This window comes from Sinohyriopsis cumingii, chromosome 12, assembly GCF_028554795.1.
Source record: "Sinohyriopsis cumingii isolate HCF-2022 chromosome 12, ASM2855479v2, whole genome shotgun sequence".
NCBI classification, from domain to species: Eukaryota; Metazoa; Mollusca; class Bivalvia; order Unionida; family Unionidae; genus Sinohyriopsis; species Sinohyriopsis cumingii.
Genome location: NC_142972.1, coordinates 102,230,878 through 102,375,056, shown reverse-complemented (window position 1 = coordinate 102,375,056; position 144,179 = coordinate 102,230,878). Strand labels below are relative to the sequence as shown.

Here is a 144,179-nt window from a genome sequence, read left to right as displayed (position 1 = left end):
CATGTTCCAAAATAGATGATGCTCAGCAACGGTAAAATTAAATTGTCTGATCTTTTTGGCAAGATGTTATTTTACATTGTGTCTAGACTGTACTACAACATAAACTTGTGGATCGCCTGATAATATGCCGGGTTCATCGGCAAACTTGTCTTCGAGGACAGGAAACATACTTTTCAAGATGGGACTTGATATTGCTAGCAGTGTTGGGATTCTTCGAATTTTGCTGTGTTGACATATCACGTGATTCATGCTTACATTCCACATTATCGAAATCGAGTTCAGAGAAAAGTTCTGACAATCTTTTCATCAACGACATCTTATATAAAAAAATATTGTCTAATTACTACAATAATATGCCAGATGAAATAAGACGCATCGTCAAAACTAAAATTTTAAATATGACCCTGCTACTCGAAGTTGGCTGTCAAAATATTTTTCAGCAATGAAAAACAGAAAACAATATGTTAATCTTTTCGTTAAATACGACCCTAACTAGACGTTTAGAGTGTTGCTTACAGATTCTGAGCCAGAGGAACTTGAAAAATATATAAAAAATATTTTTTTTTATACGACAGAGTTACTGTGATAAAGTGGACGCATTGTTGTTTGACCAGGGAGTATCTAAGAAATATCTTTAAAGACAAGATTTAATAAATTTATATCTAAATTGTTAAACAAAATGGAAAGATTTGTTACTCGAGCTAATGAAGTAAACCCCTACCAACTTGAAGAGGCTATAAGAAATACATTTCGCGGTGGCAACAACATTGTAGCACATTTTGAAATAGAGTGAGAAAAAAAATCTTATTATTTTGCTCAACTGAGACATGGAAAGATCTTGATCGAATACAATTGTTGCTTGACCAACAACGAGTTAGCGCAAATCCTAAGCAACAGATAACTGGCATCAAAAGAAGATTATATCATAGTAATAGTAAAAGGAATCCGAGGTAGAATAAGTGACATAACAACAAAATATGCAAAAGCGAATAACAAATATTTACCAGACTATGACGCTAACTCACCATCAAATATTATAACTTACCTTGACACCAATAATCTTTACGAATATGCCATATATGAACCACTGTCACATACGTGTTTTAGGTGGATCAGTGAAAATGTTTTTCGATAAAACAGATAAAATATGGCAGGCGATGTCAGTTCTTTTGTTGAAGTTGAATTTGATTACCATTTTAAGCTTCTAAGAAAAGTTCATCGTGTTTTAAAATTTAATCAATCGCGTTGGATGAAAGATTATATCGATTCTAATATTAGTCGAAGAGCAGTTGAAACAACAGCATTTGAGAAAAACGTTTTCAAACTCATGAACAATAGCGTCTTTGGAAAGACCATGGGAAATATTAGAAAGCGAGTATATGTTGAACGCCGTAATAAACTTGTTGCATCTCATGATTTTGTCAGTAGAGATTTTTAATGAAAATCTAGTAACCGTTCATAAAAGAAAGACATATCTAAAGATTAACAAACCAGTTTATGTCAGGATGGCAGTTCTTGAAATATCAAAGACGATAATGTATTATTTCCACTACGACTTTGTTAAGGTTAAATGGCAAGATGTTGAGTTGTTGTTTACAGATACTGACTAGCTGATGTACAAGATAAAATCTAATGATGTTTATAGTGAGTTTTACAATAACATATCTATCTGATTTTTCAGATTATCCTAAGCATAGTGGGTTTAACTGTCACAATGACAAAATGTAATAGGAAAGTTTAAAGATGAAGCAAACTTTGTTCCTATGTTAGAGTTCATCGGATTGCGCAGTAAAATGTACTGTCTAAAATTATCTGATAACAAAGTTAAGAAACAAGCCAAGGGAATCAAAAGAAATGTAGTCGGTAAAGTAATAGTATTTGATAATTACAAAGCTACCCTAGCTGGTTTTGCTGGTCAGCTTGAGATGATAACAATAAAATCAAATTCTCATAAAGTTGAGATAGATGTTATTGTAAAATCCAGACTATGCAATTTTGATAACAAGCGATATTGTTCTTATGGAATAAATATATTTGCGATAGGTTATAAAAAGTGTGTCAGCGAAGGCTTCAACAAGTTAGTCTTTTTATATTAGTTATTACAGTAAATTCTTGTGCAAAATTATAAATAAACTTTACTGTAAAATTGTGTGTGAAAATATAAATAAATTTTATTGTAAAAACCGCAGTAGTTATTGGTAAAGGGGTGTTACTCAGTCAAACCGATTTTGTTTGACGACGATGATGATTTCCATGGTGGCCCTGTGTTCGGAAACGACTAAGAAATAAATTTTGTTGTCTCAACAAAGTTGTTTTCAAGCACGTTTAGACGAACTAGGGGGCTGTTCATAGGTAATTTGTGTTGTCGTCCCCATCACAAAACAGGGGTTTGGCTCAGAAACCCCTTTATCTATACTACTCTTGACGACGTGCATGATTGTAACGTTGAGGTGATTCGTACTAACGACTTCAAATATCCATGAGAATCGTAATCAGCTAGCAATCACCATGGATTATAACCAATCCTCTGTATATTAAGACGCGTGGTTATTGGAAAGAGCACCTCAACAGTTGTCAAATTAACTAGTGCCTCTCGGTTCGATAGAGAAGTTGGTTTTACATGATTAACATAACAAGCATAACGGCAGGTTTATTTATCAGCACGGAAGAAAATTGCACGATGATACTGTGATGTTAGATTGGTGTTAGGACACCAACGAAGTTCATCAGGCTAATATTTTGTGTGTACCACTTCATCAGATCCTGCGACACACATCCACATACATGTTGCAAAACGAAACAAACAAGCGGAAATGTTGATATGCAAAGATTAAATAAGTGTCGCGCACGCGTTTAAACGTAAATGCACGTGAGGACCATAATTGTACACGTAGATCCTGAGAATGCAGTTTTCAGGGCATAGTCGACGTTGATGGAACAGCAACATGTGTGAATTCTTCATGTACATGTTGTTCTTCATCACGATCAGCTTATCGTTGAACGATTCAACCATACGCTCTTGGAACGATAATTTTGGACACCAATACGTGAACAAAATGTTAATGCAAACTCAGATTGTCAAGAATCCAGATCGATTTAGCGATGTAACGAGGCTTCATGCAGTCGTAGCCGAGTCGAATAATGAAATCACACTCACAGTCATGTTAAAACCAGTTGACACATCCTCCCCCAACAGCTGCGAGACATACCGGTAAGTGTACATAATGTACACCCATGTGTGCAGTCGAATTGGCTGAGGATCTTTGCATTTTTTAATGAATATGTGATATCCGTCCCTAAAGGTCAATCAATATCATTAAGTGCGAGGGGCTGATTTTTCGGCCTAGTCCACAGTAAAATGCCCGGAGTCACCAGCGTGATAACTTCATGAATGCGCTATATTACATCAGACACAATGATTTTCTGTACACGCTCCGGCGCAAGATTGTCGCAGATGGTCTGATCACAAATGCGTATTCGCTTTACCTCGGTTCCTTTATACTAGAATATTTTTTTCACACTAAGCGTACGAATTTGCGATCCCCACAATTGTTCAGTGAATTGTTCAGCGGATGTACTTTCAGGATGGTCTGGAGGAGGTACATTCGGATGGTGTTCTGGCACATCTGCCTCGTTCACGAATAAGGCGAGAACAACTCTGGACAACTGGTGCCATGTATAGCATGATATGCTATTATGACCATTCGATACGATCATTAACGTAGGACTTTATACCATAATTGCATAACCAAGTAAGCAGTCTGATGGTTTACCGTCCACCAATTTCTAATGCGGGTTTAACCCCACCTGCATCAACGTGTACAGTGTCGTTTATCGCAAGCATCTGTGTAAATTCTATACCCGGTATTGTAAAAGATATATTTTGATAACAACTATCCCAAGGTATATACAAAAGCAGCACTGGCTTGGTTGGAAATCGTACTTAATACAGTCAGAACAATTCCTGATGAAAGGCATACAATGTTTGCTTTCGAGAAACAACACAAGTTTTCATGAGAGTTTATGCGATACATTCACGTATCTATTTAAACTGAACGCCATCTGGCTGTAAGCGCATATACGTTTCTAAACTTTACAGTTCTTCCTTGTCAATGTGAGTCCTTGTTGATTTCATCGTTGTTATCCGCATGCATACGTAACCATACACGGGGAAATTCACCTGCGATTGGCGGTGTTTGTACGTTATCATTGCGTGCGACCACGTGAGCGTGCTTCTATAACAACCAAGTGAAAACATATTTCTAGTGTAACATGTGGAACAGTACATATCTAATCCCAGATAGTCACACGGGGATGTACTTTTATTCCACGCGATTCGTTGAATTTAGATGAGTCAGTTTGATCCATGAAACAAATATGTCCTTGCATGTACAAGCTCAAATCAAAACATCCAACTCGGCTGGGTCTGTAACTAATCGTTGTTTTAAGCATGCACAATCACCAGAAGCTTCTGCGGAAAATTTGCCAATTACGTTTCGCTCAACGTCCTTAGCAACGTCCGTCTTCCAGAGCTGGACCTGATCCACCAACGGAACGTTTTGGTTCAGGAAACTAGACGTATTTTTTATTGTTGCTCGTGACTATGGCTTCTTCTATGGTGGGATTGTAACAGGCCTTCTATTTATAACTAATATTGTATATTGTTAACATTTGGAATCTTCTAGAAGGCAATAGTTTTGTTCTTAGAAAATGCTAATTGTGACATGAAGTCAAATATAGGAATATATAATCTTCTTTATCTAGAAATATGTATTCGTGCTGGAAGATCTGAGCGGAATCAGTTGTATTTATGTTGTGTCCAGTATTTCATTCGGGCTGGAATGTATTTATTCAAATTACTTAATTGAACATAAACTACTCTGGAAAGTGCTCAAAAATAACAATCTTGGAAATAGAGACTTGGATTTATAGTGAAATTCAAATAAGGATATATTATTGGATAGTGTTATTGTGATTATTGTTGGCTCATTACTATGACACAGTCCATCACAGGCACATCAACGCTTTCAGCGTTGGATTTAACTTGGAATACCACTAACAATTATTCAAGCCTTTAATCATCAGGACTTGTGTTAGAAATTCTAGGATTATTTGCGATTTAATTTGCAATATCATATGCTCTTTTTACAGTTTTTAATTTGTATTCAAAGGAGAAAAATAAAATTTCATGAAGATTTTTACTTTTAACAAACTAGTCGTATCTCTTGTGAATATATCAAAAGTACGCAATAAAATATTTATATTGCAGGTGTTTTGTTTTGCTGAAATAAGTATATTTAATATCAAAACATTTAAACTGGCCTTGATTGTTCCAATTTTATCCTATTTGCATTCCATTAAATTTTCGCGCACACTTGTTCACAAAGAGTGTTCTTTGCGTACAATTGGGCCTTATCGGAAGGTAAATATGCAATAACTTAACGCAAATGACTTTTTTATATTGACCATTATAAACAGGTAACTACTTTACAAGGTTAAACACTATAGCAGGTGTGGTTGTGTTTGCTAATTTGTTAATGCTTTCTTTACTTCCTAGCTTCCTTTGTCCCTTTTACTGTTAGTAATTTTAAATTAATCTAGTAAACTGAAGTACACTTGACTTATACTGAAGGTCATGTTACCTTGCTCTTAAATTTGATGTTATCGGAGATATTACATCAACCACCTGATATGGTTATAACAGTTTACTACCATGCATCTTGGATCACGCCTTCAGACACGGCGATGCAAAGCGATTGCTTAATTTTACTGAACTAAATTTAAACAAAACGAACCATCTCTAAACGTATATGGGACCGAGTTCACTTATTTCGGTAAATGTCACTATTTTTTTATATGCTGTCTCCCTTCCCCTTCCCCTTTTTAATTCTTTCATTTCACATACAGTGGCTGGAAAAATATACGTATTTATTCACATTTTAATCATAAAGATGGCCATAGGATATTCCGGAGGTACACATTGAATTACTGGAGTTGGACATGTCGTGTTATATACATACGTTACTAAGCACTGATTGGCTTATTGGAGTTCGAGATATAGTCTTATATATAAAAAAAAAGTTAACTAAAGATTTGTAAGCTTCAAGAGTTCAGATTGTGTGATACACGATACTGATCATGATCCTACGGATAATAACTATATAAATAAAAAGTTTTCTGATTTGTGTACATCTGCACGAAATTGTACACATCTTCATCTATTACAATTCAAGTTGATGATACAAATACTTTTTGTTTTTTTCAAACGTTTGACGTTATGTCGAATAAATACTACCTATCTGCCCGTATGGTTTATTTCTGTTTTTAGTAAATGAATAAATTTGTACTGAGCTTAATAATTGATATGAAAATGGCCAATGATTATTTTCAGAGTATATTTATTCTCTTGCCACAAATTAAAATACTGGATATGATTTAATGTATTGACCAAAGTTTCATGTGGGGCCCGTGGTGAGATAGTTACGCTACTGGCGACATACAAATGGACATCGGAAACAATTTGTTCAATCCCGCTGTAAATAACTTTGGAAATAATGGTGTCATTCCAACGCCCATTCCCAACTGCAGCCTCTCAGAACGTCCCGCCAGAAACAGATCAAACGCCATCAGTCATGCCTCAGATATAAACTGTCACGGATATTTATCTGCTGACACCTTCCGTGATGCAAAATTTGACAACTACTCAATAGCTGCAAATCACATATAGGGGTATGTTGCCCCATGCGTCAAAGAACCTGAATTGTTAATATACATAGTAATGAAAAACTAATGAAATGCATGAATGTTTTTATACACGTTTCATTCATAAACTGAAATGTTGAAATCTTACCCAATTTCGTTTTCTTTCATTTACTTTTTGGGGATTTTATTAATTGACCCTAACATTTCTTGGTATATAGCAAAACAATTTTCACAGTTATTACATCTTGATTGCGAGATCATGTCTTCTTGTCAGCATCAGAACATCGCGTCTCGTGATAATCCGGATTAGAAACGTATCATTTGTACGGCTATCAGCCAATATTACTAAACAATATCTCAACCAGACACAGTTTCTATGTTTTATCAATGATTGTTTTGTCTTTGCAACATAATTGAAAACTGTTTCGAGTCGATTTGCTGATCTGATTTATATATAAATTGCCATTGGGATGTACTCCTTATATACATTTTACGGAAGTAAATAATATCTATATACGTACTACTTGCTTCTCTACACTCGACGCTATATTTTCTAGACCCCTTTTCTCTATTCGATACTCTTTTTCTCAGCCCCTTTTCTGTCTCGATACGTTCGTTTCTTTTTCCTTTTCCTGCACTCGAAACCCACTTTCATGAACTTCATACTCGTTACTAGAATGTAGGTAAATGTTATGAGATGTGGGATCTGCCAGACCAAATCTGGTTTACCTGCTGTAGTACTGTGTCTTTGTAAATGTATTTTGCGCCAATTGCCACGGTGTCGAAGAGACCTTTAAGTTATGACGTACATTCAATGTCATACAGTCAATCCAGCTGAAGTTATGACATCAACATTCCTGTATATACACTGTTTATTGTTGAGAATTTTGTTAGTTGTATTTACAAAAAGAAACAAATATAAATCATTTCACCCTCCACGTGTATTAACTTGCTCTATTTTAATCGTGATGTATTTATCGTCTTGAAAAATAAAATTAAAGTTGTAAATTATCCAGCTTATAGATTAAGTACTAATTATTGAGAAGATTTTGTTTTGGTGTCTTATATATTCATACAAATATAAAGGAAAACGAATGTTTAATAACAAATTAAACCTGCTTCTGTTTCTTTTATAAGGTCTCGCAATATATTTAGTATAAATATTCAGCTAAAGATTGCTAGCTTGGAAAGTGCAATATATTTATTAGTTTTCAGTTCAATGCACCATTGCTTGTTTTTCGCTTATGAAAAGCATTCACATTTATGTGAAAGACCTTAATTTGTTATTGTGCTCTCCAAAATTCTATTTTCGAAATTAGGATGATCAAAGTTGCATTTCGATGAATGGATGGTTTTCCTTATTGCAGCTCATTATTTTCCCCACAAACTCTAATATTTTACAGTTAGACCTTATTGTTCCATAACTACATCTGAAATATGTCTTTACATGATGTGTTTCATAAGTTGGTGTGTATGTTTATTATTGATGTTGAAGTTGGTAATTACGACTCTATTATCTTAAACCTAGTAACAGAAAGATGAGAAACCAATACATTTTGAAAAATCCAAGAAACAGTTTATTTCCATAGAATACAACGTGACAATTTAATAGGAATTTGCGGTGAAAGTTTAGAATTCTCCGAATGAATTCCAATATTGAATGTGCTGATGTATCAATAGCTTTGAATGTGTTAATGTACATATAGTCTTGTTTTTCACAATTATATAATCAAAACTGTCCTTGACTGAATTTATATTACCATCTCCTCTTCTTGTACATCTTAACGTCAATGCTCTTACATTTGTCAACAGTTATACGTATTTGGTTCACATTTTAAAATCCAATCAGTTAGATGATGAAGATATGATGAGGCATTATAGATTTTTGTGTACTCAAACATACATGCTTCTACGTAAATTAAAGTATTGTTCATTGAATATCAAAATTGGATTGTACTCCTCTGTGGACAAACTTTAGTGACTGTATGAAAAACAAATCTTGTTATTGGTTATAATAATAGTCTTCATTTTCTATTAGGCCTTCCAAGATGGAACAGTGCCTCCAACATGTTTGTAAATTATAACGTATTCAGTTTTGATGTAGCAATGAGAAAGTATGTGTTCTCAATGATGACAAGAAAATCTAATAGTAAGAATTATACATTGAAATCTCTGTGGAACTATGATATTTGTTTAAATTCTCGTATTATTAGGACATGCAACAAATTACTCTTAAAATGCGCTACTTAATTTCATTCCTGACAATGTAGTGCACAGTCCATTGTATACTTGTACACAAGATATATATTATATTTTATGTTTACAATACTTTCACTCTATACCTATATTTTAATTTAGATGTATGGACTATGTAGTCTGAAATAAATAATTCTTATCTTGTCTTAATTTCACTTGACCTAAGGAACAATAGAATGCCCGGAATGTCGGTCATGTCATTTCAAATTGAAAATCCAATCAAATCCGTAAACAAGTTTTGGCCTTTAATTTAAATTTTAAGTAAACATCTTTAAAAAATGTGACAAAAGTCAGGTAAACCAAAACTCTACCCTCAATGTTTGGCAAAGGTCAAACGCAGAATATATATATATATATATATATATATATATATATATATATATATATATATATATATATATATATATATATATATATATATCAGTACCATAGGCCCACATAACTATTTTGGTCAGAACTTTTAGCAGAATTATACATTTTAACAGCATGTTTTGTTACACGATTCCATGTGAGGGAAGGTAATGTTAACATCCGCCTAGCACACCATGTGGTCTTTTTAGGGTGGGGTCGGGTGGGGTAGGGTGGGGCGGTAACCTACCACATCGCATTCATGTTGTCTCGTTTTCTACTTGCCTTGTGGGATAAATCAGCCTCAGAAATGGATCATAATTTTAATTTCTTGGGTGTAAACATATTAGAAGAGAGAATGAACCATCATATTGGAAATCTCACCGCAAAAGTAAAAGGAACCTAACACTTCAAGTTTGTACATACACGCGATGGAGGCGCACTTTATGGCATCGTTGGTGTACGCTTATTGTAATCGACTTTAAACTGGTGAACTTTGTCCCGATATTACCTTGTTATCTCATACCGCATGTATTAGATCGCATACAACACATAAGCAAGCCCCGATAAAGGTGGACTTTTGATTTAGCATCTAGTAGTTGATAACTTTATGGATGGAACATTCAGTGGTCTAAATTATGAAAAACATCATATAGTGTTCAGCCTATTTTAGGAAAGTCGGGGAAATAAGCAATAGTACTGATTTCCATGTTCATTCATATTTTTTTCAAATGGGTGATATTACAAACTTAGTTAAAGAAGTATAGTTAATGTCAGACATCCGGGTTAAAAACCTGAAATCCAGGTTTCAACCGAAATATTCAGGACTTTTCTTCCAGTACCTGACAAAATCCTGGACTATATATATATACAGATTTGTGTATATTGTTCGACTTCAGTCTAGACACCTTTGCAAAACTCTGTCATCTAGGTTTCACACTTCTGGTATATTTATTATTTATTGAGAAAATATTATAATTTGTTTATTCCCTTGTTTGTTCCTAGAGTTTAAAAAGGCATTTGATACAATTTCCTCAAACTTTATAGACAAAACATTTAGATACTTTAATGTTGGGGAGTGAATAATTACCTTTATAATGAAGTTCTTCGTGTATATTGGAATATGGATATGTGTCAGTCTTTTAGTGTAAGACGAAATTATATACAAGGAAATCTTATGTTACGGTTTTGTGGAAACCGATAATAAATAATAAAACAATTAAACGAATTATTTTTAACGAATTATTTTTAACGAATTATTTTAAAATAAATTAAGGTCAATATCTTGATAATACATGTTAAAAAATGTTTAGATCAATGGCCGTTTAAATTTCAGACGTAAGTGTTTCAAGTCTGGTATATAGTTGTGTGTTAATAGCGGATTCGGACCACGGTTACTAATCTAGGTCACAGCTTCTATTCGCAATGACTTTTACTCATATTGGTAAATTTGTAATTTGTAATTGTTTCAGATCTAGTATGAGATATTTGTGATTTAACTTCGCCTGAGATAAAGAAGGCAGAAACAACTCTTAATAGGTAGCAAAGGAGATAGAATAATCAGTATGGAAATAATGTTATAATAAATCCTTATTTTTATCTAAATTTATACACCAATTTCAGTTTTTGACTGGTCGTATACAATTTCTGACAGAAAAACTTGATATAAGTGGTGTTTTTTAAAAATAAAATATATCGTTTTAAAAGACAAGTAATGCCTGAAGAATATAAGAACGCTCGTCTGTAGATGGTTAAATTAAAGACTTTTTAAAGCATTGAATACATCATGGTCGAGAAAACCCAAAAAGCACATGTGAATGAATAGATTTATCGTATATTGATTATAAAAGAGTTTGGATCTGCAGAGGTGAGTGCCTTGACCATGTAATCTGAAGACACTATGCTATCCATATCTTAATTGATTTCGACGCTTAAAGAGCAGTTACACATATATCTGAAGCAAAGTCATATATTCTTTTATAAAAATACATGTTGCTTTGAAAATGTTCTTTCGCACAATTACACCGATGTCCACTTACACCATCACCTAATAACTCCGACTGTGCATACACAGGAAAGGGGACGTATTATCATCGATGATGGCTTTTTGTTTGCACTGTTTTCTTTGCAACGTGAATGTCGGGTAAATCAGTCTCTTATTTAGTCATTGTTGTAAATAAGGACAGTACAGTATTATCGTCATCATAGTTTAGTTGCATCGTGCATGTCAGGTAAACCATTGACTATAATGTTAAATCTCGATTGTGAAGCTGAGAAGGGCCGTCCAATAATCCTTTGTATGACGCTAAGAAGGGCAGTCAAATAGCAAAGAACATTTTTTAAAATTTAGGTTATAAAAGTAGACCAAAAATACCTGTATTTAAAAATCAAATCTTTCTTGGTGAATGCATCATGTAAAAAAACACCAGTTTATTGTGCGTTTTAATTACTAGCCCTTGTCAAATGAGATCGATCTTGGACACTATACTCAAAGCACCAGTCTTGTACTAGGAAAAAGGTGCAGAAGAATATCAGCTGAAATAATTTCAAGAATCTTAGTAATTTCTTTCTTTCTGTCTTTATTCTTTATAAAATGTAAACTGATTTCATCTGATGGCTTCATTCTTGGAGAGGTGTTAATGGGGGATTCGGAAAAAGAGAAACGAGTCTGGTAGATATCTGTATTAAGTACCATTTTGCTATTTGACGTTCCTGTACGCTGACAATTTATCACAACGAGGTTGTAATACGACAGCTGTGCTCATCTATCACAGCACCGTTACCATAAGAGGAGTTGCACCATTTTATCACAGCAAGGGTGCCATAAAAGAGTCATGACAATTTATCACAACACGGCTGTCAAAAGTGTGTTGTTTATCAAAGTTTATGACAGCAAGATTACCAAACTGTCACTACTAGGATATCATAAGAGTGTTGTATTAAGTTATAACAGCAAGACTGGCATAAAAGAGTTGTGTAAATTTATTAAATCAGTGGTGCCATAATAGTTGTGCCAATTTATCACAGCAAGACTGCTATAAGACATATTCCAAGTTATCACAGCAAGGGTCACATAAAAGGGTTGTACCAAGGTGTGATAACAGGGCATCCTGAATTTATCATAGCAAGGCTGCCATAAGACATGTTCCAAGTTATCAAAGCAAGGCTCACATGAAAGTATTGTACCAAGGTATGACAGCAGGACATCCTTAAGAGAGTTGTGGCAATTTATCATAGCAAGGCTACCACAAGACACTCTTGCCAATACATCACATCAAGACAGCATAACACAGTTGTACCTAGTTACCACAGTAAGAGATTCTTGCCAATGTATTACCTCAATACTACCATAATAGAATTGTACTAGTGTATCACGGCAAGGCCGATATAAGAATGTTGTACAAAGTTATCACAACAAAGCTGGCATAAGAGAATATTGCCAGTTTATCACAGAAGGCTGCCAGAAGAGAGTTGCACCATTTTATTACAGCAATGCTTTCATAAGAGATTTGTACCAAGTTATCACAGCAAGGCTGGCATGAGAGTATTAAACCATATTATCACAGCAAAAGGCGGCCAGAAAAGAGTTATACCAACGTATCCCAACCAGGCTACAAGAAAAGAATTATACCAAGTTACAACAAGGCTGCTATAAGAGTTTTGTGGCAGTTTATAACAACAATGTTCTCATAAGAGAGTTGTACCAAGTTCAAGTTATCTCAGCAAGGTTTCCATAAGAGATTTGTACCAGTTTATCACAGCAAGGCTGCCATGAGAGTTGTACCAGTATATCATAGAAAGGCTGCAATAAGACTGTTGTGGCAATTTATCACAGAAAGACTACCATATGAGAGTCACGATAGTAATTAAATGTTGACAGCAAAATATTTGTAGATTTATGTCATGATAAAGGAAGAATCGATTTTATCCATGACTATGTGATGTCTTTGTTGCAATTTGACGATTCATGAAAACTTGATAGTGCGAGAGAGGGGGAGGGAGAACTATGAGCTACCGAGTGATTATTTACTTATGAACTTATTTCACATTTTTCAATCTGCTTATGGTGTGAACTAGTAATAACATATGATGAAAAAGAGGTGGAAATAAAACATAAATTCACAAGCATGCATTTAAATTTATTTGTCCAGAAAATAAAAATTTGTCAATAGATCTCCAAATTAAACCTGCTGAAGTAGAGATCCATATAGCTTAAAGACATGTGGACTACTTTCAATAACTGCAAAGAACATTTTGCATTGAGATGTGTCTGATTAGGAGTGATCCATCCTCAAGAAATAACTACTGTATTTCAAGAGGCTACTGACACAAAAGCAATTAAGCACACAAAGGTCTATTTATATCAATGTTTTAAATCTAATTATCACTCATTCTGCGATTTTTGGTAAAGAAAAACTCGTATTACAAAAGTTATATTCTGACTTGTGTAATTCAGTGTCTTGCACATCACATGACATTTGCTACTCCTTATTTGTTAAGAACTTAATTGGAAAGATTTTTTCCAAACAAAGTTTACCTCATTAACAAAGACTTGTGTGTGCAAGTTGCTATTGTATCCTCTCTTTATTGTGATAGTTCGTTATTTCAAATTTCTACAATATCTTAATGATATATATGAAGCAAAGTTAATACTATTTTGAGAAAGAATTTTTGCTTAACAATGGCCAGATTAAATGTTCTTTCTCGGTTTATAAAGAATTGAGCATATCATAGCCTTCTTCTCATTTCTTGCTATGAGAAGGGATTACTCATAAGTTAAGAAATGTCTTTGCCATGGTGCGAGAGAGATAGAGAAAAAAGAGTTCAGGCTCTTTCAAACGCGGTGTCACTCATGACGGTGTAGATACGTCTACATCTTTTAGAATGAGGTACCTGAATCGCTGGAATGAGAGACACACTCTTTCTGAATATGAACGAGCAAACTTTATTTAAATAATTGATACACGTAATACTACCTTCTAGAGATACATCTTATAAAACGTTTATATTTAAAATACAAGAAATGCAGATAAGAGTACACGTTTCCTTCGAGCTTACCAACTTCATACATTTGTATAATTTCTGCATTTTAGAGTATTATACAGATAGTTAAATCTCAATTAAATTCGTGATAGCCAAGGAGTATAAAATTGAACAGTTGCGATTAATGCAATGATCATTTTGAAGTAAGGTATTTTATTAAATTCAAAATAGAATACGAATTTGTAATAGGTTACTGAAACATTATTCTTCATTACTTAAAGAATATTTTATTTCCACATTAAATCTAAATATGAAGTTGGTAGCGAATTCGTCTTTTCCAATAATAATTACCATAAATACAAACGAAATATAAATTCTTTAAAACCATTAAACATACCATTACATTATAATATAAATAAGAAGAACTCAGAACAATGTTGCAAAAATATGAACTCTACCGTTAAAATTCCAAGTATTAAAAAGTGCCTATTCTTTAAGGAAATTTACGAACGATTCTTTCTGATTCTGAACGAACGAACTAATTCTACACAAGCTTGTTCTTAATTTATACGCAGTCTTGAACGCCATCTCAAGGGCCAGATATGGACGCTCGTCAACACGCTAGTGTTCGTTCATTTCGAATCAGAACGAGGCTCCCATCTCTTGCCTATTAAATCTACCGTGTTCGAGTTCGTGTGTGTGCATGTGTGTGTGTGATTTGGATTTTTAACGTAGCTTTAACAATTTGTCAGACATATCGATACGATATCTGCAGTGTGGCAGTTTATAGTGATGTCTAGCACTGGGGCATCATGTCACAGACATGTAACATGATGTTCCACCCAGTCACATTATCCTGACACCAGACCGACCAGTCCTAACAATAACCTCTTAATGCTGAGCGCCAAGCGAGGCAACTGTTAGTACCATTTTTGTAAGTCTTTGGTATGACTCGGCCGAACCCACGACCTCTCGCATCCGAGGCGGACGCTCTAACCACTAGGTCACCGGAGGGATGCCTGAGTTCATCACTAGATAGACAGTATTGCCACATCAGCTTCCTTACTCAATCAAAGATAATTAGGAATTCGTTATTTCAACAACCTACACAACTTACCGAGTGTAATATTTGCTGACTTTTCGATACAAGAGAAATTTATAGTGCAAGGGAGTTTTGCCTTTGCTCATAAGGGAGCAGTCTTTATTAAAATAGTATATAGTTTAATACAGAAATAAATGAAATTAATCTCAATATATTTTAGTTGAAAATTACTTTCAATATAATTTAATGAAAAATTACTTTTAATGCAATTTAGAGAAAATTTCAATCTTATTACTTTTACTAAAAAAAACATGTCCTAATATAATACTACAATCTGGAAGAGAACGAATGCTACTATTTGACATTCCTATATATTCTTAGCTACCAGTCGCCCTTAATAATCAAAGCAGCACGTAAAGGACCTGAATAGCTGATCACATCAATGGCTTTTAACTGTTTACTGACCTTTATCAAAACGCATCTGCAATATTTAAACCAGAATCTTTAACGCCCTTTAAAAGTAAAGCACTTTACATTTTAACTCTTTTTTTTGTATGTTGCTTGTTATAATCTTACTAACTAGTTAACATATTTTTATGATCATACATTCATTCATTCATTCATAGAGGATTTCAAATGGGTAACGATTTAATATTGATTTTAGTTATTATTTAACGAGTTTCATAAATTTAATGTTAAATCATTACCCGTTTGAGATTCTTTTTATCACACAGATATATTTCAGTAGAAATTATTTAGATAGAAAGAAGAACGAATAATTTTGTTCGTTATAACAGACGTTGTACGTTAGTAGTGAAGGGGGATACTATACGTACAATGGGAATTAGCATTACAGACCAACCTTGGGAACATATACCTACAAGGGAAATTTAACATGGCGAAAAATCGTGGGTCAATATACGTACAAGGGAATTTAACATGGGAATAAATCGTGGGTCAATATACGTACAAGGGGAATTTAACATGGGATTTTTTTAAATTCTTTTTTAAATTTAAAAAAGGGGTAGGCAATTGAAAGGCTATCTCTTTTCGAGAAATATGGCTGGCCCTGAAAAGGGCCTTTGGGTTTATGTTAATGTATTCATTAACATAAATGGCACCGCATTGGTCTTCTTCTTGTCCTTAGGCTGCGTCTCACTGTTGGCCCGTAAATTAGCACTCTTTTCAGGCATCCTTGTCTTTCAACGTAGATCCTACGTATCCACAGGCTGGTGTTTGTCCTGTGGACAATGGTCCACTTCGATCGGACATACATGAGCATGTCCGTCCTGAACATCATCGTTGACACAAGCGTTGAAGAGTGCACATCAGTCCACATGTTGAGGCGCCGAGAACAGGTGAATCAATGCAGTGAACTGCGCTTATTTATAGGTAGAGGAAGGATTGAAACGGATTGAGTTCATTCACCAATCCGAACACGCGTTACAAAATTCAGTCAGCTCGCATCCAATCCGAAGAGAGCAATCTGTGACGTCAGTTGGTCTATATAGATTCGCTAGCGCTTGTGTGCAGTCAATCTATACGACAGTGATTCAACATGACGGAAATTCAGAAAACGATTCATTGGGGTGCACCAACAGGGGAGACTGCCCAAGGGAACCCGGACTTACTTTCAGAAGAGGTGAATTGGGATTTTGTCGATTTTCTCTCCTCGCAAGAATTTGTTCCGGAACCTGCTTTACCTTCTTCATTACCGCAAGTGGAGAATTTTAGACAGAGACAGAAAGAAGAATTGGAGAAATTTATACAACGACAAAAGGAAGCGGAACAAGCTTTTCTCTTACAGCAACAGCAGCAAGAAGAAGAGGTAAGAAAAAAACAACAGCAACAACAGCAAGAAGAAGTAGCAGCAAAGAAACAAGAGGGTGAAAATCAAACGGTCACGGTACTGTTGGACATTTTAGCGGAGTTAAGAAGTCTGAAACAAATGTATCAGACTTCTTTATCACGACCGAAGAGAATACGACCTTCCCGAGCAAAACACGTCAACCCTGTGACTAAGCCTACCGTACCACCCTTAGTGATTTCAACCCAATCATCATCATCAACATTACGCAGTCCAGAAGTAGGCCTTGGCCGTGGCAAAGGCTTAAGGCAGTTAAATTTGATTGTTTAAACTCACCCCTGCACCATAAAGAAAAAAGGCCCTTTTCAGGGCCACTCACATTTCTCGAAAAGAAATACAATTTCAGTTTGCCAATAACTCAAAAAAAAAAAAAAAAAAAAACACACCCATTTTACCCTTATAGTACGTGTCTGTGTATGAGGGCGTGAGTGTAGCTTCTTATTTTAAAATCAAAACTCAAAGACACTTACCTTGTATCATTAATTTATTCTTTTCTCCATTTTTTTACAATCCAATTCACAATTCATAACACACCACTTTAATTTAAAGTTCATTGATTTCTTCTGTCTCCTTGTTTAGTCTCTCTGTTTTTTAAATTTCTTCACCGTCACACTCTTTTCCTCTTCTTCTTCTTCTTCCTCGCTTTCTTCCCTTCTTCTTTTTTTCTCCTGTTTCTTTTTCTTCACCTGTCTTCTTTCTTCCTCAGAAGAATCCCTCTCTTCCTCTGAAGAATCCCTCTCTTCTTCTGAAGAATTCCTCTTTTCTTCTGATTCCTCTTGTTTCTTTTTTGGGCAATCTGGAGACCAATGTCCTTTTTCTTTACAATAATAACAGGTATCTTGACTTTTGTCTTTTTTAGCCCCTGTTTTTGTTCTTTTTTGACGGTCTGGACACTCTGAAGACCAATGCCCTTTCTTCTGACAGATATAGCAAGTATCTTGACTTTTATCTCGAAAGGAAGGAGAGTAGTCCGTGGGCTGGTCTGAAGAGAATTTTCTAATGACCCCTCGCAAAGCTCTGACGAAACGTTCGATTTGGTTAGTTTCTTCCATCGTTGTGTTCGGCTTGAGAGTGAAATGAATAGTGAAAGGACAAGACACACACCCTTTTATATACGCTAGTCTGCTATGACTATAAATTAGTCTATGGTGTTTAAACTTGAGCCATTTGACGTTTTTCACTCAAGATGAAACGATCCCATTCATTCGAGAAGAAAGAAGAAGAAGAAGAAGAAACTAAGAGGCAGAAACGTGATCTATCGCCTCGTACCAGGGCTGAAATCTTGGCACAAATTCATGCCAGTGATTTTGAAGAGGACATGAGTGAACCTGAATCCAAACCCTCTAAACAAAGTTCACCACCCTTAGTCAACCCTGAAAAATAATATTCCATTCGAGAGACGGAAAAGCTCTCCTCTAGAAAATTTAGAACCACGGCTTACAAATACACAGTGAAGTTTAAAGATTTCAAGGCTGAAGTGCCGTTAGAGAAAGCAGAAGTGTTTATCACTGGGGTGTGGGATTCTTTGCTCACCTCACTCAAACGACAATGTCAACCCAAAGAAGACGATCGCTTGAGACTTTCCATACAACACGACGGTTTGAAATCCCCTGTTTGGATCGAGTTTAGCACCCCTGCAGAATTGACCGCTTCCAAAGTCATGGACAAGATTCAACACGTGCAACAATCTAATGACCAGTTTGACATCACCGATGGAAAAGCCACATTGGACATGACCCACGTCTCTCCTCCTCAAGGGACCGGACGCAAAAAGATGTTATTGGTGAACGAGCTTCGCAGCATTAAGCGTAGCCTTGTCCAAATTCACAATCCTCATGACCAGATGTGTTTAACCCGTGCCATCGTGGTGGGATGAACCTATGCCAACAAGAACGACACGGTAGAATGGAAAAGAACCTGGAACACTATTCAACGTTCCTATCGAGCCAAACAACGAAACGAAGCAGAACTCCTGTTGCAACAAGCTGGCCTGTCCAAAGACACACCCTGTAGCATTCCTGAGATGCAAAAATTGCAAGATGCCCTAGCTCCACGATACACCTTGAAAGTGCACCCTCAAGAAATGCGCGGGCCTCTGTTGTTTCGAGGGCAAGATTTTAAGGACGGAAAATACATTCATGTTTATTATCACGATGACCATTTCGATACCATTACCAGTATCACCGGATTCCTGGGATACGGTTATTACTGTGAGAAATGTGACCATGGTTATAATAATCGAGAGCAACACAAGCATTGTGGATTGAAATGCTCAGGATGTTTGGCCTCTTCACCCTGTCTGAGCGAAGAACCAGTGCCTTGTTCAACTTGTCTGCGCACGTTTGTCAGCCCTACCTGTTACCAACAACATCTGAAAACGCAAGGTTCACAGAAGAAATGCGCTTGTCAACTCCTGAGATTGTGCTCTACGTGTGAACAAGTCATACGTACCAATAATACCAAGGCACACGTATGTTCAGGAAAGAAAAAATGTCACATTTGTCACCACATCGTGGACTTGGAACACCAATGCTACGTGCAAAAATACCAACCCCCACCAGAGAAAGAGGATGGTCACAAGAAGAAAGGCAATTTTATCTTTTTCGATTTCGAATGCATGCAAGAGACCGGCATTCACATTCCTAATTTCTGCGTGGCTCATCGAGCGTGCGAGAAATGCATTCAAGAACCAATTTTCAGTCATTGCCCTCACTGCAGCAAGATTCCTGGAGGACGTGAAAAAATCTTTCGGGGACCGAACACGTTAGCCGATTTTGCCCAATGGGTCTTAGACCCCGTCGACAAGACGTGGAGCCAAGAGGACATCGAACTTTACGGAGATTGTCATCGTCATGCCACGGTGATGGCTCACAATTTCTCCGGATACGATGGACAGTTTCTTTTGAGGTACTATACGGAACAAGGCACCGAGCGTCCTAAAGTGACTTTGAACGGAGCCAAAATCATTTTCATGCAAGTGGGACAAGTACAGTTTAAAGATTCGATGAGCTATTTGGCCATGCCTTTGAATCGAATGCCTAAAACGTTTGGAATGACAGAAATGGCTAAAGGGTACTTTAAACACTTTTTCAATACGGAAGCCAATCAACACGCCGTTCTACCCCATTTGCTTGAGGCTCACTATTACGACCCCGACAACATGCGTACCGAACAACGAGAAGCTTTCTACACTTGGTACCAGGCTCACGCCTCGGACCCTTTCGACTTTCAGGAAGAAATGTTAAAGTATTGTCGTTCCGACGTGGACATTTTACGACGTTGCTGTGGAAAATTTCGAGAACTGTTCATGGAACACGGAGGGGTCGATCCTTTGAAAGAAGCTTGCACCATTGCCAAAGCGTGTTCCTTAGTGTACCGGCAACGATTCATGCCTGAAAACACCGTAGCTGTCATCAGTCCTCAAACGACCCACTATGTCAAGCGTCAATACTCGGTCAAAGCCCTACGCTGGTTACATTACTTGTGCGACAAGGAAGACAAGTGGATTCAGCATGCCCGCAACGGAGGGGGCGAAAAGACCATCGGAACGCATTCGGTCGATGGCTGGGACTTAGAAAACCCCAAGATCGTGTACGAGTTTAACGGCTGCTTATTTCACGGATGTCCCGTCTGTTACCCTGATCGTAGCACTAAAAATCAGTTTTTACAACGAACCATGGAAGACTTGTACCAGGACACTTGTCAGCGACGCCTAAAGTTAGAACAGCAAGGATACCAAGTGGTGGAAATGTGGGAACACGAGTACGATCACCGTTTGAAAACCGATCCCGAGTTTAAACGCCTCGTGGAAAGTTACCAGTTCATGGACCCGCTGAACCCGAGGGATAGTTTGTACGGAGGAAGGACCAATGCCACCTGTTTGCTGTACCAAGCCGACGAAGAGAAAGGAGAAGAAATCAAATACTTTGACGTGTGTTCGCTGTATCCCTACGTGTGCAAATATTGTTGCTTTCCTGTAGGGCACCCGCAATTGTTGACGGAACACATCGACCTGAAAAACATTCGACAATACGAAGGCTTGATCAAGTGTAAAGTTTTGCCTCCCACGAACCTATACCATCCCGTCTTACCTCACCATTGTCAAGGCAAACTGATGTTTCCATTGTGCCGTACTTGTGCCGAAACGTGCAACCAAGACCAACCTTGTCAGCACACCCAGGAAGAACGTGCCTTGACGGGAACCTGGGTCAGCGTAGAATTGTTCAAAGCTCTGGACATGGGATACCAACTGTTAGAAGTGTACGAAATTTGCCACTTTCCCAAGACACAACAATACCACAAGGGTGATCCCAGTCAGAAAGGTATTTTCGCTGACTACGTGGATGCCTTTTTGAAACTGAAGCAAGAAGCCAGCGGCTATCCTTCCTGGTGTCACACTCCCGAAGACCAAATACAATTCAAAGAGAAATACTACGAACAAGAAGGCATCACTTTAGACCACATCGAAAAAAACGAAGGCAGGCGATCGTTTGCCAAAGTGATGTTAAATTGCTTGTGGGGTAAAATGGCACAACGACCGTGTTTACCCAAGACGGAATATTTGACAGAACCTTCCCGCTACTTTCAGATGATTCACGACAAAACCAAATACATGAAACACGTGGACGCCGTTCGAGAGGATTTGATCTTGGTCAATTACGAAGAAGATCTGGACTTTGTACAAGACGACCCTTTTGGAAATGTCATCATTGCGGCTTACGTGACAGCTCATGCTCGCTTAAAATTGTACGAAGCTTTAGAACTGTTAGGGGAACGCGTCCTGTACTTTGACACGGACAGTTGCATTTACATCCATCACCCGATTCAACATCACCCTGACATCGAAGGAGACCGTTTAGGAGCCTGGACAGACGAGCATCCCGACGACAAGATTCTAAGTTTCGTCAGTGGCGGTCCCAAAAATTACGGCTACGAATACCGTGACAAACAAGGAGAAGTGCACACGACGTGCAAAGTGAAAAGTCTGACTCTGAATTATCGTACCAGTCGAGTGGTCAACTTTGGGGTATTGAAAGAAGCCTTGCAATCGGGAGAGGATGGAAACTTTAAAGTGACCACTCACCAACCGAACAAGATTGTACGTTTACCCACTCACCACATCGTCAGTCGACCCCTGGAAAAAATCTATCAAATCGTGTACCAGAAGCGAGTGAGACTTCCGAATCACTTTACGTTGCCGTACGGTCACGTCGGTATTGGTCTGTATATAAAAAGGAACCCTAGGCAAGATCGATAGTTCATTGGGACTACCAAGACCGAGCGAACAAGATGAATACTTTCAGAGAAACACAGAACAAGTTGTTTAGAAAGGCACAATTCAAGTGTGAGGCTTCGGAAGTGGAATGCGATTGTGAGCCTTGCGATGGGTACGATGCTGTACGTTGTGACCTGAGCGATGCTGTAAATCATCATGGGAACTTTAGTGTCCCTACCCCTATCATGGAAAGGGATGCTGTGCGTGTCAAGCCTGAGGGATGCGAAAGTGATGCCGCTCGTCCTCTTGGACATTTTACTGAGTTTCGTTTTAAAGGGGAATGTTCACCTTCACGTCTACCCCCTTACGGATGTCATCCAGCCCTGAGCAAACTCCTGTTCATGTCACCCAACCCTCATCGAAACGAACCTGTGAAAGACGAATATTCGTTCCCTGTGCGTTTGTCGGAATACTGCGACTTTGAAAATCGTCTTCAATCGTTCAAAGGAAAATGGCCTAATTATCTGGGAGGACCGACCCCCGACGGCCTACGTTGAACATGCTCGATGGTCACCGAATTGTCATTACTTACCCTTAGTGGGACCGAGACATTGAAGTAACTTCTTGCCATCATCTGTTCATGGATACTTTACAAGAGAACATTCGTGCTTTGCCTGTGGAGTTGAGAGAACGAATTTATCGAGAACTAGTTAAAATACAAGTGAAACGTAAAGAACAATTGCATCCGTTACGTCACCGGTGTTTGAACCACTGGTACCTGAAGGCTATACAAGGATTGATTCAATTGAAAGTGTTCCATCGGACAGACATTGATCAACGATCCTCTAGTTTTAAAAAGGATTGGTTTGGTATGGGCGATTCTACCTACATCATTGTAAACGTACTGCATCGAATTCCAGAGGAAGAGTTAACGCATTACCAACATCTTGAACACAATGTCAACTTGGTGAAAGAGGAAACTTCTGAACGAATTGTAATGTGCAAATTAGTGACTGAACGATTTAAATTCGACACTGAAGTAAAACCATCTCTGTGCAAACAGTACATTTCTTGTGTCAGACCAAAGAGAATTTAGTATGACCTATTCATGGATACTTTGCTAGAGAACATTCGTGCTTTGCCTGTGGAGTTGAGAGAACGCATTTACCGAGAACTGATCAAAATACAAGTGAAACGCAAACTCAAAGTGATTCGTCCGTTTTTAAATTATGCTATGTTCCAAAGTACAAGAAGACTGATTATGAGTGGATATTACATTAGGCACAAAGTTAAACGAGGCTATTGCCCACCACCCAACGATTCCAAAAACAGTGTATATACTTATGGATACTTTACAAGAGAACATTTTGGGCTTGCCTGAGGAGTTGAGAGAAAGGATTTACCGAGAACTGGTGAAAATACAAGTGAAACGTAAAGAACAATTGCATCCGTTACGTCACCAGATCTTTAACCACTGGTACCTGAATGGAATAAGAGGACTGATTCGTCAGAAATTTTTTCAGTGGTCAGACCTTGTTGAACACTTTCAGTGTATGAATGATGATGATGATGATGGACTAGACGTTCGTAATTTTGGTTACTTCGAGATTCACTTACTGCAACGTATTGAGGAAGACGAGTTAAAGGATTACCAACATTTGTTACATGGAATCTGCTTAGAAAAAGACGAAACATCTAGACAAACTCTGACGTTTCAGTTACAGTATGTAACATTTAAATTCCCTACTGGAGAACGAACGTGTTTGGTTAGAAATTACCTTTATTGCTTTTGAAACAAAGACACTATAAAATCAAGTTGCCATGCCACGGATTATGTCACATATCATTCAACAGATTCCGTGGAAGGTACTCAATGACCATATTCAAACCGTGGATCATTACCATCAATTATTACAAGAATTTTATCCATTCAATTTGGGACGACAAGTGGTGTGTGTCTTAGTGACTTGTTTTCTGGGATTTCGTTTACCAGCCGATTCTTTGTGGACTCTTTACGATCAGTACTTACCACCTCAATGGCCTTAAATGGTCACGAAAAACTCCTTTTGCTCAAAGCCTTGCGTTTTCATCTGGATACTTCTCGACCTCAACAGGAAAAAAAGATTCGTCAACTTTTAGCTACCCAAGACGTGTATAACGATGTGTGTGTAGCTTGTGACTTACATCCCTATTGGACAGATGTCCGTACCTGGAAAGAATGGGGTTTTGAGGCTTGGACCCAAGAAGTGGCCCAGTATGCACGAGAGTTGTTCAAGGAAAAAAGTTACTTTTCAACCCGTGTTAGTGACGGTGCCAGAAGAACCCGTCACCCAGGACAGGACTGTCGTGGACAGACCTGAAAGACCCTTTCGGGAGGACACTTGTGTGACCTTACCCCCTACTATAGAACTGGTTAGAACATTACCCAAAACATGTTGTACAGACACTTGTTTTTATTCCACGTTCATGGTTATCATGTGCCTTTTATCCTTGTACTTAAGCCTTTGGCTTTTATGTATTTTTGTCTTTCGTATTCATGTTTCAAAAAAAACATTCAATAAACGTGTTCTGAAAAAGTATATAAACTCTTGTCTTGTTTGTTTTTCGTGTCACAAGTGACATTTCTCACACTATGGCTACCTCTACTGTCTCTGCTCCGTCTTCCTCTACTGTCAAAGTCATCGACGAACACTTAGATCCTGCCAGTTGGGAGGCTTTGTATCTTCGCCATCCCTTTAACATGCTCATTGCTGGACCTAGCGGTTCAGGCAAAACCGAATTCGTCAAACGTTTGATCGAACATAAACATCATTTGATCGATCGGCCCCCTCAACGGATCGTGTGGTGTTACAAAGAGTGGCAATCGGCGTACAGCCTCTTGCGAGAATGTCAAGGCGATTCCATCGTGTTTGTGGAAGGCATTCCTAAAGAAGACGACGGCATCGTCTCTGACTCCCGTCAAACCCATTTGGTCATTTTCGACGACATGTTAGGAGAAGACGAAGAAGAAATTAAATTCTGGTTCACGCGCAAAGGGCATCACCGTAATGCCAGTGTCGTTTACATCACCCAAAATTTGTTTCAACAAAGTAAAGCCCATCGCACCATCAGTCTCAATGCGCATTACGTGGTCTTGTTTAAAAGCCCTCGAGATAAATCGCAAGTGCAAGTCTTAGCCAAACAGTTAGGAACGCCTTGGCTGACTCAGGCGTACGACGATGCCACTCAAACTCCACACGCCTATTTACTCGTCGATTTGAAACCTACGACCCCCGAGGATTTGCGATTTCGTACCCACTTGTTTCACCACTGGTGCCAAGACGGAGGGCCTGTCCTGTACACGTCTCCGTCCTCGACTTCATTTCACTCCCCATAAAAAAAATCTATAAAAACCTCAGACCCTTTTTCGTCTGTCTCACACAGTGTGAACATGACCTCCCTTCAGTCGCATCTTCCCGTCAAATTGATTCGTGCCTTGTATGGCATCAATCGAGAAAAAAATCCACAAACACGAGCTCGTGTCTTAGAAGCTAGTCTCAAAGAAGTCTTACGATGGTTCACGGTGACGGCACGTCAAATACTCCAAGGAATCATTCAGATTCCTCATCAAACCAAACGCTTTTTCGATCGAAACAAAGTCGCTTTGGTCCAACTGGCCGATCCCCGCATCGACACTCAAACCAAAAAACAAATCATTTTGAAACCTGGAGGGAGCGGTACTCTAGGAGGGGTCATCATTCGCTCTCTCTTAAGATGGGATCGTAATGCCCCCAAAGTTATCCCCAAGACGAAAGTCCACCGAAGCCCGAAGAAGAAAAAGAAAAAGACCAGGTCCCCAAAAAGAACTTCTCCAGTGGCGGGACCCTCCTCTGACCAGACACCACCACCCCGGAAAAAGAAAAGAAGCCCCCAGAAAAAGAAACAGAAAAAAGTCCCCAGAAAAAGAAAAGTCCACAGAAGAAAACTAGTCGCAAGAGAGCCACTTCGGCCAGGACGCAACCTTACACTCGCAAACCACGACCTGCCACAGCGGTGACTGCGTCTCCGGCAGCCTCACGTTTATCCACTTCTCCGTTAATGACACCCAGAACTGAAGAGTACTTGGAGACGTTGATCACACCAAGAACTTCTCCGTTGATGACCCCCAAAAGAACTTCCCCAGTGGCAGGACCCTCCAATTTAGCGGCAGTGGCTGCTGCTCACAAAGTACCTTCTCCCAAAATCAAAGTCCATGAAAGATCGAGCATGTTACAAAGTTTACTGGATTTGTCCAAGCAAGAACTGGCTCGATTTAGTCCGTTACGTACCAATGCACGACGTGTCATGCCTGTCCTCAAACTGATACGACGTAAAGACAATCAGTGGCGACGCGTTCCAGTATAAAAAAGGCCTGTGACCAAGTCGGGGTATCAGTGAACTTGTAAAAGATGTCACCTCCAAGAAGCCACAAAAGAAAGAGACAAAGGCAGACGCGTCATCCGACAAAGCGCTTAGCCAAGCATCGACATTACCCTAAGAAAAGACACAGTCGTTCCAAGAAAAAGAGGCGTCAACAAAGGGGAGGATTCCTTGGCGATTTTGGGAAAAACATTGTCACCTTTATGACAAAGCGATAGTCCCAAAAAAGATAAAAGGGTGTGTGTTAAGTCATCGACGTTAGTGTCTGTTTGGTGAATGTGCCGGAACCCACAAGCAAAGATGTCACCCTCCAGAAAACCCCAAGGAAAGAAAAGGAAAGGACTGCCACCACGTTTAGCCAAACATGGGGACATGTTATCTGTCCTGTCCAAAGCTTCTCCATCCCTACGAAAAAAACTCATTCAAACGGCCTCCAAAGAGGTCATCGATACCGTGTGCGAATGTTGTTTGAACGTTTTGAAAGGTACGATCCCTTTGTCCAAACACCAGAAACAATGCTTAGGCAAACATCGTCACGTTCTTCGGAAAATGGTTCAAAAGAAAATTCCCATTCGTCAAAAAAAGAAGATGTTGGTCCAACGTGGAGGCATTTTACCTCTCTTGTTAGGCCCCATACTGAAAGGAGTCTTGGGAACCATGTTGGGAGGACTGGTGGGAGCAAGATAAAAAGGTCCTCGGAAGTCCCAAGATCTCAGAATCGACCGCTGACAACCCCATGGAAGGACGAAAACTAGCTTTAGTGCCTTACAAACGATGGATTGAATACCATCGGTGGCAAGAACAACGCACCCCGCATTTACCTCCCAATCCCAATTTGAGCGAGATGTCCCAGTTACAACACGAATTGCAGTCCTTGATGGATCGCCAAGATTTGTCCGAAACAGAAAAATCGCAAAAGTACGGTCAACTCTTGCAACGACTGCAACTCTTTCACCAGAAAGCTTTAGACGAAACAGCTCTACCCACTCTGAAAGATTTTAAGACCTTGATGAAAAGTCCAGCACCATCATCATTACCACCACCACCACCACCACCACTACTACCATCCCCAGGGGTCACCAGAGATGCTACCCCACGAAGACCTGAAGAAGAAGAGATGCGAGAAGTGTTTCAAACACCGTCAGCAGCTCCCATTTCGAGCAAGATTGCAGCATCCTTGTTGACACCGTCCCCCACACCCCAACGAGAAAAAATGAAAGCTTGGGTTAAAAAGATGATGTCCACTCCTCCTTCGACAGAAGTGAAAAAGAAAGAAGGGAAACCAGAAATGAAAAAAGAAAAGAAAACCAAAGCCATTCCATTGCCACCTCCACCACCACCACCACTACTTTCGACTTCTACTCCCGTAGCCCATCGGACACGTAAATCCGTTTCCAAACCACCCTTTCGACCCACCCAAAGTAGCATCACCGAAGAGTGGGTGACTTATTAACACACCAACCAACACAAAAAATAAAAAATGGAAAAAGTCTTAGCCAGCATTTACTACGATCCCTCTCATCCTGCAGGTTACGCAGGAGTTCAAAAATTGTATCGTGCTGCCAAAACGCGACTGAAAAGTCTCCGTTTACCTCAAGTGCAACGATGGTTACAAGAACAAGCTACCTACACTTTACACAAACCCATTCGACGCAAGTTTGCCAGAAGTCGCACCCGAGTGGAAGGCATCGATCATCAATGGCAAGCCGATTTAGCCGATGTCTCTCATTTGGCCAGCTACAATCGTGGCTACAAATATTTGTTTTGTGTCATCGACGTCTTTTCCAAATTTGCCTGGGTCGTGCCCTTGACTTCCAAATCGAGCAGCGAGTTAGTGCGAGCCCTGCAACGGGTGTTGAAACAAAGCGGTCGTCACCCTCTTCGATGGCAAACGGACAAAGGCACCGAATTTCTGAACCAAGCTTTCCAAAAAGAATTAAAGAAACGTGACATTCATTTTTTTACCACCGAGAATCCCGAAACCAAAGCCAGCATCGTGGAACGTTTTCAACGCACTTTGAAAGAAGGCATGTGGAAATATTTTACGCATCACCACACTCTGAAGTACATCGACATCTTACCGCACCTGGTGCAAGCGTACAACCAATCTTACCATCGAAGCATCGGACGTGCCCCGCAAGACGTGACTCCCGACAACGAAGTGTTGGTGTTTGAGCGTCTGTTTGGTACGTCCCCGACGAGGGCTGTCCCCAAGAAAAGTGGAGAGTTGGCCGTAGGAGATTGGGTGCGCATTGGCAAAACCAAACGCACTTTTGACAAAGGTTACTTACCTAACTGGACGACCGAATTGTTTCGCGTCACTGGACGAGTGCATGGCCGTCATCCTGCCGTCTATAAATTGGAAGACATGAACGGAGAAGTGCTCAAAGGAACGTTTTATTCGCCCGAGTTACAACGTGTCACCAAAAAAGAAGACGATGTGTACGACATCGAAAGCATTCTCGAACGCAGAACCCGTAAAGTGGGCAAACGACGTGTCAAAGAAGTCAAAGTACGTTGGAAAGGATATCCACCCAGTTTTGATTCTTGGATCGACGCTTCGCAAGTCATCGACTATAAAAAGAAGTGACCATCATGCCCTTTCACACAGCAGACGCAGCTACGTCGACCACTCCTTCTTCACCTAGTTCTTCTGTGCAAGATTTACAAAAACAACCCTTGTGGGTGTGGTGTGGAGAACGTGTGCCTAAAACGCAAATCGTCTTTTTCTGCCAAATCTTCGTGGTGTATTGTGTCATCGGGGCAGCCATTGCCAATTTGAGTTTGCAACAAGGAGACAAACAATTGTGGACCATTTTATTGAGCAGTTGCATCGGTTACCTGCTTCCCAATCCCTCCCTGAAATTCTCCTCGAACGGGAACCTTGTGTCCAGTGCCAGTGTCAGTCACCACTCCAACTACCACAACCAGAACCCCATTTTGGGCGGAGACACGCCTCTGACGTCCAGTAATATCCCCTCGGACAGCCACAGAACTCTAGAATTATTAGTCACCAAAACCAATTTTACTTAACCTTACCCAGTGACAGTTCCATGGAGGTGTTTCCCAACAACACGTTGTGCTGTTACACGGCTAAATTACCTCAAGCCATCCCCTTAGATCACGAAGCCCATTGGGAAGTGGCTTTAGTAGAAATGATTCACCCGACCCAAGTCCTCAATGTCCTTCCCAATCAAAATAAATTTGATGACAAGCAAGTGCAAAAGTGGGTGGATGAAAATAGCAAATATGACAAGAAAACCCCTCCCACAAAAACTCAAAAGTGGACCAGCTATCACTTGTTCATTCCCCCAGGTTATTATTTTAGTGGTCAACATTTGGTCAGCACCATAGCCACCAGGTTTAATGGTGTGTTTCTGAAAGCTTTGGAAAGTGCCCAAAAAAGTGTCACCCTGGAGTACCACAAAACAGCTCGTCGCTTCCTGATAAAATTTCCTGAGGGGCGTAAAATAATATCTTTCTTATTTTGTCCTGAATTGTTTGACATGTTGGGCGGTGACATGGAGCTGAGGAAGAAAGTAGAACAAAAAACATCACCCGAATTACCAGTCATTTCTGACAACGAGACATTTGCCAAGTTTTTTCGTACCCCGGTAGAACTGAACCAAGGACTGAATTTGATGTTCGTGTATTCCGATGTGGTGGAGTACAACGTGGTGGGACACACCTCCGTACCGTTACTGCGTGTCATTCCTTTCAAAGTGGATTCTGCCGCAAACGCTGACGAGGAAGGTGGAAACACTTACCACGTCCACCGCGAATTTGTCCATCCTCACTATTTACCTGTCAGCAAGTCGTATTTGGACACGGTCAACATTACTATAAAAGGAGATTTGGGACAAAATATTCCATTCACCAAAGGAAAAGTCACGGTGAAACTCCATTTTCGAAAACGGTTTTCTCACGACTCGTAAGTAAGTCATGTATCCAGTGTACCGAGGGGTTGCTCGACAGCGAGGACACGGTTTTGGAGACATGTTAAAATCGGCCTTTCGTTCGGTGGCCCCGGTGTTGAAACCGATGGTGACACGCGGATTGCACGCCTTGAAAGATGCGGCACTGACGCAAGGCAAAGAATTTCTCCAAAATGTCATCATCGACAAACAAAACCCTAAAGAAACCTTCATGAGGGCAGGTAAAAATGTCTTGCTGCAAACGGGCAAAGACATTTTGGGCCGACGAGAAACACCTATAAATGCCCTGCACGCTACCGAGTCAGGCATTCAGCAAGGACAAGGCAGAAAGAGACGACGACGAAGAAAACACCCTTTCACCAGACTTCAAGCTAGAAAGGCCAAGAAAAGAAGAACCGTTCGAGACTTACACGTTTTCGATTATTGAGACACAGCAACAAAAAAAAAAATGATGCACCGAGAGTCTTGCGCTTGTTCCAAGACGGAACTGGGTCTGTTTGCCATGCCCCCCACCATGATGACGATGCAAGAATCCCAGTGGGTGGAATTTCACCCCGTCTCCTCATTGACAGCCTCAGCTCCCATCGAGTTTGAAATCAAAGGACAGCCCGAAGATTACATCGATCTGAATAGCAGTTACTTGTACTTGAAAGTCAAAGTTATCGATGAGGATAATACGACCCTAGAAGGTACTGAGGTAATAGCTCCCGTCAACAATTTCATGCATTCCTTGTTTAGCGGAGTGGGCTTGTACTTGAACAACAAACTGGTCAACAGCAGCATGGATACTTACCCTTATCGAGCGTACCTGGAAAATCTCTTGACGTACGGAATAGACGCCAAGAACACTCATCTCAATGCCTGCGTGCTATGGGAACCTGACGAAGCGGGCGAATTTGATAAAACAGGTCTTGAAGCTGACCCCAAATTAAAAATAACCACCAATGAGGGATTTGTAGAACGAAGAAACAGAATCAAAGATGGACAGAGTTTGGAACTAATGGATCGTTTGCATTTGGACATGTGGTTACAAGAGAAATATTTGCTGAACGGGGTGAATGTCCGCCTGAGACTGAATCGTAGCAGTGCCGCTTTCCATTTGATAGGTACTGACGCTTGCAAAACTGTCATCGAGGAAGCCAGGCTCTACGTACGACGCGTGGAAGTGTTACCTAAAGTGGGTAACGACATCAGTCAAACATTGAGCAGAACGACCGCCAAGTATCCCATACGACGCGTGGAAGTGAAAACCTTCACCATTCCCAAGGGACAGCGATCCATGATCGAAGATCATCTATTCCAAGGACAGTTACCCAAACATTTGATCGTTGGTATCGTCGAGAATGAAGCCTTCAACGGAACTTTGGGTAAAAATCCTTTCTACTTTCAACACTTTGGCGTGTCCAAGATCGAAGTCAGTCGCGATGGCAAAACCTTGTGTACCCGACCTTTCGAACCTGACTTTACCAAGAAGAATTACTTGAGATCGTACTTGTCCTTGTACGAAGCCACCGGACAGTTAGGAACCAATACCAGTCACGGTATTACGTACGACGATTATGCAGGAGGCTATGCTTTGTGGGCTTTCGATTTCACTCCAGACCAAGGCAGCGACGAGGGACATTTCCACCCTATAAAATCCGGCCAGATTCGTGTGGAAATTCAGTTTAAAGACCGAGAGCCTGATGTAACGGTGAACGTCATCCTGTGTGCAGAATTCGATAATACGATAGAAATCAACAGTTTGAGAGAAGTCATCCTAGATTATTAGAAACCATGGAAGACTGTTATCCCTCTTTACCTAGTGGAGAAACTTTAAAGATGGAATGTGAGGAGACCCTGGAAAAAGAAGAAGTGATCATGATGAAATCGAGATGGCCAGAACAAGAAGCCCATTTAGTCTCCTGTTTTGCCAAACACTTGGTCGATAAAATGACGGAATTGATCAAGAAAAATTGTTATGGATGTCAAAACGATCATCCCAGTCAAATTCAACACGATAAATGCCTGATGTTGAGTCAAGAAGAAAAATTGGACGAGTATCTGGACGAAGCTTGGAGTCTCATCTCGAACAAAGACGTGTTGCACCAGTGGTATAAAGACTTGCGTGAACATTCTTGTCCACCATTAACCACTCAAGAGATCCATCGTATCGAAGCTCTCCTGAATCAAAGTGAGGAAACAGAACGAATAACCGTTTATTCGTCAGACATTTTCAAGCAAAAAGTCAGGATCGAATTGACGACTTATTATTACCTGTGAAGAAGAAGAAAAAAGCACACACAAATCAATGGATACCTGGGAACTTTATTACCTTTTGAACCTTTTGAACCTTTTGAACCACAGTTCGTATACGGCTTCTTGGAATCCTGTCGTCTGTGCTAAAGATGAACTTCCTCATCGCAAACCTCAAGACCATCAAGCTTACGTGATCAACACGGACGACAGTCATCTCCCAGGAACCCACTGGGTAGCCGTCTACTTTCCTCAAGAAGGATGTGTGGAATATTTCGATTCGTACGGATTGCCCCCTTTGGAAGACGATATCATCGACTTTATGAGAAGAAATGCTCAGACCACCCGATTCAATAATGTGAAATTACAAGGCACAGATTCCTTGGTGTGTGGACAGTACTGTGTGTATTTTCTGCATCATCGCAGCCTGGGCTATTCCTTAGAACATTTAGTGACTCATTTTGATCCTCGTTCTTCTGCTAGAAACGATGTGAAAGTAGATCGATGGTTTCGTGACCATTATGCTTATCTTTTGTCTCAAGCTAGGAAACGTAGTGTCCATCAATGGCCTAATGATTTCCAACAGTGGAAATCACAACGTTGTCAGCCCTGTTTAAAGTATAATGTGAATTGAAAAAATGTTTCTGATTTGAAAAAATTGTTTATGTTATATTGTTGGATTATTGTTAAAAATGTTAGAGTTGTTGTTTAGTGTTAAGTGATTTTTGAATAAAAAATGTTGTGTTTTGAAAAAAATGCCTTTGTCTTTTGTTTAGCTAGAAGAATGTTGGATTGATGCTCTATCATTTCTTACTATCCCTCTCATGACACTCATTGAACGTTGCGGCTCGAAAACCGTGTGGGGGATGTTTTCCTTCACGTCCGCGCTTTGACTTTAAGAACTGGGGTTGTTTCCAGTCTAACCATCCATTGTCGACTCATCCTCCTAAGAAGATGTGCTCCAAACTAGCTAAGCTCAACGAAGCCTACGTGAATTTGCATAGGGTCAGACACAGTCTGATACCGAAGCCAGAAGAAATAGAGAATGTGAGAATGTTAAAAGTCACTGAAGACCTGATAGAAGAGCTCTTCAGAGAAGAAATGAACAGGGAGAAAGAAGAATGGACAGAGAAGTATAGACTTCAGAGACAGCAGCAACAACAACAACAACAGCAGCAGCAACCTGAAGCTGACAGAGGCTTTGTCGATTGTCGTATCGACACCAAAGAGTTCTTCTTCTCTTTCCGAAGAAGCAGACCTATCGCCAGAAAGTCTATCCTCAGAGGATATCGCATTCTTAGAAACTAAAAAAAGAATGCCATAGCAAACAAAAAAAACAGCCCTTTTCAGGGCTACCCAATACTCTAGAAAAGAAATAACTATTAATTTGCCAATGTGTGTAGGTAGAGCAGTGTGAATATAAACACTAACTCTTTTTTTAAAAAATGTGAGGGTATGTGTTTGTGTGTTTGTGTTTGTAAGTGCTCAAGTATGTTGATATGGATAGTAGATTAAAATGATGTCTTTTTTTGGTGTTTGAGGTGTATATTAGGGGTTAGATTGGATTGCTTTGCGTATGTGGATAGTCTATTGAAGTGATTTATAAAAAATTTTAAAACAGTGATGGGTAGCATAAAAAAGTGAGTGAGTGTTTCTTTTAGGTCCGCGCGTTGTTGTTTTTTGGTTATGATCTAGGTAAGATCAATTTTATGTTTTTAGGGGATGCTTTCCATAACGTCCGCGCTTTCAGTATAAATTGAAACTCGCTCGGCAGTCTAGCTACCCTTGTTGATTGATCAACACCAGAAGAATGAACACCAGAATAGTGAAACTGTTAGAACTCCAGATGCACCTGGAATATGCCATTGTCGAAGAAGCAAGAATGAAAGAGGAGGAGGAGGAAAGAAGAAGAAAAGAAGAGGAGGAGAGAAGAAACAAAGAAGAGGAGGAGGAGGAAAAGGAGAGAAGAAGAAATTTCAGAATCCCAGAAACCGAAAATTGGGATTCTGAAGCCACATATCCTGCCTCTGCACTCCCAAGAAGAAAGGTGAAAGAAGACTGGGGAAGAAGATGCGTGTGTGGCGCCAGGCCAGGAAGGTGCAACCATTAGATAGGTGCATCTGGAGTTCAAAAAACAGCCCTTTTCAGGGCTACCCAATACTCTAGAAAAGAAATAACGATCGATTTGCCAATGTGTGTAGGTAGAGTAGTGTGAATATAAACACTAACTCTTTTTTTAAAAAATGTGAGGGTATGTGTTTGTGTGTTTGTGTTTGTAACCGTTCACGTAAGTTGGTATGAATAGTAGATTATGGGTTTCTTAGCGTAGGTGGAGAGTATAGTTTGGGTTTTATTATATGAAATGAGAAAAGTAGGGGGATGTTTTCCTTCACGTCCGCGCGTTGTTGTTTCTTTGGTTATGATCTAGGTAAGATCAATTTTATGTTTTTAGGGGGATGTTTTCGTTCACGTCCGCGCTTTCACTATAAGAACTCACAGTATTCGTCGTTCAAACCATTCTACAAAGAAGATGGCTTCTAACCAAATGGACAAAATACAAACATTGCAAGACGTTTTAGACAACTTAGGAATGATGGAGCAGATGTTAATAAGACTCGTTGAAGACCATTATTCCTATAGTCTCCATCGTGTAAAGATGGAAATTAATAACTTAAAAAAGGTAAAGGACAAGATTAGTGGTGTCATGAAAGAGATAAAGGAGGAGAAGGAGGATGAAGAGGAAAGAATAAGAATAAGCAAATGGAACGAAAAAATTGAAAAAGAAGAAGAAAATGAGAAGAGGAAGAAAGAAGAAGAGAAGAAGAAAGAAGAGCAGGAGAAAAAAAAGAAAGAAAAGAAGAGAAAGAGTGTAGGAGATAAAATAAGAACTTGGTGGAGAAAAAGAAGAAATTAGAAGCAGAAGAAGAAAAACCCAAAGGCCCTTTTCAGGGCCATCCATATTTCTCGAAAAGAGATAGCCTTTCAATTGCCTACCCCTTTTTTTAAATTTAAAAAAAAAAAAAAAAAAAATCCCATGTTAAATTCCCCTTGTACGTATATTGACCCACGATTTATTCCCATGTTAAATTCCCCTTGTACGTATATTAACCCACGATTTATTCCCATGTTAAATTCCCTTGTACGTATATTGACCCACGATTTTTCGCCATGTTAAATTTCCCTTGTACGTATATGTTCCCAAGGGGGGTCTGTAATGCTAATTCCCATTAGTATCCCCCTTCACTACTTACGTTTCATTTGTTGTGCGTAAAAAATAGCCCCAAACAAAGTTGAAATAGTAAACGTATATTATACATTTCTGATAAATATAAATCAAAGAATAAGTGTCCATCAAAATAAACAGAACATTTTACAAAAGACAAAACATCTGTCAACACAAAATGTCCAATGGATGATGTCACATTATTTTTTATTGTGCACAGTACCGGCTTGAGTTGGCCTAGACAACACAACGACAGTGTTTGAAATTCCACATAACATCTAAACATTACATTGTTGCGATATTTTTGTGAAAAGAAGATTACTGGATTCAGAAATACACATATGTAATGTAATGTATTTATGACCGGATATTTTCAGTATTTGATTTGGAGCATTAGATTGTAGAAAAGACGTAAACAAATCTTTTTTACCTCGTAAATATGCTGTGTTTGGATAAAGTTCTGTCAGTTGAGGAGACGGATTTATGTCTACATTCTTCTGTGAACAAAAGTGAGTTTATTTACTTCAGTGAGTTCACATTTAAACTTAGCTTGTATATAGGGTGGATTCCATTCTACAGATATACCGCCCATCCATCCCCACCGCCACCCTCGTTATCATCTAAGCAATACCGGCAGTTTTACCTGTTGTTATTGTTCTTGTCTTGGGGTTTATGCCATTTTTGATGTTACGATATACATGACATAACAAACCGATGTGGAGGTAAATTGGCAATATTGAAACAGACGAGACCATTTTTTCCTAATTTCCTTTCGCCAGTCTCATAAAAAATGACGACCACAAATATTCAATGAAAACAAAACAATTCAGAAGGTGGGGTTAACAAAGTTTTCCCACGATCGAAGCCAGTCAGTAATGAGAATACTGCACAATAATTTCATGGGCTTATTTGAATCACATAAAGTGATACGTTCACATGTATAATATCAAAAACATGAAACTGCACACACTTTAAGGTTAAGTGTACCGACTATGTGATAAATGAGAAATATGACTAAACGTTAAACTAGATAAATTAAGAAAAATTGAATGACTGAAATGAGTTTAAGAAAATGGTTCAGATTATAAAATATATCACCAATGATAAAAGTTAGTAAAATAGTCAGATACATTTAAACAACATATTGATAAGAACATATTTAACATGATAAGAACCAACATTACCAAATCACACCAAATCAACTCGAAACGTAAGAACTGATTTTAGGATGCACACTTGACTTCAGTTATCTTATATAGAAATTGGGTCATACATCCTGTTGAACGCTTATTACTGACTGCAGTAATTTGGTACAAGATGTATCCAAGAATGTAATTTTATCTCAGAATTTCACCCGTCGTTTTATGCAAGTCTATAAAAACTGAGAGCAGTATCTCTTACATGAGTCAGCGCAAATGTGTCCCCATTCTGATCAAAACATATTCCCATGGGGTTCTTTTCAATTCCATTCACGATGATTTTAATAAGGAAACCCTCAGAAGTCAGTTGGAAAATATTGTAAGACTTACACCCCGCGACGTACACATTGTCATCTTTGTCGACGGAAACACCTTGTGATCCTTTGAGATCGTGATGTGTAAAAGTAAAATGTTTCATTCCATCTAAACCAAAGCAATGCAGAGAATTGTCCTTATAAACGGATATATACAAGCGAGTCTTGAAGGCATTTAGAGCGACATAGGTCTGGCTATTACCTTCACAATCAAACTCATGGTAGGATTTTTCCTTCCCATCCAGAGTAATAATAGCCCAGTAGTATTTCTTTTTATCACCGCATGGTCCAGATACTACCAACTCGTCATGATTGTATGCAGCAATACTATAGCATTTATATTTCGTTTGTATCTGCTTGATATATGTGACCGACTTATCTTTGACGGAAAGAATATGAACTGATCTTTGAAATGGTAAAGTTACTGCAACTTCTTCTTCATTTATGATACATATATTCCATGGGTTTTCTGGAAATGTGTGATGGCAGACAATATTATATGAAGAGTCCAGGAGGTAAAGTAGCTTACTGTGATAATCCAGCAGGACCAGTTGTTTATTGCTGGCAAATATCAAGTTAGTGTACCAAGGTGTCTTGTCATTTAACCCTTTTATATCTGTGACTCTCACAAGTTCTGCTATACATTTTTTTACTGGTTTGAATCCATCAGGCACAACCGGGATATCGTCATTTCTCTTCATCTTTAGCATCCCTATTTCGCCCCTTGGGATGTTAATGACAGATTTTAGTTGTGGGTGAACCTCTAACTGCAATCTTAAAATATCATTCTTCGAGTACTTGTCGTCAATATGAGGTTTTGTCACTGAAAGCTGATTTCTTACTTTCTTTGTAAGCAGGAACATTTGAGTCTGTGTTGCATATTTACAGACTGACTCCACAACAACGTTGGAATTCCGAATTGCCGTTATATGCGATTGGCAGCCATGGCTCAATTGCTCTATTCTCTTCTTTTCTTCATTTAATATTTTGTTACCTTCTTCCTTCACTCTCTTTTCCAGATCATCTAAAGCATCGTTTATGGATTTCTTTAATGTCCTTATTTCAATAGCCAACTCATTTACTTCAGACTCAAGATTGCTCAGATTTGATAAATTGATAGTTGTAAATTTTTGGAGCTGATCTTCAAACTCTTTCATCTGCTCTTTCATCTGGTTCAATGCGTCTGAGAAAATTTTGGTTTCACTGGTAAATTTAATTACTTCTGAACAATTTTTATGACTGGCAATGAAACATCTGGCACACAGCTGAGTATCATGGCTTTTACAATAAAGTTCTACAGGAAAGGACGCATGCGTCGTGCATTGAAACATGACATTTTGCAGAACAGTCTCTTGTTTGCATGGCAAGTCTTCAATATTCAGAATTGTGTGAGTTGTCAACAATCTTGAACTTCTATGTACTTTCGAGCACTGAACACACAGGGCCTCCTCACACACAGTACATAGATCTTCAGCTGGAGAGATGACGCCCTGAGCCTGGCAAGCGTTACAATAAAGGTCTACTTTCACTTTCAAACCTGCAGTTATTAACACAGAAATAATTAGTGTATCAAGAGGAAATACATGCACTAATTTGTCTGTAGAAAAGTCGCCAGAGCAAGCCACATTACTGCATATTGGGCAGCAGATTTGCTTTACAGGTCCTTGTACAGAGGCAGTGTTAGATATATGTGACTGTAGACAGTCCTGACAAAACGAGTGTAAACACGGTAGTCGTCTTGGAGACCTAAATACCTTAAGACAAAGTGGGCAGTTCAAATCTTGCGACATTGATGGTTCACCCTCCTTCATCTCGTCCGAAGCTATCAAATCTTCACTCGGTGTTGCCATTGCTGACCTCTTTCCTATGAGTCCACAATTCTCGCATTACTTATTCTCCCTCTGTGACTCGAATCACGTGTCAGTTGTGATAACCTTCTGGGTATTGCTACTGACTGGTGCACCTTTATTGTCTGTCTCCCGTTACAGCATTAAAGACTGACTACACACACACACACACTGCCTTTTCATCAGTACGGTAAATGTTTTCTCTTGTAATATCAGATATCTGTTTCTTAGATAGTTTATACTGTATACTTGTACTACGAGAAGAGTATTAGTCAAACATCGGAAGTTTTTCAACCGTATCTCTATCCTATACAGGATCATTAATGGACTGATCATATAATTGTTGTGTGGGTGGGTAGATGGAGGGATAAGTATAGGCGGATGGCCTACGACCTTTTTGTACAATAAAATGCTGACCCGATATAGCTTGAAAATGTATTCTCAGAAAGGTTTGTAGAAAAGATCCAATCATATCTACTATGTTGCTTGAAAACATAATTTATATTGAGGTAAAAGAAAACGATATTTCCGATCCCATCCCCACCCCCTTTCTTGTAACGTGATGGTTGGTCAATATCTTCAAAAAGATTTAAACTAGTAGTCTATAATTGCTATATTGTTTTTTAATTTGAATAGTAACTTTAGGAAATTCGTTGAATGATGTTATTCATTTCGTTTCATAAATTCACTATTTAAATCATTACCAGTTTGAAACCCTATATTTATGCGAGATAAAGAACAGTATCGTAGTAAATTGTACATGCAGTTATATAAGTTGATATTGAAATGTTTTAGTGTGGAATGATTACACATAATTGTTATATATATATATATATATATATATATATATATATATATATATATATATATATATATATATGCTTTTTGGCGTTATCCTTTTACTATATAAATCATTATTTTACCTGGAAAAGAAAATAAACGAATTGCTTTAAAAATATGTAATGCACCAATTGACATATTTGGGGCTTATAAAGAAATAAGACCAAATTTATTAAAAGATAATTAAAAGTCAAAATTTAAAAGTTATCTAATTTCATCAGTTAAAATAAAATGAATTTTGACAAGTTATTGTAATTAATAAAATTTAGAAGTAATTGTAATTACAATAATAACATTTGATGTAATTATAATTAAGACATTAATCACATGTAAAATAAACTTGTAGCTAAATTAATCACATCTGAAAGTAACTGTACTTAGATTAATTACATTTGAAAATAATTGATCCCACTTCTCCAGTTTCCTTTGCATCTAATACCACCCCATGCCTGGTCATTTTGCATTAGCAGTTTACATAGACATTCAACAGTTTCTGGACTGACAGGTGTTTGATTCAAGTTAGGGAAGATAGGTGGCTGATTCAGAGTGGGGTAGTTAATAAACCACGACTGTTTTTTGTCTTTGTTGCTTTTTTAAAAAAAAAAACGATTTTCTGCAATATTTAAAGAAAAAATGGATTCAACTTAATATCTATGTAGATTATTTGAAGAATTTCAGTGGGGTGGACCTTCTACCATAAAAGTTATCAAATGTAGTGGAGAACAATTTATTGGTCTGTCATTGATTTTTATGGGCTGTCTTAACAATAATACATTAAAATCTGTCTATAATAAGATCAGTCGACTGCAGAATGTTTGCCCTTTGCACCCTATGTGGACACTAGGAACTGTTTTACCATTTGGTTTTGTTTAAACATGTACACTCAGCATGAATAAAATTGCATCTTCTCTGATAGAGTTATGTCCCATGGAAGATACTTTTTCCTCCTAGATCATGAACCTTACATAGATTTCTTTTCCAGAAAGAATTATTTTAATGCATTTTAATTGAGATAGCAAATTTATAAATTGCTTCAAACCACAATTTAGATAGGATTATTGCTTGATTAACTGATTATTCCTAATGCTTTTGTGAAGAGTGAGAGAGTTGAATATAATCAATACAATCATATCCATGCTATAACATGCATCAAGTCAATCACAGCAGTGTCAGGGGACACAAATCTGGAAAAACCACTACAGTTTTGTACTCCACAGGGGTTATTGACAGAGTAAACAAACAGGTGAGTAGAATGAGATGATGACTAGCTTTATAATGAGTATAGAAATTAGGGACTGTGTAGATCAGACTTAAAGGGTTTCCAAAACACAATTCAAAGACATGAATCAAAGTTTCCTCAAGACCCAATTCAAAGTTCTCCCAAGACCAGAGTTAAAATTTCTACAAGACTCGAGTTAATAGTCTGACACCATTTGTAGTATAAACTCTATGTGAACAATGGACAATGATATATGAGTGATCAATACATAATAAATGTATGCCATAAGATAAATAATGGTTAATTGTGAATTGAAATCACATCTATATTTTAATTTCCAGATGTGCAACTTCCACTGTTTCTAGCGAGGGCATCATGATTTGGTCTTGTCAGTCTGTACATCAGTCTGTCTCCCTGTATGTCCACCCTTCAGCCCCTAGAAACTCATTAATAACATCGCAAAAAAAAGCAAGCACTAACATAGAAAAAGTAAATCTGGCAAATGAGTTTGCCTGCATATGCAGTTAGCCAGATTGAGATTTCCAAGACAAGTGTTCAAATTTTAACACATTTCAAAACTTGTTGGACTTAAACCTTTGTAACAAAACCCATGTTAGTAGAATAAAAGAGTCACAACTAGAGGAATATGTGAGATGTAGTAGTTATGGTTATATATACATTGATGACTTGATTAGTCCATTACAGAAATATGGTATGAATGTTTGCATGTATCTGTATATGACTTGATTTGATTTTCATGCTATTATATCAGTTTTATAATATTCTATGTTTTTGGAGATTTGGCTTATTTTAAGTGGGGGTACATGTGTTTTACAAAACACAAATCTAGTTATAATGACACAGTATTATTAATAAATGTGAAACCTTTAAGATTAATCAGAAAGGTAACTAATTTATTTTTTCCAGGTATTTTTAATCACAACTGATGAGGAATGGGATATATCAGAAAACCTTCTTTCACAAATTTGTCAACAATCTGACTCTGCCAGGTATTGTAAATTTAATGCTTTCTTCTGTTGGTTTTAAAACAAACATTTAAAACAAATTTTAACAGATTATTGGCTTTATCATATTGTGGAAATTGGAGGCAAGTGCCTTCACAATGATACACCGAGGCAGCTAACCTGTGCTGGACTGAGTGGGTATCAAACCTAGGACCCTTAGATTTGCAAGTCTGCTGCTCAACCAACTGTCACTACTGCAGATCCCCCATTAAACTTTAATACAACAAACAAGTTTTGTGATTGACATAGCATTAAAAAGTGTTTTACAATAAGATTGGTTATTTCTTGCTTTTCAGTTGAAAATTATTTCTTTGAAATAAGTTACAGAAATCTGAAAGAAAATAGCTAATATTATCAGTCCAATTTGTCATAGGGCAAGCACTGGATAGACATCATGAAAAGTGTTATAGAGATCGTGAAGGGTGTTAAAGACACCATGAACAGTGTTATTGAAATCATGAATGCTGTTATTGATACAGATAATGAACAGTGTTATAGAGGTTGAGTGTTGTAGAGATCATAGCAGTGCTATAGAGACTGAACAGTGTTGTTGAGATCATGAACAGTGTTATAAAGATCATGAATGTTGTAGAGATCATGGCAGTGTTATAGAGACCTTGAACAGTGCTACAGAGATTATGAACATTGTTATTGAGATCATGAACAGTGTTATAGAGAGGGAGTACTGTACTAATGACTATCTGATTTGCTTGTGTATTTGACATTTGTGTTTTTTCTCTTTCAGATTGTTTGTTGTTCAGATAGGAGAAAAGAATGTGCAATCTGGTGAAATTTTAACCACTCTTGTTCAAGCAGGAAAGGGGAAAGAAGTTTTGTGGTCAAGAACAGATAACATGGATAACAATGTATTACTTGCGGGCATAGCCTGAAATAATTTAGTAATACAGTATTACCTCATTGTAATGCTGTCCTTGTGAGTCATAGAGTATTATGTCTTATAGTAAGACCACCCTATAATGAAGTATGTAATGCATATACCATACTACTTCATTATAATTCTATCAATGGAACCATAGAGTCTACCACCTTATTGTGAGACCACCTTATAGACAAGTAAATAATACATATGTGACACTACCTGATTATTACACTGTCCATTGGAGTCAGAGTATACCACGGTATAGTGAGACTGTCTTATAATTAAGTACATAATACATGTACAGTACTACCTCATTATAATGCTGTCCATAGGAGCCATAGAGTTTACTGCCTTATGCGTAAGCACATCATGCTGTACATATAATTGTATCATTAAATAATGAAATTCAATCCAAGACCATGCCACCTTAAAATAGGAACAATGTAATAATTAAGGGACATACAGTGAGGTTTTGCTGTACTGCGTATCCAGTTCAAGGAAGACATTGGTGTCACTTTACATCAGCAATTATGGACAGTGGTATGTATTTTATTTATTATATCTATCCAGTTAAAGGAAGACATTGCTATCAATTCCCAGAAGTGATGATGGATAGTTGTATGCATGTTATTTGTGATGTCTGGTCAGTGTTTGCAAGACATTGGGAAATTACTTCATCAGAATGAAAGTAAATGATACCATCATATTGAGAGAGTACTGTATCACTTTCCAGCATTATTAATGACTGTCTAGATGAGCCAAACATCAACGGTAATATGAAATCATGTTAAATATTAATTAATTATAATTTAGTGGAATCCATGATCATAGTACATTATAACAGACAAACGTGTTATAATGAAAGACCTTCTATTGAGGGAGTTTATAACACTTTAAAGGGACATTGGCATCATTTTCCAGCTTCAAAGATGACAGTGGCTGTGAGGCCATTATCAGCTTGAGACATTTTCTTCTTACAGATTACATTTTGTAAGTCATGTATCTAATAAAGTGGTCACACACAAGAAAACCCCTCAATAAGCTGCCATCCCACTTCTAATGCAGGTATGGTCATGTGTCCCAATTTTAACCTCATCGTAAGCCCACTCAATATAATACGATAATAGCCTATAATGTGCTGAAAAAGCAACAGACAAGCAACAAAATCACTATATCAACATAATTTACATGCTTTACATAAAGTTTGTTATTGTTGCACTGAGACAAAACTCTGATTTTTCTGTAAAAATTAAGTTTATATCCTGTGTTAACCAAGGTTTTGAAATTCTTCTTTAAGTACAAACTGCTTTAGATTTGTTTAAGTTCAAAAATTCACATATTTATGCCATGCCTACTCCCAGTGAAAACTGATATAGAAATGTCAGAATGTATCAAAAAGCTTCCATTATTAATTGTATAAAATGTCAGCAGCATCGCTTACCGGTATATTTTTTGGTGACATGCAGGGCAGATGGCCAAGTCAATAACTTTTGTGGAAAGTAGTGGATGGTCTTATCACAGAATACACGTAATGCCACTGCCTGAAATTGAAATATGTCAACAATATTTAAGATGGCAAAAGGGTTTATTTTTTAGGATCACAGGATAAAACTGGGTAATACCTGGAATTCACTGATGTTAGGTCTATTCTTGAAGACAGTCCTATCTTTAACTTTCACATCAATGTGGCAAATTTGTTTAAGAAATTCTTGTCCAGTTAAATGCCCATCCCAAATGTTTCAGTAATTTTACAGGATTACTCCATTGGTCTTATAAAGAGAGAAACACTATATCAATTAGTGAAGAAAATATCCATGCATATTTCATTGCCCAAATGAAACAAGAGGCCCGCATGATTAATACATGTATATGACTAATACCCAAATGCTATAGAAATCTGAATAAGTGGGATGCTTTCTGATGAAATCTTTTTCAGTGCCATTGATTGTACTTCTCATGAAAATAGTCATTTCAAGATTTCTCTAGTCTTTTTTATCTTCAAGTATATTTGATGTTACATCAGCATAATTTCTACAAGACTGAAAGGCCCATATTCAATCGTGGGTTTATTTTGCATCTAAATTTGTTGACATTCTGTTCAGTAATACTTGGAGATAAAGCTTTCTTAATGTGTTTCTATTTTTGAGTGATTGTGGCCATATCTGAATTGACTTTATGGTCGGACATGTTCTGTAAAATGTGATGAAACTTCTGTTGAGCATACTGAAGATAGGTTTTGACATTTTTAGTAAGTGTAGCTATAAGTTATGGAAGAAATATATAATTTGTAAAAGCCTAAAGCCCCTTCATACCAGAATGTTTTCTGTCAAATTTTGTTTTAATGGTTTTGAAAATTACTTACTTAAAGGATTTCTCATTTTTAGTAATGGTAGCCATATTTGATGCAGAATTGGCATCATTTGTAAAAACTTGAAGTGCTTTTGTCAGAATGTTTTGTTGAATTTGTTTAAATTCTGTGGATCAATGCTTGAGAAGTTGTTTAAGCACTTTGCTATTTTTAATAACAGTGGCCATATTTGATGGTGGATCAACATCATTTGTACAAAATTCTAATCCCATTTGATTTCTATCTAAATGTTTGGTCAAATTATGTTAAACGATTTATGAAAGAAGTTGTGTAAAGATTTCTTCAGTTTTGGTTTTTTACTAATGATAGCCATATTTGATGGTAGCCTTACATCATCTGAATAAATTGAAAGACCTACATGCATGGGTGCTTTCTGTCAAAATCCATAAAATTCTGTTCAGCAGTTGTTTTAAGTATTTATAGTAATGGCAGGCAAATTGGATAGCAAATATACATACTTTCAATAAATTTGACAGGCTGAATGTTGCCAGTACAATCATGTGCAAATTGGTCATGTGGCTCTTCAAAGACACTGCAAAACAGAACTGCAGCTGATGATGGACGATGCAGAAAGAACCTTATGGCCAGGTGAACAAAAACCTGTATAAATGTGTGAATTGTTTCATCGTTAAGCTATTAAGTAACATTTCAAATATGTGTAGTCCAACATTTTTATCCATTTTTCTATCACAGAATATTATCAAAAACCATACCTCAGACATTAATCCACTGACAGACTTGTGCATTAATCCTGGTTTATTTCTCCTTATGTATTTCTCATCTATTTTGATGCTTTTCACATGTTTCATTTTTCAGTATTTGAAAATGTAATCCTTTAGCATATTATAACTTTTTTATTATGCCACCACTGTAATAGAAAGAGTGCATTGCTTTGCTGTTGTCCATCTGTATATAAAGAAATTACTATGTCTGTACATCTATCTATACATCAATTCCTAATTGTACATTTAAACATCCATCCTAAAGACTGTACAGACAAACATGTTCCACAATCTGTACATCCATACATTTATAACCCAATCTGTACATAAACAGAGCCATCCCCAACTTTGTATATTTATACATTCATTCCTAACTGTACATTTAAACATCTGTCCTAAAGACTAGTGTGCAGCCATACATCATTCATCGCCAAGTCTGTGCATCCATTCATCCTTCTTCAAGTCTGCACATCTATACATCCATCCCCAAGTTTGTGCATCCATTCATCCTTCTTCAAGTCTGCACATCTATACATCCATCCCCAAGTCTGTGCATCCATTCATCCTTCTTCAAGTCTGCATATATATATATACATCCATCCCCAAGTCTGTGCATCCATTCATCCTTCTTCAAGTCTGCACATCTATACATCCATCCCCATGTCTGTACATTCATACATCCATCCCCACATCTGTACATCCATACATCCATCCCCAGGTCTGTACATCCATACATCCATCCCCATGTCTGTACATCCATACATTCATCCCCAAGTCTGTACATCCATACATCCATCCCCATGTCTGTACATCCATACATCACTTCCCAGGTCTGTACATCCATACATCCATCCCTAGGTCTGTACATCCATACATCCCTCCCCAGGTCTGCACATCCATACATCCATCCCCAAGTCTGTACATACATACATCTATCACTGAGTCTGTACATCCATACATCCATCCCCAGGTCTGTACATCCATGCATCCATTCCCAGGTCTGTACATCCATACATCCATTCCCAGGTCTGTACATTCACACATCCATCCCCAGGTCTGTACATCCATATATCCATCCCCATGGCTGTGTATTCATACATCCATCCCCACATCTGTACATCTATACATCCATTCCTAATCCACATTAGAATGATAGCACTAAAAACTATTGTGGCTATGAGATAGCAATATCTCACACTCATGTCTGAATTTTTGGAGACAAAATACTTCTTAGAAGATTTAAGTACAAATGACTTGTGTTTACAAAAAGTGAAATTTGGTACAATTTTCTTTATTAACGTGTAGATGAACTGATCATAATTTAGGTCATATAAGCAATTAGTTATTAGTTTTAACACATTTTTGAACATTTTTAATACCATTTCAGTGATCACAATTTAGAAAAAATATCATTCAAGTTTTCTTCAAACACAAATTTAGTTCTCCTTGGTTGAAGCTTGTATGTTTGCCAAAAGTATAATCAATAATTAGGTACCAACAAATTTACAGTGGAACAATTGAACAATTTAGAAAGATATGCATTAGATTGTTTTTCATTACACATTGTTTACAACTTGTGTGGAATGTCAATTATGCTTTGTTTATCATTTGTATTAATTACCACATGATTATTACACTTTGTTTATAATTTGTGTTCAATATCACATAATTATTACACCGTTTATATCTCGTGTTGAATATTACATGATTATAACACTTTGTTTATAACTTGTGTTAAATATGACATGATTATTACACTGTTTATAACTCTTGCTGAATATCACATGATTGTTGCACTTTGTATAGAACATGTGTCAAATGTCACATGATTATTACATTTTTCTTATAACCTGTGTTTTATTAAATTATTATTTACTAGGACATATGTCTTCTAATGTTACAGATAAAATCACTGATGGGATCTGCTCTTCACTTTGACCTGAGGAACTTGAAGTTGACCTGGGACTTGCCCCCCACCCCCACCCCCAGACAAACTGGTTATAGTACCCAACAAGAAACCAGCTGCCATATTTGCAAGGGAGAGACTGATCATCTGTGTCCTCCTCATAGGACTGAATGGACAAGTTAGTTTGGTAATCCATTTCATGCCTGCCCAGCATGCAGCTGGTTTTAAACTGTTGAATTGCCTTTTCTATTTTCTTTCTTTCTTCTTGCTACAGACTTTGGACAAAAGGTTTTGAACCCAAGGACAAATCCCAGAATCTTCTGTTTCCTGGGATATGGAAGAATCATATTGATTTCAGGGTCAAAGGTCAGAGGATAAAATCATTGTGACTGAAAGAAGAAAAAAGGTTTTTACACAATAACATTACTTCTACATCAAAGACCTGACCCAGACAAGGTAGATAGCTTGTACCTTGGGTAAGGATGAGGCCTATTGTTAATGGGGTCAAAAGATCAAAGGTCAGGATCCATGTGACTAAATGAAGAAAATTGTTTTGGCAAAGTAACATTAGCTCTTTGTCACATACCTTGTGGATGTCTTGCATTTGGTGTAAGGAAGAAGTCTATTGATTTTAGTGATGTAAGGAATAAGTCTATTGATTTTAGTGCTGTAAGGAATAAGTCTATTGACTTTAGTGGTCACAAGTTTAAAGGTCTAGAGCAAAATAACTATTGATTTTGGGGTCAAAAGGTCCAAGGTAAAGGTCACTGTGACGGAAAAGAGAAAACTCTTTGTAACTTTAGTTATGACCAATATACCATGACCAAAATTGTCTGGAAGGCTTGCATTTAAGGTATTGGAGAGCCCTATTGATTTTGCAGGTTGAAATAACAAATGTCAGGGTTCTGTTGTAGTTATACAAAATGTATTTCTCTGAAGAACTTTTGTTACAATGTACAATCCTTATCTAAAGTTTGTGGATGGCATTCACTTATGCTAATGAAGAACCCTGGAGATTGGGGGTGTAAATAAAGTGATCCCATTCATGATAAATGTAAATATGCAATTTTGGATTACAGTGTTTTACCGAGCTTGTCAATAAGGCTTAAAGATGTGCTAAATCTGAGCTTGACAGGATTTCCTCCATTTTCACAAAACATCAGCAAATACTTGCTAAGGTTATTTTATTTTGATAATAAGCTCACCCCATACTTTATGGCTAATTTATTTAGCATGCCCCCTGGTCTTATGACAAGAGAAATAATGTCAATAGGAGAAGCATATTTTAATGAAGTAACAAAATATTATAACACATTGCAGATCAAATATTGCTGCCCATGATATGTTTTTGTAATGGATGACAGATTAATATTGCTGCCCATGATATGTTTTTGTAACAGATGTTCTGTTTCTAAGGCTTTCCTTGATGATAAGGCAGCCTATTTCCATGTTTTAGAAAAACTTCAGCAAATTATAACATATGAATGATTTTTTAAATGAAAAGTCCACTCCACACATTTCTTCATATGTACAGTTGGTCAAGCCAAGTCCTAGACTCGCATGGACAGAGGTGAAAAGTGTAAGTGCTCTGTAAAGGCGAGCACCTTAGACCACTCAGCCACCTGGGTTCAGTTACCTAAGAATGATGATAATACACAGTTTGCTGTGTTCAAACTTTGCCAGAGTACTTGAGAAAAACTCTGATATCTCTGGCTTTGTTTATCAATTTAGAAAGGACCACTCCAGACTACTCTGATGGCCTAAGTGGTTAGAGCATCTGCCTCAGATGTGGGAGGTCATGGATTCAAACCCAGGCCAAGTCATACAAAAGACTTATGAAAATGGTACTAACAGCTACCTCGCTTGGTGCTCAGCATTAAGAGGATAGTGTTAAGACTAGTTGACCTGGAGTCAGGATAATGTGACTGGGTGGGATATGATGCTACATGTCTGCGGCATGATGCCCCAGTGCTAGACATCATTATCAACTGCCTCACTGCAGACATAATAGCAATATGACTGAAATATTTTTAAAGCAAAATTAAAAATCAAAATCACACACACTCATGCTGGCTTTGCTCTTGTTCTCAAAGTCTTTCCTCATTGTCTAGCAAACATTTGTCTCTGTTGTTTTCAAATTGCTTGTTACCCTTTGGTCCAAATAATGCATATCATCACTATTTACATATGAATGATAAATGTAGAAGTTAAAAATAATAGAATGTAGTGATACAAATCATGCCCCCTTCATGACTAAATGGTTTAGTTTCATGGTCGATTAGCACATTATTAATGCAAATGGGAAAACCTGTATTGCCAGTACCGTAATTATCTTTTGCGGAAAGTTGAAAACACAGAAATATGAATTTGTGAATTTTTGTGATCAGAGTTTTTATTGAGAACACTGATATACCTGCAAAAACAGCACTAATATATATTTGAAAATAACACTGATATGTCATAAATATAACATTGATATATCTGTAAAAATAACAGACTTTGATTTTTGTAAGATTCATTTTGAACATTACCATAATTTGCATGGACCTTTCCCTCGATTGGTGAAAAGTTCATGGAGTCACAGGAGAGGTCTAGTTGAATGAGAATGAAATTTCCAATATACCTGTTCCATCATTTTGTTCTGATATTATAATCTTCATTCATGGAAAATTTATATTTGAATATATGTGGAATAAATTGTAGTGACTATATTAAAGTATTATTTAAAAACTAAAATTTCATAAAAATAAATAACAAATAGAATGATAATGCTTCATATCTTATTATTGCACAGGATCCTGAAACAAAATCTAGAATTTTGTTTCTAACCACATCAGCTAATTTGACAAGCAAGTACACAGTGCTTGCCCCCATTGACCATGAGGGAACAATTCTGGATAGTCTACTGATTCCCTGCCAGTCTGTTACGACTTCTCACATAGTAAGTAACCTAAAATTATGCTGTTCCATTCTAATGTAATGTATTTCTCAGAGCAATTGTAACCTACCATTATTCTGTGACTGCCTAAGGTGTTTCTCACATAGTAATTGTAACCTACCATTATGTTGTTCTGACCCAATATGTTTCTCACATAGCATTTGTAACCAGCCATTTTGTCATTCTGTCCTGATCTATTTCTCACACAGAATTGTAACCTACCATTATTTTATTCTTGCCCAATGTGTTTCTCACCTATCATGATGTTGTTCCTGCCCAATGTTTTTTCACATAGTAATTGTAACCTACCATTAGATTGTTCTGACCCAATATGTTTTTCATATAGTAATTGTCACCTACCATTATGCTTTTCCTCATCAACGTGTTTCTCACATAGTAATTGTCACCTACCATTATGCTGTTCTGGCCCAAAGTGTTTCTCACATAGTAATTGTCACCTGCCATTATGTTGTTCCTGCCCAATGTTTTTCTCACATAGTAATTGCAACCTACCATTATGTTGTTTTCCCCAATCTGTTTCGGACATAGTAATTGTAACCTACTATTATGTTGTTACTGCCCAATGTGTGTCTCACATAGTCATTGTAACCTATCATTATTTCCTGCCCAATGTGTTTCTCACATAGTAATTGTAAACTACTATTATGCTGTTCCCATCAAGTCTGTTACACCTTCTGTCACACTTGGCATAGTAAGTCTTACCTCATTAACAACTTTTCATTACCAGGATGCTACTTCCTCCCAGTATTGTTCAATTGCCACCAAGTGGTCCCAACATTGGCACCTTCTTTGCATTTCAAACCTGACAGAACTTCAACACTAACATGGCATCCATTTTGGCATAAGCTTAGTATGTTTTGTTCATACAACAGGAGTGGTGTTGATAGAGTTTCATGAGTTCCAAGTTATCCCCAACCTTTTAACACATGTGTTTGTTGAAATAGTTGAAAAAGAAAATGTGTACATTGATTACAGATGAAAAATTGTTTACCTTCTATGTGCACCTTGCATACACCCCTTCTCTGAAAATGGACTCTTCTAGCATTCACAAAATTACAGCGAGTAGGATCTCGATTAGGACTGAAAATGTACATTTGGTTTGAAACATGAAAATAATGATAATGTTGGGGACCACTTCGTGACAGTCATGTTAGAAATTATGACTCAATGAATGAAATAAGTATGTTTTGTACCTTTTCATATCCTTGATGCTTTTCATTACTAAAATTGGTGATGAGATACAAGCTGCCAGGAGTGTAGAATGAAAGCATATGTATTCTTGTTTTGTAGTTCGGAAAGAATGAAATAAGACAGACTTGCTGTTCGAAAAGAAACAAATTATTGACAAACTTAGAGAAAGAAATAGATACAATTTCTTCCAATTGTACATACATTTGTTGTTTTAATATGGTACATGGGGATGCAAGATGTAAAATTTCAGTAATAATTGTCAACAAAACTTTTATCTTCATATAGGATGCTGCAAGAATACCAATCAACTCTAGATGAAGCAATCACATGTTCCAACATTCAATGTGGAGGCATTTGGTATGACAGGATTTTTTTTGTATGAACGATTTTAGCAGTTTTCAGTTTTATGATCTTGTCTTGCATTTTATTTTGTATAAATTTGTTTTTAAAATATGAAACATGATAGTCAAACAATTTTAAGCAGTTTTTAATTAGAATTCAATTCAATTATTGATGGAAGTAAGAGTACCAAGACATTGTGGAAGCATCTAAAAGAGCTGAACCCACGCAAGAACAGTTATCTTCCCCCTAGACTTAAGCAAAATGATGATATAGCAACATCTGTACAAGACTGGAAATGTTCAACAATTTCTTCATAAGCATCTCCAGTGTTAGTATTAAGAACCAGACTAACATCCCAATTGAACTTGATGCTCTTAGATCATTTATAAGAGCTAAAATTCCTGATGATAATTATTTTTCAATAGCTAATGTTAGTAAAGCTGATGTTTGTGACATGCTAATTAAGGTGAATATTAATAAATCCTTTAGATTGGATGGTATTGGTCCACAAATTCTTAGAATTACTGCACCAGTAATAACAAAGTCACTAACGCATATCATAAACTTAAGTATAATGAGTGGTAATTTTCCAGAAACATAGAAAAGTGCAAAGGTTACACCTATCTTTAAGAAAGGAGAAAAAGAGGATCCAGGGAATTACAGACCAATATCAATTCTATCTGCATTGTCAAAATTATTTGAAAACCATGAAGCCATTCAGGTCTATAATTTTTTTTAAACATACTCACTATTTCATAAAGCGCAATCAGGATTTAGAAAATATCACTAATGCCAAACAGAACTTGCCAAATGAATTGATCTTTGGCTGAAGGAAATGGATAATGGACATATGGCTGGGATTGTTTTCCTTGACTTCAAGAAAGCCTTTGACCTTGTTGATCATGAAATTCTGTTACAGGTTCAACAATCCTTCTTTAAACTGGTTTAGATCATACCTAAACCAAAGGTCTCAACAAGTAAGCATTGGTAACAGTAGCTCTCACACTCACAATATTCATTCAGGGGTCCCTCAAGGTTCAGTTTTAGGCCCTCTCCTCTTTATTATCTATATCAATGATCCACCATTAAATAATGAATCCACAAATACATGCTGGTTTGCAAATGATGCAACTTTGTATCTAGTTCTGATACTGCAGTTATCCAAATGAGATTTGTTGTTGTTGTTCTTATAGGGTTTAATACCATTTTTCAGCACAAGAGAGGCTATACATGGTGGCCAGTATTAATGGTGGAGAAAGAACCCTGGAAACCCCAGAAAGAACCATCGACCCACTAGAAGCTACCAGCAAGCTTTCTCACATATCCACATTGGTCGAGCCCTAGACTCGAACCCATGCAGACAGAGCTGAGATGGCAGTGATCCATAATGGAGAGTACTTTAGACCACCCGGCCACATGGGGCCCCCCAAATGAGATTAAACTCAGACCTTATTAGAGTCCAAAACTGGGCACAACAAAATAGGCTGGTATTTAATGATGGTAAAACAAAATGTCAGGGAATGCAGAACTATCTCTAGTAATAAATAATCATCCATTAGAAAATGTCAAACATGAAAAGCTTGTAGGTGTGTCCATAGATAATAATGACCATATTGATAAGCTTTGTAACACAGTGTCATCAAAAATTGCCCTACTCGGCAGAATCAAGAAATATTTCCCTAACGAAACTTGCAATCCATACTACAAGTCATATATTCTTCTAACAATGGATTATTGTTCAGATGTATGGGGAAACTATGCTAAATCTGAGCTTGACAGGATTCATAAGCTTCAGAAACGAGCAGCACACATAATTCTAGATGCATCTATTGATCATCCCTCAAAAGCATTGTTTACTGAACTCAGATGGTTCACAATAGATGACAGGATAGATTTTCACAAGGCCATTCTTTTATATAAATGTCTACGTGGAACTTATTGAGGTATTTTTCAACACAATACCAGTTGAGATCAATATCACATGGAAAACTTCTAGCACCAAAACCAAGAACAGAACAATTTAAAAAGAGCTTCCAGTACTCTGGTACAGTTCTGTGGAAAAAGCTTCCACTACATGTAAAATCTGCTAAAAATATTACAGTATTTGAGAAGAGATGTCATGAGCATGTATGAGTTTCTAATAGATAATGGAATTTAGTATTTTAGTACTAAACATGTTAAAGTACACAGTAATTATTGATATCTTCATATAATGTGCATTGTTATACTCTCATTAAGAGAGCCTCAAGGGACAATAGTCCTTGACTAATGAGTCACCTTCTATAAATAAAGCATTACTATTATGATTATTATTATTATTATTCCCAAAACTGTAGTATTACTGTTGTACTGGCATAATCTGGTAGGTACTGGATTAACAGCTAACAATTGGTCAATAGAGACAATAGTCTCATTTAGTGGAAATGTCTAAAAATAAAATACATCAAATCAGAGTCATTACATATTAATTTTCAATTGCTTAGCTACAAGTTCTTTAAAGAAAATGCTAATCATTTTTTCATTAAGCTGCTTTTCTACATTTTCTACATTTTCTCATTTTCTAAAAGGTAAGCTTCTACCAATGATCGGCTGCCCCTTTTAGAAAGTGTACAGATTGTAATGAAATACAAAAACTACTACTGTGTACACAAATACCATAATGTGTATACAATTACTAGTACAGTGTACATAAATACCCATACTGTGTACAAATACCATAATGTGTATACAAATATCAGTACTGTGTACACTAATACCAGTACTATGTACATAAATATCAGTACTGTGTATACCAATACAAGTACTGTTTATACCAGTACTGTGTACATAAATACCAGTCCAGTGTACATAAGTACCAGTGTTGTGTATACAAATACCAGGACTGAGTGCATAAATATTTGAACTGTGTACATATATACCTTTACTGTAAACACAAATGTCAGTATTGTGCAGCCAAATGCCAGTACTGAACACATATAGATGAATACAAGTACTATGTCCATAAATACCAGTCCTGTGTATACAACTACCACTACTGTGTACATACACACCAATACAGTGTACAAAAGTAGCAATACTGAGCACATAAATACAAGTACTGTGTACATACTCACCAATACAGTGTAAAAAAATAGCAATACTGAGCACATAAATACATAAATACAAGTACTGTGTACATAAACACTGGTACTGTGTATACTACTACAAGCACTGTATATATAAATACCACCACCATGTACACAAATACCACTTTTGTATACACAAATACCACTATTATGTACATAAATTATACCAGTAATGTTTACACAAATATTATACTGTTTACACAAATACTACTACTGTTTATGCAAAATATCAGTACTGTGTACATAAATACCAGTACTGTGTATGTACATTATAGTAACATGTATGCAAATATCAGTACTAAGTGCACAAACACAAGTACTGTGTACATAAATAAAAGTAATATGTTTACTGATACCAGTACTATGTACACAAATACCTGAGTACAGTGTAAATAGGTACCATTCTATGCACAAATACCATATTGTGTATACAAGTACCAGTACTGTGTACACAAATACTGGTACCATGTATACAAATACCAGTACTGTGTATACAAAATACCAGTAATGTGTATACAAATGCCAGTACTGTGTATACAAATTATACTTAAGTCCAAATGGATTTAGATGCATACATAAAATGTTCTTATACATTGCTGCTGAAATGCCTGAAATCCTTACCTCTTAAAATATATTGTTTATGGTGCCAACAGATGACATTGGAAGAATTACAAAACAAGAGACCACTGATTTGGCTTTACTAGTATAGTCTTAGGCCATTGGCGTTAAAGGCACATTTATTAAATCTGCATGTAAATGCATGTACAAGGTATGATACAAATGTGAATTACCTTGATGTACAATGTATGATATAAATATGAATTACCTCGATGTACAATGTATGATACAAATATGAATTACATCCATTTACATAGTAAGATATAAATATGAATTACCTTGATGTACAATATATGATACAAATATGAATTACCTTGATGTGTAATGTATGATACAAATATGAATTACCTTGATGTGTAATGTATGATACAAATATGAATTACCTTGATGTGTAATGTATGATACAAATATGAATTACCTTGATGTGCAATGTATGATACAAATATGAATTACCTTGATGTGTAATGTATGATACAAATATGAATTATATCCATGTAAAAGGTATGATACAAATATGAATTACATCCATGTACAATGTATGATACAAATATGAATTACCTCCATGTACAATTTGTGATACAAAATATGATTTACACATCTTCTTGAAATCTTAAAAGCAGCCATTGATTAAAATCTGATGTATCATCTCCCAGTTGAATAGTAAAATTTAGAATACTGGACTTGTTAAATAAAAATGATACATTCTGAAGCCTTCCATTGGAACAGCCTGGATTAATTACCTTAGTGTGACCTTGGGCAAGGTACTTTATTCCTATCACATTGACCCCAATTAACCTACCTGTGTTGTTATGCCATAAAACACCACACAAAACCATCTCTTACGGTTCATATGCATGACGCAGTAGTATAGTACTGACAGCTTACCTGCATATTAAAGATAGGATGGTTCCTTTGATGGTCCTTAAACTAATTCCTGTAAGCAAACACTAAAATCCATATAACACTTGATTTATTTCAGCATAAAACATACAGCAATTCTGAATCACCAGATTTTCCAAGGGATTGAATATCTCCAAATCAGCCAATTTTTTCAAACCGAAAGCAAAACATTCAGGATCCATGTCATATGATGTCAATCCAAAGAACTCTGAAATTGAAGCCGTACAGATGGAGTTCTCGTCGTGATGGGTCACCTAATAAAGACAAGTCAAATGGTACAAAAAATTTGCTGACTCAACAAAGATGGATTAGTAGTGGAAGAAGAAGAAGAAAGGATTCTCCAGAAGTGAATTAGAAAGCTCTAAAAATGGGAGTATTGATGGCAATGAGGTTTCAGATGTCTCTCAGAAGGTAATGCAATTAAAAACAGGTTTGCTAAACCATGCAGTTTGCAAATTAACTTTTTTTTTAAGCTAAAGCTTAAAATACTGAACATCTCTGCACAGATATCATAACCTTTCTACAGTAAATTTACTTTTATTTCTCAGTCTATGTAGGAAGTGTGAAGTATGTGATTTGTAGCATGATGCCCCACCCAATCACTTTATCCTAACACCAGGCAGACCAGTCCTAACACTAACCTCTTAATGCTGAGCACCAAGCGTAAGTACCATTTTTGTAAGTCTTTGGTATGACTTGGCTGGGGATCAAACCCATGACATTCCACATCTGAGGCAGATGCTCTAACCACTAGGCCATCAGAGAGGTCTATATGAAGGAAGTGAGTTGCCATGTTGAACAAGAGCACCGCAGACAGCACAATACCCTACCATGATAATGTTATTTGTTATAATGTATTTTTTCCTAGCATACTCAGAGTAAACATGAAAAGATGTGTTCTGACATGGTTTCAACAGCTCTCCAGGGTCAATTTTCACCCTATCAACTTGGGGAAACCAATGGGAGGATTGCCATTGATGAAGGTGGCTATGTAGTCATTACACTGACTCACGGTCAAAATGGTACAAGTTCAAAGCCCATGATGGCTGCCATGGTGTCCTTGGGCAAGGTGACGTGAACTTTATAACAATTTCCTTGGCACTACATAACTTAATTGTGTTGCTGTGCCATAAAACCCCAAAATGTACAGAATTCTTCCTGGGGATAATTGGAACAGATGTGCCATATGCAATTGAATTATTTTATCTAGAACATAAAACATTATCTGGAGATGCAATGCAGATGGAATATTTGTTATTGGCATTGACCTTGACCTTGGAACTCCTTATCCCCAAATCAGTTCTTCCTTGATCCAAGGAAAACACATGTGCCAAGTTGTATTGAAATCTGTTCACTAAAATGTGTAATAATCTGTAAACCAATAATTATATCAACCTGCTTACACACTGTAATGGATACCCACCTGCCTACACATACTAATGGATACCCACCTGCCTACACACAATAATGGATACACACCTGCCTACACACACTAATGGATACCCACCTGCCTACACACAATAATGGATACCCACCTGCCTACACACACTAATGGATACACACCTGCCTACACACTGTAATGGATACCAACCTGCTTACACACTCTAATGGATACCCACCTGCCAACACACACTAATGGATACACACCTGCCTACAAACTTTAATGGATACCCACATGCTTGCACGTCTAATGGATACCCACCTCCCTACAAACACTAATGGATACCCACCTCCATACACACTCTAATGGATACCCACCTCCCTACAAACACTAATGGATACCCACCCCCATACATGCGCTAATGTATACCCACCTCCATACACACTCTAATGGATACCCACATGCTTACACATCTAATGGATACCCACCTCCCTACACACTCTAATGGATACCCACTTGCCTATACAGTCTAATTTATACCCACCTGCTTACACATTCTAAATGATTACAGTTAATTATTAACCCATGATTTTTATTGGCAAGGGTTACAAATATGACATATGGCAAACATGGAATTTGACATATTGGGTGGGGGGGTGGTTAGTAACTTCCACTACCTCACTCCACACTTTCCAGTTAAGATAATATCATGTCTACTTAAAATGTAATAAATATATTAGACTACTTTAGTCAAAACCAACCACTTTTACTTACTGCATCAAATCACCTTATAAACAATCATGGGTTTTCCATAGAAAGACATACATACATACATACATGCATGCATGCATGCATGCATGCATACATACCTACATACATACATACATACATACATACATACATACATACATACATACATATGGATGACTATTTTAATGTCTACATTCATATTCAGGTGATGCAGAACTAGACAAGATTCTACAACTACAGCATGGTGATGGCTACTGGAATCTGACAGAGGACATAGCTACAGCAACCTTTAACCTTCCCATATCAGAGATAAAATCCAGACTGGGACTACAGGTTAGCTTCTAAGCAGGGCAGCAGACAGGATTTGTGGGCCCTAGGAAACATTATTCAGTAGGCCACTGTAAATTACAAATTGTAAGGAAGGTGGACCCCTCACCATTGTAGGCCCCCAGAATTTTGTCCCAGTTGTCCTACCCTGTCTGCAGCCCTGCATCTAAGGCCTTGTTAAATGCAATCATCAGATAAAATATGCTGTTAGACAAACCAACCCCATTTGTTGTAATTATCAAGTAATATTAACTACTTCCATTTCTTTTCCCAGAGTAACAACAAAAAATGTAAATCAAGCTCAGCCTGATCTTCCACTGGATTGAGCATAAGCACAGAGAGAGAGAGAGAGAGAGAGAGAGAGAGAGAGATTCAGCATTTCTTCCCAATCTATGGTGACATGTGTGCACTACTATTTATTTGTGTTTGCATGTATCCACTGCTATCTATTTTCATTGGCATGTGTGCACTGCTATGTGTTTGTGTTGGCATGTGTGCACTATGTATTTTTGTTTAAATGTGTGCACTTTGTATTTGCATTGGCATGTGTGCACTGTTATGTGTTTGTGTTGGCATGCATGTACTATGTATTTGTGTTGGTATTTGTGCGCTGTATTTGTATTTGTGTCAGGATCTGTGTAATGCTATGTAATATGTTGGCATGTATTCACTCCTATCTATTGTGTTGTCATGTATTCACTCCTATCTATTGTATTGTCATGTATTCACTCCTATCTATTGTATTGTCATGTATTCACTCCTATCTATTGTGTTGTCATGTATTCACTTCTATCTATTGTATTGTCATGTATTCACTCCTATCTATTGTATTGTCATGTATTCACTCCTATCTATTGTATTGTCATGTATTCACTCCTATCTATTGTGTTGTCATGTATTCACTCCTATCTATTGTGTTGGCATGTATTCACTCCTATCTATTGTGTTGGCATGTGTTCACTCCTATCTATTGTGTTGGCATGTATTCACTCCTATCTATTGTGTTGGCATGTATTCACTCCTATCTATTGTGTTGGCATGTATTCACTCCTATCTATTGTGTTGGCATATGTTCACAGCTACATATTTAAGGTTTGTCTTTCTGCATCACAACATTTGATTGTATATTTTACAGGATAACAAGATCATAGGTACCGTGTTGATGATAGCTTGACTTCGTCTCTGTCATGAACACACCCAAGAGATATAGAACCCACTTGGAAAGCTTGGAACAAGTAGGCTGCAGAACAAGAGAGTTGTGCAATCACAAGCAGAAAAATTGGTCTCTCATGCCACTGAGGCATTAGATGCAGAACACAAGTTGATACAGTTGTGAAGGAGTCCAGTCATCCCGTTTAGAAATGGGGAATTCAAAATGTGTAAAACAACAACTTGCCTGAACTTCTTTAGAGGTACCTCAGTACAGCACTCCCTCACTATAATTTCTTACATTACAGGTCCTTTTACAAGGCATGTATTGAAATAGATCCCATTTAATAAAAATTATATGCAAGATGTACTGTATTATAAGACACTCACTATAAAGGCATGTGTGGTCACTTGATTGAGTGATATTAAATTATTATATATATATATATATATATATATATATATATATATATATATATATATATATATATATATATATATATATATATGTATTGTACTGCATTATAAGGTGGTGACCCTGAGTGGTCTAAAGTGCTCACTGTTGTGGATCACTGCCACCTCACCTCTGTCTGCTTGGGTTCAAGTCTCGGGCTCAGCCAGCGTGGGTATGTGAGAAAGTTTGCCATAGCATCTCGTGGGTCAGTGGTTCTTTCCAGAGTTTTCCCGGATTCTTCCTCCACCATTAATAATGGCCACCATGTATAGCCTATCTTGTGCTGAAAAATGGTATTAAACCCTATAACAATAACAACAGCATTATAACACACTCACTGTAAAATGGTATACTATATGACTCCCATGGACAGCGTTATAATGAGGGAATACTTATATGCACAATCTACTTCATTATAAGGCATCTCACTATAGTGAAGGATAAGTGTATAAAGAAGGGCTATGAATGTTGGTCACTAATAAAGCTCCATAGAAAATCTGCACATAATCATCTGTCAGGTCGACTATTCTAACATGGATGAAGAACATTCATTTGTGCTGAAAATTCAGTTGTCACCTAATATTTCTTATAGGTAAAGACCAAGAGCAAACTGCACACAACCATCTGCCATCAGTTGATATGGAAGGAGATCCAGATCTAGTCACGATAACAAACAAATATAGACCCTGATTTTCCAACTCTATGCAATGGCAGATCAGGGTCTATGTTTGCAGCTGGACTTGACTTGTCTTTGGTATGACTCAGCCTGGGTTCGAATCCGCAACCTCCCGCATCCGAGGTGGACGCTCTAAGCAAAATATCAATTTAGTCCTAAAGTCAAAGAGCACTTCGTGATTCCAATGAATTATTTAACTAAAGAAATTAAATTCTCTCAACTGAATTCAACTTGATTCCACTAAGACTAGTGTTAAGGTATGGAATGAATAATTTTATATAAAAAGCTAAGACAATAACAAACCCATGATGATGATCATTTTCCCATTAACTTCATAAACAACTTGCTTCTAGAGCATTCCAAATACCTATTAAAACAAGAAAAATAGACATTGAAATCAACATCAGTTAATATGTTGATCTCTAAGTAATAATTATCTTAATATATAAACTAAATCATAAACAAGTATTAACTATGTAATATGTTGTTTACAAGAGCAAGAAAAAAATATGAGAAGTGAGGTAGGCCTCTGTCCTCAATTACTAACAAAGGTGAATCAGGCATCGATAACAATACTTAAATCATATAGTTTGCTGGAGGTTTAGATACTTAAATCACATAGTCCAATGGAGATTTAGGTATTTTAATTATGTAGTCCAATGGAGGTTTAGGTACGTAATTTATATAGTCCAATGGAGGTTTAGGTACTTAAACTAAATTGTCAAATGGAGGTTTGGGTTACACAGATTGCAAGCATTATGTGGTTTTCTTGCTAAAATAAGAAGGGCATAGAGACTGTGACCTAGAAAAGTAATAAAAATCAAAAACTGCCATTTCCACTCTACAAAAAGTTATACAAAATTAAAGTAATTGAGTCGAGTTAAGTGACATATAGTGCTGATCTAATTGGGCTCTTGGGGAACTACTCTCTCCATTTTAGAAGTTACACATAGCTACAAAGGCATGGATGTGATATACCTAACACAACAGCATAGGATGTGATATACCTAACACAACAGCATATAATGTGATATACATAACACAACAGCATAGAATGTGATATACCTAAACACAACAGCATAGGATGTGACATACCTAACACAACAGCATAACTTGAAAAGGTGCTCTGTAACATCGCATTAGGAAAAGCAGCAGGATATGACAGTATCCTGACTGAGTTCCTGAAGCAGCTTGGCCTGAAGGCAGATGTATGGCTTGCCGCTTTATACACACGGGTTGTTAGGAAAAAGTGCATGTTGACTTTGTTGTGGCAGGCAAAGATTATTGCGATCCCCAAGCCTGGCAAAGATACCCATAATGCGGCGAGCTGTCGGCAAATCTCCTTGCTTTCGGTCTTTTTAATGTACTGGAGAGCTTGATTCTCCAAAGAATCGGTCCAATCATGTCGAACATCATAACTGTTGAGCAGGTAGGCTTCAGACATGGCCACATCACGTGTCATAAAGACCTTGCCCTGGATACGTTTGTTTACAATGGTTTTCAGAGGAACTATTAAACTGGAGTTGTTTTCCTTGATCTAACAGTGGCATATGACACGGTCTGGCATGAAGGATTGTTAGTAGTGAAAGGGGCCACCCTACGTACAATGGGAATTAGCATTACAGGGACCCCTGGGCCACTCTACGTACAATGGAAATTTAACATGGCGAAAAATCGTGGGCCACTCTACGTACAAGGGGAATTTAACATGGCAATAAATCGTGGGCCACTCTACGTACAAGGGGAATTTAACATGGGGAATAGAGTTTGGGGTTGTTTAGGGACAAAGGGAATGGAACATGGGATTTTTTTTTTAAATTTAAAAATTTAAAAAAAGGGGTAGGCAATGGAAAGGCTATCTCTTTTCGAGAAATATGGCTGGCCCTAAAAAGGGCCTTTGGGTTTTCTTCTTCTTCTAATTTCTTCTTTTCCTCCACCAACTTCTTATTTTATCTCCAACACTCTTTCTCTTCTTTTTTTTCTCCTTCTCTTCTTTCTTCTCTTCCTCCTCTTCTTCTTTCTTCCTCTTCTCATTTTCTTCTTCTTTTTCAATTTTTTCGTTCCATGTTCTTATTCTTATCTTTTCCTCTTCATCCTCCTTCTCCTCCTTTATTTCCTTCATCACACCACTAATCTTGTCCTTTGCTTTTCTTAAATTGTTAATTTCCATCTTTACACGATGGGGACTATAGGAATAATGGTCTTCAATGAGTCTTATTAGCATCTGTTCCATTATTCCTAAGTTGTCTAAAACGTCTTGCAAGGTTTGTATTTTGTCCATTTGGTTTGACGCCATCTTCTTTTTATTCTTTGCAGAATGGTTTGAACAACTATTACTGTGGGTTCTTATATGAAAAGCGCGTACGTGAAGGAAAACATCCCCCTAAAACATAAAATGGATCTTACCTAGATCATGACCCAACAACGCGCGAACGTGAAGGAAAACATCCCCCCTACTTTCTCATTTCATATAAAATAACCCTAACTATACTCTCTACATACGCTAAGAATCAATAAATAAATCCATAATCTACTATTCACACAAACTTACTTCAGCATTTACAAACACACAAACACACAAACACATACACTTCCACTATTAATAAAGAGTTAGTGTTTATATTCACACTACTCTACCTACACACATTGGCAAATTAATAGTTATTTCTTTTCTAGAGTATTGGGTAGCCCTGAAAAGGGCTGTTTTGTTTGGAACTTCATGGACACCTGGTTAATGGTGGCACCTTCCAGGCCTGGCGCCACATACACATCTTATCCCCCAGTTACTTTTTACCTTTTGGGGGGAGAGAGCAGAGGCAGGATATGTCGCTTCAGAATCCCAATTTTCACTCTCTGGGATTCTGAAATTTTTTCTTCTCTCCTTTTCCTCCTCCTCTTCTTTATATCTTCTCTCCTCCTCTTCTTTTTTTCTTCTTTCCTCCTCTCTTATCCTTCCCTCCTCGACAATGGCTTCAGCGGCCAGTTCATTTAATATGCGCCTGGCATATTCCAGATGCACATGAAGTTCCAACAGTTTCTCCAGTCTCGTGTTCATTTTTGGTGTTGATCAATCAACAAGGGTAGCTGGACTGCCGAACGAGTTTCAATTTATACTGAAAGCGCGGACGTGAAGGAAAACATCCCCTAGAAACATAAAATTCATCTTACCTAGATCATGACCAAAAAACAACAACAACGCGCGGACCTAAAAGAAACACTCACTCACTTTTTATGCTACCCATCACTATTTAAAAATTTTTATAAATCACTTCAATAGACTATCCACATACGCAAAGCAATCCAATCTAACCCAAAATATATACCTCTAACAGCCAAAAAAAAACTAACATCATTTTAATCTACTATCCACACCAACCTATTTTATCACTTACAAACACAATCACACAAACACACAAACACACAAACACATACCCTCACATTTTTTAAGAAAGAGTTAGTGTTTATTTTCACACTACTCTACCTACACACATTTGCAAATCAATCGTTATTTCTTTTCTAGAGTATTGGGTAGCCCTGAAAAGGGCTGTTTTTTGTTTTGCTATGGCATTCTTTTTTAGTTTCTAAGAATGCGATGTCCTCTGAGGATAGACTTTCTGGCAATAGGTCTGCTTCTTCGGAAAGAGAAGAAGAATTCTTTGGTGTCGATACGACAATCGACAAAGCCTCTGTCAGCTTCAGGTTGCTGCTGCTGCTGCTGCTGCTGTTGTTGCTGCTGTTGCTGCTGTCTCTGAAGTCTGTACTTCTCTGTCCATTCTTCTTTCTCCCTGTTCATTTCTTCTCTGAAGAGCTCTTCTATCAGGTCTTCAGTGATTTTTAACATTCTCACATTCTCTATTTCTTCTGGCTTCGGTATCAGACTGTGTCTGACCCTATGCAAATTCACGTAGGCTTCGTTGAGCTTAGCTAGTTTGGAGCACATCTTCTTAGGAGGATGAGTCCACAATGGATGGCTAGGTGTGACTAATATTGGATGGATAAGACCCAGGCATTGCGACGGAAATGTCCGGAAGGAAACTGCGATTGTCCATGTGGTTACCATTGTAATTGCGTAACGGAGTTTGCAGACGAGTGCGATTGTGAGCCTTGCGATGGATACGATGCTGTACCTTGTGACCTGAGCGATGCCGTAAAGCATCATGGGAACTTTAGTGCCCCTACCCCTATCATGGAAAGTGATGCTGTGCGTGTCAAACCTGTGGGTTTCGTTTTAAAGGGGAATGTCGACCATCACGTTTACCTCCCTACGGATGTCATCCAGCCCTGAGCAAACTCCTGCCCATTTCACTCAACCCTCATCGAAACGAACCTGTGAAAAACGAATATTCGTTTCCTGTGCGTTTGTCGGAATACTGCGACTTTGAAAATCGTCTTCAATCGTTCAAAGGAAAATGGCCTAAGTATCTGGGAGGACCGACCCCTGAAGAATTAGCCAGAGCCGGATTTTTCTACTTGGGCGAAGGAGATAAAGTCAAGTGCTTCAGTTGCAGTGTGTCACTTCACCACTGGGAACCGCAAGATTCGGCCTACGTAGAACATGCTCGATGGTCACCGAATTGTCATTACTTACCTTTAGTGGGACCGAGACATTGAAGTAACTTCTTACCATAATAATCTGTTCATGGATACTTTACAAGAGAACATTCGTGCTTTGCCTGTGGAGTTGAGAGAACGCATTTACCGAGAGCTGGTCAAAATACAAGTGAAACGTAAAGAACAATTGCATCCGTTACGTCACCGGTGTTTGAACCACTGGTACCTGAAGGCTATACAAGGATTGATTCAATTGAAAGTGTTCCATCGGACAGACATTGATCAACGATCCTCTAGTTTTAAAAAGGATTGGTTTGGTATGGACGATTCTACCTACATCATTGTAAACGTACTGCATCGAATTCCAGAGGAAGAGTTAACGAATTACCAACATCTTGAATACAATGTCAACTTAGTGAAAGAGGAAACTTCTGAACGAATTGTAATGTGTAGATTAGTGACTCAACGATTTAAATTTGACACTGAAGTGAAACCATGTTTGTGCAAAGAGTACATTTCTTGTGTCAGACCAAAGAGGATTTAGTATGACCTATTCATGGATACTTTGCTAGAGAACATTCGTGCTTTGCCTGTGGAGTTGAGAGAACGCATTTACCGAGAGCTGGTGAAAATACAAGTCAAACGTAAAGAACAATTGCATCCGTTACGTCACCAAATCTTTAACCACTGGTACCTGAATGGTATAAGAGAACTGATTCGTCAGAAATTGTTTCAGTGGTCAGACCTTGTTCAACACTTTGAGTTAGTGAATGATCGAAATGTTCATTATTTTGGTTACTTCGAGATTCACCTACAGCAATACATTGAGGAAGACAAGTTAAAGGATTATCAACATATTTTACGTGGAATCTACTTAGAGGAAGAGGAAACTTCTAAACGAACTCTGAAGTTTCGGTTACAGTATGCAAGATTTAGATTCCCTACTGGAGAACGAAGATCTCTGGCTAGAAAGTACGTGTATTGTTTCCGAAACAAAGAGACTATAAAAACAGGCTGCCATGCCACGACTTATGTCACATGTCATCCAACAGATTCCGTGGAAGGAACTCAATGACCATATTCAAACCGTGGATCATTACCATCGATTATTACAAGAACTGTATCCATTCAATTTGGGACGACAAGTGGTGTGTGTCTTAGTGACTTGTTTTTTGGGATTTCGTTTACCAGCCGATTCTTTGTGGACTCTTTACGATCAGTACTTACCACCTCAATGGCCTTAAATGGTCACGAAAAACTCCTTTTGCTCAAAGCCTTGCGTTTTCATCTGGATACTTCTCGACCTCTACGGGAAAAAAAGATTCGTCAACTTTTAGCTACCCAAGACGTGTATGACGATGTGTGTGTAGCTTGTGACTTACATCCCCATTGGACAGATGTCCGTGCCTGGAAAGAATGGGATTTTGAGGCTTGGACCCAAGAAGTGGCCCAGTATGCACGAGAGTTGTTCAAGGAAAAAAGTTACTTTTCAACCCGTGTTAGTGACGGTGCCAGAAGAACCCGTCACCCAGGACAGGACTGTCGTCGACAGACCTGAAAGACCCTTTCGGGAGGACACTTGTGTGACCTTACCCCCTGTTGAACTGGTTAGAACATTACCCAAAAGATGTGATTGTTGTACAGACACTTGTGTTTATTCCACATTCATCGTTATCATGTGCCTTTTATCCTTGTACTTAAGCCTTTGGCTTTTATGTATTTTTGTCTTTCGTATTCATGTTTGAAAAAAAACATTCAATAAACGTGTTCTGAAAAAGTATATAAACTCTTGTCTTGTTTGTTTTTCGTGTCACAAGTGACATTTCTCACACCATGGCTACCTCTACTGTCTCTGCTCCCTCTTCCTCTACTGTCAAAGTCATCGACGAACACTTAGATCGTACCAGTTGGGAGGCTTTGTATCTTCGCCATCCCTTTAACATGCTCATTGCTGGACCTAGCGGTTCAGGCAAAACCGAATTCGTCAAACGTTTGATCGAACATAAACATCATTTGATCGATCGGCCCCCTCAACGGATCGTGTGGTGTTACAAAGAGTGGCAATCGGCGTACAGCCTCTTGCGAGAAAGTCAAGGCGATTCCATCGTGTTTGTGGAAGGCATTCCTAAAGAAGACGACGGCATCGTCTCTGACTCCCGTCTAACCCATTTGGTCATTTTCGACGACATGTTAGGAGAAGACGAAGAACAAATTAAATTGTGGTTCACGCGCAAAGGGCATCACCGTAATGCCAGTGTCGTTTACATCACTCAAAATTTGTTTCAACAAAGTAAAGCCCATCGCACCATCAGTCTCAATGCGCATTACGTGGTCTTGTTTCAAAACCCTCGAGATAAATCGCAAGTGCAAGTCTTAGCCAAACAGTTAGGAACGCCTTGGCTGACTCAGGCGTACGACGATGCCACTCAAACGCCACACGCCTATTTACTCGTCGATTTGAAACCTACGACCCCCGAGGATTTGCGATTTCGTACCCACTTGTTTCACCACTGGTGCCAAGACGGAGGGCCTGTCCTGTACACGTCTCCGTCCTCGACTTCATTTCACTCCCCATGAAAAAAATCTATAAAAACCTCAGACCCTTTTTCGTCTGTCTCACACAGTGTGAACATGACGTCCCTTCAGTCGCATCTTCCCGTCAAATTGATTCGTGCCTTGTATGGCATCAGTCGAGAAAAAGATCCACAAACACGAGCCCGTGTCTTAGAAGCTAGTCTCAAAGAAGTCTTACGATGGTTCACGGTGACGGCACGTCAATTACTCCAAGGAATCATTCAGATTCCTCATCAAACCCAACGCTTTTTCGATCGAAACAAAGTCGCTTTGGTCCAACTGGCCGATCCCCGCATCGACACTCAAACCAAAAAACAAATCATTTTGAAACCTGGAGGGAGCGGTACTCTAGGAGGGGTCATCATTCGCTCACTCTTAAGATGGGATCCTAATGCCCCCAAAGTTATCCCCAAGACAAAAGTCCAACGAAGCCCCAAGAAGAAAAAGAAAAAGACCAGGTCCCCAAGAAGAATAACTTCTCCAGTGGCAGGACCCTCCTCTTACCAGACACCACCACCACCATCACCCCGGAAAAAGAAAAGAAGCCCCCAGAAAAAGAAACAGAGAAAAAGTCCCCAGAAAAAGAAAAGTCCACAGAAGAAGACGAAAACTAGTCGCAAGAGAGGCACTTCGGCCAGGACGCAACCTTACACTCGCAAGCCACGACCTGCCACAGCGTCTCCGGCAGCCTCACGTTTGTCCACTTCTCCGTTGATGTCACCAGGAACTGAAGAGTACTTGGAGACGTTGATTACACCAAGAACTTCTCCGTTGATGACCCCCAAAAGAACTTCCCCAGTGGCAGGACCTTCCAATTTAGCGGCAGTGGCTGCTGCTCACAAAGTACCTTCTCCCAAAATCAAAGTCCATGAAAGATCGGGCATGTTACAAAGTTTACTGGATTTGTCCAAGCAAGAACTGGCTCGATTTAGTCCGTTACGTACCCATGCACGACGTGTCATGCCTGTCCTCAAACTGATAAAACGTAAAGACAATCAGTGGCGACGCGTTCCAGTATAAAAAAGGCCTGTGACCGAGTAGGGTATCAGTGTTTTTAGGTGCTCCTAAAGACTCAAAGATGTCACCCTCCAGAAAACCCCAAGGAAAGAAAAGGAAAGGACTACCACCACGTTTAGCCAAACATGGGGACCTGTTATCTGTCCTGTCCAAAGCTTCTCCACCCCTACGAAAAAAACTCATTCAAACGGCCTCCAAAGAGGTCATCGATACCGTGTGCGAATGTTGTTTGAACGTTTTGAAAGGTACGATCCCTTTGTCCAAACACCAGAAACAATGCTTAGGCAAACATCGTCACGTTCTTCGGAAAATGGTTCAAAAGAAAATTCCCATTCGTCAAAAAAAGAAGATGTTGGTCCAACGTGGAGGCATTTTACCTCTCTTGTTAGGCCCCATACTGAAAGGAGTCTTGGGAACCATGTTGGGAGGACTGGTGGGAGCAAGATAAAAAGGCCTTCGGAAGTCCCAAGATCTCAGAATTCACCCGATACAATCCCATGGAAGGACGAAAACTAGCTTTAGTGCCTTACAAACGATGGATGGAATACCATCGGTGGCAAGAACAACGCACCCCGCATTTACCTCCCAATCCCAATTTGAGCGAGATGTCCCAGTTACAACACGAACTGCAGTACTTGATGGATCGCCAAGATTTGTCCGAAACAGAAAAATCGCAAAAGTACGGTCAACTCTTGCAACGACTGCAACTCTTTCACCAGAAAGCTTTAGACGAAACAGCTCTACCCACTTTGAAAGATTTTAAGACCTTGATGAAAAGTCCAGCACCATCACCAGTACCAGTACCAGTACCAGTACCACCAGTACCCGTGACCAAGACAGAAAAAGGAAAAGAAGAAGAAGAAGAAGGGTTTCAAACTCCACCAGAAAAAGTACGCAAGTTAACAACACCACCTACCTCCAGAATTGGATGGATTAAAAAGATGATGGCCACCCCTTCTTCCTCACAAGAGAAAAAGAAAGTGAAGACAGAAGTGAAGACAGAAGTGAAACAAGAACCGATATCCCCCGCTCAGACATCCTCCTCCTCTTCGACACCTATTGCTGGCCGCACACGCAATGCCTTGCAATCCAAGAAAATACCCCAAGAGAAAAAGAGTAGCCTCTTCCAAGAGTGGGTACCTTATTAACACACCAACACAAAAAAATGGAAAAAGTCTTAGCTAGCATTTACTACGATCCCTCGCATCCTGCAGGTTACGCAGGAGTTCAAAAATTGTATCGTGCTGCCAAAACGCGACTGAAAAGTCTCCGTTTACCTCAAGTGCAACGATGGTTACAAGAACAAGCTACCTACACTTTGCACAAACCCATTCGACGCAAGTTTGCCAGAAGTCGCACCCGAGTGGAAGGCATCGATCATCAATGGCAAGCCGATTTAGCCGATGTCTCTCATTTGGCCAGCTACAATCGTGGTTACAAATATTTGTTTTGTGTCATCGACGTCTTTTCCAAATTTGCCTGGGTCGTGCCCTTGACTTCCAAATCGAGCAGCGAGTTAGTGCGAGCCCTGCAACGGGTGTTGAAACAAAGCGGTCGTCGCCCTCTTCGATGGCAAACGGACAAAGGCACCGAATTTCTGAACCAAGCTTTCCAAAAAGAATTAAAGAAACGTGACATTCATTTTTTTACCACCGAGAATCCCGAAACCAAAGCCAGCATCGTGGAACGTTTTCAACGCACTTTGAAAGAACGCATGTGGAAATATTTTACGCATCACCACACTCTCAAGTACATCTACATCTTACCACACCTGGTGCAAGCGTACAACCAATCTTACCATCGAAGCATCGGACGTGCCCCGCAAGACGTGACTCCCAACAACGAAGTGCTCGTGTTTGAGCGCCTGTTCGGTACGTCCCCGACGAGGGCTGTCCCCAAGAAAATCGGAGAGTTGACCGTAGGAGATTGGGTGCGCATTGGCAAAACCAAACGCACTTTCGAGAAAGGTTACTTACCTAACTGGACGACCGAATTGTTTCGCGTCACTGGACGAGTACATGGCCGTCATCCTGCCGTCTATAAATTGGAAGACATGAACGGAGAAGTACTCAAAGGAACGTTTTATTTGCCCGAGTTACAACGTGTCACCAAAAAAGAAGACGATGTGTACGACATCGAAAGCATTCTCGAACGCATAACCCGTAAAGTGGGCAAACGACATGTCAAAGAAGTCAAAGTACGTTGGAAAGGATATCCACCCAGTTTCGATTCTTGGATCGACGCTTCGCAAGTCATCGACTATAAAAAGAAGAAGTGACCATCATGCCCTTTCACACATCAGACGCAGCTACGTCGACCAGTCCTTCTTCCCCTAGTTCTTCTGTGCAAGATTTACAAAAACAACCCTTGTGGGTGTGGTGTGGAGAACGTGTGCCTAAAACGCAAATCGTCTTTTTCTGCCAAATCTTCGTGGTGTATTGTGTCATCGGGGCAGCCATCGCCAATTTGAGTTTGCAACAAGGAGACAAACAATTGTGGACCATTTTATTGAGCAGTTGCATCGGTTACCTGCTTGCCAACCCCTCCCTGAAATTCTCCTCGAACGGGAACGTTGTGTCCAGTGCCAGTGCCAGTCACCACTCCAACATCCACAACCAAAACCCCATTTTGGGCGGAGACACGCCTCTGACATCCACTAACCCCTCGGACAGCCACAGAACTCTGGAATTATGAGTCACCAAAACCAATTTTACTTAACCTTACCCAGTGACAGTTCCATGGAGGTGTTTCCCAAGAACACGTTGTGCTGTTACACGGCCAAATTACCTCAGGCCATCCCCTTAGATCACGAAGCCCATTGGGAAGTGGCTTTGGTAGAAATGATTCACCCGACCCAAGTCCTCAGTGTCATTGACGATCAAAGTAAATTTACGGTGGAAGTTTATGACGAACCATTGCAAAAGTGGATGAATGACAATAACAAATATCCCCATAAAACAAAAAACAAAGTCAATCCAAATTGGACCGACTATGAGTTGTTCATTCCCTCAGGCTATTATTTTAGTGGTCAACATTTGGTCAGCGCCATAGCCTCCAAGTTTAATAGCGTGTTTGGGGAAGCTTTTAAGACTTTCAAGTCCAAAGCTGTCACCCTGGAATACCACAAAACAGCTCGTCGCTTCCTGATGAAATTTCCTGATGAAAAAATCTTGGGTTTCTATTTCTGTGATGAATTGTTTGACATGTTGGGTGGTAACGTAAAGATGAGGAAGAAAGTAGAACAAACACTAAAACAAAAAACCATCATTTACAGCAACGAGTCTTTTGGCCAGTATTTTCATGCCCCGGTAGAACTGAACCAAGGACTGAATTTGATCTTTGTGTATTCCGATGTGGTGGAATACAACGTGGTGGGACACACCTCCGTGCCGTTACTGCGTGTCATTCCTTTCAAAGTGGATTCTGCCACAATCGCTGACGAGGAAGGTGGAAACACTTACCACGTCCACCGCGAATTTGTCCATCCTCACTATTTGCCGGTCAGCAAGTCGTATTTGGACACGGTCAACATTACTATAAAAGGAGATTTGGGACAAAATATTCCATTCACCAAAGGAAAAGTCACGGTGAAACTCCATTTTCGAAAACGGTTCTCTCACGACTCGTAAGTAAGTAAGTCATGTATCCAGTGTACCGAGGGGTGGCTCGACAGCGAGGACACGGTTTAGGAGACATGTTAAAATCGGCCTTTCGTTCGGTGGCTCCAGTCTTGAAACCGATGGTGACACGAGGATTGCACGCCTTGAAAGATGCGGCATTGACACAAGGCAAAGAATTTCTCCAAAATGTCATCATCGACAAACAAAACCCTAAAGAAGCCTTCATGAGGGCAGGCAAAAATGTCTTGCTGCAAACGGGCAAAGACATTTTAGGCCGACGAGACACACCTATAAATGCCCTGCACGCTACCGAGTCAAGCATTCAGCAAGGACAAGGTAGAAAGAGACGACGAAGAAGAAAACACCCTTTCACCAGACTTCAAGCGAGAAAGGCCAAGAAAAGAAGAACCGTTCGAGACTTAGACGTTTTCGATTATTGAAACACAGAAAAAATGATGCACCGAGAGTCTTGTGCTTGTTCCAAGACGGAACTGGATCTGTTTGCCATGCCCCCCACCATGATGACGATGCAAGAATCCCAATGGGTGGAATTTCTTCCTATCTCCTCTTTGACCGATTCTGCTCCCATCGAGTTCGAAATCAAAGGACAACCCGAAGATTACATCGATCTAAATAGCAGTTACCTGTACTTGAAAGTCAAAGTAATCGAAGCGAACAACGATGCCATAGACGATACTGATGCAGTAGCTCCCGTCAACAATTTCATGCATTCCTTGTTCAGCGAAGTGGACTTGTACTTGAATAACAAACTGGTCAGCAGCAGCATGGATACTTACCCTTATCGAGCGTACCTGGAAAATCTCTTGACGTATGGAATAAACGCCAAGAACACTCATCTAGATGCTTGCGTGGTATGGAAACCTGACCCAGCAACTAAGTTCAACGCTATTGTACTTGCTGCGGATGCTGCACATTCAAAGGGATTTGTAGACCGACGAGCGAAAATTGCTAAAAGTCGTAATTTAGAACTGATGGATCGCTTGCATTTGGACATGTGGTTGCAAGAAAAGTATTTGCTGAACGGGGTAGACATCCGCCTGAGACTGAATCGCAGCAGTGCCGCTTTCCATTTGATGGCTGCAGAAAATGCCACTTACAAAACCAAAATCCAAGAAGCCAGACTCTACGTACGTCGTGTGGAAGTGTTACCTAAAGTAGGTAACGACATCAGTCAGACGTTGAGCAGAACGACCGCCAAGTATCCGATCCGACGTGTGGAAGTGAAAACGTTCACCATTGCCTCTGGACTCCGATCCATGATCCAAGATCATCTGTTCCAAGGACAGTTACCCAAACGTTTGATTGTTGGTATCGTCAAGAATTCAGCCTTCAACGGAGCCTACCACGAAAATCCTTTCCTCTTTCAACATTACAATGTGTCCAAGATTGAAGTCAGTCGCGACGGCAAGACCTTGTGTACCCGGCCTTTAGAACCTAACTTTGGTGACGGGAATTATTTGAGGTCGTACTTGTCCCTGTACGAAGCTACCGGACAGTTAGGAACCAACACCAGGCACGGCATTGATTACAACGAATATGCAGGAGGCTATGCTTTGTGGGCTTTCGATTTCACTCCAGACCAAGGCAGCGACGAGGGACATTTCCACCCTATAAAATCCGACCAGATTCGTGTGGAACTTCAGTTTACTACAAATCTAACAGAGACGGTGAACGTCATCCTGTATGCAGAATTCGATAATACCATAGAAATCAACAGTTTGAGAGAAGTCATTCTAGATTATTAGAAAGCCATGGAAGACTGTTATCCCTCTTTACCTAGTGGAGAAACTTTGGAGATGAAATGTGAGGAGACCGTGGAAAAAGAAGAATCTCAAGACAAAGACGAAGAAGATATCATAATGAAGTCAAGATGGCCAGAACAAGAAGCCCATTTAGTCTGCTGTTTTGCCAAACACTTGGTCGACAAAATGACGGAATTGATCAAGAAAAATTGCTATGGATGTCAAAACGATCATCCCAGTCAAATTCAACACGATAAATGCCTGATGTTGAGTCAAGAAGAAAAATTGGACGAGTATCTGGACGAAGCTTGGAGCCTCATCTCGAACAAAGACGTGTTGCACCAGTGGTATAAAGACTTGCGTGAACATTCTTGTCCACCATTAACCACTCAAGAGATCCATCGTATCGAAGCTCTCCTGAATCAGAGTGATGAAACAGAACGAATAACCGTTTATTCGTCAGACATTTTCAAGCAAAAAGTCAGGATCGAATTGACGACTTATTATTACCTGTGAAGAAGAAAACAAACACAAATCAATGGATACCTGGGAACTTTATTACCTTTTGAACCACAGTTCTTATACGGCTTCTTGGAATCCTGTCGTCTGTGCTAAAGATGAACTCCCTCATCGCAAACCTAAAGACCATCAAGCTTACGTGATCAACACGGACGACAGTCATCTCCCAGGAACCCACTGGGTAGCCGTCTACTTTCCTCAAGAAGGATGTGTGGAATATTTCGATTCGTACGGATTGCCCCCTTTGGAAGACGATATCATCGACTTTATGAGAAGAAATGCTCAAACCACCCGATTCAATAATGTGAAATTACAAGGCACAGATTCCTTGGTGTGTGGACAGTACTGTGTGTATTTTCTGCATCATCGCAACCTGGGCTATTCCTTAGAACATTTAGTGACTCATTTCGATCCTCGTTCTTCTGCTAGAAACGATGTGAAAGTAGATCGATGGTTTTGTGACCATTATGCTTATCTTTTGTCTCAAGCTAGGAAACGTAGTGTCCATCAATGGCCTAATGATTTCCAACAGTGGAAATCACAATTTCATTCACAACGTTGTCAGCCCTGTTCAAAGTAGTTAGTAATTGAAGAAAAAAATGTTTGATGTTATCATGTTGGATTATTGTTAGAGTTGTTGTTAGTTAGTGTTAAGTGATTTTTGAATAAAAAATGTTGTGTTTTGAAAAAAATGCCTTTGTGGTTTGTTTAGCTATAAGAATGTTGGATTGATGCTCTTTCATTTCTTACTATCCCTCTCATGAACGTTGCGGCTCGAAAACCGTGTGGGGGATGTTTTCCTTCACGTACGCGCTTTAACTTTAAGAACCGGGTTGTTCCCAGTCTAGCCATCCATTGTCGACTCATCCTCCTAAGAAGATGTGCTCCAAACTAGCTAAGCTCAACGAAGCCTACGTGAATTTGCATAGGGTCAGACACAGTCTGATACCGAAGCCAGAAGAAATAGAGAATGTGAGAATGTTAAAAATCACTGAAGACCTGATAGAAGAGCTCTTCAGAGAAGAAATGAACAGGGAGAAAGAAGAATGGACAGAGAAGTACAGACTTCAGAGACAGCAGCAACAGCAGCAACAACAGCAGCAGCAGCAGCAGCAGCAACCTGAAGCTGACAGAGGCTTTGTCGATTGTCGTATCGACACCAAAGAATTCTTCTTCTCTTTCCGAAGAAGCAGACCTATTGCCAGAAAGTCTATCCTCAGAGGACATCGCATTCTTAGAAACTAAAAAAGAATGCCATAGCAAAACAAAAAACAGCCCTTTTCAGGGCTACCCAATACTCTAGAAAAGAAATAACGATTGATTTGCAAATGTGTGTAGGTAGAGTAGTGTGAAAATAAACACTAACTCTTTCTTAAAAAATGTGAGGGTATGTGTTTGTGTGTTTGTGTGATTGTGTTTGTAAGTGATAAAATAGGTTGGTGTGGATAGTAGATTAAAATGATGTTAGTTTTTTTTGGCTGTTAGAGGTATATATTTTGGGTTAGATTGGATTGCTTTGCGTATGTGGATAGTCTATTGAAGTGATTTATAAAAATTTTTAAATAGTGATGGGTAGCATAAAAAGTGAGTGAGCGTTTCTTTTAGGTCCGCGCGTTGTTGTTGTTTTTTGGTCATGATCTAGGTAAGATGAATTTTATGTTTTTAGGGGATGTTTTCCTTCACGTCCGCGCTTTCAGTATAAATTGAAACTCGTTCGGCAGTCCAGCTACCCTTGTTGATTGATCAACACCAAAAATGAACACGAGACTGGAGAAACTGTTGGAACTTCATGTGCATCTGGAATATGCCAGGCGCATATTAAATGAACTGGCCGCTGAAGCCATTGTCGAGGAGGGAAGGATAAGAGAGGAGGAAAGAAGAAAAAAAGAAGAGGAGGAGAGAAGATATAAAGAAGAGGAGGAGGAAAAGGAGAGAAGAAAAAATTTCAGAATCCCAGAGAGTGAAAATTGGGATTCTGAAGCGACATATCCTGCCTCTGCTCTCTCCCCCCAAAAGGTAAAAAGTAACTGGGGGATAAGATGTGTATGTGGCGCCAGGCCTGGAAGGTGCCACCATTAACCAGGTGTCCATGAAGTTCCAAACAAAACAGCCCTTTTCAGGGCTACCCAATACTCTAGAAAAGAAATAACTATTAATTTGCCAATGTGTGTAGGTAGAGTAGTGTGAATATAAACACTAACTCTTTATTAATAGTGGAAGTGTATGTGTTTGTGTGTTTGTGTGTTTGTAAATGCTGAAGTAAGTTTGTGTGAATAGTAGATTATGGATTTATTTATTGATTCTTAGCGTATGTAGAGAGTATAGTTAGGGTTATTTTATATGAAATGAGAAAGTAGGGGGGATGTTTTCCTTCACGTTCGCGCGTTGTTGGGTCATGATCTAGGTAAGATCCATTTTATGTTTTAGGGGGATGTTTTCCTTCACGTACGCGCTTTTCATATAAGAACCCACAGTAATAGTTGTTCAAACCATTCTGCAAAGAATAAAAAGAAGATGGCGTCAAACCAAATGGACAAAATACAAACCTTGCAAGACGTTTTAGACAACTTAGGAATAATGGAACAGATGCTAATAAGACTCGTTGAAGACCATTATTCCTATAGTCCCCATCGTGTAAAGATGGAAATTAACAATTTAAGAAAAGCAAAGGACAAGATTAGTGGTGTGATGAAGGAAATAAAGGAGGAGAAGGAGGATGAAGAGGAAAAGATAAGAATAAGAACATGGAACGAAAAAATTGAAAAAGAAGAAGAAAATGAGAAGAGGAAGAAAGAAGAAGAGGAGGAAGAGAAGAAAGAAGAGAAGGAGAAAAAAAGAAGAGAAAGAGTGTTGGAGATAAAATAAGAAGTTGGTGGAGGAAAAGAAGAAATTAGAAGAAGAAGAAAACCCAAAGGCCCTTTTCAGGGCCAGCCATATTTCTCGAAAAGAGATAGCCTTTCCATTGCCTACCCCTTTTTTAAATTTTTAAATTTAAAACAAAAATCCCATGTTCCATTCCCTTTGTCCCTAAACAACCCCAAACTCTATTCCCCATGTTAAATTCCCCTTGTACGTAGAGTGGCCCACGATTTATTGCCATGTTAAATTCCCCTTGTACGTAGAGTGGCCCACGATTTTTCGCCATGTTAAATTTCCATTGTACGTAGAGTGGCCCAGGGGTCCCTGTAATGCTAATTCCCATTGTACGTAGGGTGGCCCCTTTCACTACTATTGTTGTTAAAGATTTCCAGAGTATTTCCTCGCTGGATTGTTGAGACTCTCGAATTGTTCCTTTGCGACACGCGCTTCACTGAGCTCACATCCGAATGAGATACAGCTCGTGGAAACGTCAGACTAATGTACTCACACAGGGCTCTGTTCTTTCGCCAAGTTTGTTCAATATTTATATATTTGCCCGAAACACAGTCGCGAAAGTTAATGTACGCAGATGAGATTGCTCTGGGGTCCCAAAGCTGTTCGTTTACTTAGCTTGAGGAGGTACTGAACAAGGATCTGGAGGAAATTATGGACTTCTTCAAGAAATGGCACATACAGCCAAGCACAACAAAGACAGTCTTCAGCGTCTTCCACCTTAATAATGCAAATGTGAACTGTGAGCTTTGCATCGTCCACAATGGGCAACACATAAAACACGACCCGAAACCAACATACCTTGATGTGACTTTGGACAGATCACTAACATTCTACAACCACCTTGAGAAAACGTCAGCAAAACTGACACTCGAAACAACCTACTTAGCAAACTGGCTGGCTCAGCCTGCGGCGCTAGTGCTCAGACATTCGAGTCATCAGCACTGTCCCTCTGTTAGTCGACAGCCGAGTATTGTGCTCATGTCTGGGATCGATCGTCATGATAAAGTGTGTCTTTCCTTTGAATAGAAATGGAACCTAGCTATAAAATCCCTCATTATATCACTAACCATGTGTTAGAATAAGGTAATGGATCCCAGAGAGTTCTTTGAATTTAATCGTATCGTTGCTTCCTGGATAGTTTTGCATAATATGCTTTTGCAGCTGATGAGAAACAATTAGAATGTGATTGACATACTTAAATACACTATTATGTATATGGTATATCCTATTATGATATAAATTTGTTGGAATGTCCCGTAGTATAAGGCACGCTCGCTTGTAACGTTGTTCACTGTTATAAGTCTCGTATACACATTTGTAGGAAACATGGTGCATGTGTCTCTCTTTCAAACGGCAAAAGAAAAAGGATACTACCCCATGCCATTAACTCAGAGTTGCAGTAGAATGCTTCTTACCTTATTTTGATTCCACCATCCCGTAAAGCTACAAAATTGCATGCAAAGACAACTAAAATTACTCTTTACAGTTGAAATTCTTTTCTCAGTTGAACAGAAAAGATTTAATTTCATCTCAAATACCCAAAAATTTAAAATTAAAAATGAAAGACATGTTTTAAGCTGATTAAAAACTCACTGTTGATAATTCTTTTCGCCATTTAATATTTAGTTGTGATCATTAACCTGCTGGTTTTCAGACTCATGTGGCGTGTTTGTACTCGGCTGGTTGAGATTCTGGCAAACACTCCAATCAGAATCCTGTGTAGCGGCTCGCAAGCCAATATAACTTGACGGATTTGTGTTCGTACAAACACTCCTTGCTTTTTATAGCACCGCTAGATTAGTCAACAAAAACAGACGATCTTGAGGCAAAAGCCGTGGTATATGCTCCCAACACAAAAAAAAATTCATAATTCACCACTTCCTTGGCAAACTTGGGAAATAGCATCCCCTCCCCCGTCCCGCACCATTCTCCCGCCACCCTCTTCCGCCCAGCCAAATATTATATGGTCGGTCCCTAATTGATACAAGAGACAGACAAAGGCTAGACGTTAATTAATTTTGTGTACATCTAAAAACATTTGCAAATAAGTAAAACCATCGTATGAATAGCTTCAATCCAAAAGGTGGTAAAAACGTTTTGGAAATAATTTAATATGGATGGCCCCTTATACCACAAAGAAGAAAACATAAACTGGGCAAATCCAACTGATGAGTTATAACACCAGATGTTTTAAGGAGTAAGATGAGTCGTTTATTTATCGGGTGTGTATCATTGCACTCTCACTCTCTCTCTCTCTCTCTCTCTCTCTCTCTCTCAAACACACACACACACACACAAAACACATTCGTTCTTCGCCATTTTGGTAAAATCATGCAACTGAAATTCGAATGGTTTCTTATCTTGGATTAATCCGTCAAAGTCGAACTTGGTGATGTGATCTGGCTCAATAGCGGATGATCTTTTCTGTTCTCGTTCAAAAAACTTATCTCTGCTCTTCTTTGGTTCTATTTTTCTTAATCTCTCAATTTCACTCGCGGTTAATAACGATTTTAACTCATTCCGTAATTTGTCTTGTACAATTTTCGACCTTGGGAAAGCTGTTTTTATCCCGGTTTGACTAAAATACTGTTCTTGCAGTTGTTTTGCAACTGTAGAATTAGTCATTTGCTAGTATATGATATCCTGTCTGTAATATAATATAACTTTCTTCTAATTAGAAAAAAATTATATACTATAATTATGCCGACGGCAAAAAATACCTGCAGCTGGCTAAAAATCGGATCAATAATTCCTTGTGGAAAACGCTGTCGCGGAGATTATAGTAGTGTTCAAACGTGAATATCAGACTTGGCAGAACCGGCCCAAAATCATGTTTAATATGTGGGGTGGGGTATAAAAGGAAAAACACAGTTGTGTGTCGCTTGTGGGGGACAAAACTATATTGAAAAGTTAACTTGAGATAATGAACGCTGATACTAATTTAAAAATGAAAGACACAATAGACTACATAGAGAGATAAATCAAAACTGATAATGTCGTATTAACAGAAAGCAGAATAATATAATGGAGAAAGCTGACAGAATAGTAATCTCTATGAATTAAGATGTCATCCAATATTCATTAATTACGAGGCGAGCAGAGCTGATGTTATACAACACTGCAAGAACAAAACAACCTGTTGGATTTATCACTAATGCAGGTTATATGCAATTCGGCATAGGAATCCCAAACAGTACAAAATATTAAACACTGTCTCTCACTTAGATTTGTATATGAGTGTTTTAACGGCGTTATCAATGACGAGTTAGTTGTTGACCACGTGAACTGACATAGAACAGATAACCATTTGGAAATGTACATGCCATCACACAAAGCGAAAACAAAAAGGAACGAGTTCAATAAATTTAAATACCAGAGAAATAAAAAAAATAAAAATATATTACAGCTGCTGTAAATATTTCGACATCAAACAACACTCAGCACAGCTTGTTGCAAATTCTGTAACTAACTCGGCTACACCAAAATTGTTTAATAAAATAAAATTCAGTATATCCAGTAACGTAACGTATTTTTGTCCCAAAAATATAAATTACCGAGATCTCGGATATTCTCCAGCGTAGACCTTGCCGCGGTCACGTGACTGCGCTAAAAATACCATGTTATTAATAACACCCCTAAGATTTTCACAATATGGTCACGTGGTTCAATACGCTAAGTCTCTGAAATTTAAAGGTAAATTCGCGTATTGTATTATCGCTAGAGAAATATACCTGTTACACTAATAAAAATACTTGAGAAATAAATTATACAGTCTAAATGCGTGTATCTGTCTGTCTATTCAGTAAGCGTATGCTCATATATATTATTTCATCATATATTCTTAAACGAGACAGTGGCCGAATTGGTGAGAGTGTTCAGACAAACTTTCGATTGGGCTTCATGAGTTCGAGTCCAGAAAACAAAAAACGTGATAGACATATTGTCAGCGTCTGCGACAGATGCTGTTATTGTATGGCGCCAGCAGAGACTCGAAAGTTAACAGAAGATTCACTGATAATTGATAGTTCGTCTAAAAGGGTTGAAGTTTCATACCCCGGGTATTTCCTAAGGGAAGGTGGGTTAGCATAAGACAATTATCTGTTAATGTCCTCCCGTAGAGTACGTGGGGGAGAAGCCTCCATTTTTTCTTTCAAAACAATACTAATAAATGCATTAAAAGAATTAAAGCAAAAATACTAATAAAAGCAATAAAGTAAAAATGCTAATAAGGGGAGGCCCCCCCCCACTATAATGTTCATATTGTGACTAAAAATCAAATAAAATAGCACATAAAAAAACATCACGATGTGTCACACATAGTTTATGTTACCATGCGTTGGTCATTCCAACGGTTCTATGTATTTTTAGTCGTTTTTGTTTCTTCACCTATGTTCGACACACACACCCCCTTAGGTCGGTTTGCCCTCTGTGCTGTTCCTCCACAGGCCTGTCACCACGTGTAGCGCCATGTGACATAGCCCTGTTATCTACGCCTGATACTTTCTCTGTCATACAGGTTCCCTGTCTCCGTCAGTATTGCTTTGTGTTTCCTATCAGAGTGTGTTATAATTAGTGTTAGTCTAGTGGGATTCCCTTTCTTGTGTTATGAGGTTACTTGTTAATTTCTAATGGAGGAAGATAACAGCAGGCGACTTTTGGTTTCCACTCCGAATACCGTATGACCTGTGACAGAGCATCCAGCCCGCGCACTGGTTTGAACCATCCCTTAGGCGGGGCGGTGAACTGGAACTCATTTCCCACAGTGGTCAACCCTAGGGATTTGGGAAGTAGCCTGGTTCCTGGTCTCCCATGAGCATCATGGGAGGCCAGGGTACCGGGCTATTTGGGAAGGAGAATTATTTTTCTGTATTAAGTTATCTTTTTATTTTAATTATTCGCCGCATTTTATCATCGTTTTGACTATATAATCATGCGACTTTTATTAATCAAAAGTACCATCTATGTATGAAAGTTTGTCATTCCGGTATCTTCCTGTCTGACCTAATTGATTTATTAAACTAGCTTTTTCGGTTTATTTTGTTTTTCGCATTGCAATATTTCATGCATTTTTTTAAATTAGCTTTTGGCGCCTTGGATACATATGCATGAATTTTATCATGTGGCGTTGCAGGGCCACTTTTCCTGTAAGCCAGATATCATGCAGGCGTTTGAAAATCATGCTTTGTATTTTCAGAGATTTTATTTCAGCCCAAGTTTTCCACACGCTTTGTCAATTTATACGCCAATTTCTCTGTTCGAACTTCACTTGTACATTTTTGTGCGTGTCTTCCCTAATCCATTCGTATGGGGGGGGGGGTTCTCTCATATTTTCCATAAGTCATTCTTAATGTTATATCCTTTATATATATGTATTTTTGGCACTTCTAACCGTTTTGTTAATGTAATATTTTTTTGTAAATTTCTGGTTTCTAAATCCTTGTTGTTGTTGTTGTAGGGTTAAACGCCATTTTTCAGATAGGCTATACATGGTGGCCAGTATTAATGATAGAGGAAGAACCCGGGGAAACCCAGAAAGAACCACTGATCTACGATAAGCTACTATCAAGCTTTCGCACATACCCACATTGGCCGAGCCCGAGTCTAGAATCCACGCAGAGAGAGGTGCGATGGCATTGATCCGCAACGGAAAGCGCTTTAGACCACTCAGCGGAGCATCATGGGAGGCCAGGGTACCAGGCTATTTGGGAAGGAGAACTTTTTCCTGTATTAAGTTACCTTTTTATTCTAATTATTCGGCCGCATTTTATCATCGCTTTGACTATGTAATCATTCACATTTTGTGCGACTATTTTTAAATCAAAAATACCAAATAAGTATAAAAGTCTGTCATTCCGTTATCTTCCTGTCTGACCTAATTGATTTATTAAACTAGTTCTTTTATTTATTTATTTTTTCGCAGTGCAATATTTCATGCATTTTTGTGAAATTAGCTTTTTGGCGCCTTAGACACATAGGCATGACTTTTATCATGTGGCGTTGCAGGGCCACTTTGTATTTTCATAGATTTTATTTCAGCCCAAGTTTTCCATACGTTTTGCCAATTTATACGCTAATTTCTCTGTTCGACCTTCATTCGTACATTTTTTTTTTTTGGTGCGTCTTCCCGAATCCATTTGTATGTGGGGTTTTTTCTCTCATATTTTCCATAAATCATTCTTTATTCTATATCTTAATGTTATGTCCTTTATATATATATCCTTTATATATATATATATAGTGGCAGTTCTAACCGTTTTGTTAATGTAATATTTTTGTACATTTCTGGTTTCGGAATCCTTGTTGTTGTTGTTGTAGGGTTAAATGACATTTGTCAGATAGGCTATACATGGCGGCCAGTACTAATGGTAGAGGAAGAACCCGGGAAAACCCGGAAAGAACCACTGACCTACGATAAGCTACTATCAAGCTTTCGCACATACCCACATTGGCCGAGCCCGAGTCTCGAACCCACGCAGACAGAGGTGAGATGGCAGTGATCCGTAACAATGAGCGCTTTAGACCACTCGGCCACTCAGGGCCCCCTAAGTATGAATCCTAACTAATAAATATATAGGGCTTCCCACGGTAAAGACGGGTTCGCTTTTATTTTTTAATCCTATTAATTATATTTGTTATTTTTAATAAATTAGGATTGGGAATATTAATCCCTCCCCCTATTTTACCTCAGTGTAAAGTTTCTCTTGATATATAGTGCATCTTTTCATTCCATATATAGATTTGTATAGTTCTTCTAATTGTATGTTACGAAAGTCGATTGATTTTATAATATGATTTATATTGCTGTACTTATACGTTTTTTTCATTTGGGTCCACTTCATTATGCTAAGCGGTGTAAGTGCCCAGATATCTATAGTTTCATTTTTTTTCGCCGCTTGCTTATAGTTTTCTACACTTAATTGGTGCCCAAAGGTTATTCCAATGGCCTTGAACTTATCTTTTATGGGGGGGGGGTGGCAGGCTAGGTGATACCCCTTCCGGTTTTATATTTGTTAGAATTTTGTCTTCTCATGGTTGATCTTTGACCGGAAGTTTTTCCAAAATTTTCTAATTCCTTCTGTAGATGTTCAAAGGATCTGCATCCGTGATAAACTTGTTATAATCATCAGCATGCTGGAGCATGTTTCATTCTTGTTTTAAATTCCAATGCCTGAGATTTTTTTGGTGACTTAATATCTCAGTTGCTATCACGTATAATAGCATGGATAGTGGATATCCTTACCTCATTGACCTTTTAATATCAAATTTGTCCGTAATTGCTCCATTTACCTGTACCCTAGAAGATATTTTGTTCTACAGGAATTTGGTCCATTTTCGTGGGTTTTTTCTGAAACCAAATTTTTCTAGGACTTGTTCAACATAATTGTGTTCCAATCTATTGAAAGCTTTTTCCTGGTCAATGAGTACCATGGCACCTTTTTGGCCACTTATATTTAGGTAGCAGATTGTTGTTGTTGTTTTTTGTATACTTAGAACGTTATTTTGCATATCCCTTCCTTTTTCTCCACAACTTTGTTTTCATTTATTATCCGCGTCATTCCATTTGGTTTTATTAGATAGAATCCTGTTTAATTTTTTTATATCAACATTAAGTAGTGAGATATGTCTCAAGTTTTTCAACTCCTCTCTGTCTCCCTTACCTGTGCAGAGTATTGTTATTAAACCCTCCTTACCTGTGTATAGTATTGTTATTAGACCCTCTTTTACCTGTGTATACTATTGTTATTAGACCCTCCTTACCTGTGTATAACATTGTTATTAGACCCTCTTTTACCTGTGTATAGTATTGTTATTAGACCCTCCCTTACCTTTGTATAGTATTGTTATTAGACCCTCTTTTACCTGTGTATAGTATTGTTATTAGACCCTCCCTTACCTTTGTATAGTATTGTTATTAGACCCTCCTTACCTGTGTATAGTATTGTTATTAGACCCTCCCTTACCTTTGTATAGTATTGTTATTAGACCCTCTTTTACCTGTGTATACTATTGTTATTAGACCCTCCTTACCTGTGTATAACATTGTTATTAGACCCTCTTTTACCTGTGTATAGTATTGTTATTAGACCCTCCCTTACCTTTGTATAGTATTGTTATTAGACCCTCTTTTACCTGTGTATAGTATTGTTATTAGACCCTCTTTTACCTGTGTATAGTATTGTTATTAGACCCTCTTTTACCTGTGTATAGTATTGTTATTAGACCCTCTTTTACCTGTGTATAGTATTGTTATTAGACCCTCCCTTACCTTTGTATAGTATTGTTATTAGACCCTCTTTTACCTGTGTATAGTATTGTTATTAGACCCTCTTTTACCTGTGTATAGTATTGTTATTAGACCCTCCCTTACCTGTGTATAGTATTGTTATTAGACCCTCTTTTACCTGTGTATAGTATTGTTATTAGACCCTCTTTTACCTGTGTATAGTATTGTTATTAGACCCTCTTTTACCTGTGTATAGTATTGTTATTAGACCCTCTTTTACCTTTGTATAGTATTGTTATTAGACCCTGTTTTACCTGTGTATAGTATTGTTATTAGACCCTCTTTTACCTGTGTATAGTATTGTTATTAGACCCTCCCTTACCTTTGTATAGTATTGCTTTTAGACCTCTCGTTGTTTTAGTCATTTTCCTTTCCCTTAAAAATATTATTATACAAAGATCTTAAAACGATTACAATTTCTTTTTTTCTTTATTTTATTATACATTTTTGGTAAAATTCTTCGGTTAGACCGTCCGTCCCTGGTGACTTTCCCTTTGCCAGGTCGGAAATAGTTTTATCTACTTCAACGCTCGTAATACATTTTTCGTAAAGTTCTTTTTGTTCTAATGATATTTTTTTCGCAATTAGACCTCTGTATACAGCTGCTTATCACTTCTTTTTCTATTTTTTTTTTTTTTGTGAGGTGTATACGTTTTGGTAGTAACTTTAATGCACTTTAAAATTTGGTTTTTATATACATTTTCTCTCTTTATTTTTTTATTTTTTTTTCCTAAACTTCTCTCCTCTCCTTTCCCTAATTACTCCCTCCACTTTTTGTACAATTCACTGAATGCGCCTCCTCTTATTTCTCGCCCAGTTTTTCTTCATCTAAAATTTATATTAACCATCCATCCACCTGTTGTTTATTTCCTCATTCCCTGGTTGTTTGAAGACTCTTTTGAGCTCATATTTTTCTGTGTTTCCTTCCTTATTCTGCAATAACTTACGGTCTGAGTTTTTATTTTTTTTGTTTTAGTGTGTCCCCTTCTTGGACAATGTCTTGATTTTCTGTTCAATACAGTACTTCAAATCTTTCCTAATTAAATTTTCGTATTCTGTCTCGTTAAGAATTTTGTTATTCGATTTCCACTCTCCCCCCTCCCATTTTTCCTTTTTTTTTTCCAATACCAAATTCTAAAGTTACCATCATGCGTTCTGAGATTTTACTTTCACTTATTTTGCATTCCTTTATATACCATCTTTCCCAGTTGTATACATGAAATATATCTAGCCTGCTAGCTTGATTTACCCCATATTCGTACGTATATTCTGTTCCTATTATATTTAATTTTCTATTGGCGTCATGTAGTTCATGCTGTGTCAGTAAATTTCATGTTGTGTCAGTAAATATTTCATACTTCTCTCAAGAGCTTATCAAATGATGTTCATTCCGTTTTCCTGTCTATTAATCCTCTACCCAGCTATAATCACACACACACACACACACATTATGAAATTTTCAATCGTCTGTTCTTGTACATATATGTTCAGATTCTCTACATTATTTTATTCTGTTGTGCGCTGAAAAGTATACATTTACAAAATGCCAGTCTTTAACCAGATATGTATTAGTCGCCCTTTAAACATTCCCCTACTTGTAGCTGATCCCATTATATGTCTCTATTGTTCCTTATTATTGTTGCCACACCTACCCTAATTTCTTCCTGGTTGTTGTTTAATAAAACTAGTGCACCCATTCTTTCTTCTAATTTTTTTCTTCATTGCACTGGTCTAATTGTGCGTTTCCTGTATCAGTACTGTTTCAAAATTCCTTCGTTTCTTCAATTATTTTTTAAAAATATTTCTTCCTAATTTATTCCATTTGTGTTTACGCCTACTATATGGAAGTTTGTTCCCTCCATTTGCTTGTCCTTACAACTTTTGTGAATCTTAAAAAAATAAAATATTTTTAATCTTTATGCTCCAGCTTTTTCCGGCCGGAACACTTTTCGTGTGTTGTCATTTGAGTCATCAGTGTCTATAGTTCCTGTCTTATCTGAGGTATCTGTTATAATTTCGCCCGATTTTATTGTCTGGTCTGTTTTGATTCCACTGTTCTCTGAATTTATGTTATTTTCCGAGACATTTGTATGTTGTTCCATTCTGTCATTTCGGAGTTTCTCCTCCTTGAGCCCATTCTCCAGAATTAGATTTCTTTCTTTTCCGTTCCTACTGGACCGGGGTAGAGGTTAGAGGTTTATTCCCAATCGAATTCACTAGCCCCTTCTATTAGGGTACCTCTCACCCGTCGAGGTTTTCCATTCTTCCTCTTCAGAGGAAGAGCTACTTATTTCTGCTATCAGGCTTTGCAACGGGTAGTACTTCTTCTGGAGGAGTAGTCTTTTCTCAGTTTCTTCTGCTGAAATTTCATTTATAGGAGGATTTCATTTTTGAGGACTTGTACCTCTGAAATTCTCACACTCAAGGTCTTTAATAAAGGTTGGCTCTTCCTTCATCTTCATTGTTCGCTTCTGTCCTCATTGGACTTTGCACTTGTTTGTCATAAGTCATACTCGGACTGACAATTTCCTCCAGGTTACTATGAAGTTATTCACTGTGTCTGAACGTAATACCACCACCACCACCCACCCACCCTTGTGCATTTTCTACTTTTATTTCCTCTTCAGCTCCTTCCAGACATAGACAGTTGTTACTTACTTGGTTTGCGCATATCATTTGTGTCTTGGGGTTTGGGCATTCTTTCGGCCTGCAGCGTGGGCATTGTCGATCATTTTCATACCCTTTATATCATGTTTTCAATATAACAAAAAGCTCATAACATAGAAGAAAGTTTATATTTTTGGGGCTTCTCCTTTTAATACCGTAATTATCATTTTCCCTGGTTTTATGTGATGATAGCCCCTTATGGTGGCCATTCTGCTTTTCCTGACTTTGGTCTGGAGTTTCTTTTCTCTTTTGCACTAACCCTATGCTATCCACCTCCATGGGGAGTCCAGACACATAGATGTCTGTGACGTTGGCCCCAGCCTCGCAGATAATAGGCGGAGCTTCTGTCACTTTAGCTTTTTGTCCTTTGACTTATGTTTTTGTTGTTTTTATGGACAGGAGTTTGGGGAACGAACTTACTCCTGTCCCCATATTTTTGGCATCAATTTTGTCGATATTTACCCCTTTTGTTTTCAGGGCTTTCAAAATTTATGCCTGTCTGGTAAATGTTGTGATGTCCCGAAATCTATTTGTTGACATCCCTTTGGGTGGTACGCTACCAATCTTTGGTCATCCCTACCCCCTTTAGCCTTGTCTCGAAATAGACATTTAACTTAGTTTCTTCATGCTGGGTCGTTGTTTGTACACCTGGAGAGCTACTACTTTAAAAATGACTTTGAATTGGAGAAATCTACTCCTACTATCTCCATGCTCAGATGTAAACTATTATCTATAGCATAACTCGTAAGTAAGGTAGTTTACAGTGTGTGTGTGTGTGTGTGTGTGTGTGTGTGTGATTTGGATTTTTAACGTAACTTTAACGATTTTTCAGTCATATCGCTACGATATCTAGTGTGCCAGTTTGTATAGATGTCTAGCATAGGGGCACTATGTCACGGACATGTAGCATGAAGCTCCACCGGGTCGCATTATCCTGACGCCAGCCCAACTAGTCCTAACACTAACCTCTGTGCGCTTAGCGAGACAGCTGTTAGCACAATGTTCGTAACTTGGTCTGGGTTCGAACCCGCGACCTCCCGCATCCGAGGCGAACGCTCTAACCACTAGGCCACTGGAGCGGTGTGGTTTACATTGAACAATTTATCTAAATTGCCTTCCCTCTCGCTGTGGTTTAAGCAAAAATGATAATTTATTCAAAATAAGAAAGAAAAGGAAAATTTTTTATACACTTTTGCATTCTTCACGCAAATGTGTTCCGATGTATCTTTAAGCAAGAGCACACTGGACAAGCAGAAATTAAAAAATAACACAAAGTTCATCAGATGGTTGCAACTAAGTGCCGAACTGTAGAAAAGTTGAAGATTATGTTTTAAGGTGCCAAAACAAAAAATGAAAAGAAAAAGTAAAAAGAGGAAAAAATTATAAAGTGATTGTGTGCAGTAATGTGTTTATGTAGGTTTGTGGGCTTTCGGCAGTTTGTTTCTTTCGTGCCATGGCAGATTAATATTCGAAGACTTTACGTCTCCAAGGGTAGTTCTGTGCCTTTTATTTGAGAGAGAGAGAGAGAGGTGTAGTTTAGGGATTAAGGGAGAATTACCATAAGAACATTTTTCTTTACTTTCAACCCCTATGTTTCTGTTGGTTGATTAGTCTGCTGCCTGACCAGCCAACACAGTGAGAGAAAGAAAATGCAATGGGGCAGCCTTCTGATACTGTCATATTTAAAAATAATCTTTTTAGAACTTTATTTTAGGTTTTAGAACAAAACAGAAAGAAACAAAACATTAAATAGATTACAGTTGGCTTATGTGTGCCTCGTAACCAAGAAATTGGAGCTTTGCATCACTGATACTATGAACGTTGTACATAAATTCCAGTTAAAGTGTATTTTGTACCTTATGCATGAGAAAGAGAGCGAGAAAGAGGGAGAAAAAACAAGGAAAAGGATTGCGATGAAAGTTTGTAGCATTTTTAATTCATTTAGAAAACGGGGATTCTTAATATATCTCTCGTTATTTTCTTACGTCGTTAATGATTAATCAGGAGAGAGAGAGAGAGAGAGAGATTAGTACCGCGAAAAAGTATGTACCATGCTATTTCTGAACGTACCGCGATACGTACCACGGTATACCGCAATTATATTAGGGACCAACAATTTAATGTTCTTGGACAGGTTCCTGACACTTTGTTTAATTTCTGTCTCCTAATAGTTAGAAAAATATTTTGCTCTGTATCATAACAAAATAACACCCTACAATTATACGTTTTATTATTTAGAAAACGACACTAAGCACCAAGAGATAAAAGAAAAGAAATATTCCAGTTCGAAAGAAAATCACGGTCCCACTACACACCCAGAAAATGAAATGGCCAACAGCTTAGTGTAAATGCATTTGCTATGTGTATGTTGACTATTGTATAAGTTGCAATATATGAGCCGTACCTTAAGTGGAATGATTAATATTACACTATAGCCGATACTGTACAAGACATCATGCTGACATTCTGGAGCCTATTGATACAAATCTAAAGTTTTGATACTGAAGCCAATAGTTTACTAGCCACACTAGGGGCATAATAGGTAGAAACAGTAAACATAAAACACACTTACTCAACAAACGAGAAAATATTTAGTGGACTTTAGAAAATCACGTAATGTTCAGACAAGAAACAAGAGCACTCCAGAAAAACGAAGGATGATTCGCAGCCTTACAAAGTAATACATATACATCACACATTCACATATGCTAGTAAATGGATAAATTATGAGATGACGGGGGGTGGGGGTGGAGTAGGGTGGTGGTCGATGGATGCCACAACTGCATAGTATATATCTAGGCCTAGTTGCTGTTACGTATGTAATATGGTGAGTTTTCAGAGGTGGTCCAATACTTTCATATTTGGAAAATTATGACGGTCTTAAACACGCAGAAGAAAGAAAGAAAGTATTATATTATATTATATTATATTATATTATATTATATTATATTATATTATATTATATTATATCATATTATATTATTTAACAAAAATTGTGTGCGGGTATAATAAGTTAATTTTTACTTTTAAATCAATGTCCGCGCTGAAGGGTAAGGTCTTTGTTAATGGAAAAAATGCCCTCCTTTCGAACACTTGATATGTTCTGCAAAGTATTTGTTAATTAGTTTATGACTGGAGGTGTTAAACGCAGATCCTACTTTTTTAAATGACCTGGAAAGCAGACACTGAACCATAAAGTGTGAAACCGGATGAACTCTTATCAATATCGACAGTTTTACAACGATCATGTTTCCGTCTAAATATGCGTCCGTTAATTACTCAACAAACATGGGGCGTGATAACCTGTCATTTTGGTTAGTTAAATACCTTTGCAAGCAATCAGATATAACCTTACAAACGAAACATAATGAAACGACTTGTTTCTTTTGTCAAACCCCACTGATAGATGGTATGATACTGTCCCAATCTAATTAAAATCAGACCGCCAGACTGTGGAGATCTGATTTTAATCATATTGTTACTGATTAAGGTTTTATAGCCCATGACCCATGCTGTGAACAAAAGTAATAATAACCCCACCCTATTTTTTTTGCTTATTTGATCAGATTTCTCACGTGCTTTATATTTACATCTATAAGGATATAGAACCTGTATCATAATCTCAGATTTAAAAAAAAATTAAAAAATTTTTATCAAAAGAAAGTGAATACAATTTATCAGAGAGATTTGGAATAGATTTGCAAGAGATTGAAACAAATTTTAATAGCTAAGTCATCAAAAAATTGATTTTCAAATCCATCCAAAAGAAATAAAACTTACAACAAATTTTAAAATTCTTATTTGTTTTATAATTCTCATTGCATAGTCAGACTAAATTTTAACCGGAGAGAGAGAGAGAAGGGTCCCCCTTCCCCGGGAGGGAGGGAGATGGAGTGGAAATAAATGCCTGTTTAAAATTAAGACACGTACAATTAGACAGCTTCCGCACTTTCTTTCAATAAATGAAATATACGAATTGAGAGCATTATAAATTGTACATTGGAATCTGATTGCAAATTGGATCGTGTTATTAATTAACAAAAAAACGTTATTATTAAAAAGACATTCCATACTTTTCCCTGAGACCAACATACATGTCGTATCTGCTTATTTTACACGAGTTTTATTTATAAAATGTCAGCCAGATGACGAAAACTAATGCGCAATAGGACACGTAGCTTAAACAACATGGTATAAAACAATGGTAATATAATTGTCAGCAGCAACAACGTACAAAGAATTATTAATTTAAATTGACAACATGCTCATAAGATTTTCATTGTCATCAAATCACTTTCCAAAAATAGTTGTAGATGCTCCCTGCATTTAACTAAGAGTAAAAACATGTGCAAATAAAAGCATTACACGTGTATATGATGAGAACTGTTGTTCAACTTAGTTACAAAACAATGAGTTCTAATGTTTTTCTTTACTAAAAAAATCCATTTAATTATTTCATTAGATTATTATGTCTAGTTTAAAATTTTAATATGCACCATAAGCCAATGTTAACAAAAACTTGGTAAAGGCTAAACATCTCGATAAACAAGGTAGTAGTCTTAAAGAACGCTTAAATCTTCTTAGACATGGAAGGTATTCAAGTTTCATCCGATACAGACAGCAGCAATGTTGGTTTAAACGTATGCCGTGGGCATATATATAACATATGCCACAGAAAAATATCAAAAGATATTTTCGTGCATCGTATCAAATTTGCATCAAATTAGATTATTTTGTTTAAAGTATATTCATAAATTTGGAAGCGGCCTTTGACCGTCCACAATCATGCCTGATGTGGGCTGGAATTCACTTTGCTGAAGAAAAAAGTGATTCAGCAATTATAAACCTCATGTGCAACGTTTAATGTTATGGGTTTGCAAAATAAATAAATAAATAAATAAATAAATAAATAAAACAAAAATAAATTTAAAAACGCTTAATACGACTACCTCGTTATTTCCAGGTCTCGCATCATTCTAAAAAAAAAAAAAAAACCCGCATAGTTTTATTACCCGTTCTTGAGGCCCAAGTCCTTTATGCCAGGCAGAGGTGATCTCCCTAGGTGTTGTGGACATTCACACCTCTTATCAATGGCAATGTGTGTGATGCAATCCACGTTTGCCTTCGTCTTTAAGATCTTGTGATAGTATATAAAGCCAAGCAGTTGATGAAGGAAACATCTTTGACACTGTTTCTCAAAGCTGTCGTTATTTCCCTGATGGAATCTAAGGTAGGTTTACAGCCAATGTAGTGTGCCTGATAGAATACATCGTATATATAATTCGTATATTTTCTTCTGCATTCGAAGAACTGTTTGTTTTATTTTATTTTGTTATTTTATTTTATTTTATTTGTTTATTTGTTGCATACGGCATTATATGATGACTGCATAAGCTACATACGTAATAGTACAAGTTTATGTGCGATTATTAGGGAAGATGGGAAAATTAATTAAAACTTTTAGCAAAACAATTAAGTAGGAATTGTGTTTGAATTTTGATAAATATCGAATAGTCGTATGGATAAAATAGTATTATAGTGTTTGTAGTCAAGCCGTTGTTTTCACTTGACGTTATAAAATGTGTACTTCCACATCCGCCATTTGATACCCTTGTCAAGCAAACATGTCATCTAACAACATTATTCTTCCCAGATAATTATGAAGGCACGTCTCATTTTGTATGTAAAGATTTATTAACACATAACATTTTGTTGTGCATGTCTACCGCACGAGACCAAATGCGTGACTTTTCCCTTTTCTTTCTTCAAGTAAACATTGAAATTTCAACCATCTTTATTATTCCTTCATAAACAAATAGATCCATCAATAAACAGTGACATAATCAAATGGATACACAAACAAGTAGAAACAGGTAATGATTTTCAATTTTCATGGGCTGAAATCAATCATTTGGTTATCGTTGAAATTATTCGACTACAAAACCTCACAAAAAAGGAAACTGTTGAATACTGTCCTTTGCTTATAGCGGTACTAAATTCTACAAAGACGATAGCACGGCTGCCGTTCGCTTGCAACCGGTATCTGTCACGCAGTTTTGGATTAGAATAGAAATGACAATTCAATTTTACTTTTAACAGTTTTTTATCAGACAGCCATAACATAAACTGAAGTATATGAGTGGATGTCGACTTATCACGCAAAAGATCTAGTACCGAATCTCACTCTATGCCTTTTCTTTTTGTTTTAGCATATGCTTTGAACTAAGGAAGAATTGTGCCACCCGGATTTACTGTGTGAAAATACATTTTAATTGATGCTTTGTTATCATGAATTAAGAAGGAAATATGTTACTCAGATTTACCGTTCGAACGTACACAACACACTACAGAATATAAACGGTAAAATGTTGAAAGAAATCTACGCTTAAATTAATACCTTTTAGCTAACCAGTTTGTTTGAGCAGAAAGAAAAAAAAAAAAAGAAAATTTGTTTGTTCTGAATAAATAACGAAAAAAAGTACATCGATGGGGTGACAAATCTTGTGTTTTTCACCCACGGGCTTAACTCAATATTTATTGGAAATTTTACATTTGTACCGGAGGCAAAGGAGTATAACATTATACAAGATTTAATAAGTGACACTTTCTGTAAACCTTTGATCTGAAAGCAATCGGGCAGGGAGAAAGAGGTAAATGTTTTAATAACCCAAAACCCTAACTAACTCAAAATTTGCTGAGTTGAAATACTAAAGGTAAATTGAGCTGTTAAATTAAGTTGCGAATAAAAAAAATTACTTGATCTTTCAAGGTCAGTAGTTTACTTGCTTGATTACTTTGTCAATTCAAGGATTTTTTTTTTTTTCAAATTGGAGATCAAGTTTTCATTAGTTTTACATATGTCTAATTTAACTGGGCATGGCAAGGTAAATATGATATGCATGGCAAGGTAAATATTATATGCATGGCAAGGTAAATATTATATTCATGGCAAGGTAAATATTATAAGCATGCAAGGTAAATATTATAAGCACGGCAAGGTAAATACTATATGCAATGGCAAGGTAAATAATATATGCATGGCAAGGTAAATATTATATTCATGGCAAGGTAAATACTATATGCATGGCAAGGTAAATATTATAAGCATGGCAAGGTAAATATTATATGCATGGCAAGGTAAATACTATATGCATGGCATGGTAAATATTATATGCATGGCTAGGTAAATATTATATGCATGTCAAGGTAAATATTATATTCATGGCAAGGTAAATATTATAAGCATGCAAGGTAAATATTATAAGCATGGCAAGGTAAATACTATATGCAATGGCAAGGTAAATAATATATGCAATGGCAAGGTAAATAGTGTTGTTATATCGGGCGTATTATGGACATTGCACGGTAAATGAATTTGCGATGAAACATTCAGCAAGAGAGATACAAAATGATGACGATGGATGAAAAGAGAAAGAATTTCTAGCCGTAAACAGACATTTACCCAGAAAACTACAATTAAGTCACAAACTATATGTCAAGAACTATACTTTATTACTATTATTATTATTATTAAATTTTATTAAATATATTTCCTCATTTATTTTATTAAGGCCACATCAGACAAAGAATCCTTAACACAGCGGTTTGGAAAATTTGATCATCTGCTGAAAAAACGTCTAGATGATTTTATCAAAAAATGTAAGTAGTCTTCCACTTTTATTTTTCAGCTGTGTTTTTTATATGTATGTCTTTTTTTTAAAGGAATTTTAATATTTTATCTTCTTTTTTTCTTTCTTTCTTTCTTTCAAAATATTAAGAGTATTGCCTTCATGTCAAAACGGTAGACAGCAACATACATACAAGATATGCTCTGTAGAATTGTCCCATAAGTTTGCGATGCATCTTCGCTAACCAAAGTTCCGATAATATAGCCATATCTAAACCCTGGTGGATCAAATGGATATGGTGATTTGTCCTAACGATATCGATTGAATTTCATGAGTTGCCTCCCTTAGTATGTAAATGCCAACTAACCAATTGTGATACATCAACGGAAAATGGTGGAGGTAACTGACCTAAAAAGGATACTTTGTACGTTTAACCAAAGGAGTCTGAAGTTTTATCAATAAAGTAGGACAAAACCTCTGACAACATGAAATGACCTTATCGGTACTATAACTTAATGCAAGGAGTGCAAGCGTGACCACAACCCTCCGCTGGATTAGACTTTTCTCACACGTCTTTTATCCCTTCAGAATCGCAAGAAGACTGAAAAACTACATATATCCATTCAAAAGACAGTAACGTACCAACGCATAACTCTCGGACGACCTTCGGATGAATCCTATATGGCGAATTAACCTTTATTTTCACCATTACGGTCACAAACCCTTTCTAGCAGAATCCATCAGCCGGAAGTAGCTCGTCATTAACGTCGTTGTTTCTCACCAAAACAAACTTAGATTTTTTTCTCATCTTTTTTCTTCTTCAAATTTGTAATGAAGATTTGTTTAGCTAATACTACTTATAATTAAAAATGTTATTAATATTTCGCGTAGATATTTTTACTCTGGCTGAATTTGTCAAAGATTTTTTTTATAACTGAGAAACGAGTTCCGTAGAATCATGAAACAAGAACCTAATTTCATGAAGATTATTACTTGTTCACAAAGACGAAAGACGTAGAGCTATATTAGACTTGCATTAAGACTGCACTCTTTCCTCACGCAATAAGTAATTTTGTTTCAGGATTTTTTTATTTTATTTTTTAAAATATTTTTTCTTCTTGTAAAAAGCTGGCATGAACGTTTAAAGTTACTATTTTCGTGAAGAAAGTGACACTTTTCATGGTCGATACACATTTTTCACGGAAAAGCAACTTGTGAAAATTTTGTTATTTATATAAACACCCCTTCCGTCACCATATACACATAACCAGACTACCATTTACTTACGTAATACCTAGTCCATTATGCCCATCCAGCTGGCTTGCCTTGTGGGTTCATGTGTATTACATGTACATGACCGGCACCAAATGAACAGCCATACATATTACTTCATAGATACATCCACTCGCCGCAGTATGAGGTAATGGCGAATATGTTACTGGGTATAGGACGCAGGTGGCGTCTTCTAGGCGGACGCCCCGGGTCTGGTTGTAAAGTTGTATGTGCCTGCATCAGAAAATCCCGCGACGAGCGTAGATATTAAGAAATGCGCGTGTTTATGAATGACCACTTACTGCATAAATAAATAAATCAATAAATAAAAATAAAACCGATGATTGTATGTGGTAATAATATCGACGTGGATGAATGGCCAAATATACATTTTTATTTTTATAAAAAACGAATCAGTGATGGCACCTTATAAAATTCAAATTTGAATAAAAGAAGAATTCACACAAGTATTTTTTTAACACAAGAAATATTTACTTAATGAAATTGATGATTGAGTATGTACCGAGCCCCCCCCCCCCCCACGAGACCATGCGCTCAAACCCTCTTTATTCACTCCTTCTAATTATTTCAACCGAATTTTAATCGTTGTACTTTTTTAATAATCAATAGATTTTGGCGGCTATATAGCAATCAAGTTTCATTTTTCAGTGTGTGTGTGTGTATGTGTGTGTGCGTCTGTGTTTACGTATTTGTCTTCGCCGAAGCGTAACGTTGTATATCTAACCAATGTAAAATTATTTTTACAAACTACAAACTTATCGGTAGTGTTTGTTCAGGCATTAGTCGGACTTACACAAGTCATTTTTAAAACTAAATTTTGATCGAAAATATTGAGATAACTTATTTATACTACTAATGTCTAAAAATAATCTGCCAATATCAAATGCTTAACTTAGGACTGCTGTTTTCTCCAAGTTTCAAAGACCTCGAGACAACAGTCGATGTCTATTGAAAGGTTCTTAATCTCGAAAATAATGATTTTCAGTAATCACTTAATGACCACACATCGCGAATCTATTTCACACATGCAAGTTTTTTTCTCTCACTTGTTTCACATTTATGACTTATTGGTAAGCCTTTTCGAGCCGAACATTTGTATTTCACGCTTACAATACAAAACAGGATCCAAACAACCAACACAAAGATATATTTATATCTCAAATTACTTAATACGTACACCTAATTGCTAGGAAATTTGGAGGGGTCCATATTACGAATTTAATCCATGTTGTCGTAAAGTCATATTAATGCTGTACATTATGACGTATGCTGCTAGAATTAGCTGATTACTCGAGTTGACAGGTATCTTCCCCTCACCATCCCCAGATAATCAGTACATAATCACAGATCTCTAGCAAATTCATAAACGCACACATAATTGCAAGTTGAACAAATCTGCGGGGGTGGGGTGGTGGTGGTGTTATTTTTTAACACATTTTAGTTGGTAAAATACATTTACATGATAAATAGGTGCAAAAGTGCCTCAGCGAACACCCAGGGTTTCTAATAGTCTACAAAATGAAAGCGTTGATGAATTGTGAACAACTGATTAAATCAAAACACGAACATAATAGAGCTATAAACGTATTTGAAAAGTCAGCAATAATGAAGATCCAGAGTTCAACAGAGGTGAGAGAAACCGGTTGTAACAGGGCAACATGTACGGGGAGGGGTAAATGGTGGTAAGTGTGCAAAAAAAAAAAAAAAAAAGGAAAACCGCTTGCACATGCTGCACCTGTTGGGCATGAGCTGGTTCTACCTGTGTAACTTGCATATTATTTGAATATATACCTCCAGGTTGATTTTTTTATATCAAGTAATAAAGAGCTACTTTATAACATATGGAGGTTTACGCACATGTACTCCTTTCTATTTTGACAGTAGTTATTTTTTTTTTAGATGAATTTATGCCGAAATGCCGCAAGTCATAGACAGCCCATAGCATTCTGAAAAAGTTCAAGATTGTTTATTATTTGAACAATTAGATAAGAATGGTGTTAAAAAAAAGATAGGTATTTAGTATTGTTTGGAGAAAAAAAATTGATCAATAATGATTTTATTTGTTAAAAATGTAACAATTTTCACCCCACCCCACCCCAAAAAATTGTTTTCATGTATTACCAGATTTAAACTTTTGTTTCTAACCATGTGTTATTTTTATCTCTATTCTTTATCACATATAAAAATTTCTCATATTTTACTCTTTTCTGTTATACCAGTAATTTAAATTGTAATTCTTTTTAAATGCATACATTTTTTCAAGTCATCAACAACTAGGGTAAAACGCGTTGCCATGTTTAAAAATAGAGCGCTAAATGCAGAAAGAAGAATGACGAGAGTTGTAACATTCACTACTTTATTAGCAAATGGATCATAACTTTTTTTCACGGACCCATGTAACACATGTAACAATTTATTAACATATTAAAGAGATAAATTTAAATTTTCATAAGTTGTAATTACTTCGGGCAAAATTAAAATTCTTTTCCTCATAACGTATCATTCGGACTTTGTTACACAGCCTCGGCTCTAAGATGTGCGGGTCCCAAGGAAGCATGCTGAGCCCAAGGCAGCAAGCGATAAGCACGGGGCCCCAAGAAAAAAAAATTGCATTGCGGATAAGCGCGGGACCCAAAGCGATTGCCTTGTTCGCCTTGCCAAAGGGTCGGACCTGTAGTTATATTACTAAATCATGAAAATTCCCCCCCCCCCCACACACAGTTTATTCTTTCCCTGTTTCCAGTGAGTGGATGAAAAAATAATTTGCAAGCAAAATTATCTGTGACATGTGACATGTATTATTTTTGGCAATTTTATAATGAATATTTTATTTTTTAATATTTAAAATAAATTAATTTTTCAAGTATAATTTGGATTTGTAATCTATATAAACCGTTTTCAATGAAAATTGAAACTTATGGGCAATATACTAATCCAAAACGTTTAGTACAAAATCAGGACAATTTCACACTTTTATTTTTATTCTCTCTTGGTATTGTTTCGATGTCTTTAAATTGTAAATCGTTTTAAAACTATCGTCAAAACAGACCTGAGCACTGGCCAAAAGTAAAATGACAAAGGCATGGTGATATGGAATGTGTGACAGACCTGCTGAAACTATAGAAAACAAAATGATTGATGTTGGGCTTATGCTCTGTTAAACTCATTCTTAAGTTATTCCCATATTGTTACCCATAAATCTAAACACAAGTGACTATATTTAAAATGTACCTCGGAGTGCCAGAGATAAAAGTATTGAAGTCGCTACATATTTGCGAGACATTATACCTAACACACCCCTCCCAATATAAAGAGGGCTAGCGTTCACATCCAGCTCCTCTGAGACAGATAAGTTTATTTTGATGTAGGATTCTTTCAATTCCCTCTGTTACATAATTCGTGAAGGGAACACCCACGTCGCTTTCTCTCTCTCTCTCTCTCTCTCTCTCTCTCTCACACACACACACACACACACACACACACACACACACACACACATTATGTGAATCTCAAGTGACATGAGGTTGCTGATTCTGTAACACTGAATAACATTATAAGAACATAGTCGTTATTTCATTTACTTTTGATAAAGCAGATTCGCACGTACTGGTTACTTAGAAAAGGCTTATATTTTGACCAATAAAATCTGCAGCGGTTGCAGAGTACAGTAACAACCTATTATCTGGCGAATCATGCAGCAAGAGACATATAGTTGTGGGATGTGGTTATAATTATATATTGCAGATCAAAATAGTTTGCATTATCTTAGCATTATGTGTATTTTGTCTTCTAAATATATTTATATCATAAGAGTAAGTATATTATCAACTGTATTGCCTTGTATTTCATTGACTATAGCGAGAAAAGAAAACAACAATGCTGAGTACTAATATATCTATGTCAAACCGTTGTGAGAAAAGATCCGTATTACAAAATGATTTATATCGTATAATATTATCGGATCAAATACGTTTGAAAATTATTGAAAAAAAAAACAATTTACACGTGTAAGAGAAAACAAATCACATTTTTACATATGTGTTTAGAAATTGGCACCCAAACCCAAGAAAGGTAAAATATAATCTATGGTTAAAAACAGGCAACCAAATACAGGAACGTTATAATATCATCTGTCTTTAAAAGCAGGAGCACAAACTCAAGAAACTTGTAATATTATCTGTGATTTCAACAAACACCTATACTGTTGCGGCTTTTATTATCCTTTTTGTAAACATCAGTTAAGTTCCTCCCTGTATGTTTTGTCACTTTGAATTTTATTTTATCCACAAGTTCATAATTAATCTAGCTGACCACTTCCTGACTGCCACCACCACCCTGAAAATAAATTCTGCGGGCGTCGATTCATACATATGTTGAGTTCACTCGGCCTTATGGTCCAAAGGGATTATGTCAGTAGTTTTCATCCCCCATGTCACAACCCAAATCATAGTCGCGAGGAGGTTCTTTACGGTCGGAAGGATTTTTTAAATATTTTTTTTTGTGTTGAGGGTGGCAAAAGGTATAAGTCTGTGGACACGGGGTCGTGATTCTCAGAGCATTTTCTGTTTGGGGTCGCGACCAAAAAAGGTAGGGAACCACCGGTTTAGCATATGGCCATGTGTCTGTTACACACGATTCATCAACGGCCATCAATTGCTGTTTGTTACAACTAGAGTGACTTTATTTTGGGACATATTTTAATCCACCTTGCTCTTGAAGCATATTAGTGAGGGTCTGGTAAAGATGGATTAATACGATGGATTATTAGCAAGATATTATCTATCTATCTATCTATCTGTCTAGCTAGCTCTATGAGGTGAGGCGATTTACCACTAGACAGTGTGAACTTACTACAATTGAATATCGATAATTCTCAGAAATTATATGATCAGAAAGTTGATTAGTACATTTGAAATGGATGTGTAATCGCGTGATTTGCTAACCTTATTGTTGAGCCATTATTTCTGGAGAGATTGTATTCAGTTGGTATTAAAAAAAAAAAAAAAAAAAAAAACAATACAATTAAGAATACGTTTAACTAGGAACAAGATATATGCATAGTAACGAGTCGGTCTGGCATCAAACTGGCTTGCCTTCTTACCACACAAGAAGCTGTAGTGTATTTCCGAGCTGATTACAATGAAATTAAGTGAATTGGCTGATATAATCAAAATAATCAAGTTTAGTCACAACTTGTTAATGAGTTGAGTTTGCACCAGGTTATGGTTGGATGTGAACTTGTTTCCACAATAATGTCGAGGATTATCTATAAATATATTTTCATCAAAATTGTTGCATTCGTTAACATCATAACTAGAATTGTCCTTGGCTACTGAGAATTTGGCAACAATATATGGACAACTCTGGTGGGCTAGTGGTCAGAGCGTCCGCCTCGGATGCGGGAAGTCGTGGGTTCGATCCCCGGCCAAGTCATACCAAAGACTTATAAAAATGGTACTAACAGCTGTCTTGCTTGGCGCTCAGCATTAAGAAGTTATTATTATGACTGGTCGGCCTGGTGACATGATAATGTTACTGGGTGGGACATCATGCTACATGTCTGCGGCATGATGCCCCAGTGCTAAACATCGCTATAAACTGTCACACTGCAAAAGTCGTAGCGATATGACTGAAAAATGGTTCAAGCTACGTTAAAAATCAAAATCACACACACACAAAAATATATGGACAAAGATAGCATCGACTTAGAACATAACTTTAAGAAGGTATTGCTAAAGTTGAGGATTCGGCATAATTTGGAATTTTAGTAGGATAAGCTGTTTTGTTTTGGACGGTTGAGTGAGAGGATGAGCACCACTACAAACACAGTCTCGGCATAAAGATCTCTGAAGAATCTGACTATGAACCTATGAACAGCAACTAATTATGCAAATTAATGTGGTGTAATTGTATCTGATTAGTTGAGATTATGACCAATCAAAAGATGTATAACAGTCGATTTTGAACAAGCTTGCTATATAAACTAGATATCAATAACTCATCTGAGTTTTCTCGTCTGAACAATCTATGTATATAAATGAGATGATCTGGCATCAATACAAATTAATCAGGTGATCTGAAATCTGATTGGGTGTATTTTGGCGAACTGACATCTGATTGGCTTACTTCAGAAAAGATCTTCATATAAATTGGTATGAAGGCATGGATAATTAAAGTTTAGTTTTGAGAAACATTTTATTAGATGAATAAATCTGATTGGCTGAGCTTACTATGTCACTTAACAAAGTATTTATTTGTTTAAAACGGGTAAATAAGCTAACAAGTATATACACCAATGTCGTGTGCATAATGCATAATACTTGTAAGGAGATTTATGTTGTGTTTCCGTTTTAGTGAATTTTGGCTGATCTCTTTTCCATAACACAGCATCAGCCCTTATAGGCACATTAATGTACAACAGGAAAGGATACAAAATCTGGAAACTCAAAAGGAGTGTTGTCCTTTTCTAAAATCATAACTTTCTACCACAAAAAGTACATATCAAACATTTGGGCTTGCATAGATAATCTGAAGTAAAACTTCCATAGTTGAAAAGTGGCAACATCGTTTCTGAGTTCTACAAACAGCATATTCTAACAACTGCGCATGTCACCATATAAGCTCATGATTCCATGCATGCAAGGAGATTAGCGAAGATGCATATTCCTAACAATGAACTTTTTGTGGAAAATCTTCCTGTACAGACGAGATTAATTTTGATTTAATACAAGCTTAATTTCAAAATGTTTCGACATTTCATATCAAACAGAAAAAGAACGAGATGTAATTTTTTTTCTGGAATTTAATGCATTAGAGCTCTTTCAAATAGATTTAACGAGAATTAGCAAATTAAAAAGGCTACATTTATAAGAATATTTAAATTGAAAGCATGCCAACAAAACTTCGTCAGTTGTTAGCATGATAACTGCAACAATCACTGTCACATGATCTATACCGGGTCCTGTGAGCCAGTTGTTATGTAAAGACATTAAATAAATGATACAAATAAATGATCTTTATTTTCAGATGATGGCAAAGTTACAAAAATCAAGCAGCTGCCAGTATCTGCATGGGATTTTGAGACCAAGTATATCATCAGCGGGGGACAGTTCGGAGAGGTTCATATTGTTCAGAAGAAGATATCAAAAGAAGTGTATGCGATGAGAATTCTGCATAAGGACAAAATCTTGGCACATCATGAGGTAGGTGTGAAGATTGTGTGTGTGTGTGTGTGTGTGTGTTATGAGTAACAAATAATGATACAATTTCATTAAAGTTACGTCAGTAACTCGTAATAGTAAATTGGTATCATAGTCTTCAGGTAAATTGTTCACCACTGAACGTATCTTACACTCTCAATCCATATTGTTTTCTTTATACAGTTCTTCTCGAAATTTATTTTTCACTAATTGTTGTGAATTTTTATTTCGGAATGTTTATTTTTTATGTAGGTTACAGTGCCATTGCATCTATGGGTTATGTGTATTGACATAGTGCTCAGAAAGCAAGAAAGTATTTTTATTCAAATTATGCTGGGGGTGGGGGTGGGCGGGGTTGAACCCTGATGAATAATATGTGAGTTGATGTTTGTTGTTTTCTCAATAAATACAATGTTTCATGACAGAAAACCTTTTATGATTGAAACTAAAATCTAGTCTGGTTCTCAATGTATCCATCTATCTCTTGTACACCATGGAGAAACAATTTAATGAAGTCATTTAGAATCAAATGAACTAATTAAATGGTGGGTTTGCAACTCAAGAGAACATACTTTAATAATTTTGTTCATTTAAATATTGTTAAAGTATAAAATTGTTGCAAGATTATCAAGGCAATGAGAGTCATCCAGATTTGAATCCTTTGACAGCAGCATATTGTGGATGCACAAGGCCAATGAAAAACCTGAAATACCATACTGAGATAATTTCAAAAACTTGTCTGGCAGCCTACAGAACAAATAGGCCAAGATTTGTTATCATGGTGTAACAAGCTGACAGATTAGGGTCTGTGATGTTGTATTTATAATTTAACGTTAAAAACACAGCCCATGATATATTAGGTTGTTTTGCAATGACAGATGTAGACATTGATACTAATACTGTTGATTGTGCAGTGACAGATCTAGCTTTCATATTCATACTGATGATCATGCAGTGACAGATCAAGGCTTTCACATTGATACTGTCAATTATCAAGTGACAGATCTAGATTATCATGGACATACTGTCAAGTATGCAGAAACAGTTCACTTTTTCATAGTAATAATGTCAATTATGCAGTGATGGATCAAAGCTTTCATGTTCATACTGTCAATTATGCAGTGACAGAATTAGGCTTTCATATACATACTATCAATTATACAGTGACAGATCTAGGCTTTCATATTCATACTGATGATCATGCAGTGACAGATCAAGGATTTCATATTAATTCTGTCAATTATGGAGTGACATATCTAGATGTTCATAGTCACACTGTCATTTATGAAGTGACAGATCTTTATTTTCATAGTCATACTGTCAGTTATGCAGTGACAGATCATGACTTTCATATTCATACTATCAACTATGTAGTGACAGATCTAGACTTTCATATTGTCAATCAAGATATGCCATCATGAGGCAATGAACAGGCAGATTAAGGTCTTTGCTGTTCTACGTATGTTTAAAGTATAGATCCTGATATATTAGCTTGTTCTGCAATGAGATCTAGGCCTTTCGTCTTTGTCATTTGGGTGCATATTTTACACAAATATTGATATTTTGCTGTTGTTTTGTCAGGATGTATCATTTCTTTTGAATGAGCTTGATGTACTGGCCAAAGCCAGCAGTCCTTGGATCACTAAGCTTCACTTTGCTTTCCAAGATACCAAGAATCTGTACCTGGTGATGGAATGCCATTGTGGAGACTTAAGATCAATGCTGACAAGGTAATTTGCAAAATGCTGACTGCATTATTTCACAGAATATTACCTAATTAATGGTACACATTACAGTTTCTCTCAGTGATCACACAAGCTGAAGAATAAATTTGAGAAAACAAATACAAATAACATTTATAATCTTGAAATGTGAAGTGATTTTTTTTCTTTGTATGAAATATTAGAGAACAAAAATAATTATACATTTAAAAAACAGATGTTATATCTGTTTTGTGACAAATTAGAGACATTACAGCAAACTGATGATGCAAGAGCTTATGTCTACTTTGAAAAATGACACTTGTTTTGTTATAGTGCTCATCAATGACTGATGATGCAAGAGCTTATGTCTACTTTGAAAAATGACACTTGTTTTGTTATAGTGCTCATCAATGACAAATGTATAGTGCATGCTTACTTCACTAGAACTCAACAATATCAATAGTACAGTGCATGCTTACTTCACTTGAAATCAACAATACTAAATGTACAGTGCATGCCTACTTCACTAGAAATCAACAATACCAAATGTACAGTGCATGCCTACTTCACTAGAAATCAACAATACCAAATGTACAGTGCATGCTACTTCACTAGAGATCAACAATACCAAATGTACAGTCATGCTTACTTCACTAGAAATCAACAATACCAAATGTACAGTCATGTTTACTTCACTAGAAATCAACAATATCAATAGTACAGTGCATGCTTACTTCACTAGAACTCAACAATATCAATAGTACAGTGCATGCTTACTTCACTAGAAATCAACAATACCAAATGTACAGTGCATGCTCACTAGAAATCAACAATACCAAATGTACAGTCATGCTTACTTCACTAGAAATCAACAATATCAAATGTACAGTCATGCTTACTTCACTAGAAAGCTCCTCAGTATATCACTATTAATTACAGAGTACTTTATACAAAGATTTTCTGTCATAATGAGGGTATGGAAATGTATTGCATTTTAGTGTGTAATTGTAAAGATATGTATAACACAGGGTATGGACATGTATTGCATTTTAGTGTGTAGTTGTAAAGATATGTAGAACATAGAGGGTTTGGAAATGTATTGCATTTTAGTGTGTAATTGTAAAGATATGTATAACATAGAGGGTATGGAAATGTATTGCATTTTAGTGTGTAATTGTAAAGATATGTATAACATAGAGGGTATGGAAATGTATTGCATTTCAGTGTGTAGTTGTAAAGATATGTATAACATAGAGGGTTTGGAAATGTATTTCATTTTAGTGTGTAATTGTAAAGATATGTATAACACAGGGTATGGAAATGTATTTCATTTTAGTGTGTAATTGTAAAGATATGTATAACATAGAGGGTATGGAAATGTATTTCATTTTAGTGTGTAGTTGTAAAGATATGTATAACATAGAGGGTATGGAAATGTATTGCATAAGTTTAAATAAGATAAATGCTGATAAGTTTAAACAGGATAAATCAAATGCTGATAAGTTTAAATAGGATAAATCAAATGAAGAGCAGAGCAAATAATGGATGGAAATATTAGTAGATAATGGACTATGACTAAAATAGAAGACATGAATTCCATAGTGAAGATAGTTCCTCATATACTAAATAATTAAACATGTTAATGCTTTTAATTTTCACGGGCAAATCTTGATGACTTATTGGGATTTGTAGGGCCATCTGGCACGTGACAATGTATAGCACCACCTTGCACATGACAATGTAAAGGGCCACCTAGCTCATGACAATGTATAGGGCCACCTAGCACAAGTCAACAAAAAGGGTCACCTAGCACATGACAGTGTATAGGGCCACTTTGCTCATAACAATGTAAAGAGCCACCTAGCACATGACAATGTATAGGACCACCTTCCACATGACAATGTAAAGGGCCACCTAGCACATGACAATGTATAGGGTCACTTGACACATGTCAGTGTGTAGAGCCACCTAGAACATGATAATGTATAGGGCCACCTATCACATGACAATATATTGGGCCAACAAGTGCATGACAACATATAATCAAATCATGGATATATGCACTAAGGCAAATATATTTACAGTAATATTTATATTCATTTAATTGATACATGTACATTGAGATGTCACTTAATTGATGCTTATTACTTTTTAACAGATACTTTTAAGATACCATTAAACTGATATTTTGAGATATCACTTAACTGTTATTTTGAGATATCACTTTAACTGATATTTTATATATTATTGAACTGTTAGTTTTAACAAACACTTTGAGATATCAATTGACACTGAAATATCATTTTAACTAACTTTGAGATATCATTGTAAGTGACACATTGAGATAAGATTAATTTTTGTTCTTATTTACAGATTTGAAGGGGACCTAGAAGAGGACATTGCTCGCTTCTATATGGGGGAGATAACCCTTGCTATTCACAATTTACACTTGATGGGATATGTTCATAGGTAAGAAATTTTAAAAAAATAATTTTATCCCACCCCTCTCCAATGAAAAAAGTTACCCTATAAAGTGTATTACAACTAAGTTACAATAAATCTTATTTGCCTGACATTTATCCTTTTTATTATGCTAGTGATTCATCAGATTTAAAGCATATCATTCACTGAATATTTAATTTAGTGAATGGTGTTTCATGCATTGAACCAATTTTTAGTCAAACATATAATTAAGTACTGTCTGTTTAATATGTGAATTGACACAAGTTTTATGGGATCTGTCGGTAAACCATTCATTTGAGTTTTCAAAAAATAAATTGCCAAATCAAATGACATCTAAATATTTGTTTGACGCAAAGATAAAAAGAAATGCACAATGATTTCATTCCATGTTATTATTCATGCTTTCCACATCACCAATAATTTCCTTTTCAAGGGATTTAAAGCCAGAAAATGTTTTGCTGGATTGCAGAGGACATGTCATGCTGGCTGGCTTTGGATTTGCTGTAAAACTGGATCATACACATAAGGTATAAATTAGGCCTCAAGAATTGATAAATTCTACATCCACCAAAAACATAAAAAGCTGTGATATACTGAACCAACAAATAGCCAATCATGAAGCAATAACACTAGACTTCATGCTCACAAACCCCAGTTAATTGGGCAATGGGCAAGGGGCAAGGGGCAATGGAAGCTGAATAAAGAAATTCTAGAGCTACCAAAATATCAAAATGAAATCACTAATCTTTAAGACAACATAATGCAAACTAAAAGTAACATATATGACAATAGGAAGAAAACTAGACAAAAAATAGCACAAATATCTTAGAAATACTCAAGACTTAGGATGGAGAATCTAAAAGCAATAGAACATGAATGGAATATTATACTAAGGATAGAGAATAGCAATAGAACATAAATGTAATATTATACTTAGGATGGAGAATCTAAAAGCAATAGAATATGAATGTAATATTATACTAAGGATGGAGAATCTAAAAGCAATAGAATATGAATGTAATATTATACTAAGGATGGAGAATCTAAAAGCAATAGGGAGAAAACTAAAGAAAATAAAACAAATATCTCAAATACTCAAGACTAAGGATGGAGAATCTAAACGCAATAGAACATGAATGTAATATTATACTCAGAATGGAGAATCTAAAAGCAATAGAACTTGAATGGAATATTATACAAAGGATGGAGAATCTTAAAGCAACAGAACATGAATGGAATATTATACTAAACAACTCAGAGACAGATAATGAGCAACAAGACATAACTAAATAAATTCTAGAACAAATTCAAGAAAATAAATACAGCAGGGCACAAATAAGAGCAGGAAAATATGATGATATATTTAGAATAGGAAAAACAATATAAAGGAAAGAAGAAATAAAAAGAGGAAATGAAAGAAGTATCTCCCAACTAAAGGAAGGTGATACAATCTTGGAAAGGAAAGATGAAATTCTCAGTTTTATAGAAAAATACTACAACTCCTTTTACATAACACAAAACATACCAACATAAACCATCAAGGATTACATAACAAAACTAAACCTCCCACAGCTACAACCACACCAAAAACAACAATGTGAAGGACCCATACAAACAAACAAGATACACAAAGCAATTGAACAACTAAATAAAAATAAATCACCAGGCATAGATGGAATCACTGCTGAATTTTACCAAAAATTCCAAACACAAATTACCTTTACCCTAAAAGAAATTTATAACTCAGTCATTGACAACAGTGAAAAGATCGATACAATGAAAAAGGGTTTCATAACATTACTTTATAAAAACAATGGGGAAACAACAGAATTTAAAAATTGAAGACCAATATCTCTATTCAACACTGACTACACGATCTTAAAGCAAAATTCAAGCAAATAGATTCCATAGAAACTATAGTCAATCTAAATCAATCATGTGGTGAGAAAGGAAGACACATAATGGATTTTATCCATCAAATCAACAAAAGAGCTTATACAGCAACAAGGAAAGGGAGGTGCGATGATACTTATAGATCAGGAAAAGGCATTTGACAGAATTGACCACAATTATATTTTAGAAATCCTTAAAAGTTTCGGGTTCAGACAACAATTCCAAAAATGGGTCCAAATCTTATATACTAATGCAACATCTATGGTACAGACCAATGGCACATAAACCAAACCCTTCCCGATACAGAGATCAGTAAGACAGGGGCATCCCATGTCCATGCTGCTCATGTATTGGGAATAGAAGTTCTCAGTAAAGCCATACAAGCAGATGTTAAAATTAAAAGGGTCAGTTTTCCCAATATTGTAGCAGAGTGCAAAACATTTCAACATACAGACCAATTTTATAACAGAACAACAATCATACCAAATCCTGATGCAACAGTATTATTTAGCAAGGTTTCAGGCTCTCAAATTAACCATGACAAAACTAAGTTTTACATATTGGCAACTGGAAAGGGAACCATCCAGGTTCTACACCAGACAAAAATAAAAAGCAAGTTAAAATACTATGAATCATTTTGGGTGAAAATAGCAAGTATCTTAATCTCCTACAAATCAAGAAAAAAATATGTAAACACAGTGAAATTTGGAGCTCCAGGCATTTTTAATATTTCTAAAAAAAAGTCCAGATAGCTAAACCTTTTTAGTTCTATCTGGTATGAATTTAACAAAATTGATTTTAAATACTGCTTAATAAATCAAATTGAAACACTAAAATATAACTTCATTTGGGGAAATATAAAAAAATACATCAACTGGCCAAGCACACTCCAAAATTCAAGAGACAGAAGGGGGCTTAAACACCCCCGACCTCAGGGTAAAGCAGATAAAGAACTATATAGAATGAATTCAAAGCATAAAGAACACCCAACACATATATGGCAGGGTATATACCTCTGCTGGTTTGGATTTCTCCTACAAAACAGACCAGAAATATATAGAAATAACAGAATATCCAAAGCACTATGTCCACACAAAATGGAAAATATGGAAAAAAAGATATCAATATCCATTTAAAATAATACACAAAACCGTATCTAAAAAAGTAGAAAATAACAACCCCAATATTGGCTGGGACACAATATGGAAAAAATGGGCCTAAATTAAGGAAATGAAAAAACAGGCAAGACTACTACTTTATTTACATGATGTGTGGTAGACCAGGAAGAATGCCTTCAAAAGGAAAATTCTGAAAAACATTCCCCCTGCCCAATATGTAAAAGGATCAAGACTCTAAAAAGCACCTAATTCTACACTGCAAAACAAATGAAACACAGGAGAAAAAAATCATAAACCAAATTCAAAACACAATAGGATAATATGATGAAATGCAGCTTTTATACACAAATGATATTAATGATATAAAGCTATACAAAGAAATAATTAACTTTATATACAAAACTACTGACATGAGAAGGAACATATGGTTAACAGAAACAACAAAAATATAATTAAACAAAATCTCCCTCCCTATCCATCCACTCCACCCCTACTATACACACACAACTTTCACCTCCATAGCCAGGCAATGATATCTCTCACAAATGCCTACTGGATCAAATTACAAACACAAAGGGGGGGGGGAGTTAATTAGTGCTACAGTTTAACAGAGAATATAATCTCCCCCACATTTTTTCCTTAGTAACTATACACCAAATTAATTAAGTACCACTTAACAGACCACAAACTCCTCATAGTCTTACAAGATACACTTAATCAGCCAAACTTAGCTAACACTGCATAAAGCTATGTTAATAGCTACCTGAATAGGAATGCAGGAACAAACCCCAATAATGTATAGCATACAGCCCCATGGGCTCACTGAAAAGTTGTTCTATACACCAAACATGCATCACCATGCCTGTCTGCTATATATATATATATATATATATATATATATATGCAACCTATCAGAACTCCAACAAATGGATATAAGAAAAACAGGAGGGCAGGGGCTCCAATGTGGAAAGCCATCTCTGGATGAGGTATCTCAAGAGACTGTAATGTGAACCTCCCACAACTGTCCTAAACAAAATATCTGCAAAATAATCTATAAATCTAACTACTGAAATTCTAAACTAATTTAAAAACTCAACTAAAAATATATTTAAAAAATGCCTCTTCCTAAATACAACCAAAACAAATGTATGTTCACAATTAAATATAAACAAACATGCAATCAAGCATGCATAAAACAGACTACAGCATGTACACACATTGTTTTATTTCTTTTTGACCTATATTCCAAATTTGCTAGGAATAGCTAGAAATTACAGACCAACACATGATTTGACAGAGATAGTACCAGTCCTAACATGAACAAATGCAAAAACAACAAAGTACACATACAAACCACAATCACAGGAACAAATGACTCAGGTAAAGTCACTTCACAGAATAAAATCAAGGGAAAAGGGCTGGCAACTGACCCTTAGACAAATAGTCCAATGAATAGGAAGTACAACCCAAAACTCCAAGCTGAGGTGGAAATGGAAACCATGCCCAAGCCCCACCCAGGCAAAGGAAAGAGAGCAAGTTTCTGCTCCAAAGCTTATGGGATAAAAGAACTGAAACAATTTGATGAGCAAAACAAATAGCAACCCTGCAAAATTTATAATATTGCACCAAGTTTTAATTATTTCTTAACACACCAAATACCTCACACTATATGGGTGGACAGGGAAACATATGCAAGAAACACATTTTTAGGAAAACAGAGTGTCACTTCATTGTCTTAACCAGCTATATATGCCAGGATAGGGCTAAGAAGTGTCAACAAATTCATTTGGTTAGTCCTGCACTGTTTGTCTGTCTGTCTTTATGTATTAAGGAGAAAATGCATGTTCATTATTGCATAATATTTGTAGAAAGAGAATTGATAAATATGTCCGCTCAGCCAAGCATTTTAAGGCATTTTTAAAAAAACTGATTGATGTGGATTTCTCAATCACTAGGCTATTGAAATCTTGTATTTTATCAATCACTAGACTTTTGAAAACTGATTGTGGATTTTTCAGTCACAATTCTATGGAAAACTGATTGATGTGGACTTCTCAAATACTAGGCTATTGCAATCTCTTTGTGGATTTCTCAATCACTAGGCTATTGAAATCTCTTTATGGATTTCTCAGCTACTAAGCTATTGAAAACTGATTTATGTAGATTTCTCAGTCACTGGGCTATTGAAAACTAATGTGGATTTTTAAATAACCAGACTATTTAAAACTGATGAGATTGGAAACACTAGACTATAAAAAATTGGATGCGGATTTTGCAATCACTAAACTACTGAAAACTGATGGATGTGGATTTTTCATTCTGGCACTATGTTTGCTGTTACGACTTTATGGTCATACTCTATGTAACAGAAAGAAAAAAACCAACAAGGTTTGTAAAATTTAAATAATTTAATTGTCAATGTTATAAAATGAAAATGTAAGATGAACTTACAGCATTATGAATTGAATCCAAAATAACCTTAAAACATTCTATTTAAGTCCAAAAGAATAGAATGTTTCAAATGCATTGGTCTGCCAACAGTCCTGATGTATCAAAATGGCATTGTCCTGAACTTCTTTGAATAATTCTCAATAGTCCCAGAGTAAACTATTAGTCCAATAAGCACTTTGTAATTCCACTGAATAATTCAATATGTTTCCTCTCAAATAATATTCAAACACAACATTAAATGTCTTAAGACTGATGTTACAACAAGTAAATAAGAAATAAAACTGAATACAATTTTCTAGCTCAACATACTTATATACAAGCAAAGGTGTGAACTAGCTATATGACCTTTTGACCACCTACCTGACCTAACCAATCCAAGGGGAAAGTTTTCTAAAAACCCACAATAACCCACCAACCAATGGGAAATTGCTAGAAAGTTTTCAACATTTATATTATTTATTTTATTAATAATGATCATAAATACATATGTCAAAAACTATTTATAGATGTGAATATGCATTTTCCTTCAACTAGCTATATGACCTTTTGCACACCTTCCTGACCTAATCAGTCCAATGGGAAATAACTTGTTTTTAAGAACCCACATTAACCCAGCAACCAATGGGAAATTACCCGAAAGCTTTCAACATTTATTATTATTAATATTGTTATTAATAATCATAAGTACATACGTCAACAGCTATTTCTAGATCCTTTGCAATCTACACTCTTAATATCATAGAATTTATAACTGTGCATAACATTAACTATCTAATGTCTTGATTATAGATGATCATTACAATTTACAGTCATCAACAATAATTACACATAATATAGATTCAATCATGTACCAAGAGTAACAAAAATTACACATAATATAGATTCAATCATGTACTAAGAGTTACAATAATTACACATAATATAGATTCAATCATGTACCAAGAGTTACAATAATTAACATAATATAGATTCAATCATGTACCAAGAGTTACAATAATTACACATAATATAGATTCAATCATGTACCAAGAGTTACGGGGGCCCCGAGTGGCCGAGTGGTCTAAAGTGCTCTTCATTACGGATCACTGCCATCTCACCTCTGTCTGCGGCGGTTTGAGTCTCGGATTCAGCCAATGTGGGTATGTGAGAAAGCTTGCCAGTAGCTTCTCGTGGGTCGGTGGTTCTTTCTGGGGTTTTCCTGGGTTCTTCCTCCACCATTAATACTGGCCGCCATGTATAGCCTATCGTGTGCTGAAAAGTGGCGTTAAACCCCACAGTAACCAAGAGTTACAATAATTAACATAATATAGATTCGATCATGTACCAAGAGTTACAATAATTACACATAATATAGATTCAATCATGTACCAAGAGTTACAAAAATATAGATATAAAAATCATTACATACTGTATGATAGTGAATAATTTTATGAGGCTATAACTTGAAATATTTTTAAAAAGTACTGGACAGCATACTTTCTTCTGTATAGAATTTGTAAGGGATAAATCCCCAGACTGAAATTAATGACAAAATGTTATGCTAAAATAACTTGTATGATAAGATCTAGTGAATTTTATTAGTTGTATAAAACCTTAACCTAAACTTAAAGATTGCACTAGTTGTACTTTCAAAATCTACACATTTTACACACACAAACTCTCTCTCTCTCTCTCTCTCTCTCTCTCTCTCTACACAGATCCCTTTTGATACTAACATATCATTCAAAGTGCATCATTAGTTTCTCTGACTTGCTGTGCCAAGTTTTGTGAAGTTTCTGTCCTCAGTATTTCATTCTTGAAACAAATGATCTCTCAAAGATACAGTGAATATATATATATATATATATATATATATATATATATATATATATATATATATATATATATATATATATATATAAAGCCAGTACATCTGGGTTTATGCACTTTGTTAGGAGTATTCTTTAGAACAAACAACATAGATGGCAAATCAGGGACTATGTTAGTTGCAAGTGGACTTAAAAATGATATAAATCAAGGCAAAAATCATGATATGCTGTAGCTGCACCTGCAGATCAGATCTATGTAGTTTTGTTTCCTCCCAGATCTGCCAGTGCATTATGTGATAGCAAATCTGGGTCTGTGCAGTTTGCAGACAGACTCTACTTACACTGGACAACAAATTTTTACAAAAGTCATGTTACTGAAATAAAATTAGTCAATTCTTATCAATTTTTATGTGCTGAACACGAATATGACAGTCAAATTGCAAAATTGGCTCTAGTTTTTTTGTAATCTGCAAGAAATTAATGTTTACATAACGAAATGCATTCCAATAGTAAAAGGTCAACTGTAATAGCCTACCTATAAAAAATCAAGTCATTGACTACATCTTAGATTTCTTCGCCTGTCTCTTGTACAGCTGTTCGGGAGCATCTCTGAGGAGTGTCCAGCAGTAGTCAGCCAGCATTGTAGTGGACCATTTTCCCTGGTATCTTTGTTCCATTGTTGCGATATCTTGATGAAAACGTTCGCCGTGTTCATCACTAACAATACCACAGTTGTTAGGAAAGAAATCCAAATGGGAATGAAGGAAGTGAATCTTTAGAGACATATTGCAGCCAAGTTTCTTATACTTCATCAACATGTCTTCTACTAGTTCCTTATAGTTTTCTGCCCTAACATTTCCGAGGAAGTTTGTAGAAACTAGGTGAAAAGCATTCCATGCTTGTTTCGCGTCACCTTCCAGCAAGTTGTTGAACCGGTCATCTTTGAAAAGCTCTCGAATCTGAGGACCCACAAAAACTCCCTCTTTAATCTTTGCTTCGCTGAGTCGAGGGAATTTTTCATGCAGGTATCGGAATGCTGGCAAAGTCCGGTCAATGGCTTTCACGAAGTTCTTCATCAAACCTAGTTTGATGTGAAGGGGTGGTAGCAAGATTTTCTGAGCCTCAACCAGAGCTGGGTGTTGGATATTCTTCTCTCCAATGGCTACATTCTGCCTGTGAGTCCATTCCTTCCTCATGTAGTGCATTTCCCTTGCTCGGCTATCCCACTCGCATAAGAAACACATGTATTTTGTATATCCTTGCTGCAGTCCCATTAAAAGGGCAACTACCTTCAAATCACCACAGAGGTGCCAGCTGTACTTGTTATACTCAATGGAATTCAGTAGCTGCCTTAAGTTATCGTATGTCTCTTTCATGTGGACAGCATACGCTACTGGAATAGATGGAAGAATGTTTCCATTGTGCAAAAGCACAGCCTTGAGACTCAGTTTCGAAGAGTCCACAAATAGTCTCCATTCTTGTGGGTCATGAGTGATTTTTAAAGCATTCATGAGGCCCTCAATATCGGAACAGAATATCAGATTACTTTCCTTTCTGAAGAAAGGCTCCAATTGCTGGTGGCGCTTTCGATATGCAGTAATTGTGACATCTTCTTCTAGAAGATTCCATTGTTGGAGTCTTGATCCTAGCAATTCTGCCTTGTTCTTTGATAAGTCCAAATCACGAATCAGGTCATTTAGTTCTTCCTGTGTTATTCTGTGTGGGGTTGATGATGCACCACAGTGAAAATCTGGATCACTGCATGCTGATGGACCAGGAGAAGAACAGGTCGACTCACCTTTGTCTTCGTCAGATGAATCAAGAGAATATTCTGCTGGAGGTTCTGGAATAGGAAGTCCCTCACCATGTGGAACTGGTCTCAATGCAGACGGAATGTTTGGGTAGACTATTCTCGACTTCTTTCGCTTCGTTATTCCGCCGGAAAGAGGAGGAACCAAGCAGAAGTAACAGTCATTTAGGTGGTTGCTTGGCTCTCTCCACACCATTGGGACTGCAAACGGCATTGATGACCTTTTGCAATTCAACCACTGTGAAAGCTGTGTTGTACATGTAGCACAGCATATATGCGGAGCCCAAGGCTTGTCTTGGTCACCAACCTTGCATCCGAAGTAAAGATGATATGCCTTCTTCACTTGAGAATTGATACTTTTCTTCTGGTTGGCAAATGTCACTTCCCCACAAATATAGCAAAAATTGTCCGCGGTATTAACACACTTTCGAGGCATTACTGTTCTTTATTGTACGTAAATGGATAAAATAATAAGTTTTATGTAACAGTAGCTTGAACTGTCTCGCACAACGTCTAAAATATTTTAAATGCTGAACCTATCTGATTGGGCTTTATATAGTACACTGCTTACGTCAGCTTCAGCAGCCGCCTGGCATTAGTATAATAGGCCTACACATGTATAGTACACTGCTGACGTCAACTTACTTCAGCAGCCGCATGGGATTAGTATTGCATTGCATCAGAAAATGATGCAATCAACTGTGGATGATGTGAGCATGATGGTATTATGCAATGTTACATCATTATTCCGGATGTTGCTGCAGTCCTACTGGAGAAATTTACACAGTGAAACATAGAAAATGAGGTATATGAATATCTTCAAAACGAGAGCCAATACAAATTTTTCACGGTTATATTCGTGTTCAGCACACCAAAATACCACAGATTAGGGCCTTTTCAAGTCAGTAATGATTTCACTGTTGACCAGTGTTATAAGTGAGTATATACGGTACACATGAGTAGATGCTGCATGTTGGAGAGGATGTATGACTGCTGTTAATTTCTGTATGAAGATGCTGCATGTTGGAGAGGATGTATGACTGCTGTTAATTTCTGTATAAAAGATGCTGTTTAACTTGTTATAATGAAATAACTAACATCCCATATGTTTGTAATGTGTTTTATGTCTTTCATGCCAAATATAAAGTCTTCATCATGTAAGTCTGTTTGACAAAATATTCTTTAACCATCTTAGATAAATATGCCTGATATAAATAAATGTCTGTCTAAATTCACACATACATTCACCAATGTGAATGGGCTGTATAGGCACAATATCCATTATTTATTTTGAATGAAAGATGGTTTAGGATAGCTGTAGGTGAAAATGGAGGCCAGACTGGTTTAGTTGGTCACTGCATGAAATTAAAGCAGTCAGTGATTGATACTGATGCATATTCTATGTTTTAGTTAGTGTGGAAAATATAATCAGGGAAGTAATGTGAATGGGCTGTGTATGCACAATATCCATTATTTATTTTGAATGAAAGATGGCTTGAGATGGCTATAGGTGAAAATGGAGGCCAGACTGGTATTGTTGGTTAATGCATGAAATTAAAGCAACCACTGTCTGATACTATATGTATTCTAAATTTTAGTTATCACAAAATATAATCAGGGAAATACAGGTTTAATCAAGGAAAAGTCAGGGAATTTTCATTTCATCCGCTTTTAGATTAATCCAAAGTTTGAAAATGAGTACTCTGTTTAGAAATGAGGACACTAACCTAATGTATTGTTCACAGACAACATCAAGGATGACAATAAGACCCCCTGAGGATATATCACCATACACGTCCCCAAAGCTTCTGGAAACCAATCAACGCCAGAATGTGACCTATGGAACAGAGGTTGACTGGTGGTCTCTAGGGATCTGTCTTTATGAGATGCTGTATAGAAAACTCCCCTTCACAGGCAATATTGCATACAGTATTCTGAATCACAAGGTGAGATTTTTTGTTGTGTTTTTTTTTCTCATCTGATAACAAAACATGTTGGGTTTAAAGTATATAAAAAACTGACTGAAAAAAAATTGACTTTTTGCCATTTCACTGTGTTCTGTGTGCTCTGGTCAGTGTGCTCTTTCTGTTAGCATAGCTTTAGTCTTCTCAAAAACTGCTGGGCCAATTTGGATCAAAATTGTTTATAATACTTCTTATGATGTGTTCTGCCAGCCCCCTAGCAAACCTGTGGCTTTAAAAGCAACCCAAATAGAAAACATCTCAGATTTTTGCTTCCAAAAATGACTGAGGCACTTTCCATCAGATTCAGTAAGAGTGTTCCTTATTATTGGTTTTGTCAAAGTTTTGCCAGTCATGCTCTTATAACAGCAGTATGGTTTCAATATCAATCACGTGATGGAAAAGCAAATTTTGCCTTCCCTAGAATAGCTGAACTATGTTTGATTGAACTTGGCAGAATGGTTTGTTAGGACATGTTGTATAAATATTATGTGAAGGTTGGCTTCCCTAGTGCCAGTTTGCTTTCTGTATGAAAACCCAAGTTTAAACAACTCTTGAAAAGCTGTGTCAGCCTTAATTAAACTTGAAAGGATATTATTTTTATGAAACACTTTTGGTTTATTAAAATTGTGTCCTGGGGTGTTCCCATTGCAACAATGTGGCTTCTAAATTGTCAAGCCAATTTTAATGAAACCCATGTGTTCTTTGTGGCTTTCCAGGCAATGTGGTTTCCTTAGAAATTAGACATAAATTAATATATAATAGATCTGTCATCAAATGCAAGTTTCTTCAAATATATCATCACTGTCATGTCTTGACAAATCTGTCATCAAATGCATGTTTTTTCAAATATATCATCACTGTCACATCTTGACAGATCTGTCATCAAATGCATGTTTTTCAAATATATCATCACTCATGACTTGACAGATCTGTCATCAAATGCATGTTTTTTCAAATATATCATCACTGTCATGTCTTGACAAATCTGTCATCAAATGCATGTTTTTCAAATACATCATCGCCGTCACGTCTTGACAAATCTGTCAACAAATGGATGTTGTTTTCAAATATATCATCACTGTCATGTCTTGACAAATCTGTCATCAAATGCATGTTTTTAAAATATATCATCACTGTCACATCTTGACAAATCTGTCATCAAATGGATGTTGTTTTCAAATATATCATCACTGTCATGTCTTGACAAATCTGACATCAAATGCATGTTTTTTTCAAATATATCATCACTGTCATCTCTTTACAAATCTGTTATAATTACATTGACTTCACAGTTATGTCATCAATACCATTTCTTTTTTGATGTCATAAATTCCATGTGTTTACTAGTCTTAAAAGATGTCATCAATTCAGTGTGTTTACTTGTCATTATTGGTCATCAATTCCACGTGTTTACTTGTCTTTATAAATGTTGTAAATCAGATTTCTTTACAAATGTATGTTCGTCACTTCCATGTTTTAGATCTATCATCAATACCTTGTCTATACAGGTCTGTCATCCTTACCATGTCTTTAAAAATGTTATCATCATTACCATGTCTTTACAATTCTGTCATCATAACCATGTCTTTACAATTCTGTCATCATAACCATGTCTTTACAATTCTGTCATCATAAGTATGTCTTTACAATTCTGTCATCATTACCATGTCTTTAAAATTCTATCATCCTTACCATGTCTTTACAATTCTGTCATCATAACCATGTCTTTACAATTCTGTCATCATAACCATATCTTTACAATTCTGTCATCATAACCATGTCTTTACAACTCTATCATCATAACCATGTCTTTACAATTCTGTCATCATAAGTATGTCTTTACAATTCTGTCATCATAACCATGTCTTTACAACTCTATCATCATAACCATGTCTTTACAATTCTGTCATCATAACCATGTCTTTACAAATTTATCATCTTTACTATGTCTTTACAAATTTGTTATCATTACAATATCTTTACAAATATTTCATCATCCCATCTCTTTACAAATCTATCGTCATTATCATGCCTTTAAAAATCTGTCATTATTACATTATCTTAACATTATCTTGGCATGAGTGTTATGAGGACCTATAGGGATAACCAGCAGACTTTTCTTGGCATCAGTATTATCAAGACCTATAGGGATTACCAGCAGACTTTTCTTGGCATCAGTATTATCAGGACCTATAGGGATTACCAGCAGACTTTTCTTGGCATGAGTGTTATCAGGACCTATAGAGATAACCAACAGACTTTTCTTGGCATCAGTATTATTAGGACCTATAGGGATAACCAGCAGACTTTTCTTGGCATTAGTGTTATTAGGACCTATAGGAATTACCAGCAGACCTTTCATGGCATTAGTGTTATTAGGACCTAAAGGGATTACCAGCAGACTTTTCTTGGCATTAGTATTATTAGGACCTATAGGGATTACCAGCAGACTTTTCTTGGCATTAGTGTTATCAGGACCTATAGGGATACCAACAGACTTTTCTTGGCATCAGTGTTATCAGGACCTATAGGGATTACCAGCAGACTTCTTTTGGCATTAGTGTTATTAGGACCTATAGGGATTACCAACTGACTTTTCTTGGCATTAGTGTTATTAGGACCTATAGGGATTACCAGCAGACTTTTCTTGGCATTAGTATTATCAGGACCTATAGGGATTACCAGCAGACTTTTCTTGGCATTAGTGTTATCAGGACCTATAGGGATTACCAACAGACTTTTCATGGCATCAGTGTTATCTGGACCTATAGGGATTACCAGCAGACTTTTCTTGGCATTAGTGTTATTAGGACCTATAGGGATTACCAACTGACTTTTCTTGGCATTAGTTTTATTAGGACCTATAGGGATTACCAACAGACTTTTCTTGGCATCAGTGTTATTAGGACCTATAGGGATTACCAACTGACTTTTCATGGCATCATTGTTATTAGGACCTATATGGATTACCAACTGACGTTTCTTGGCATCAGTGTTATCAGGACCTATAGGGATGACATTTAACTTTATGTCAAATGTTTGGAAAAATCTACTATAAATTTGTTTATTAAAACAGCAGCTTGATGAAATTTCTTTTCAATATACTGACATAAAGATAAAAGCATAAGAAATAGCAGATTTAGTCTTTTATTAAGTCATTGCTGTCTATATTCTCTGTATAAAAGAATGCATAATCATTGCATCTCTCTATTTTCAAAGAAATATCTGCAGTTTCCAGAGAATGACAGCAAGAATGCCAGTGCAGATGATCTAATTAGGAAACTCTTAACAATTCAAGATGATGGACTGAAATACAGTGAAATAGAAAAGCATTCATTCTTGGCATCTTTCAAATGGGCCAGGGCCAGGAAAGGTATAGCCTTATTTTTGGTCCCTTTGTAATTAATGCAGGATATCTATCTATCTATCTAGTTTTTTAAATAAAATTATTGATGTTTTGGGGATTTCCTTTTACAGCCCAAAACTGTTCATATGTGGTGAGCACTTGTCTGAAACACCAGGACAAAATATTAAATAAATTAACTTCTATAAAGATTAGAGACACTTCAGGTTATTTACATTCAGAAATAGTTTATATCAAATAAAATTAGATGACAGAAAATTCATAGAAATAAAAGAAGTGGAGAGTCATCAAACTAGTTTTGTCACCAAGTATGTCATTATTATAACAACCATCCTAATTGAATTTCACACCAGATTAGACATTTGAAGTCATTGTATTATCCTGCTGAGCTGACCAAGCAAGCTATGTGACATCACAGAGGAATTTCATTCAGAGATCCAGTGTTGAAAGATGATGTTGTCCTTGAAATGCTGTATTGACAGGAAGGACAGTTGCTCCTCAAACAGTAATTTGTAAAACAAAATGTACTTCAGGATGTTATTGGTTATCAAATAATGGAAAATTGCTTCAACTTGCATCAAGGGCTTCTTTCATGCAATAATTAAATGAAATTATTTTTTTCTGCCTCCCACTAAAAATAAAAGCTATGTTATAAACATAGCTAGAGTCTCAGATGGGCAATGATTTAATATTCAGTTTATGAAAATCATATAATTTCCAACTTTTGCTTGCCAATGCTTGTAAAAGCTTGAAGTTATTCAACTCATTTAATAAATACAATATTAAATTATTACCCATTTGTGATATGCTATAACAGAGTAATGATTACATTAGTGCCCATTTCAGATAGACAGGGTTAATTATTGACTACATGTGTGCTCATTTCAAATATAGAACACTAATTAATGACTACACAGATGCTCATTTCATATTGAGGTTTGATTATGGACTACATAAATGCTCATTTGCAGTATAGAGATCTACTTAATGAGTACACTATTGATCATTTCAAATAAAAAGATCTGTTAAAAGAATACATTTTTGATCATTTCAAATAAAGAGATCTACTTAATGAGTATACTATTGATCATTTCAATTAAAGAGATCTATTTAATGAGTACACTATTGGTCATTTCAAATAAAGAGATCTACTTAATGAGTATACTATTGATCATTTCAAATAAAGAGATCTATTTAATGAGTACTCTATTGATCATTTCAAATAAACTGATCTACTTAATGAGTATACTATCCACTCTGGTGGCATAGTGGTTAGAGCATCTGCCTCAGATTAGGGAGGTTGTGGGTTCGATCTGTGACTTAGTCATAATAAAGACTTATAAAATGGCATTAGCAGCTGCCTCACTAGGCACTCATCATTAAGAGGTTAATGTTAGGACTGGTCAGCCTGGTGTCAGGATAATGTGACTGGGTGGGACATCATGCTACATGTCTGCGGCATGAGGCCTCAGTGCTAGACATCACTATAAACTGTCACACTGCAGACATTGTAGCGATATGACTGAAAAATTGTTAAAGCTACTTTAAAAGTCCAAATCACACACACAAACACACACATAATGAGTATACTATTGATCATTTCAAATAAAGAAATCTACTTAAAGAGTAAAGTATTGATCATTTCAAATAAAGAGACCTGAGTAGACATGTGCTGTATATCAGACAATGTAGTCATCATTTGAGTAAACATGTGCTGTATATTTTACATTGTAGTCATCATGTGAGTATTCAGGTGCTGTATATCTCACAATGTAGTCATCATGTGAGTAGACAGGTGCTGTATATCTGACACTGTAGTCATCATGTGAGTATACAGGTGCTGTATATCAGACAATGTAGTCATCATTTGAGTAGACAGGTCCTGTATATCAGACACTGTAGTCATCATGTGAGTATACAGGTGCTGTATATCAGACAATGTAGTCATCATTTGAGTAGACAGGTGCTGTATATCTGACAATGTAGTCATCATTTGAGCAAACATGTGCTGTATATTTTACATTGTAGTCATCATGTGAGTATTCAGGTGTTGTATATCTGACAATGTAGTCATCATGTGAGTATACAGGTACTGTATATCTGACAATGTAGACATCATTTGAGTAGACAGGTGCTGTATATCTGACAATGTAATCATATGAGTTGACAGGTGCTGCCTATCAGACAATGTAGTCATCATTTGAGTAGACAGGTGCTGTATTTCAGACAATGTAGTCATCATTTGAATAGACAGGTGCTGTATATCAGACAATGTAGTCATCATTTGAATAAACATGTGCTGTATATTTGACGGTGTAATCATTTGAGTTGACAGGTGCTGTATATCTGACAATGTAATCATCATTTGAGTAGACAAGTGCTGTATATCAAACAATGTAGTCATCATTTGAGTAGACAGGTGTATATCAGGCAATGTAGTCATCATTTGAGTAAACATGTGCTGTATATTTGACATTGTAGTCATCATGTGAGTATTCAGGTGCTGTATATCTCACAATGTATTCATCATGTGAGTATACAGGTGCTGTATATCTGACAATGTAGTCATCATGTGAGTATACAGGTGCTGTATTTCAAACAATGCAATCATTCTGACTTCATATTTTAGCTCTGGTTAAGATTAAAATTGTCCAGCTACAGTGTAATTCATGTATATGGAACTTCAATTTGTCAGATTTCTCAATACATTGAAGTCCAAATTGTATACTATATACACTATCATTTTTTCAATACTTTTAGAAAACATTTGTAATTAACAAATTTATCTGGATTCTTAGTGTACAAGCCAATTCCAGTGTATTTATTATAAATCAGTTCAAGTGTGTTTATTACAAGTTAGTTTCAGCATATAATTACACGTTAGTTCCAGTATGTTTACTATAATTAAATGACAGCTTATTTATTATAAATTAGTGACAGTGTATTTATTATAAATTAGTGACAGTGTATTTATTACAAGTCTGTTCCAGGGTATTATTACAAGTTAATTCCAGTATATTCACTAAAAGATTTATCACAAGTAAGTTACTGCAATACCAAAAGTAAATTGCTGTGTATTTTTACCAGTCAGTTCCAATATATTTATTATAAGTTACATGCAGTGTATTTTTGATATGTCAATTGCAGTGTATTTATTTAAAGTCAGTTGACATGTATAGTCAGTTTCAGTGTATTTGTTTTAAGTCAAGTTCAGTGCATTTATTTCTTACAAGTCAGTTCACAATTTATTTTCCAAAGAGACAGCCCCTTGTACACCCCAACTGATCAGTGTGAATTTTAAGTCAGATAAAGATGTTCCAGACATGAATGATTCCATGCCGACCAGTGATAACATCTTTGGAAGGCATTTGCCCTTTTTTAATAGAAGGCCATCTTCATACAGGTATTGTAGTTGTGTGGTGAATTTTTAAAGTATATCACATAGAATTTGTAATACATTCATTAACTAAAATTGTTTGGGATATGTTACTCATGACTAAAAGTGTGGATATTTACTCATTACTCAAAATGTGTGGATATTTACTTATGACTCAAACAAGTTGTGGATATTTACTAACTCAAAATGTGTGAATATTTACTCATAAATCAACCATTGTTTCTATTGTAAAGAAGCAAAGTCATGAACAGTTTCATAAAGTTACTTTTTTATCAAGCCAAGTGTTACTGATATTTATAAAACTTAATGAATTTAAATTGAGATCTTATGGTACATTCAAGTTTGACTTGTACAGGGCTAAAATGTTTTGAAGTAGTCTTAGAAATTTACAAATACTGCCACTAGAGATTGATGAAATTGTATGAAAAAATGTCAATTTTGATTCATGTGTTTTTTGCTGATACAGGTCTGGGCAATTAACATAAAATATTACCTGGCCATCAAAGGTATTTACTGGAAGATGGCAGTCAGACCTGGAATATTATCCAATTCATTTGATGTGTACAAGCAAATATTCAGGGCTACTTTTAAAGGATGAAAAACCTACTGATGTTTTCGTTGGTTTCTAACTAATGGCGTTTAAATAGAGTTGATACCATTTCATGCTATCAGTTTTATTTACACTAGTTTTTGACATCCTTTATGCCTAATGAATTCTAATTAATTTGTATAATGTTGGAATGTGCAATAATTGACTGAACATGATGACTGCTGATGTTTAAACAAGTTTCATTATTGAATAATGTTCTCCTTTACTCTAGAAAATGGAAACTGAATAATTGAATGGTCATGTGATTCTCTCCTATTTTGTTTTTATTTGTGGTCTGTTTAAGTATTTATTCCCATTGTATTAATATTTCTGCAATAGAGTGGTGCATCAGTGGCCATTTTGTATCATACTTTGTCCTGTCTTTTGACATGGTATGTAATATGCCATATACTTAAATGATAGAGCGTCATTGGCCATTTTGTATCATACTTTGTCCTGTCTTTGACATGGTATGTAATATGCCATATACTTAAATGATAGAGCGTCATTGGCCATTTTGTATCATACTTTGTCCTGTTTTTGACATGGTATGTAATATGCCATATACTTAAACTATAGCTGAACTTTTTTTTATTCAAAGGTCACAAGGGTCAGCTGATTGTAAGCCAGGAGAAAATAAATCCACTGATGCCTTGAAGCATGTTCAAGGGTCAGCAACTAAACATTGGTGTCAACAGGGAGACAAAAGAAAGAATGAAAGTATGATGTTATCGAAATGTCTGGACAGTACTTTTTGTAAGACAAAGGTAAGAGTGTTAAGAAGACATTAAAAATCGCACTAGATTATATGTTATACCTTTGTTATTAGCTCTACAATTCTTAGACCAGAAGAGTTTATGGGGTGGTCTGTTGTTCATCCATCCATCCATCCATCCATCCATCCATTCATCCATTATTCATCCATCCACCATGCATCCATCCATCCACTCATCCATCCATTAGTACAAATTTGTTAACGCTACCCCCCCTAAGCTACTTGGAGGATTGCCTTTAAATTTTGGTCACACATTCATTCTATGGTCAAATAATCTAATTGGTCCTAAATGTGATGGTGCCACTCAGATTTCTTATATGGTTGCAACCAAACCATTTAAAAAATCAACATGGGGTTTTCATTTATATCAACATGGGGTTTTCATTTAAATACTTTTTATGATGACTTGTTGGTTCTAGATGAAAATGATGGTAATCTAAACATCCAATATGGCCGTCATAGCAGCCATCTTTAAGATATTGTTTTGCCATTGCTTCTGAATGGAAAGTTGCTTTCAGAAGGCTACTTATGATCTTAATTCAAGTAGTGATGACCTAATGCCTAATATGGTCACCATAGCAACCATCCAAAATATCTTATCATTGCTATTCAAGAATGAATAGTCATATCAACATGGAGTTTCCACTCAAAGACTTATTATATATATAATTAGTGCTAATAATAGATGTTGCTGATATGATGTCGAATATGGTCACAATAGCAGCCATCTTGAAAATCTTGTTGTCACCTTCTACTGAATGGAAAGTCACATTGACATGAGATTTTCACCAGAAGACTTCTTATGATGTATAGGTGGTTTGTGCAAAAACCATGTGACTATGTAGTCCAGAAATTAACTTAAACTTAGCTTTTAACAATCTTAGATAATTGCATTAATTATGAGCAATTGATATTAATAATGACTTTTAGTGTTGGAAAAGTTTATTTTTTTCAGAATATACCAGTAGGTAAAATCATGATATATGTTTTGGAAGGTGGTTTACATAGACTGTGTTCTAACATAATAAGCCATTTGATTGAAATTGTTAACTCTCAGGCTCAGTTGAGCAATATCAGACTCATGTTGGCCTCTTGTATTGTAATGCAATTACAGACTTACATGCATGAGCATATAAATCTGTTGATGCTACAAACCAAACAAGTGCCATTGCCTCACAGTTTATGGTGACAGCATTCTAATTTTCTTTTGCAGGTGACACAGCAACCACCTCAAATTGAGAAGTTTGAAAAGGACCATGGAAGTGGCAAAGAGTACAAAAAGCTTGCTGTGGAACATTCCAAACTCCAGCAACATAACAGCCACCAAAATGAAGAATGTTCTGCTTTGGGATCAGAACATACCTTACTGAAACAGCTTGAAGAGGGAGAGAACAAGTGTCAATTTCTAAATGAAATGTTGGATAAAGTCAGGACTGAAAAGACCGAATATGAGTGCCAAATAAAAACATTGGAGAGAAATGTAGAAGATCTGAAATTCAGACTGGAAGAATCCAAATTAAATCTAGAAAAGCAATGTCACACTTATAGTGAGCTTAATGCTGAGTTCCAAAAATACATAGATGAAGCAAATATCAAGTCTATGGAGGAAACCCAGGCAAAAGCCATTTTGAGTCAAGAAGTGGAGGAACTGAAAAACATAATTCATAGAAAGGACGAAAATAGTCTACATCTGAATAAAGAAATGACTCAGGCAAAAGATGCTTTAGTGAAAACCCAATCATCACTTGATGAGACTAAATCAAAGTTGGAAGAGAATGAAATGACCTTGAAGCTTGTTCACTGTGAGTTAAAGGCCACTAAGGTCAATCTGGAAACAGAAATATTTCAGCAGGAGAAAATCAATCAATCTCTACAAGACAAAATAAATTGTTTAATAGAAGATGTTGAACATCAGAATAAGCTGCTTAAAGAAGAACAAGAAAAATTTAACAGAGCATGCCTACAGCTCAGGGAGAGTGAAGAATCCTGTGTGAAACTTGCCACAGAAAATGAAAAGTTGGAAATGTGTCTGAGTCAAAGGAATGAAGAAAATCATGATCTTCAGAAGAGATTGGACCATTCAAATAATGATCTTATCTCACTGCAAACTGTGAAAGCAAACTTAGACCAAAGCCTGAGTCAAACATTATATAAGCTGGAAATAAAATCCACAGACTTGATGGAAGTGAGTGAACAGCTTGAAGAGGCAGAGAACAAGAGTCAATTTCTAAATGAAATGTTGGATAAAGTCAGGGCTGAAAAGATCGAATATGAGTGTCAAATAAAAATGCTGGAGAGAAATGTAGAAGATCTGAACTTCAGACTGGAAGAATCCAAAGTAAATCTAGAAAAGCAGCATCACACCTATAGTGAGCTTAATGCTGAGTTCCAAAAATACATAGACAAAGCAAATATCAAGTCTATGGAGGAAACCCAGGCAAAATCCATTCTGAGTCAAGAAGTGGAGAAACTGAAAACCATAATTCACAGAAAAGCTGAAAATAGTCGACATGTGAATGAAGAAATGACACAGGCAAAAGATGCTTTAGTAAAAACTCAATCATCGCTTGATGAGACTAATTCAAAGCTGGAAGAGAATGATATGACCTTGAAGCTTGTTCAATGTGAGTTGGAGGCCACCAAGGTCAAACTGGAAACAGAAATATTTCAGCAGGAGAAAATCAATCAATCCCTACAAGACAAAATAAATTGTTTACTTGGAGATGTTGAACATCAGAATAAGCTGCTTAAAGAAGAACAAGGAAAATATAACAGAGCATGCCTACAGCTCAAGGAGAGTGAAGAATCCTGTGTGAAACTTGTCATAGAAAAGGAGAAGTTGGAAATTTGTCTGAGCCAAAAAAATGAAGAAAATCATGATCTTCAGAAGAGATTGGACCATTCAAATAATGATCTTATCTCACTGCAAACTGTGAAAGCAAACTTAGACCAAAGCCTGAGTCAAACATTATTTAAGCTGGAAAGGAAATCAACAGACTTGATGCACTTGAGTGAACAGCTAAAAGTGGCAGAGAACAAGTCTCAATTTCTAAATGAAATGTTGGATAAAGTCAGAACTGAAACGATGGAATATGAGTGCCACATAAAAACACTGGAGAGAAATGTAGAAGATCTGAAATTCAGACTGGAAGAATCCAAAGTAAATCAGGAAAAACAACAGCATGCTTATAGTGAGCTTAATGCTGAGTTCCAGAAATACAAAGCTGAAGCAAATATCAAGTCTATGGAGGAAACCCAGGCAAAAGCCATTTTGAGTCAAGAAGTGGAGGAACTGAAAAACATAATTCATAGAAAGGACGAAAATAGTCTACATCTGAATAAAGAAATGACTCAGGCAAAAGATGCTTTAGTAAAAACTCGATCATCACTTGATGAGACTAAATCAATGCTGGAAGAGAATGAAATGACCTTGAAGCTTATTCACTGTGAGTTGGAGGCCACCAAGGTCAAACTGGAAACAGAAATATTTCAGCAGGAGAAAATGAATCAATCCCTACAAGACAAAATAAATTGTTTAATAGAAGCTGTTGAACATCAGAATAAGCTGCTTAAAGAAGAACAAGAAAAATTTAACAGAGCATGCCTACAGCTCAAGGAGAGTGAAGAATCCTATGTGAAACTTGCCAAAGAAAAAGAAAAGTTGGAAATGTGCCTGAGCCAAAAAAATGAAGAAAATCATGATCTGCAGAAGCGATTTGACCATTCCAATAGTGATCTTATCTCACTGCAAACTGAGAAAGCAAACTTAGACCAAAGCCTGAGTCAAACATTATATAAGCTGGAAATAAAATCCACAGACTTGATGGACTTGAGTGAGCAGCTAGAAGTGGCAGAGAACAAGTGTCAGTTTCTAAATGAAATGTTGGATAAATTCATGACTGAAAAGACTGAATATGAGTGCCAAATAAAAACACTGGAGAGAAATGTAGAAGTTCTGAACTTTAGACTGGAAGAATCCAAAGTAAATCTAGAAAAACAACATCACACTTATAGTGAGCTTAATGCTGAGTTCCAAAAATGCATAGATGAAGCAAACATCAAGTCTATGGAGGAAACCCAGGCAAAAGCCATTTTGAGTCAAGAAGTGGAGGAACTGAAAAACATAATTCACAGAAAAGATGAAAATAGTCGACACCTGAATAAAGAAATGACACAGGCAAAAGATGTTTTAGTGAAAACTCAGTCATCACTTGATGAGACTAAATCAAAGCTGGAAGAGAATGAAATGACCTTGAAGCTTGTTCAATGTGAGTTGGAGGCCACTAAGGTCAATCTGGAAACAGAAATATTTCAGCAGGAGAAAATCAATCAATCCCTACAAGACAAAATAAATTGTTTACTTGGAGATGTTGAACATCAGAATAAGCTGCTTAAAGAAGAACAAGAAAAATTTAACAGAGCATGCCTACAGCTCAAGGAGAGTGAAGAATCCTGTGTGAAACTTGCCACAGAAAAGGAGAAGTTGGAAATGTGTCTGAGCCAAAAAAATGAAGAAAAGCATGATCTTCAGAAGAGATTGGACCATTCAAATAATGATCTTATCTCATTGCAAACTGTGAAAGAAAACTTAGACTTAAGCCTGAGTCAAACATTATTTAAGCTGGAAATAAAATCCACAGACTTGATGGACTTGAGTGATCAGCTTGAAGTGGCAGAGAACAAGTGTCAATTTCTAAATGAAATGTTGGATAAAGTCAGAACTGAAAAGATCGAATATGAGTGCCAAATAAAAACACTGGAGAGAAATGTAGAAGATATGAACCTCAGACTGGAACAATCCAAAGTAAATCAAGAAAAACAACATCACACTTATAGTGAGCTTATGAAATAGAAAGATGAAGCAAATGTCAAGTCTATGCAGGAAACCTTTTGAAGCATTAAAATTTAAAAATAAACTAATATATACCAATTTTTATTTGCTGCAGACATTCAAAGAAAGAGAGCAAAAATTATATCAGATAAACATATTTAAGGTTAATTTGTGTCCCCTGAAGTGATAGAATTTACCACATGGAACATTGCAAATGGTAGAGTGTCTCCAATCATTTCAGAGTACTTGATTGATGATTGTCTTAATATGTACAATTAGCACCATTCTACCAGATTTTGATCTTGAATGAAAGTTGAAGTAAATACATGCTGAATGTCTACATTCATCAAGTAACAATGCCTATTTATCCCTACTATAGTGAGTGGTACTAATTGCCACAACAATATTGCCTTTATTATTAGGGTGACACAAATGTCCACATCAGCATCATCACCCCGTCATAAAGCAGATTATCCAAGTTCAGTAACAGAATTAGCAGCTTGATGACAACTTTTTCAATAACAGAATTGGCAATTTAATGAAAAATTCAAAGAATGTGTCATTAACAGGATTGGCAACATGATGAAATATTCTATGTATTTGTCAGTAACAGAATTGGCAACATGATGAAAAATGCCATGTATTTGTTAGTAACAGAAATAGCAGCTTGATGATGTATTTGTCAGTAATAGAATTAGGGACTTGATGACAAGTTAATAGTACCTGTCAGTGAATTAGCTACTTGATGAAAACTTCCAAACCCGATGAAACATTTCAAGTATTTGTCAGTATTTTTGCTCTTTGCATTATGCTTGCAACCTTTTCACACCATTAAGCATTTACTGCAGTCTGTACTGGTTTTGTGACAAATCTGTCATGTTGGCTCTTCCCTGAGTGAATAACCATATTTTGGCTGTAATCGAGTCACACAGAAAAGTTTTCATTCCCATCAAACAATTTTAATTTGTTCACATCTTGCCGTGATAAATAATCTAAACTTCCTTGAGTATCATTAAGCATTGTAAAATACTCTTCAGAAGCTTTGTATGTTTTCATTTGCTCCAGGGTCCATCCTAAATTTACCTGACTTATATTAGATATAGGGTCCATCCTAGGTTTACCTGACTTCTTTTGGCTCTAGGGTCCATCCTAGATTTGTTTGACTTCTTTTGGCTGCAGGGTCCAACCTAGGTTTATCTGACTTCTTTTGGTTCCAGGGTCCATCCTGGGTTTGACTTCTTTTGGTTCCAGGGTCCATCCTAGGTTTGTCTGACTTCTTTTGACTCCAAGTTCCATCCTAGCTTTGTTTGACTTATTTGGCTCCATGGTCCATCCTAGGTTTGTTTAACTTCTTTTGGCTCCATGGTCCATCCTAGGTTTGTTTGACTTTTTTTGGCTTCAGGGTCCATCCTAGATTAGTCTGACTTCTTTTGGCTCCAGGTCCATCCTAGATTTGTCTGACACTTTTGGGCTCCATGGTACTCACTAGGTATGTCTGACTTCATTGACTTGGTACATCCTTGGTATAACTTCATTTGGTTATATTTTACATCCTAGTCTTGTCTAACATCTTTTGTCTTCATGGTCCATCCTAAAAGTAATTCTTCACTGTGATGTGAATGGTAATCTCAATGGTTCTTAATTGCTGTCATTTACAACTTGTTTTTTGCTAATGTAATTCATAGTCTTTCATGTATAATTCATCTGTCCTTTTTAATGTTGTTCTCCCATCCATAACCATCAGTCCAAGATTTGATTTCATGTGAATTAAAATATTGCACAAAAATATTCATCACTGTACTATTTTAAAATGTTTTAGACATCTGTTACAATGCATCTGTTACCGTGCATCTGTTACTATGCATCCTGAGGATTGCTTTTGCTTAAGAGTTGCCAACAGCCTCAGCAATTTTACAAATAATAAAAACCAGATGTCCTTTAGTCAATGGTTTTCCAACCTTCTTTTTTCTCCCACTCTTGTTCTTTCTAATCTCCATACAGGACTATTAGAACTCCTCCTGTTGCATTTATCAATGGCTACATGCATTTTGACATTAACTTGGATGCCCTTATCAACACAAATTTAAAGAAGAATCAGGTTTGCCATGAAAATGTTACCAGTATGGTATGTCTAAACATTCTGACTGCTATCTACAGTGACTACTGCTGAAAGCATTTATTTATTATTATTATTATTTATTATTAGTTATTATTTTAGTTTCAGTGCTTCGGGCTCAATGAATACATTTCTATTATTGTTTTCTACATTTCAACATTTTTGATCTATATTCAAATTGTTTTCTTCTTTAATGAAACAATATAGAGATAAATATTTATTTCTTAAAATCTGATAATAAGAAAACATTACTATAACTATGAACAGGTACAACAGAAGTATAAAGCTCATATCTTTAAGGGAACAGTTCTAAGATTTGGCACTATATAGTCGTGGTTAAGCTGATGTGTTGTTAAACCCCATGCATACTGTACTATAGCCGATGTGCTGATAAAACCCATGCATACTGTACTATAGCTGATGTGCTGTTAAACCCCATGCATACTGTACTATAGCTGATGTGCTGTTAAACCCCATGCATACTGTACTATAGCTGATGTGCTGTTAAACCCCATGCATACTGTACTATAGCCGATGTGCTGTTAAACCCCATGCATGCTGTACTATAGCTGATGTGCTGTTAAACCCCATGCATACTGCAAGATAGCCGATGTGCTGTTAAACCCCATGCATACTGTACTATAGTTGATGTGCTGTTAAACCCCATGCATACTGTACTATAGATGTGTTTTATTGAAATATTTGTTGCATGGTGTACATATTCTGAGAAAATTCATTAAAAAATGTTTGCTACTGTGAACCCTGAGAAAAGTTTTTACATTTATTCACACAGGACCTGAAAGAAGAGATCCACTATAGAAGCTTGCTGCCCCATGACTGGCCTAAAAGTCAGTATGATGTATTGAAAAATGGGAAAGTAAGTATCCATATCAATGCTTTCATTCCTTCCATTGTTAGTTATACGTTATTGACATTAGTCATGAAGCATTTGTTTTTTGTTTATCTCCTAGACTTCAAGAATGAAAAGAAAAAAAACTTTTTTGGGGTTTCCCCTCACCAGCTAACTATAGACGTACTTAAAATGTTTATAGTACCAACAAATTGGAACCTTTTGCTGTAGTTGTGAGGACAAGACCAGATTTTGTTGAAATCATGAGGCCTCAAAGTCGCCAAACTGTGCACAAAAATTAAATTTGGATTTGAGTTGCCAAAATTACAACAACAGAAAAATCACTGAAATATAGACAGTATGTATACTAAGATACAAATAACAATATATCCTTAACATTTTCATCACAAGCTTATTTATGTAAGATTAAAGTTCATCAATATTATCATGGGTACCATTTTGTGTTCAGAACATTTCACGTCTATGGATCTATTGTAAAAGAAACCATTAGGCATCATAATCATAGCTTGCCATTTTCTTAAGCATCTGTATTAATCTAGATAGCATGGTCTGAATACAAAGGGCTTTTTGGTACATACATAATAATCATAGTTGACATAAATCCAAATAAAAAGGGCTTTCTGGTAAACACTAACCCTAGCTGGCATAAATCCAGACTGTTGCTTGTTATGTTCAGTTCACAGATAAGTCACAGTGTGCCATGTAATCCTTGTATTCATTTCACAGACAAGTCACACAGTGTGCCATGTAATCCTTGTATTCAGTTCACAGGCAAGTCACACAGTGTGCCATGCAATCCTTGCATTACTTAATAACAGATGCTTGTTGACATTACAAATCATACAACTGTGATTATTTCATTGCTTCTCACAGTGAGGGTGGAGATTATCTCGTTGTTGGGATTATCATACATGGGATTGGGATTATCTAGAATATTTGATCCAGAGGATCATCTGATTATGGAGGTCATCATGATTGGGGATTATCTCATTATGGAGATTATCATGATTATGGGCAGTTTCTTTTGTATCATTGAAGGGATTATCCTGATTGTCATGATTGTATAATTTGGGGATTATCATGATTTTAGTTGCATGCATAATAATCACTTAATTGCCCCTATACAAATGCAAAATTGGGCATATAAAGGGGAACTTTTAGTTGTACAAGCTGGGATATAATGAGGACCTCTGGCTTGTACATGATGTCAAATTTCTATCTCATGGGGGTGGAGTTCGAAGCAAGAGATATCTTTTCATACTGTATATGTAATAATCCATGTTTTGTTTGAATAAAAGCCAGGGTTTATGTGATTCTCCATTTAGACATATATATTGTTGCATAGCTTTGACTTAAAACCATGGAATTTGATTGTAGGATGCCTCAGAGGTTGCAGGTGGTTTGTAGATGTGTATAATTTATTTTGTTATCTCTCATCAAAATAAATTGAGAAGATATAGAAATAGGTAGCATCCATTTCTCACTCTCACAGTTTTAAGATCTAATTGAGCAATTCATTCAATTTAGCTGCCAGGACCGTGGCTCACAAAAGAACATCTGTATGACTTCATTTTATCAGTGGGAACAATGAGAAAATGAGTGTCAGAATAAGAGTGCAAGTTTCTAGAGGGGGTCTATACATGGGTGATGTCAGATAGGCATATTGGACTGGAGCTCTAGATAGGGTGTATAAATGTTTGAGGTCAGATAGGCATATTGGATTGGAGCTCTAGATAGGGTGTATACATGTTTCAGGTCAGATAGGCTTATTGGACTGAAGCCAGTCAGATTGGACTGGAGCCAGTCAGCGAAATGTAGCATAATGAATAGTTTTTATGTTCGATTCTGGATTGAACAGGTAGCCAGTGGAGGTTACATGGGGGGGGGGGGGAGTGTGTTCATTTCTATGTACTCTAAGGATGATCTTTTTGAAGTTTCTGTAGTAGATCTTGATATGAACCAGACAGAGGTGAATAGCAATAGTCCAGTCTTGAAAGTAGTTAGGAACACACTAAGTGTTTAGTGACATCAAGTGAGAAAAAAAATTTTCAAAAAGAGCTGATGCGTCTCAGCTCCAGATACAGCCTTGGATATGCTCTTGACATGTTGGTTAAGACCAATATGTCAATGAGAGAGTACTGTCAAGAGTGACACCTACATTTCATACTGACTGAGAATTTAATGATGGTATTGCTGATACTTTGAAGTATACAATGTGAATGAAGAAGTTTTTGCATGGTGATTAGAATGTCTTCAGTTTTTATCATCATTTATCTGGAGCTTGTTACATGTTATCTATGACTTCACATCTGAAATGCACCTTACTAAACCTTGGATGGCTGGGCAGCTAGATTTGTATATTTGAGTGTCATCAGAATACAGTTGGTGAGATACTGGATGTTGTTCTATATTGGACACTTGAGAGTGGCTGACTGAATAGAATTAAGAAAATGGGGCGGAGAGTTTCATGGAACACCAAAACATAGATCAATAGGGCTGGATTGTTTTCCATTTATCGAGAAAACTTTGCATCCCGTTGACCAAATAGGATTTGAACCATAGTTAGGGTGTATTGTAAATACCTGCTGGAGATGGTAAAGTAATATATCATGGTCTATTGTGTAAAATTACTATGCTCCTGCACTCATTATCAGTTGTAGCTGATTGCAGTTTATGACAGTATCTTTTGCATGCAGATATGCCATGAAAGTTAATAGGATCCCCATCACAAAATGTGCATATCAACTGATCACTTTGTTTCTGTGTTAGAATTGCAGCCCTTTCTTACTCAGAGACTGATGTAGTTGACTTCATCTTGTACACACAAATGATGTAGTGTATGACTTCATCATGTACACACAAATGATGTAGTGTATGACTTCATCATGTACACACAAATGATGTAATGTATGACTTCATCTTGTACACACAAATGATGTAGTGTATGACTTCATCTTACACACAAATGATGTATTATATGAATTCATCTTGTACACACAAATGATGTAGTGTATGACTTCATCTTGTACACACAAATGATGTAGTGTATGACTTCATCTTGTACACACAAATGATGTAGTGTATGACTTCATCATGTACACACAAATGATGCAGTGTATGACTTCATCTTGTACACACAAATGATGTAGTGTATGACTTCATCTTGTACACACAAATGTAGTGTATGACTTCATCTTGTACACACAAATGATGTAGTGTATGACTTCATCTTGTACACACAAATGATGTAGTGTATGACTTCATTTTGTACACACAAATGATGTAGTATATGACTTCATCTTGTACACACAAATGATGTAGTGTATGACTTCATCTTGTACACACAAATGATGTAGTTGACTTCATCTTGTACACACAAATGATGTAGTGTATGACTTTATCTTGTACACACAAATGATGTAGTGTATGACTTCATCTTGTACACACAAATGATGCAGTGTATGACTTCATCTTGTACACACAAATGATGTAGTGTATGACTTCATCTTGTACACGCAAATGATGTAGTGTATGACTTCATCTTGTACACACAAATGATGTAGTGTATGACTCATCATGTACACACAAATGATGCAGTGTATGACTTCATCTTGTACACACAAATGATGTAGTGTATGACTTCATCTTGTACACACAAATGTAGTGTATGACTTCATCTTGTACACACAAATGATGTAGTGTATGACTTCATCTTGTACACACAAATGATGTAGTGTATGACTTCATTTTGTACACACAAATGATGTAGTATATGACTTCATCTTGTACACACAAATGATGTAGTGTATGACTTCATCTTGTACACACAAATGATGTAGTTGACTTCATCTTGTACACACAAATGATGTAGTGTATGACTTCATCTTGTACACACAAATGATGCAGTGTACGACTTCATCTTGTACACACAAATGATGTAGTGTATGACTTCATCTTGTACACACAAATGATGTAGTGTATGACTTCATCTTGTACACACAAATGATGTAGTGTATGACTTCATCATGTACACACAAATGATGCAGTGTATGACTTCATCTTGTACACACAAATGATGTAGTGTATGACTTCATCTTGTACACACAAATGATGTAGTGTATGACTTCATCTTGTACACACGAATGATGTAGTGTATGACTTCATCTTGTACACACAAATGATGTAGTATATGACTTCATCTTGTACACACAAATGTAGTGTATGACTTCATCTTGTACACACAAATGATGTAGTGTATGACTTCATCTTGTACACACAAATGATATAGTGTATGACTTCATTTTGTACACACAAATGATGTAGTATATGACTTCATCTTGTACACACAAATGATGTAGTGTATGACTTCATCTTGTACACACAAATGATGTAGTGTATGACTTCATCTTGTACACACAAATGATGCAGTGTATGACTTCATCTTGTACACACAAATGATGTAGTGTATGACTTCATCTTGTACACACAAATGATGTAGTGTATGACTTCATCTTGTACACACAAATGATGTAGTGTATGACTTCATCTTGTACACACAAATGATGTAGTGTATGACTCATCATGTACACACAAATGATGCAGTGTATGACTTCATCTTGTACACACAAATGATGTAGTGTATGACTTCATCTTGTACACACAAATGTAGTGTATGACTTCATCTTGTACACACAAATGATGTAGTGTATGACTTCATCTTGTACACACAAATGATGTAGTGTATGACTTCATTTTGTACACACAAATGATGTAGTATATGACTTCATCTTGTACACACAAATGATGTAGTGTATGACTTCATCTTGTACACACAAATGATGTAGTTGACTTCATCTTGTACACACAAATGATGAAGTGTATGACTTCATCTTGTACACACAAATGATGCAGTGTACGACTTCATCTTGTACACACAAATGATGTAGTGTATGACTTCATCTTGTACACACAAATGATGTAGTGTATGACTTCATCATGTACACACAAATGATGCAGTGTATGACTTCATCTTGTACACACAAATGATGTAGTGTATGACTTCATCTTGTACACACAAATGATGTAGTGTATGACTTCATCTTGTACACACGAATGATGTAGTGTATGACTTCATCTTGTACACACAAATGATGTAGTATATGACTTCATCTTGTACACACAAATGATGTAGTGTATGACTTCATCTTGTACACACAAATGATGTACACTTCATCTTGACTTCATCTTGTACACACAAATGATGCAGTGTATGACTTCATCTTGTACACACAAATGATGTAGTTGACTTCATCTTGTACACACAAATGATGTAGTGTATGACTTCATCTTGTATACACAAATGATGTAGTGTATGACTTCATCTTGTACACACAAATGATGTAGTTGACTTCATCTTGTACACACAAATGTAGTGTATGACTTCATCTTGTACACACAAATGATGTAGTGTATGACTTCATCATGTACACACAAATGATGCAGTGTATGACTTCATCTTGTACACACAAATGATGTAGTGTATGACTTCATCTTGTACACACAAATGATGTAGTGTATGACTTCATCTTGTACACACAAATGATGTAGTGTATGACTTCATCTTGTACACACAAATGATGTAGTGTATGACTTCATCTTGTACACACAAATGATGTACACTTCATCTTGACTTCATCTTGTACACACAAATGATGCAGTGTATGACTTCATCTTGTACACACAAATGATGTAGTTGACTTCATCTTGTACACACAAATGATGTAGTGTATGACTTCATCTTGTACACACAAATGATGTAGTGTATGACTTCATCTTGTACACACAAATGATGTAGTTGACTTCATCTTGTACACACAAATGATGTAGTGTATGACTTCATCTTGTACACACAAATGATGTAGTGTATGACTTCATCATGTACACACAAATGATGTAGTGTATGACTTCATCTTGTACACACAAATGATGTAGTGTATGACTTCGTCTTGTACACACAAATGATGTAGTGTATGACTTCATCTTGTACATGCAAACTACTCTCACACTTATCAATGCATCGTCATGAAACTTTGTAAAGGTCATGGCCATCATTTGTAAAGGTCATGGCCATCATTTGTAAAGGTCATGGCCATCATTTGAGGATCAGGGTCTGCCTTTTATGACAGTTATTGACATTTTTTACTTGAAGCAGGATGCAATGTCAACTTGTGAAAGCAGCTGTTCTTGTGTTTTTTTTACATGATTTGTTTAATTTGAAATGAGTGCAGATTTTATAATGGATATCATCGGAAGATGTCTGTTTACCAGTCACTGTCCTTACTATAATTTCAGAAGAGTTGTGCATGTTTTCTTTGCTATAGATTCATGTATATCAAATGGGTACAGGTTGGATTTTGGAGGGGTGGGGAGTGTATTTACATTAGCATCTCTTCATCATACGGGTAGGGGTTTGATATCAGAGGTAGGGAGTGTATTTACATAAGCAAATCTCCATCGATAGGGGTAGGGGTTGGCTGTCAGAGAGGTGGGGAGTGTATTTACATAGGTGGGGAGTGTATTACATTAGCATCTCTCCATCATATGGGTAGGGGTTTGATATCAGAGGTAGGGAGTGTATGGAC

General features: G+C 36.8%; 2 protein-coding genes across 2 annotated transcripts; one reads left to right on the top strand and one right to left on the bottom strand.

The window, feature by feature from the left end:
* Nucleotides 1–36,385: 36,385 nt before the first annotated feature.
* LOC149787123 (uncharacterized) lies at nt 36,386–39,646 on the bottom strand. The gene has a single exon (XM_089977638.1). It carries the CDS (start codon nt 39,565–39,567, stop codon nt 37,567–37,569), a length of 2,001 nt encoding a protein of 666 aa, XP_089833764.1. The 5' UTR covers nt 39,568–39,646; the 3' UTR covers nt 36,386–37,566.
* Nucleotides 39,647–58,551: 18,905 nt separating this feature from the next.
* Nucleotides 58,552–121,784, top strand: LOC149787122 (serine/threonine-protein kinase Genghis Khan-like). Its single transcript, XM_089976047.1, has 9 exons — nt 58,552–58,723; nt 59,996–60,123; nt 97,837–97,924; nt 106,213–106,388; nt 107,967–108,115; nt 110,462–110,557; nt 110,985–111,078; nt 112,632–112,756; nt 121,343–121,784. The coding sequence occupies exons 1-9, from the start codon at nt 58,552–58,554 to the stop codon at nt 121,611–121,613; spliced, it is 1,299 nt and encodes a 432-aa protein (XP_089832173.1). The 3' UTR covers nt 121,614–121,784.
* The last annotated feature ends 22,395 nt before the right edge of the window (nt 121,785–144,179 follow it).

What these genes read in the sequence shown, in the direction of transcription:
- LOC149787123 (XM_089977638.1), bottom strand. Translation starts at nt 39,567, where the DNA reads ATGGCAACACCGAGTGAAGATTTGATAGCTTCGGACGAGATGAAGGAG.
- LOC149787122 (XM_089976047.1), top strand. Translation starts at nt 58,552, where the DNA reads ATGTGTTCTGACATGGTTTCAACAGCTCTCCAGGGTCAATTTTCACCC. An exon ending in TTAAGATCAATGCTGACAAG is followed by an intron (nt 108,116 to 110,461) that starts GTAATTTGCAAA and finishes TCTTATTTACAG; the next exon opens with ATTTGAAGGGGACCTAGAAG. An exon ending in TTGATGGGATATGTTCATAG is followed by an intron (nt 110,558 to 110,984) that starts GTAAGAAATTTT and finishes TTCCTTTTCAAG; the next exon opens with GGATTTAAAGCCAGAAAATG.